A 144179-nucleotide genomic window follows, 5' to 3' on the forward strand; every position below is an offset into this window, starting at 1 on the left:
CACAGTATTTCTTGTTCATGTATTTGCGGTTATCTTAACACATTGGCCCTCAATAATTTACAATCCATATCAAACAGTCATCCTAATAGATTTCATTGCTTGCACCCACAACCTGTCACCCCAAAAATGGTAAAAAAGGTCTGACAACACCAGGTTTAAGTCCAACCGATTTATTTGATAGTCATCAACCCAAAAATGACCAGCTTATTCCAAGTCAGTTTTTAACTATTTCCATGAATGTAAATACATTATCTTAAATCTCATGAAACCTTATCAGGTTTCGAGATAGTCTTCAGTCCTCACTCCCAATTAATTATCACTTCTAAAGGCATGAAGGACAATCGTAGACATTCATTGTTTGTATGTAAACGGAGTGATCAGCTCCTTTTGTACTAAAGTGTCAGCTTTCACTCTTACTGGTTTGAGTTGAGCACGTGGAACGAGAACTGCATAGGATGCTGGAAAACATGTAGACCCAGTCAGGATGTTACACGCTGTCAGGCTGGACACCTGATGTGATTTAGTCAGCTGGCCGGCAGGGGGTGGGGCGTATTATGTTGCTCAGCGCTGGCGCAGTGACCTGATTTCCCTGGAGACGGGACGCGATGCTGGAAGATGGCGGACTGGCTGGTGCTGAGGGCGCTCCGGGGAAATGCAAAGCAGCTGGACCTGAGCGGCAAGAAACTGAGGCGGGTCCCCAAGGCGGTAGGAAGGCTGTTCGAACTGAACCGGCTCCAGCTGAAAAACAACCAGCTCACCGACCTTCCCACGGAGCTACAGGGGTTGAGCAATGTACGAGCCAGAGAGGCAGCAGAACAGGATCCCAGGCGGCCTGACAACCACAATATCTGGCCCAAATTCACCTCAATCCCAAATTTAAATCCAATATCTGGCAAATATTTATCCTGAGCCCATTTTCACTCTAATATCTGGCAAATATTCATCCTGATCAAAATATTAACACCAATATCTGCCCTGTATACCCCAACCCAGATTCAACTCGTTCCTGGCACACATTCAACTCCATCCATATGTACTCCCTCCCGCCCACCATATCCCCTACTATTAAATTGCCTTTTTTTAAGGTAATTTAGTGCAGCCAGACTTCAGGAATACCAAAACTGTTACCTGGCTTGTGCCACAAAATCTTTACCATCAGTTCCATTCTCTACTCTGACGAAACCAGACTTTGCATGCAAGTGAACTCCATGTTGAACTTCCATTCACACATCCTTTTTAGCACAAAGACCTACATTTCACCGCCATAATATTGCCACTTCTTCCCGACCTTGATGCATCTGTCACAAATTCTTCATGATGTGGAGATGCTGGTGTTGGATTGGGGTAAACACAGCAAGAAGTCTCACAACACCAGGTTGAAGTCCAACAGGTTTATTTGGTAGCACAAACCACTAGCTTTCGGAGCACTGCTCCATCAGGTGAGTGGGAGTTCTGTTCACAAACAGGGCATTTAAAAACACAAACTTAATTTACAAAATAATGGTCAGAATGCAAGTCTTCACAGCTAATCAAGCCTTAAAGGTACAGACAATGTGAGTGGAGAGAGGGTTAAGCATAGGTTAGAGATGCGTATTGTCTCCAGCCAGGACAGTTAGATTTTGCAAGCCTAGGCAAGTCATGGGGGTTACAGATAGTGTGACATGAACCCAAGATTCCGGTTGAGGCCGTCCTCATGTGCGGAACTTGGCTATCAGTCTCTCTGCTCAGTGACTGCATTGTCATGTGTTGTAAAGGCTGCCTTGGAGAACGTTTACCTGAAGATCAGAGACCGAATGTCCGTGACTGCTGAAGTGTTCCTCAACAGGAAAAGCCGAGTTCCGCACACATGAGGATGGCCTCAACTGGGATCTTGGGTTCGTGTCACACTATCTGTAACCCCACGACTTGCCTGGGCTTACAGAATCTCACTAACTGACCTGGCTGGAGACAAAACAAGTCTCTTTAACCTGTGTTTAACCCTCTCTCCACTCACATTGTTGGTACCTTTAAGATTTGATTACCTGTAAAGACTCGCATTCCAACCATTATTTTGTAAATTGGGTTTGTGTTTTAAATGCCCTGTTTGTGAACAGAACTCCCACTTAGCTGATGAAGGGGTAGTGCTCTGAAAGCTAGTGGCTTGTGCTGCCAGATAAACCTGTTGGACCTTAACCTGGTGTTGTGAGACTTCTTACAAAATCTTCACCCAGCTTTGACAATGGATTGTCTGGACTTGACGCCAGCACTTTTCTGTCCTTACAGATGCTGCCAGACCTGCTGAGATTGTTCAGCATTTTCTCTTTTGATTTGAGATTTCAGCATCCACAGTAATCTGCTTTCACCCATGTCTTTGTCATTTCTGGACTCTCGGATTCCAAAGCTGCCCTAACCAATCTCCCATTCTGCACTTATCGTAAAACACCACCACCACCACACACACACACACACACACACACACCCCGCGCGCGCCCCCCCCCCCAGCAGCACACTGTATTTCTCTGACTTTGAGGTCTTGTGTGTAGATCTGGCCCCTGGCCTCGTTTGGTGGCCATGCCACCAGCCATCTAAGTCCTACATACTAAAGTACTTTCCCAAAATCCCTTTGCCTTTACAACCTTAAAGTCCACATCTTTGACCAGCCAAATAAAAGCAGTTTTAAAGAAATGATTTTTGTGCTGATATTTAGCATAGAGTTGACCAAATTACAGATGGCATACCAACGTATGCCCCATATCCTCCAAGAAGTTCAGGGTGCGCAATCTTGTGTGCACTTATTTCCTATTCTTTGCTTTGTTTCTTTAGATGTTTGAAAGTACTTGTGTTATTGTTGTTGTCCCTTGATGGTAGGTCAACAAATTAAAGGAATGCAGATTTAAATTTTTATAATATCTGGGTGGCACAGTGGTTGGCACTGTTGCCTCACAGTGCAAAGGACCCAAGTTCAATTCCGGCCTCAGCTCACTGTCTATGTGGAATTTGCATACTTTCCTTGAGTTTGCGTGGGTTTCCTCCTGAGTGCTCCTGTTTTCTCCCACAGTCCAAAGATATGCAGGATTAGGTTGGTTGGCCATACTAAATTGACCTTGTATCAGAGGATTACCAGGGTAAATATGTGGGTTTACAGGAATAGGCCTGGGATGGGATTGTGTTTGGTGCAGGTTCGAATGGTCTCCTTCTGCACTAGATGATTCTAGCTGAGTTGCAATATATTCTCGGCATTATTTGGTTTGTTTCAGACTTCCAATGTTTACAGACCTTTTTCTTTTAAATTCAATCTTTATATGTGGACTCTGAACCCTGCAGAGTGTGGACCTAAGCAGCCCATGAATGCAAACAATATAATTTGGACATCCCTAATATAATGGCAGCAGCTATTGTATAAGGATAGCTGATTATTTCTGTTTCAAAGTACATGGACACCTTTTATATCTATTTTGCAGTTGACAGAGCTGAACTTGGGAGATAATTCCTTCAAAGAGCTTCCAGAAGTTCTGAAGTATCTAAGACAACTAAAGAAACTCCACTTGTTTAGTAACGAGCTAGAAACGTTGTCTCCAAATGTGCTTGGTAAATATATTATCGCTCGTATTTTTGAAATCAATTCTTTAACTGTGAGCATTGGTAAGAACTATTCCATATAGATGAATTGTAAAAGAAGAGATGAGACTAAAGTTGAACATGCAAACAAATATTAGATTTTATGCATAATATGCTTATTATAAAGCACATGAATATTTCTTATGGTATAAACAATCATATATTAAAATTACAACCACTATATTTAGTTTGTTTTGGAACTATGCTGGTAGTTAGTTTTACTGGCCCTGAAATTCTGATCTGCACTGGGGAATCCCTCGGAAGTCCTGACTGACAGTGGGAATTGCTTGGGAAGTTTAGATTTGGATGGTTCAAATTCACTTACCAGAATAGTTGCCCAGGAAAAGTTATAAGGATTAAAACTAGTTCTAACTTCTGGTTAGGAGTACTGCTGACCCTCTGACTTCCCACTGGACTTGCAAATACTATTCTTCGCGCGCGCGCCCCCCCCCCCCCCCCCCACCACCACCCGACCATCCATTTCCCCTCCCAACTACATCCTGACCCACCTTACACCACCACGCCCCCCCCCCCCGCCACCATCCACTCATTTGCCACTCTACTCATCTTCCTGCCACCTTATTCCCTCATCCTGCTACCCGTCACATCAACCATCCACATGTCACCAAATCCCCTCACCCACATACCTACCATCTTACGATATCACATACAGACTTGCCACCTACCATCTCACCCATCTGTAATTCTACCACCCTTTACCTACCCCCTCACCCTCTTACCTTACAGACTTAACTTTCCTCCTTTGCTTCTCATAGTGACTTTTGGACCTTTAAACTTACTGGTATACACCAAATAGTGCCATAGAAAAGGGGGTGTGGCATAGCTTTTCTGACAATCCTTCCCTATGAAGAAGGGCACCTCACATTTCGGAAGAGGCCTGGTTCAGAAGGCCAGGCAAGAAATGTATACAAGGTAAGATAGTAGGGGCAAAGTGGCAATCTTGTTATCTTTTCACCTTTTTTACACCACCCCCAATCAACCACATTACAGCAAGAGAAGCTACAACTAAATAAAATGTGTTAATTGAGAATCACAATGGCTCCAATCAAGGTCAACCCTCTGGTTTTTCTCAATTGTTTCCTTCAAGTTTAGGGATCTATATTGGTATAGTTTCAAGCATCAGATCAAGCCTAAGATCAGGTCCAGTGTCTTTTCTCATCAGCTTGGAAATTGCATGTCTCTTGTGGGGACAAGAATTGGATTCAATTTGAGTATGGTTTTTGGAGCAAACAAAGAGAGAGATTTGGGCTTGCCCGGTCCACTTGGCACATTTGGCTTTGTAACCGTAAGAATGGAGTAAAAACATTAAAAAGACTGATGTTGCTCAGTGGCACTAGAAGCCCCCTGGTTTTTCACCCAAGTTGTAAGTATAGAACTTTGTAATTGATAAAAGCAAGCCTTCCTCTGCAATATGCTTTTGATAATTCTGATGCCCAATTAAAAACAATACGTATCTGTTCTTTATGAATGTAATGTTTAACCTTTGGAGACCAAACAAGAGATCTTTAGATTGGTCACATAATCATTAGTTGATCATCTGTGATGCTGTCAACAGTGAGGCAAAGGTCAGAGTCTGATATTTGGCATTGTCAATGTCCTGCTGGAAAAGACCAATACAAACATGGCAAATACATAATGCTTTGCAGAGAAGATTTCAATATATAATTTAGGTATGTCTGTCCCTGGTTTTCATTTGCTTTTGCTGCCAGATTTTTTTTCCCTTCAAGTCTGAATATTTTGTTTCAGAATTTTCTGAGATTTGTTTGTGATTGTAGGAAGCCACATGAGCTGTTTCAGTCAATTGGAGAAATTCCATTTTGTGGCGGGCACCTTCATATAAAACCTACCAATCAGTGCTGAGCATGAATTAATTTTGCTTGAAAATCAGCTAGACCTAAAGGAAACTTTCTTATCAAAGTGGAACATAAAAATAGAAAGACACTGTAAAGAAACGTTACATTTTTTTGCCATACATAGAGCCTGGAAAATAGCCTTCAAATTCAACCTTTAGAGGGCACTCTAATACAATATTTCACATTTGGAATTTGTCTTATTTAATGTGCATGAGACATCAATCAGTATTTGTCTTATGTTTACAAGTTAATACCTCCTCTGGTTGCAGGTGTTCCAATTTATTCTAAGATTGTGTAATGATGCTGCATGTAGGTACTTGCAATATGTAGTAATATTCTGAATGTATAAATAAATAGGTGTACTCAGTGTCTATTCCCCTTTTGCTTGGTTACACATTATTAAAGCTCATTGATGCAGGTGTACTTGGGAGAAGGTGCGATTAGACACGTAGAGGTACTTAGATAAGTGGTTTCGCAATGATTATAACATTTTGGCATCATGATGTGCATCAATTGCTGGGTCAAATCAATCTGTGATATTTGAGTTTACTGTTTTGTCATCAGTTGCCATGAAATCTTGGTCATTGTGCTTTCATGTAAGGTACTCAAATATAATGCTCTATATTAGTACAATTGTATCAAATTTATCCATGTAGTAGAATAAATGTAGTACTATTAATTCTAATATAACAATGGTGCAGACTTTTTTCAATATGGTTAGCTTCCTCTTGACTTAGCTTTGAACTTTTTTTCTTCTTTCTCATCTCCCTTATGCCTCCACATCAACTTAACCATGAGATCCATCGCCTGTTCCTTTGATCTCATCTCCACTTCTTGACACAAATACTAGCTAATCTTGTAAATGATTCTGTCTCTTTAAAACTGTCTTCATTTCCCAACTCAAAATTCACTTTCAACTCCAAGGTCCTTGCCAAGTGTTGTCCTATTGCCAACTTCCCTTGCTCTCCAAATCTCCAATGTCTTTAAACAAATTATTGCCTCCCAAATGGGCTGCCATGCTTCCTGCAACTTCCCCTTTCAATCTCCGCTAGCAGATTTCTGCCCCATTCGCAGCATTGAAATAGCCTTAAATCAAGTTTGAAAGATATCCAGTGTGATTAATCTTGATGCATTGCACCTTCTCACGTCACTAGCCTCCTCTGTAACATGGGGCAACATGGTGGCACTGCTGCCTTGCAGTGTCGGGGACCCGGGTTCGATTCTCAGCTTAGGTCACTGTGTGGAGTTTGCACATTCTTCCTGTGTGTGGGTTTCTGCCAGGTGCTGCTCCCACAGTCTAAAGATACATAGGTTAGGTGGATTGGCCATGCTAAATTGCCCCTTAGTGTCAGAGGGTCACTAGGGTAAATGCATGGGGTTATGGGGATAGGGCCCGGATGGGATTTGTGTTTGGTGGAGACTTAATGTCTACATGGCCCAGTGTTTCATTGGTCTGGATTTTTGCTCCGCATTGGGAGTGCAGTGTCAGGACATTACCCTGCTCCACAAACTTGGCCTGGGGAAAGGATGCCTCAGAAGTTGGGATTTTTGTTTTGCAGTGGTGGGGTTCTCTGGAAGTCCAATATTGGCAGGAGGTGTGTGGAGGCTGGCTGGGTGGAAAGCCTGCCTCTGTGCTTGACTTGTCTAAGGTTTAAAAAAACTGCAACAAAAAGAAAAGCAGCCCTCCAGCTCCCATTGCTCACATCCCCTCTTTACCACACATGCTCCATCCATGCCAATCATGTTACTTAATTACCCCTGTGACCCCTTACTCTTCATACCAACCTATGCCCCTCTGCACAACTCCATGCCCCTATAAAGGGCCACTCTGCCAACCCATTACACCCACTATTACTCTTTGCCCTTGGAGCTATTGTGCCAACTCACCCAATAACTACCTTGGGCAGACCTTGGTACTCGTGCTGAGGTCAAATAAAATAAAGCTCTAGGTGTATATTACAGACTTTATTTTTTAAAACACAATCATAAAAAACACTCACTATGTTTACATTCCTTCAACTATAACCTTATAAGAACAAACAATCCATTCAAGTACCGGATCCCTTATAAAAACAAACATTGGTGTTCATAATACTGCTTCAAATAGTCTATATCAACTTGAAACTACCAATTAAATGGTGAATTGGAAGGCACCCTGCTACAAAAATGGAAGGCTGTGAAATCAGCATGCAGCACTAATCCAGTAATGGTAACCCTCAGGTTTATGCCAACAGACAAAGTGAAATAACAATGATTTTTGTTTAAAAACACTCCAATTATTTTTTTCCCTAGATTAAAGAGCAAGAGTTTTTAAGTGTATTGACAACTTGACAGTTGCCTTTGACTGTTCATTTAGACACTTTTGATAGTTACAATGAGCTTGATAGTTATTGAGTTGATGTACTTTTTAAAAACACATTCATGTCTACAAGAGGCACCTCTACCTCTCTCAAGGGGTACCCGACCTCCCCCAAAGGGACCATATTCCTACACCTCCAAAGACCTGTTCTTTCCAGGTATAACCTGTGTCTATTGTGTTTCATCCACCTGGGGCACCAAAATTAGACATGCTGCTGCCCTGTGAAAACGATAGGTGGAACTTCCAATGTTTGGAGGTTGTGGTAATGATAGCCTGGGTTTCCAGAATCCTATAAATTTCCTCAGCCTTGCAACTAATCCCTTAATCTCATAATTCCTTATACCTAAATTTCTTGTGCATTTCCCTCCTTTCACCCTGCCATTGAGTGCACCGTCCCCTCAATGCTCTGCAATTTCCTCCTTAAACCTCTGCCTTTTAGCCTCTCTCTTGTTAAATTCTACTTCTTTGACAAATCTTTGGTCATTGTTCTAAGTGGATTCTTGATCTGCCATACATTTTATTTCAGCTTTTCTATATTAAAGGCATGTTAGTTTTACAGCTACAAGTGACATGTATTCTAGTGGCAATCACGTACCAAGCATTTCAGTTGGGCTAGCTGATGGCTTGTCACAGCAATCAGTCATAGCCAAGGCCACTTATTTGCAGTTTCTGTGGAAAGGACACAATCATGAACTACAATCTTCAAAACATTGTATGATGAATTGAAATTTGACCTCATTAATTAATTATCCTAGTTTTAAATGTTTGGTTATTGAATGGACAATGCAATATAGTTGATCATATTCCTAAGCACAGAAGAGGCCATTCAACCTATCGAGTCTGCATCAACTCTCTGACAGAGCATCCTAATCAGGCCCTCCATCCTACCCTATTCCTATAATCCTACGTATTTCCCATAGCTAATCCATCTAACCTGCACCTCTTGGGATACTAAGGGGTAACTTAGCATGGCCAATCTACCTAACCTGCACATCTCTGGGAGAGGAAACTGGAGCACCCGGAGAAAACCCACGTAGACACAGAGAACATACAAACTCCACACAGACTAGCACCCAAAGCCGGAATTGAACCGGGTCCCTGGTACTGAGAGGCAGCAGTGCTAACCACTGTACCACCTTTTGCAAAAAGGCTGATGGCATCTGAATAGGTAAGCACCGTTGTGTATCTTGAGGTGACATCTGACTGTTATTGTCAATGGCCAACCTACTCAACTTTCAGTGACTTTGCAGATCTTTATCTGACTCCCTGCTGATTGGGACTCTGGAAACATTATTTGATTTGATTTGAATTGATTTATTATTGTCACATGTATTAACATGCAGTGAAAAGTATTGTTTCTTGCGCGCTATACAGACAAAATTACTGTTCGTAGAGAAGGAAATGAGAGAGTGCAGAATGTAGTATTACAGTCATAGCTATGGTGCAGAGAAAGATGAACTTAATGCAAGGCAAGTCCATTCAAAGTCTGACAGCAGCAGAAAGAAGCTGTTCTTGAGTCAGTTGATACGTGACCTCAAACTTTTGTATCTTTTCCCAAAGGATGAAGGTGGAAAAGAGAGTGTTCGGGGTGCTGGCTGCTTTGCCGAGGCAGCAGGAAGTGTAGACAGAGTCAGTGGATGGGTGGCTGGTTTACGTGATGGATTGGGCTACATTCACAACCTTTCGTAGTTTCTTGCAGTCTTGGGCAGAGCAGGAGCCGTACCAAGCTGTGATACAATCAGAAAGAATGCTTTTTATGGTGCATCTGTAAAAGTTGGTGAGAGTCAGAACTGACATGCCAAATTTCCTTAGTCTTCTGAGAAAATAGAGGCATTGGTAGGCTTTCTTAACTATAGTGTCAGCATGGGGGGAACCAGGACAGATTGTTGGTGATCTGGACATATAAAAACTTGAAGCTCTTGACCTTTTCTACTTCATCCCCATTGATGTTGACAGGGGCATGTTCTCCTTTATGCTTCCTGAAGTTGATGACCATCTCCTTATTTTGTTGACATTGAGGGAGAGATTATTGTTGCCGCACCAGTTCATCAGATTCTTTTATTTCATTCCTGTATTCTGTCTTGTCATTGTTTTGAGATCCGATCAGCAAACTTGAAAATCGCATTGGAGGGGAATTTGGCCACACAGTCATAGCTGTACAAGGAGTATTGTGGGGGGCTGAGAACACAGCCTTGTGGGGCACTGGTGTTGAGGATGATCATGGAGGACAGGTTATAGAACATAGAACACTACAGCACAAACAGGCCCTTTGGCCCACAAGTTGCGCTGATCATATCCATACCTACCAGGCCATAGAGCTATCTGTAACTGCCAATCCCATTAAATCCCATGTACTCATCCAGAGGTCTTTTAAAAGACCCCAGCGAGTTCGCCTCCACCACCACTGACGGCAGCCGATTCCACTCACTCACCACCCTCTGAGTGAAAAACTTACCCCTAACATCTCCTCTGTACTTGCTCCCCAGCATCTTAAACCTTTGTCCTCATAGCGACCATTTCAGGCCTGGGAAATAGCCTCCGAGAATCCACCATATCTATTCCTCTCAACATTTTATAAACCTCTATCAGGCCGCCTCTCAACCTTCGTCTCTCCAGGGAGAAGAGACCTAGCTCCCTCAACCTATCTTCATAAGGCATGCCTCCCAATCCAAGCAACATCCTTGTAAATCTCCTCTGCACCCTCTCACTGCATCAAAGCGTGCAAATATGGTTGATGAAATGTGAGTGGGTGTATCTCATTAGACCATGCCTCCTTTCAATTAACTCTGCAGAAATAATGAGACATCAACTAGGTGCACATAAGATATTCATCTACTGCATTTTGTTATCTGTCTATTGTTATCAGCTCACCTTGAAAATCAGAACTTCCTTCCTGTTGATGCAAATGTGATGGTATTGGTGTTTGATTTCCAGTTCATCCTCTAGAAAACTGAGATTTCTGTCGGGAAACCTTTTGGTGACCATAATGATACTATTGGGGGAAAAAAAGCGGGTAATTGCCCCAGAGACTTTGCAAATTAATTCTGGCTCCCACCTTTCATCTAGTTTGGTTTGGGTGGCCTTATAAGAAATTATTCTCATTATCCAGTGAAAAATGGCAAAAGACAGGTAATATCATTAATAGGTTGGGAGTGGTTTCCAGCCTTGGGGAAATTTCCCCATCATTATTATGTTGCTGCTTTCAATTATGTAAACCACATTTTATATTCTGATTTGTAATGAACTCTGTCCTTCAAGTTGTGTGCAAGTGAGCTGAATTGAATGTTGGATCATACTGTAATGCTTGTTCACTTCTTCTTGGAGGCTAAATGTGACTGGTGATTTCCAGACATTTTTCTCACTAATTTCCTGTAAATGTGACTTGATGGAAGTATTTCTACATGCAGAAATGAAAAAAGATCCATGTATAAAGCCCAATGGTTTAGCTGGTTTAATACAAGTTCATTCTGACTGACCCTTTTACATCTGATGCTCAGTCTCATATTCTGTTGATACACTTGATGGTCTGTCAGAATATGATAAATATGAAAGTAGAAATAAAAACTGCGAGTACTATAAATCTGAAATAATATATAAAATGCACAACTACCCATTTGCTTTTACTGATACTGATTAAATATTTCCAGCATTTCAGTATGCATTCATAAGTACAACAATACAAAATAAATAACTTCATACACGAGTACCTTGCGTCGCAATGGATTCATCGAATTACTTGTATAATATATTATGATTTGTTATTGTGATATAGATAAGCATGCAGATACCAATTTAAAACATTAAGTATACAAAATAATGGCAAGTTAAAAGGTAGAATATCTACTATGAATATGTATCACTGTCCAATATTCTTAAAATTAGTATCATGAGTCGTGTATGAAACAAAAATCAATCTTTTATCTTAAACGGTAGCTGCCAGTTTTATTCTATCATCTAGAATAACAATATTCTTCTTTTGAGCCAGGCTATGCGAGATCGAAACACTTTTACTGCACGCAATCCACATGTGTCTCGAACCTACTTGCTTAGTACCCAATGTGTAGCTCCGTCACTTCTGTCAAGAGCCTCAAACTCTTTATTTCCTTTCCTTTCACCCATTTCCTGACTTTTATCTTTATTTCACTCAATGGTTGGTGAGGATCAAGACTATTCTGCGATGAAGTTATCCTAAATATAAATGAAAGAAACAGATTGCTTTTAACAGGAATTCCAGGATAATTTTGATGCAAAATATTTGACAATGATGCAAAGAAAACCTGATGTGCTGTGCAATTAAGTTAAAATAAGAATCTGAGGCAAATAAGTAGATATGGTTCGATGGTAACATTGAGGGGAGAGGATGGTTTGATGCAGCAACGTGCTTGGAAAAAGGTGTTTTTCAGCAGCAAAGTGGTGAGAATATCTGAAAGCATATAAATATTGGGGATTCTTTTTCAAGTTGGAGTGTATGGTTATGCCCCATTCTTTCTAATTCTCGCAGTTCTTAAAATTGTGAAACATTGTTAGCAGCTTAGTGGGGAAGTTTTAATTTTCTCCCATTTTTTCTGACTGGTTATTGCAGAAGGTCGAGGGACATGGAGTTGGGGGTAGGGTGTTAGCGTGGATAGAGGATTGGTTGTCAAATAGGAGGCAGAGAGTCGGGGTCAACGGGTGCTATTCGGATTGGCGGATGGTGACTAGTGGAGTGCCCCAGGGGTCGGTGCTGGGGCCTCAGCTTTTTACCATTTATATAGATGATCTGGAGGAGGGAACCGAGTGTAGAGTGTCGAAATTTGCTGATGACACCAAGATTGGGGGAACGGCAAATTGTGCGGAGGGTGTGGAGAGTCTGCAGAAGGATCTAGATAGGCTGGGCGAATGGGCCAGGAAATGGCAAATGGAATTTAATGTTGGCAAGTGTGAGGTGGTACACTTTGGTAGGAAGGACTATTACTTACAGGGCGAAAAACTGCAGCAGGCGACGGTGCAGAGGGACCTCGGGGTCCTTGTGCATGAGTCGCAAAAACCCAGCTTGCAGGTGGTCAGGAAGGCGAATGGGATGCTGGCCTTCATAGCAAGGGGGATTGAATATAAAAGTAGGGAGGTCTTGCTGCGGCTATATAGGGCATTGGTGAGGCCGCAGCTGGAGTACTGTGTGCAGTTTTGGGCACCGCACCTGCGCAAGGATATTTTGGCCTTGGAGGGAGTGCAGAGGAGGTTTACTAGGCTGATACCGGAGTTGAGGGGGTTGAGCTATGAGGAGAGGCTGAATAAACTAGGCTTGTACTCGTTAGAGTTTAGAAGAATGAGGGGAGATCTCATTGAGACGTATAAGATGATGAATGGGATGGATAGGATAGAGGTGGAAAGACTCTTCCCGCTCAAAAAAGACAGTAGGACTAGGGGGCACAGCCTCAAGATAAAGGGGAGGCGGTTTAGAACGGAGTTGAGGAGGAACTTCTTCACTCAAAGGGTGGTGAATCTCTGGAATTCTCTGCCCGTTGAAGTGGTGGAGGCTGCCTCGCTAAATATTTTTAAGACGCGGGTTGATGGGTTTTTGATAAGAGAGGGGATTAAGGGTTATGGGGAGAGGGCGGGAAAGTGGAACTGAGCATCGACAGATCAGCCATGATCTTATTGAATGGCGGGGCAGGCTCGAAGGGCTGGATGGCCTACTCCTGCTCCTATTTCTTATGTTCTTATGTTCTTATGGTTTCTGTTAAATAATATGATGCAATATTGTGCTTAACTTGTAAATTTATGTCTGTACTATATGTGAGAGACAAAGAGAATGTATGCGTGGTAAAAATAATGGGGAGAAAATGAAGAGAAAAGCAGGATGAATCACTATTAGTTGATCTTTACCAGGCTAAGATATCCAGTATGCCCTTTCTCATCCTATTGTTAATGATGTCATTTTGAAGATTGGGTATGTACCCATTTTTGTAGCTAATTTTCTCTCTAGAGAAAATTCCCAAGATCAAGTGGGAAGTTTGGTAGCCTGATTCCAGGCTTTCATCAGTATCACTTTCATCTAGACATCATATGACAGCAAGCAGACTGAATTAATATTTCTGTGATTTTGCTTCCCTCTTTAAGTCTTTCTTTGCAACCTCCTTGTACAAAGGACGGTGAGGTTATTAGTAGGGGAATTAACCTATGTGTGTTTGTGGGATAAAAGAACATTCTGCAGATGCTGGCAATCTGAAATAAAAACAGAAAAAGCTGGAAATACCCAGAAGGTCTGGCAGCTTCTGTGGAGTGAGTTCAGGTAAAAAATTAACTGTTTTTCTCCTTGCAGATGATGCCACACCTGCTGAGTGTTTCCAGCATTCTGTGTTTTTATTTATGTTTCTAAGATGTTTTTCTGCACAATTGTCATTGATTTTTTTCAAGCCTCTTTAATTTTCAAAAATGCACATTTTGTTCTGTCATTTCAGAATGTTTAACAAACCTAGTTTTCTTGAACCTGAATAACAACAAGCTAACAACCTTGCCTGAAGAGATACACAGGTAGAATAATTACTGATTTGTTGCATTTATACAATAATGTTGCCCATCAGGTAAAAATTGTTTACCTCTGCAATTACCTCTCTATTAATCCTAAATGCGGCTTGGGTATAATACTACAGTTCTGTAGATATTGTCAACGTTTCAGTACCACACCCATTCTTCTTGTATTTTTTCCAGATAGTGGCTGTTGACAGTTGTTTGACACTGGCATTACTATTACACATAAATGTATTCCTGTTCTCACCTGACATCCTCATGTTACATTTAAGTAAGGAACAGCCGAGGTTAAGGGCAATCTTCCAGCCCAGAAGACAATAGAAGCCCTTGAGGCAATTAATGATCAGCAAAGGGTCTCATCCCACCACAGCTGGTATTTTACCATTGGAGTGGTGTGAGGGGACATATGCCATGTGGGGAGGCCACCCATTTAAGAGATGGTGATTCTCTGCAGTCTCAGTGGGACAAAGCCTCTCTTGATCAGGCACCCTGTGATCCATGGAGGGCTGTGACCTGCCCTTTTAAATTACATCCCCCTCGAGGTAGGCTCTGGTGATCCCTATGTTTAGTGGATTCTGCCACATTGGGTAGACTGGCCTTGCTGCAATCCCAGTGGTTGCTGCAGCTCTTTGTGGTACTGCTACTGAATTGTGGCTAGCCATCTGATTGGCTGACAGTTCCTAGAAGTGGGGTATTTGCCTTTCATAGAATCATAGAATCCTTACAGTGCAGAAGGAGGCCATTTGGCCCACCAAATTTGCACCAATCACAATCCAATCCAGGCCCTGTTCCTATAGCCCTACATATTTACGCTGCTAATCCCCTGACACTGGGGTCAATTTAGCATGGCCAATTAACCTAACCCACACATCTTTGGACTGTGGAAGGAAACTGGAGCACCCGGAGGACACCCATGCAGACACGGGAAAAACAGGCCAACTCCAAACAGACAATGACCGAATGCTGGAATCAAAGCCAAGGTCGCTGGAACTGTGAGGCAGCAGGTTAAAGGCATGGAAGTGCTAATGGCAGGCACTTAACTCCCTGTTTTCAAGCAATCCCATCGGGGCTTCTGAAAACAGACACAACAACCAGGATTGCCCCTGGTTGGTGGACAGGGCACTGACTGTCACTGACGTTAGTTACATAGTATTGTGCATTCCTTGAGATATGAGTTAGAAGATTGATTATTTCTTAATGTCACGTAGAAATCTTTAAAAATATATCTTTTTATTAAAACTGATTGATATCAGGTTCGCTGTAAGGCACATCAGACAATATAGTCCCTTGCAGTGGATACCTCTTGAGTCTGTTATTGTAGGAAAATGCAGCGAAACACACTTAAAAGAAACTGCATCACATTAATAAAGTTATAAGAAAAGCTATTTTACTACGTTTACGACTGTATAACAAGTAACAGAATTCTTGAGATCTGGTAAATTAGATCCAGTTTAAGATCAGTTTTTCTCTGGGAAGTAAGTGTGATCTATAGGGGGCATCACTGTACCACAGCAAACAATGAATTATGCCTCTTCTTATTTTGCAGCCTGACTCAGCTCAAGTATCTTACTTTGAACAACAACCAACTGGAGTGCATTCCAAGCAAACTTTGTCTTCTTCAAAAGCTTTGTGAACTATGTTTAACATACAATCGACTTCAGTCACTTCCACATAACATTGGATATTTGACTAATCTCAAGAAGCTTTTTCTGTCAAGAAACCAAATCCAGGTGCTCCCAGAAGTAAGTTATTTTGACAGAACTTTCCAGTTTATTAATTTTAAAATATGTGCATAAACAGCATTAATTCATTAATTTCCACAGGGATTCTCCATATATCTGCCATAACCTGAGTGAAAGATCCATAGAAACCCAGCAAAGTTATGTGAATGTTGTTTTCCTTGGATACTCTGCTGAAGTTATGTCAGGTAGTAACTGGGACAACCCGGGTGGAAATTCTCCCCCTTGAAAGAGCTTGCATTTATATGTCTTATCTCACCCTCCAGAAGTGCCCTGCAGGCAATTGATTATTGATGAAGTCATGATTCTTGTTATATAGGTAAACTTGGAAAATGTTTTCGTGTACAGAATGTCCAAAATTACGTAGTGGATGACTGACAAGATAATCTGGTTTTAGTGGTATTTTGTGAGAGAAGAATGTGGCAAGCGCATGAAAGAACTCTCAACTCTTCTTCAAACAAACAGCGTCATAGAATATCATTGTATTTGTTTGAGCAGGCCTATGGGACCTAAAATTAACATCTCGTTTGAAAGCTGGCTCGTTATGACAATTCGGCGCGCTGTCAGCACTATCTATTTAGTTATGTGCTCAAACCTGAAGTGGGGCTTGAACCTTCAATCTAAGTGCTGCCAACTGAGTCAAACTTTAAATATATATTATATATACATACATATATATGTGTAATTCCATGTATGTTGTCAGCCCAAATTGTGCACATAACCAAATAAGCTGTCCCATAACAAAGTATCTGAGTGAAAATGGCTACTGACAAAACATTTGGCTCCTTTGTGAAGACTGCAATTTATTCTAGATTGGAATGGATTGGCAAAGATAGCTGTTCCACAGATGGTTGGAATTTGTTGCCTCAGTTAGAGGGCTAAGAAAACTATTGTAATCTACCCTGGCTTTGTGGCTTAATTGTTGCAGGAGAGAACAACCTATAAAAGCAATGCCAGTAAGCAGTCAAGGAAATCTTCAGTAGTTTTTTGATATAGAGGATAGTGAATTTAACACTTTATTATCTTAAATTACTATAATTTAGGGTGATTGACACATTTGTTTGGCTTCTCTTCAGAAATAGAACATAGAACACTACAGCACAAACGGGCCCTTCGGCCCACAAGTTGCGCCGATCACATCTATATCTACCAAGCCATAGAACTATCTGTAACTTCCAATGCCATTAGATCCCATATACTCATCCAGAAGTCTTCTAAAAGACCCCAGCGAGTTCGCCTCCACCACCGACGGCAGCCGATTCCACTCACTCACCACCCTCTGAGTGAAAAACTTTCCCCTAACATCTCCTCTGTACTTGCTTCCCAGCACCTTAAACCTGTGTCCTTTCATAGAAACCATTTCAGCCCAGGGAAATAACCTCTGAGAATCCACCCTATCTATTCCTCTCAACATTTTATAAACCTCTATCAGGTCGCCTTTCAACCTTCGTATCTCCAGGGAGAAGAGACCTAGCTCCCTCAACCTATCTTCATAAGGCATGCCTCCCAATCCAGGCAACATCCTTGTAAATCTCCTCTGCACCCTCTCAATAGCTTCCACATCCTTCCTGTAGTGAGGCGACCAGAACTGTGCACAGTACTCCAACTGGGGTCTGACAAGGATCCTATAAAGTTGCAGCATTACCTCCTGACTCCTATACTCAATCCTTCGATTAATGAAGGCCAGTACACCATACGCCTTCTTGACCACATCCTCCACCTGCGAGGCCGATTTAAGAGTCCTATGGACCCGGACCCCAAGATCTTTCTACTCTTCAACGCAGCTAAGACTCCTACCCTTGATATTGTACTCCTGCATCCCGTTGGTCCTGCCAAAATGGACCACTGCACATTATCTGCGTTGAAGTCCATCTGCCACTTCTCCGCCCAGTCTTGCATCCTATCTATGTCACGCTGCAACTTCTGACATCCCTCCAGACTATCCACAACACCACTGACCTTCATATCGTCGGCGAACTTAGTAACCCATCCCTCCACTTCCTCATCCAGGTCATTTATGAAAATGAGAAACAGCAAGGGTCCTAGAACAGATCCCTGGGGCACTCCACTGGTGACCGACCTCCATGCAGAAGAAGACCCATCCGCAACCACACTCTGCCTTCTGCAGGCAAGCCAGTTCTGGATCCACAAGGCCAAAGTCCCTTGGATCCCATGCCCTCTCACCTTCTTGAGAAGTCTTGCATGGGGGACCTTATCAAACGCCTTGCTGAAGTCCATGTAAACCACCTCCACCGCTGTTCGTTCGTCAATGTGTTCAGTCACATTTTCAAAGAACTCAACTAGGCTCGTAAGGCATGACCTGCCCTTGACAAAGCCGTGCTGACTATTCCTGATCATTCTAAACTTCTCTAAATGTTCACAAATCTTGTCCCTCAGAATCCTCTCCATCAACTTACCAACCACTGAGGCCAGACTCACTGGTCAGTAATTTCCCGGGCTATCCCTGTTCCCTTTCTTGAAAATAGGAACCACATCCACAATCCTCCAGAAACTCTCCTGTCCCCATCGACGATGCAAAGATCATCGTCAGGGGCCCTGTAATCACTTCCCTCACCTCCCACAGTAACCTGGGGTACATCCCATCCGGTCCTGGCAACTTATCTACCTTGATAGAATTTAAAAGTTCTAACACATCCTCTTTCTTAATATCTACGTACTCAATCTTTTCAGTCTGCCGCAAACCTGCAGTATAACCTCCCAGATCACTTTCCACCGTTAATACCGAGGCAAAGTACTCATTAAGCACCTCTGCTGTTTCTTCTGGTTCCACACAGACTTTTCCCCCTTCACCTTTTATAGGTCCTATCCCTTCTTTTCTCATCCTTTTACTCTTCACATATTTGTAGAATGCCTTGGGATTCTCCTTAATTTTACCCGTCAAGGCCTTCTCATGTCCCCTTCTGGCTCTCCTAATTTCCTTTTTAAGCTCCTTTCTACAAGCCTATACTCCTCTAGATCCTTAACTTCTCTTAGCTCTTTGAACCTTTTATATGCCTTTCTTTTCTTCCTGACCAGGTTCACCACAACCTTTGTGACACCATGGCTCCCATGACCTACCAAAACCTCCTTGTCTCATCGGAACGTTGTTGTTCAGAAATGTTTATTTTATGACAAAGTTTCAAGCAAAAGCAGGGATGCAAAAAGGCCATGAAACCCAAAGCTGCTCATTTCTCTGGCATACTAATACTCCCATTACAGAATCTAATATATTTTGAATAACCCCAGCATTTTTGATTTTATTACGTTGCTAGTTAGATTATTTCTAACAATTATTAGTTTTTTTTCAGATGTTTGACCTAAATTTATTTTAGATTTATGCCCTCTGGCGTCAAGATACTTTGAAATCATAATTTTACTTCTTCTGTATCATTCAATACTTTGTATATATGAGTGAGTTTTCACCACTGCATTGTGAAGTATTGGCACACCTTCTGTAGACTCCTAGCTTCATTTGGTAGCCTTTATTTTTAAGTAGCTTTGCCATTTTTTCTTGGCAATGAGAATATTGTGTTTGTCATTACTCCCACCTCTCTTCCAAGGCTAATAATTGTGCTAATTCAGTTCTATTCATTGTGTACTATGTGTAATTGTTTCATAGTCATCAGTGTTAATGTTGCAGTATTTTTGTTTTTTTGGTTATCCAAGTATTGACTTCTGCATGACTCCATTTAATATCTCATTATACAGCAGATGTGATACATTTTCTCCTTGGTACAGGGCTTTAATATGTGGGACATCAAGCAGGGGGCACTGACCTCCACACATGAATTTTTGATTCATTATAATGTCATGTCAGGCTTTGTTCTGGGAGCATAAATGCATAAAATCCATGCTCACAGCTCTTCTGAATATCTTGTTTTAAGAACAGCATTTTTTTAAAACCCTTGTTCTAGCCTAAGTTCTTGTGACTTATGGCTAGAATTTTATCAAAAGCTTTCTGGGAATCTAAATGAATTATACTATGGAATATGTCACTACTTAATGGTTACAGTTTTTTAAATAAATTAAAGAGAATTTGTTAGCTAGAATCATCTACTTGTAAACTACACTCATTGTTTCTTGCAATGTTATTGGAACCTCAGAACGGGTTCCATTATTTTACTTATTCATTTTTGTAACCAGTTGAACAATGATTGAAATATGCCATTATGCAGGAAGACGTAGTCAATTTGTGCACCACCAAATTCCACAAGTAACAATTGGATGAATGGCAAATTATATAATAGTTTTTGTTGGTAGTAGTACCATACAATATTATATATCCATTTAAAGCGGCACTCACTATCCCAGTTTAATGTCTCATTGAAAAGTTAGTACCTGTCTTTTCACTAGCAATATCGGAACAGGAGTAGACCATTCAGCCTGTAGATCCTGCTCTGCTGTTTAATTAGATCATCGCTGATCATCTATTTCAGTTGCACTTTCCTCTTTTCCTATCTCCATATTCCTCAATGTCACTGGTCTCAAGAAATCTGATCGATTTCTGCCTTGAAAATGCTTTATGGTTGAACTTCCGTAGCACTCTGAGTTAAAGAATTCCAAAAATTTCTTTGCTTTCTTTCTGTTAATTAAGACATTTCTCCTCATCTCAGATTATCCGTTATCCTGAGATTGTTGTCCATTTTTGACTTACGAGTCAGAGGAAACACATCTGCATTTCATTCTTCATCTCATTCTTCAAAATCCTAGGGAATACATCATCCTTTGACAATCCTGCCATCCCAGGGATTAATATGGTGAATCTTCATTGCACTCCCTCTATGGCTAATGTACTCTTCCTTAGAAAAGGAGACCAAACTGTGGATCTAGATAGGCTGGGCGAATGGGCCAGGGACTGGCAAATGGAATTTAATGTTGGCAAATGCGAGGTGGTCCACTTTGGTAGGAATAATGGTAGGAAGGACTATTACTTAGGTGGCGAAAAACTGCAGCAGGCGACGGTGCAGAGGGACCTCGGGGTCCTTGTGCATGAGTCGCAAAAACCCAGCCTGCAGGTGCAGCAGGTGGCCAGGAAAGCTAATGGGATGCTGGCCTTCATAGCGAGGGGGATTGAATATAACAGTAGGGAGGTCTTGCTGCAGCTGTATAGGGCATTGGTGAGGCCGCAGCTGGAGTACTGTGTACAGTTTTGGTCGCTGCACTTACGCAAGGATATTTTGGCCTTGGAGGGAATGCAGAGGAGGTTTACTAGGCTGATGCCGGAGTTGAGGGGGTTGAGCTATGAGGAGAGGCTGAATAAACTAGGCTTGTACTCGTTAGAGTTTAGAAGAATGAGGGGAGATCTCATTGAGACATATAAGATGATGAATGGGATGGATAGAATAGAGGTGGAGAGACTCTTCCCACTCAGAAAGGACAGTAGGACTAGGGGGCACAGCCTCAAGATAAAGGGGGGGGGGCGGTTTAGAACGGAATTGAGGAGGAACTTCTTCACTCAAAGGGTGGTGAATCTCTGGAATTCTCTGCCTGTTGAAGTGGTGGAGGCTGCCTCGCTAAATATTTTTAAGACGCGGGTTGATGGCTTTTTGATAAGCGAGGGGATTAAGGGTAATGGGGAGAGGGCGGGAATGTGGAACTGAGCCACGACAGATCAGCCATGATCTTATTGAATGGCGGGGCAGATGGGCTACTCCTGCTCCTATTTCTTATGTTCTTATATAATACTCCAGGTGAGGTCTCAGCCAGGCTTGATATAACTGTCGCAAGAATTTTTTTAGTCATTTGTGAGACATGGGTATCATTGGTTGGCCAATATTTATTGCTCATCCCTAGTTTCCCTTGAAACTGAGTGGCTTGCCACATTGTCAACCACATTGCTGTGGTTCTGAAGTCACATGTCAGCCAGACCAGACAAGGATGACAGGTTTCCTTCCCAAAAGAACATTAGTGAACCAGATAGATTTTTTCAATAATTGACAATGGTTTCATGGTAGATTCTTAATTCCAGATATTTTTTATTGAACTCAAATTGTACCATCTGTCGTGGCATGATTCGAACACGGGTGCCCAGAACATTAGCTGAGTTTTTGAATTAATAACCTAGCAATAAAACCATTAGGCTACTGCATCTTACTCTTGTACTCAAATCCCCTTGAGATGAAAGTCAACATACCATTTGCTTCCTAATTGTTGCACCTCTAGGATGGCTTTTCGTAACTCCTGAACATTTCTTATAGTTAATCTTTCCTTTCCTCATACCTAAAGAAGCTTTTACCCAGTTGGACACTGCATTTACCAACCTTTCACCATTTAAGAAATATTCTGCTTTTTTGTTTTTTTTGCAAAAGTGAACAACTTCACACTGATTCACATTATATTCCATCTGTTCAATCTAACCCATTCACTTAGCTTGTCCAAATCCTCATGAAGTGCTTGTGCATCCTCCTCACAACTTGCATTCCCACCCAGTTTGTTGTCATCAGGAAATTTAGAAATATTACATTTGGTCCCCACGCCCAAATTATTTATAGAGATTGCGAATAAGGAAGTCATGTTTGACAGACCTGTTGGAGTTTGTTGAGGATGTGTAGCGTAGATAAAGGAGAACTGCATAAGATGCTTTTGGATTTCCAGAATCCTTTAGAAAATGACCCACACAGGTTTGGCAAATATAGTGCATGCGATGGGAGGAAATATACTAGGGGGATTGAGAATTGGTTAATGGAAATAAAGCAAAGAGTAGAAATAAGTGGATCAGTCTCAGGATGATAAACTAATGGGGTAGCATGAGGATCACTGTGAGGTCCACAGCTATTCAAAATTATATTATGGTCATTATTTCCCAAAAATTCCTTTACATAAAGGTCGTTATTTAGCCCTTTCTCATTAGACAACACTAAATCCAAAAAGCCCAATCCCTACTTGGCTTCTCAATAAACTGCTCAAGAACCCCCCTCATACATTCTCCAGGAATTCATCCTTTTTAGCATTAGTGCTGATTTGGTTAACTCAGTCTGTTTTAAATTGAAGTTGCCAATTATTACTGTATTACCCATGTCTATGATCACAGAAGTGCCTGTCTGTTGATTGAACTAACAAATCCCCTATCACTATTGCTCTTGGCCTCTTATTCCTCTCCTCCTGTACAGCTAAGCCACCTGTGGTGCCATGAACTTGGCTCAGAGGAACCATCAGTATCCAAGAAGAGAAAAGCTGATTCACGAGCGTGACTTCTGCACTACTTGTTCACTTATCTTGAACTGACCAGCAGTCATCCATTTCCCTTCTGTCCTTGTGCTCCAAACCTGTTATGTGGATACCTGGCTAAATATGCTACCCACATTGCTGTCAGCCTCGCAATGCGCCACAGTGAATGCAGCTGCTGCTGCAAACCCAGAGCTCAGTTTTCTACAGCTAGTGACACTTCTTGCACATGTTCGTCTAGGTCAATGGTAGTGTCTATGACTGCCCATGAATTGCAGGACATGCATTCTACATGACCAAGCTGCCCTGTCGTGCCTTAAATAACATGAATGAAATAAAGTTGAGTTTGGTTTACTTATATTAACTTTATTTTACTTGGCCTTAATGTTACAACTGTGATAAATGTTGTTTGTACTGATGAATCGACTAATGCATGACACAAAATTTAATGTTTTTCTAATTCTGAGCAATTTCCACTCCCTCCCTAAGAGCAGTTATTCACCAGCTAATACACTTGTGGCTTTCCTCTGACATCATTGTTCACTACTTTTTAAAACTCCTGGACAGTCAGAAGCCCCTGGGCTCCCCACTTCCACTCTGGGTGTCTCTCACAGGCCTGCCTCTCCACTCCTCTTCCTGAAGGTGGGCAGTGTAGACGATGCTCCTTGAGCTGTATTCTCTCCCTCCTTTATGAGTATCTCCTGCAGGTCCATTGCTCCACTCTTCTTCCTGAAGGTGAATGATCCCTTGGTACTCAGGCCAGTACTCCCTCAGTCCTGCACTGAAAGGTTAATTTAGATTGCTTCACCCACAATCTTCTCATTCAGAGGTGGGAGTGTTGTAAACTGAAACTTGCAATCTGATGATGTTTGGGAAATGCCTTAAACTATACCGTTCGTGCGCTATCAGATGTGAGTCTGTTGGATATCAACACTGGATCTTAGCAGAAAAAAATGAATACATTGCATATTTAGGATATCAAGTTACTTGATGTTGCAAGTTGCCCTGTGTAGGTACTTCCACTGGAGCAGATATGGAATTTTTTATGACATATATAACAGCTGCTGGAAGGCGATACTTCCGTGGATAGGATGTGAGAATATGCATTCTCATTTTCGGAGCTCTGGGCTGAAGATACGAAAACAGCTGTGACCGGAATGCTGTACCTCTGATAAAACAGTATGATTAGGGATATTATTGTTCATGATACTACTCCTTACTCACACCTGCTATGCGCCCAGTGAGGGAGCAAATCTATGCTCATCACTCATTAGTGACCAACTATGCTCAGATATCCTTTTATTGACTTAAAAGAAGAATTCAACCACTAGACTTGATTGAGAAAACATTTACATTTAAGCGTTTAAGAAAGCTAACGCCAGTTATAAGCAATGTACTAAAATATTAAAGTTACTGCAATTACAAGCAATAGTTAAGAGTACAACTCATTATATAAACCTAGGATGAAAAGATGGTCAGTCTTCCCCCTGTAAGTGGTACAAGCATCACAAATTGCCCAGAGAGCTCTGCTTGACTGAGCTCCTTAGCTATTCATATCTTGGCACAATGCCTCACACCACTCCCACTCCATCTTCCATCCCCACTCCCCCTCCTTCAGTATCACTTAAGTAAAATGTAACTGAATCTGCAGGTATGACTTTCTCACTCAAATACAATGATGGAATCTTATTAGCCACTTAGTAGTGGTAGAAAGGGAATTCTGAAAGTTGAATGTTGGATTATCTACCAAGCATTCCCACCTCTCTGCAATTTTGCCAGAAAGAGGGCAAACTGGTACTGACTACCTAACCAACAGCAGTGCATAGCTGATTTGAACCAATTAAGTGCCCAGTTGGGCACAAATTGTTAATGGTTACAGGATCTTCCTGGCTGCAGAAGCTCAACTTGACAACCCCCCCCACCCCTGCACCGCCAACTTAGGGCAGCACTGAGCATCAATGTGGGGTGCATCTGCAGCATTTGCCAAGCAGTGGCTGAAGAATGAGGCTCACCATCACTACATTTTCAAGGTCAGTTAGGGATGGGCAACAATTACAAATTTTATTTACAATATGCATTTCCATTTCATGCTAAACATTCTCTGGTATTTACAGCCCAGGAGTTGTGCACAGCTTCCAGCCCCTCAATGTACTTTGCTGGGGACAGCCTTAAGACTATGACCTTTTCCCTTTGAGCCTGCCCCAAGCTTAAGTGTATCCCTTAGCATGTAGCCCTGGACATTGAAAAGTGTCAGCCAGCACACTTGTTGTGGTCTGTTCTTTGTGCTGATGGACCATTCAGTTTATGGCAGAACAAAGAATGTCTTTCACTAAGTTGATGGTCCTTCAGCACAAGTTGATATTTGTCTTGGTGTACATCCCTAGGAACAGACCATTGAGCACAGAGTAGATCATACTGAGCAACTCAAAATAGACTGTGACAAAAACAACAGCATCACAAGTCTAATCAGGGTGGATCACCAACTCTCAAGCAGTATTGACCTAAAGGCAATGAGCCTGGACAGAATTTTGCAGAAATAGGTCACCAATTTCTGATTTCCTCCCCTTCTCCTTATGTTTGTAGCTGAAAGTTATTTTGCCTTTCATAATGAATTCTGATCTGCTGCCAACCAGAAGCATATTCTCATACATCTCTAGCAGATATGGACCTATCCAGTTCCACAGAGTCGAATGTAACTCTGTCGTTAAATTGTAGCTTCTCAGAGTTTATCACACCGTGAACACCAAGCATCCTTTGTTTCCTATCCTAGTCATTTTCCCAAAGTATGCTTGATAAATTCATTTCTCACACCAATTAGAACGTAGAAAAACTACAGCCCACAAGTTGTGCCGATCATATCTCTACCAACTAGGCTTACCTATAACTCTCAATCCTATTAAGTCCCATGTACTTATCCAGAAGTCTCTTAAAAGACCCTATTGAATTTGCCTCCACCACCACCGATGGCAGCCAATTCCACTCATCCACCACCCTCTGAGTGAAAAACTTACCCATGACATCTCCTCTGTACCTACTCCCCAGCACTTTAAACCTGTGTCCTCTTGTGGCAGCCATTTCAGCCCTGGGAAAAAGCCTCTGAGAATCCACCCAATCGATACCTCTCAGCATCTTATAAACCTCTATCAGGTCACTTCTCATCCTTCGTCTCTGTAAGGAGAGAAGACTGAGCTCTCTCAACCTATCCTCATAACACGTGCCACCCAATCCAGGCAACATCCTTATAAGTCTCCTCTGCACCTTTTCAATGGTTTCCACATCCTTCCTATAATGAGGCGACCAGAACTGAGCACAGTACTCCAAGTGGGGTCTGACAAGGGTCTCATAAAGCTGCAGCATTATCTCCCGACTCCTAAACTCAATTCCTCAATTGATGAAGGCCAGTAAACCATACGTCTTCTTAACCACATCCTCTACTTGCAAAACCGATCTGAGAGTCCTATGAATCCGGACCCCAAGATCCTTCTGACCTTCCACACTCTTAAGAGTCTTACCCTTAATATTATATTCCTTCATCCAATTTGACCTGCCAAAATGTACCACTACACGTTTATCTGGGTTGAAGTCCATCTGCCACTTCTCCGTCCAATCTTGCATCCTATCTATATCACGCTGCAACTTCTGACATCCCTCCAAACTATCCACAACACCTCCAATCTTTGTGTCATCGGCAAACATACCAACCCAACCCTCCACTTCCTCATCCAGGTAATTTATAAAAATCGCAAACAGCAAGGATCCCAGAACAGATCCCTGGGGCACTCCACTGGTGACCGACCTCCATGCAGAAAAAGACCTACTTACAACCACTCTCTGCCTTCTGTAGGCAAGCCAGTTCTGGATGCATGAAGCAACGTCCCCTTGGATCCCATGCCCCCTCACTTTCTCAATAAGTCTTGCATGGGGGACCTTATTGAACATCTTGCTGAAGTCCATATAAACCACATCTACCGCTCTTCCTTCATCACATCAAAAAACTCAACCAGGCTCGTAAGGCACGATCTACTTTTGACAAAGCTAAAGGCAATTAACTGCTATCTTCCCTGGGATGGTGATGGTTGGGGAGTATGGGTTAAAGTAACTCTAAGAATACATACTTGGGAGTGGAAGTTCAGAGTCAATTACAACTTTTGTGGAAAATCTGGAATCCAGTGCCTGATATAGCAATTCATGAAGTGTCCCAGGGCACTTTCAAAAATCGACTAGATAGCCTACTTTACTCACAAACCCCGAATAGGTACATTAGTCATTGAGGGCTAAGAATTCTTCTTGGCTAAAGGAAATTCTGCAAGTCAATGTGACAATAGGAAAGAAAAGCATCATGGAAGTCAGTGAAAAGGAGAATCAGCTGGGATGCAGAACGGACAGTCAAACAATGCCATTAGTTTTCGCCATCTGTTGAAATTGAAAGTCTCTGTGATCTGTCCTCATGATTTGACATTTTTTTAAAAAAAACAAAACCAAATGTTATTCCGGTGCAGGCATGAAGATGCTACATTTTTAAAAAATGTATTCCTTTTATAAAGGACCCTGATGAACTGTAAAAGATGGCTGCCAAGGTGGTTTACCTGACTTCTGCAACTTCAACAGCCTAGCAAACTTTCTGGAAAGTTCCAAGTTGGGTAATAATGGACAGCAGCTCCCCTTGAATGGACATGTCTAAACAGTATGCTTTTGTGAAATTGCACACCTGCTATTGTCAAGGCTTACTCCAAAACCTAGGGATATAAACTCTGACACTCTAACTCCATGTCTGCCATGTAACAAAGGAGGGTTAGCAAGTCCACAATGAAGTACTAAAGACAATTATCTACCTTTTATTGTATATTAGTGGCTTTTGAATGTGTGACTGAAACTCTCCCTTCACCATGAAGATCATCATTCCCCTTCCAACATGAATCAATAGCCATTTGTCATGTGATCTGATCTGCTCTCTGATTTTGGAATCCTTTTATCCAAAAACAGAGGAACAAAGAGAAACGGGGCTACCAGCAAAACACCAGCAACTACATCATAGCTGCAAGAAAGCTCATGTCATCTTGCCTTTTCAAGACCTATGAGTCTTTAAAAAAGCCCCTTCTGATCTGTTACAAATAGCTCAGAATTCACCTTGGTTTACTGTAGTCATCAGGGTCTGTCTGTGCAACCAGTCACTAGTTAGAAAGAACTCTGCAGTTAATACAGGTTTGACCCCAGTTATCTGAACTTCAATTCCAGAGTAGAAATCTCCTTCCTTCACTGGATTCTCTAAGACATGTGAACTGCTAACTTATTGTGTTTAGTTTTAATATTTGTAGAAGTGCACTACTCTCATTAATTGTATTTTTCTTGGATGTATTATGTGGTTAGAATTGTGATAGACCTTTCTGTGGTGAGTGTGCAAGTAAGTAATATTCCTTGTTTAAATCCACAAAAGTCTACCTCCAGTGACTTTTAAATTGACTCCACAGGAAAGCATATCAGCCCTACAGAAATTATGGACAGAAGGAAAAGGGAATTGGGGGCATCACCCTACCTCTCTTCCCTGTCCTTAACACACAAATGAGTTGAATTTTGAAAGCTCCAATTATTACCCACAGTTTGTAGATAGTTAACAATAAGTATGTTTAGATCTTCTTGCACCTGTATATTATGAGAGTAACGCTGATGTGCATGCAAGATATCAGATTCAACATTTTCTGTCAGTCACTTACCATTACTGCCAGAGATGGGAACAACTTCCCTTCTCCACATCCCATGCTTGACCGTGCCACTTACTGCTATAGCATGCAGAAAATCAACAACTGGGTTAAACTACACATTGCAACTTTTATTGTGCTGAAAATCAGATTCATTCTGGAAAATCTCAGCAGGTCTGGCAGCATCTGTAAGGAGAGAAGAGAGCTGATGTTTCCAGTCCGGATGACCCTTTGCCAAAGCTAAAAGGCTTAGAAAGTGAGAGATATTTATACTGTAAGGTGAAGGAATGAAAGATGAGTCATAGCCTTTCATTCCCTTGCCCTATAGTATAAATTTCTCCCACTTTCAGTGCCTTTTAGCTTTGACAAAGGGCCATCCGGACTCGAAATGTCAGCTCTTTTCTCTCCTTACAGATGCTGCCAGACCTGTTGAGATTTTCCAGCATTCTCTCTTTTGGTTTCAGATTCCAGCAACTGCAGTAATTTGCTTTTATCAGATTCACCCTCCTTATTGATGTCAGATTAAAGGTGACATACTCCAACAGACTCACTGCAATATTGTCAAATGCCAAAATTGGCATTGCAGTTCTGCCAAAACAAAGGCTTCCCAAAAGTGCAGCTAACTTAATTTCCCCTCACCATAATGTTAAATCTATTAAGTCCCTTGTCATAAATCCAGCATGAAACTGGCAGAAAGCCTGAAGAAATGTCCATTATACATTTTCCTGAGGCTTTTGCTGGACTTCTACCTAAGTTAGAGGAGGTGATGAATGCTATCTTATGGAATCTCGGGGCTCAGATATCTATCTCCATCCAGAAAGTGAGTCTTGCACACTATTTTGCTAATTACTTTCAACACTAAAAATGATAAAACTTTAATCTCGATAACATAATGTGTATAAAATAAATTTACAGTTTATACAAAATAATGATCAAAGCTATGAAACTTAATTCCCAAGCGCCAAGAAAAATTCCAGAATACTGTTTAATAAAAATTGAATGTGACTTGGGCAATCATTGTAAAGCAGTAGCTTTGGTGTGCTTATAGTGGCAAACAAGGCTAAACTGCTTGATTTTTTTTCACATTTTTGGTACCATGAATGGGTAATTTGAGATTTGGTAGTTTGAAACTCAATCGCAAGTTGCGCCAATAAAATGTTCTGATCAAGAAGGAGGGAGAAGTTAATCTGCTTAGAGTTCCAATTGTAGAACACTTTGATTCAGAAATTATTTGGTCTGCTGTGAATTCCAGTGTCTTGTGAAGCTATAGAACATCATTAAAATAGGCCAAGCTTTGATGTTACAAAGGCCTGTGATTTGTCTTTCTTCTAAATGAGCAATGTAAGTAAAAATAATAAATTGCAATGTGAATTTTTTAAATGAGTTGTGACAAATTTAATAGAAAATAAGCATTAATTGACCACTTAAGGGCCTCAATGGGCAGCACAGAAAACATAGCAAATAGGAGCAGGGCAGCACAGTGGTTTGCACGGCTGCCTCACAATGCCAGGGACTCGGGTTCAATTCCGGCCTTAAGTGATTATCTGCATGGAGTTTGCACACTCTCCCTGTGTCTTCGTTGGTTTCTTCTGGGTGCTCTGGCTAGGGATTGGCCATGCTAAATTGCCTCTTAGTATCCAAAGGTTTCTAGGTTAGGTGAGTTAGCCATAGTAAGTGTACGTGGTTATAAGAATAGTGAATACAGGGCTAGTTGACCCAATCTCGTCATACATCAATCCTGCTATCCCAGGAATCAGTCTGGTGAACCTTCATTGTATTCCACCTATGGTAAGTATATCATTTCATAGATAACGAGACCAAAATGGCACACAATACTCCAGGTGTGGTCTCATTAAGGCCCTATATGGCTACAGTAAGATATCCTTGTTTCTGTACTCAAATCCTTTTAAAATGAAGGCAAACTTACCAATTGCCTTCATAACTGCTTGCTGCACTTACCTTCATAACTGCACCTGCATGCTTGCTTTCAGTGACTGATGTACAGGGATGGTCAGGTCCCTTTGTACTTTAATATTACCAACTTGATTACTATTTAAATAATACTCTGCCATTCTATTTTTCCTTCAGCCTCTGATACATCCATGTTATGTTGCATCTGCCATATATTTGTCCACTTGTTTTAAATCACCCTGAAGCCTCTTAACATCTCTCCACCACTCACATTCCCATGAATTGCTGTGTCGTCAGCAAACTTGGAAATATTTTATTTTGTTCTCTCATCCAAATCATTGATGTGTATTGTGAATAGCTAGGGTCTACGCGACTCCACTAGTCACTGCTTGCCACTCTGAAAAATATCCTTCTATTCCTACTCCCTGTTTTCTGTCTGTTAACCAATTCCCAATCCCACGTGCTTTATGCCGCTAACATCTTATGGGGGATTTTATCAGAAGTTTTCTGAAAATCCAAATATCCTTGCCGTTATCAATCCTGGCTGGTTAGGTGCTCAAAAAAACCCCAGCAGATTTGTCAAATATGATTTTCCTTTCATAAATGCATGTTGACTTTGTCTGATCTTGTTGATATTTTATGTATCCTGTTATCTCTTATTTTGGATATTAGGCTAACCAGTCTGTAATTTCCTGCATTCTTCTTTGTCCTTTTAAAAACCATTATCTTGCAATTATGATTTTGTCTACATATGCCATATTTGTGAAACCACCTCTCAATTCACCTAGAACATAGAACATTACAATGCAGTGCAGGCCCTTCGGCCCTCAATGTTGCACCGACCTGTGAAACCAATCTAAAGCCCATCTAATCTACACTATTCCAATATCATCCATATGTTTATCCAATGACTATTTAAATGTCCTTAATGTTGGCGAATCCATTACCGTTGCAGGCAGGGCATTCCACACCCTTATTACTCTCTGAGTAAAGAACCTACCTCTGACATCTGTCCAATATCTATTATTCCTCAATTTAAAGCTATGTCCATCCGAGGAAAAAGGCTCTCACTGTCCACCCTATCTAACCCTCTGATCATCTTGTATGCCTCCATTAAGTCACCTCTTAACCTTCTCTCAAATGATAACATCCTCAAGTCCCTCAGCCTTTCCTCATAAGACCTTCCCACTATACCAGGCAACGTTTTGGTAAATCTCTCCTGCAGCCTTTCTAATGCTTCCACATCTTTCCTATAATGCGGCGACCAGAACTGTATGCAATACTCCAAGTGCACCAGAGTTTTGTACAGCTGCAACATGACTCATGGCTCTAAAACTCAATCCCTCTACCAATAAAAGCTAACACACGGCACGCCTTCTTAGCAACCCTATCAACCTGGGTGCCAACTTTTTAGGGATCTATGCACATCGACACCAAGATCTCTCTCCTCATCCACACTACCAAGTAACTTACCATTAGCCCAGTACTCTGTATTCCTGTCACTCCTTCCAAAGTGAATCACTTCACACTTTTCCACATTAAACTCCATTTACCATCTCTCAGCCCAGCTCTGCAGCTTATCTATGTCCCTCTGTAACCTGCAACATCCTTCTGCACTGTCCACAACTCCACCGACTTTAGTGTCATCTGCAAATTTACAAACCCATTCTTCTACGCCCTCATCTAGGTCATTTATAAAAATGACAAACAGCAGTGGCCCCAAAACTTGCGGTACACCACTAGGAACTGAATTCCAGGAATCACGTTTCCCATCAACCACCACCCTCTGTCTTCTTACAGCTAGCCAATTTCTGATCCAAACCACTAAATCACCCTCAATCCCATGCCTCTGTATCTTCTGCAATAGCTTACCGTGGGGAACCTTATCAAATGCTTTCCTGAAATCCATATATATCACATCAACTGCTTTACCCTCATCCACCTCTTTGGTCACCTTCTCAAAGAACTCAATAAGGTTTGTGAGGCAGGACCTACCCTTCACAAAAACTGTGTTGACTATCCCTAAGCAAATTACTCCTTTCTAGATGATTATAAATCCTATCTCTTATAATCCTTTCCAAAACTTTGCCCACCACAGAAGTAAGGCTTACTGGTCGATAATTACCAGGGTTGTCTCTACTACCCTTCTTGAACAAGGGGACAACATTTGCGATCCTCCAGTCTTCTGGCACTATTTCTGTAGATAATGACAACCTAAAGATCAAAGCCAAAGGCCCTGCAAACTCCTCTGTAGCCTCCTAGAGAATCTTAAATAAATCCTATCCGACCCAGGGGACTTATCTATTTTTATACTTTCTAGAATTGCTAACACCTCCTGCTTATGAACCTCAATCCCATCTGGTCTAATGGCCTGTATCTCAGTATTCTCCTTCACAACATTGTCTTTTTATTGTATGAATGCTGTTGAAAAGTATTCATTTAGTGCCTCTCCTATCTCTTCAGACTCCACGCACAACTCCCCACTACTGTCCTTGAATGGCCCTAATCTTACCCTAGTCATTCTTTTACTCCTGACATACCTATAGAAAGCCTTAGGGTTTTTCTTGACCCTACCTGCCAAAGACTTCTCACATCCCCTGCTGGCTCTTCTTAGCTCTCCCTTTAGGTCCTTCCCGGCTAACTTGTAACTCGCAAGCGCCGTAACTGAACCTTCACGTCTTATCTTGACATAAGTCTCCTCCTTCCTCTTCAACTTCTTTAGTAAACCATGGTTCCCTCGCTCGACCACTTCCTCCCTGCCTGACAGGTACATACTTATCGGACACACAGTAGCTGTTCCTTGAACAAGCTCCACATTTCAATTGTACCCATCTCCTGTAGTTTCCTTCCGCATCCTAAATCTTGCCTAATTGCATCATAATTTCCTTTTTCCCAGCTATAACTCTTGCCCGGCGGTACATACCTAACCCTTTCCATTGCTAATGTAAATGTAACCAAATTGTGCTCCGAAAGCTCGTGATTCCAAATGCACCTGTTGGACTTTAGACTTTAAACTGGTGTTATTAGACTTCTTACTGTGCCCTCTCCAGTCCAATGCTGGCATCTCTACAATGTGGCTTTCTAACAAAAATAGCAGAGTTACATTTTCTACCCTCCAAGCCACGAGGACTGTTCCAGAATCTACAGAATTTTGAAAGATAACCAAAGCACCCCTCTTTCCAAGGTCACCTCCTTTAGTACCTCGGGACAATCACTCACGGGATTTATCAGATCTCAGTCCCATTAATTTTATCAACACTATTTTAGTAACACTAATTTCCTCCAATTCCTCCTTCTCACTAGACCCTTGGTTCCTTCACATTTCTGGGAAGTTATTTGTGACTTCCACCATGAAAACTAAATAAAAGTACATTTTAATTGCTTTGCCATTTCGTCATTTTCTATTATAAATTGTCCCATTTTGGATTGTAAGGGACTGATATTTGTCTTCACTATTTTTCTTTTTACATACTTTTAGAAGCCATTGCAGTCTCCTTTTATGTTACTTGCAACTTATACTCCATTTTTCCCCCCTTAATCAATCCTTAATCAAGGATTCTCCCTTGATCCTCCTTTGCCGACTCTGTACTCCCAGAAGTCAGGCTTCCTTTTTCTGGCAACTTTGTATGGCTCTTCTGTCATATATAATTCTTCTATTTTGTTAGCCATGGTTGGGCTGTTTTTCTTATTGTGTTTTTGCACTAGGAAGGAATGTGTAACTGTTGCAATGCACACATCTGTTCCATCATAAGCCTTCCTACCCTAGAATTAATCAGGGCTGAGGGAGGAAAACCACAGGGTTCCCATCTAGCACCCTTGCATCTAATTAAATCCCCCACCTGCCTCTCAACTCACTGCAGAGAAAATATTAAATTTTCCTGTAGTATTCTGACCCAGAGGTCAGAATGCTATCCATTAGTCAAGCTGACAGTTTAGAGGAAAATTGGATACAAAGCCCTCTGGAACTCAGTTGTAATTTAAATTGTTGCAATTGTTTTGGGTAGTCAGGTGCAGTCACCAGAAAAGTCAGATGAGGAAGTCTGAAATGCAATGCTATTTTAGTACAGAAGAAAATAATTAAAACCCATTTAACCTTTGCATTGCACCTTAGGTATTCAGTTTAAAATTGAGCTCATTTTCCCGCCTCCTATTCTATCCTGGCTGCCTGCATCCTTCCCTCAGCCCTGTTGTTGTTGAAAGGTTTATCTATACTTTCATTATTTCTAGTCTTTATTTTCCTAATGACATCTTCAATGGCTTCCCTGAGTGTCACTGTATATCAATTTATCCAAAACTCAGCTACCGACATTATATCCTACATTAGAAGAATGTATTCGAGAGGTGGCTGGATATAGCACTTGGGGCAAATAGGATCAAAGGTTATGGGGAAAAAGTAGGATTGGACGATTGAGTTGGATAATCAGCCATGATCGTAATGAATGGTAGAGCAGGCTTGAAGGGCCAAATGGCCTCTTTCTACATAGAACATAGAACACTTCAGCACAAACAGACCCTTCGGCCCACAAGTTGCGCCGATCATATCCCTATCTACCAGGTCTATCTATAACCCTCAATCCCGTTTCTGGCCCTATCTTCTATGTTTCTATATTACGCCCACGTCATCTATCATATCTGTTTTTACAGCCTGCATTATCTACCTGATTCAAATTGCATTGGATTGAAAATTCTCAGTGCTCTTTACAATTTTTTTATAACCTTTTCCTACTCTTCCTCTGCAATTGTCGTGGTTCCCCAAGACGACAACTTATTTAACCCGATTGAAACAGAGAGTCTGAGTTGTAATCCTCCAAGCAATGGACTTTATTTCCAGTACAACAGAAATAAAGCCGGGATGTCCGGAACACTCCATCGAGCCATCGGCTTACAGTCTTTTTAAGCACATTTCAGCTCCATACCTCAAGATCCTTATCTCGCTTTTACGACCCACTGACCCTGTATCTGTCTTGCTTGAGATTGATCACCCCCTGTTTCCTCTCTTTTCTTCTTGAAACCATGGTGGTTATATCCCTTGCTTTTATCTTTACGACTCTGCTTGTACACTAATAGTGGTTTAGCTGACTTAGGCCGAATGTGAAGAAAACATGCTCACTTTATTACTTTCTTTTTATTACGGTCAATCTCAAGCTGGACAGCTGGGTTGTGTCCTTTGTCCCCTAAGGGACTATTGGTTGCATTTGCTAGTAAGTAACTGCTATACTGCTGCTCTGGGCCTCCTGCTTTGATCACATTTGCTACACTTGATTATATTAGGTTACAAATCAGCTATACTTGATTACCCATCCTACCCATCCTAATTCTACTTCAAGGAAGACATTCTAATACTATCCTTGCTTCCATATTTCATATCCAGTTTAGGCACAATTATTCAGTACAAATTCTCTAAGTACTAACATGCTTACATATTGAGTACAAATTTCCTTACATATCCCCCCTTTGAGACTATCCCCTAGTCTCATTCCAATTATCAAGGCCATCGCAGATAGTCCCCCTGTTTGACCCCGTTCACATGCACATATTTAATCACACTTGTAGGCAACGTGGGGGAGCCGAGTATTTTGGTCAGGGATTAATGTCCCCATTCTAGTCTTATCATGGCCTGTCTAGCAAAAGTCCGAATTTTTAGGTTGCTCCCCCAGATTGCCTGCTCCTAACAGTCATCAGCCAAAAACCTTCCCACCCTTGTCTAGGGAAGGGAAAAAGACTGATTCCTGTGTACAGACTAAGTCTCTTGGTCTCCGTAGGCATCGGTGAGGTTGTAGAACGATCCTCCACTAGTGCAGCTATTTCGCAAACTGACAAGTTTCAATTTCAACCAGGGTCATTGTGAATTCATCCAGCGGGGGCAGTTCAATGTTTCCCCATTCCTTAGTTGTTCCTCCCGAACGTGGGTTGCCTGTTACTTGTGTCACCATTTGTCGCACTGCCAATCTAGCCAGGAGGGATCTCAAGACAGGTAAAAAACAGCAAAATATTAATCCCAGGATGGTTATTGTCATGGCTGTCACAACTCCAGCTTTAGCAAACCAGGCCCCCCATCTCCCTAACATATTGTCCAGCCAATTCCATACCCCATGCCCGAACCCAGCATTCTCCTTCACCTCTCTCCTGAGATTTTTCAGCTTATTCATGGCCTGTGTGAATGACCCCTCTGGGTCAGTGTTATTAGGGATAAATGTGCAACACTGGTCCCCAAACATAACACACACTCCTCCTTTTTCCGCCAGAAGCCAATCTAATGTTTTATTCCCCTACCTCCCCGATTCTGCATCTCTATGCTCTCTACACTCCATTTTCCTTTACTGTGGGTCAAGGAAGTCCCTGAGGGAAATAGTCTCCAAATCCCAGGTGGGGAAAGAGGCCCCTTCCCCTTCCCCACCTCCCTTGGTGCCTTGGCTAACAAGTCCAGGCTGGATACTTGCATCATCAGCCAGCTCATGCACAGAACCACTTTCACCATCCTCCGCTCCTTTTTTTCTGTTTTGGCTCTGTCTCTGTTCCCCAAGATTCCCCCTGTGTAGTTCTACTTCTTCCTCACTGCTACTCAAATCCAGATGATTGATGTTTTCAACCTCCCTTCTCTCCCCTGCCCCTGGTACCGTTCTGGTGCAATGGTTTAAGTGATACCACAATGTACTGCCTTCTACTTGTATCGCCGTGGGAGAAACTTTGGTCACTTCAAACGGTCCCTCTCGCCTCGGTTCGTTCCAACACCTCCGAAACTTCCTGATGTATACTCGATCTCCAGGTTTGATCTGGTGTTCTGCTGCAGGACTCTCCTCTTCCTTGGCTTTTTCCTGTTCAAATATAGTTCTATGTATAATAGTTAATTGCTGTATATACTCTCTTGTGTCCTGATCTAAGCACTCCAATGAGGGGCCCCCTGCCCCCCTGATCTTTGGTACCGGCATTACTCTTCCTGTCATCATTTCGTGCGGACTCAAATGTGTGATTCTGTTTTCCTGACTTCTGTACTGCATTAAAGCCAATGGCAGAGCATCTATCCAGTTTTTCCCTGTCTCGCTGCAAATCTTACTTATTTTAGCCTTAAGAGTTCCGTTTGCCCTCTCCACCATTCCCTGGGACTGAGGACGATACACACATCCAAATTTCTGCTTTATCCGTAATGCTGAGAGAGTCTCTCTCAGCACCCTTCCGATAAAAGCAGACCCATTGTCGGAACTTAATTGCATGGGTATGCCAAACCTTGGGATAATTTCTTTTGACAGGAAGTTAATTACCGTTCCAGATCCTTGATCTTTGGATGGCGTTGCTTCTATCCATCTACTGAATCTGTCAATAATCACCAGCATATATCTTTTCCCTCTTACCACCTTTCCCATATCCACATAATCCATGCATAAGTGTTTGAAGGGTCCTTCGGGAATGGGTATGTGCCCTATTGGGGCAGTAATGCCCTTTCTGATATTATTCTGAGCACACACCTCACACTGACTTAGTATGTAATCAATTGAGTTCTGTAGATATGGGGACCAAAATCCTTCTTTTTTGATCTTTCTGGTCACTTCCCCCCTTGTGCAGTGATCAACCCCATGTGCTTCGCTGATTAGTACGGTTAGTAGCGGTGTGGGTGCTATGATCAACCCCTCCCCATTTCTCCATATTTTATCTTGCTGTCCCTGTAAGGCTCCCCTATCCTTCCACATTGTCTGTTCAGCCACAGAGGCTTCTTTCTGCGCTTGGGCTACATCTTCTAATGTAATTTGGGGTTCGATGTTTCCCTGACCTGGCCCTGGATGCGATCTTGCTATTTCTACCGGGGCTATCGTAGCTTCGGCACATCCTGATGCCTCTTTAGCTGCCTTATCGGCTTTGGAGTTTCCCTGTGTAATGCTATCTGTTCCCTTTTTATGTGCCTGACACTTGATTATAGCTAGTTCTCTTGGATTCATCATGGCCCGTATTAATGTTCTGATTTGACCTTCGTGTAGTATTGGTCCTCCTCCGCTTTTCATAAATCCCCTTTGCCTCCATATTGCCCCAAATAGGTGACAGACCCCGTGGGCATAGGCCGAATCAGTATAAATCTCCACCGCTTCCCCGTTTGCTAACTCACATGCTCTGGTCAATGCCTTAAGCTCCGCCAACTGAGCTGAGCATGGCTGCTCACATTCTTTCGCCTCTATCACCTCAAATGTGTCCCCCTTCTGTTCAACTATTGCATAACCAGCGTGATTTCCTATATGATCCCTATAGCACGAACCATCAACATACAGAGTTCGCTTCCCTTCTGTGTCTAATCTACCAGCCTTCAGGTCTTTCCTCAGTTTCATATACGCTCTTGTCTCTCTGATGCACTCATGCTCCTCTCCCTCATGTGGCAATGGCATATAATCAGCTGGGTCGACCCTATTACACTTCACTATCGTAATGTCAGGGAATGTGGTCAACATTTGAAAGTGATGAATTCTTGACGGCGTCAGGACAAATTTCCCTTTTTCAATCAATTCAGCTACCTTGTGGTATACATGTATGTTTATCGGATACCCCATTGTGACTGTGGCTGCTTTTTCGTATGCCCACCAAGCTGCTGCCAGACCTTGATAGCAAGGAGGATACCCCATTGCTACGTCGTCTAGCTTGGTGCTGTAATATGCTACAGCCTGCCTTCGTTTGCCCTTGCAATTCTCCTGCATTAATACTGCTGTAGCAAACCCTGCTTCTCTGTTACTCACAAATAAGTCAAAAGGTTTGTCATAGGTTGGTAAAGCCAATGCTGGTGCCTGTGCCATTTCTTTCTTTATATTCTCAAATGCTTCTGAAGCATCTTTGTCCCATTTTAGTTTGGCTGTTAATTCTTCACACCCCGCCTCCTTCATTATCTTTCGTAGTGCCTGTGTTTTTTCTGCATAGCTTTCCACCCATTCAGAACTGAATCCTGTCATTCCCAAAAATGTCATCATTTGCCCCACCGTCTGTGGTTTCGGAACTTTTAGTACTGCTTCTATTTGCTGTGAAGCTATCCCCTTGTGCCCTGCTGATATCTCTCTCCCCAAGTATTCTACTTTTTCCTGGCACAACTGCAGCTTTTTCCTGGATACTTTATGACCCCCTTCTGCTAATCTTTCCAATAGTTTTAAACTGTCCTTCCTGCATTGCTCTCTTGTCTCTGCGCATAATAATAAATCATCCACATACTGTATTAATGTTCCTTCCAACTGTACCCCCTCCAAATCTGCCCTCAACACCTGGTTGAATGCATGTGGGGAATGCTTGAATCCTTGGGGCATCCTGTTATACGTGTATTGTTTCCCTTCAAATGTAAATGCAAAGAGATACTGGCTTTCTTGAGCTAGCGGCACGCTAAAAAATGCTGAGCATAGGTCTACTACAGTGAACCATCTGCTTTCAGGCGGTATATTAGTCAACAGGGTGTAGGGGTTGGGAACCTCTACTGGCATGTCTTCCACTACCTCATTTACTGCCCTCAAGTCATGCACCAATCTCCATTTTTCCCCGTCCGCCTTTTTTACCGGTAGCAGTGGTGTGTTACACTTGCTCCGAGTTTCCTTTAATACCCCTGCTTCTATCAGTCCCCTAATTGTTCCTCTAATTCCTTCAATTGCTTCTGCCTTAATCGGATACTGTGGTCTGTAAGGTCCTTGTCGTCCGGTCTTTAGTCTAACTTCCACTGGATTAGCATTTTTAACCCTCCCTACATCAGTGTCCTGTCTGGACCACAACTCCTGTGGGAGGGAATTCAAATCCTTTTCTAAGCTCTCTCTCCACTCCTGCTCCTGCTTCTCAATCTCTGCCTCTATTTTTACCTGTTTTGTTTTCCCAATCATTTTAACATTCACGATTATCTTCAACATTTGTCCATTACTGGACGTCCAAATATCTACGTTTTCTGTCTGAACAAATTCTAATTCCCGTGCCCTCAGTACCATTGGTCCTAGATCTTTTGATCTGTGTCCCGGATTCACTTTTAATGTAACATGTGGTTCCGACCCAGATACAGAGAACCATTTGTTAACCCATTCATTCCTCACAACCGTGAGGGCCGCTCCCTCTGGGCCAACTAAAATACTTTCCGACCTTATCTCCTGTTCTCGTCCTGCCTCCTTTTCCCATTTCTCCTGTATCTCGGGTTTCTGTTCTTCATCAAATATCATTGTGCTGTGTAGTTCTGTCCTTGGCCATTCGGCCTGTGGAATCCAAGTATCTATCAGCTCTCCCCAAACGTCCCATACCTGTTTTTTAACTTGCTCCTCTATGTCTCCCAACCAGTACACATTAACCCCTTCCTTCCCTGGCACTCCGAGTAAATACACTCCCATCAAATCAATTCCTTGTTCTGTACATTCTAATTTTAGTCCTAAACCTAAGATTGCATCTCTTCCTAATAAATTTAATGGCATTCTATCACACACTAATATAGGTACATGAGTAGTTTTGCTTCCAATGGTGACAGGTACCGGCGTTGTCATCTGAGTTAACGTTACTTTCCCCGAGAACCCCACAGTTTTCACAAACTGGTTTGATAATGGTAGGTGATTCGCATATTTTGTTTGTATGCACGTACACGTGGCGCCGGTGTCTATCATCATGGGGACCTCAACCCCTCCTACTCTAACACTAATTATGGGTTCCTGATCTGCTGTATCTGTTATTTGTACGTACTGTCCTACCATTTCAGGGTTCTCAGGGCCCCCCTATAGGGAGCTCTGAAAATTCACAGGTCCCTGCAGCACGGGGGTGTTATTCAACGGCATTTGCGCCATTTGCTGGCCTATCTGCTGCTGGTTTTCTCCCTGCCTGTAAGAGTTCTATGGGCAATTTCTTTGTATATGTCCTGCTTCCCCGCCTCCCCAGCATACGCCTGGAGGGCCAGGCGGCGGTCCCTGCCTTGGAAGCTGCTGATTTCCCTGTCCCTGTCCTCTCTGATTCTGATAGGGTGGCCTACCACCTCCTTGTCCTTTCCCATTTCTATTCCAGTCAGTCTGATTTTGTGAAGCATAAGGGTGTTGATAATTTAAGCCATAGCCTCCTGGGTTCATGGACAGCGGGAAGGCAGAAATGTTATAGGTTATGATGGGCTGGCCTCCATCTCCGTTTCTCCCTAGCATCGGTGCAGGTATTTCCTCTGTCTTTTGGTTCACCACCATCGGTGCTATTTTCTTGAGTGTGGGGTCTTCTTTCACTTTCAGCTTTTCCTTACTTTTAATTTCTTCCAGCTGGGCTTGCAGGAGTTTGCATTGTATCTCCTTCAACTGTTTGTCTGCATTTTTTTCCTCCCTGCGGTGTCTCTCCACTGCATGGGCAACATAATCCACAAACTCTCGGTAGTTTTTCGAATCCAGTCCCACCACTTCTTCCAGTCTTGCCTTAGCTGAAGTCGGCAGGCCTTCTAGGATTGCGGCTCGGAACAGGGAGTTGGTTAGTGGATCTGTTAGAATGTCCCTCTCCGTGTCCCTTTTCCACCTTCTTAATTGGTTTTCTATGTACACGGCCGCATTCTCTTCCTCACCCAACGGTTCCCCTCTCAGAGTTTTTATATCCATCCGATTGGGGTACATATCCCGTAGTGCTTGCCAAATGTCGTGGCGGTATGGGTCCATTAGTGTTCCATCCACATCCGGGTCATAGGCTGCAGTCGGGATGCCAGCACGTCTCATTACTTCAGCCATTTGGTCCATTCCCAGCACTTTTGTCAGGAGAGCTTTGATATCACCCAGCGCCATCCTCTTTCCCACCATTCCAGCCTCCAGCTGTCCAATCCACCTTCCGGCTCCGTCCAAAATATTGGGTAATTCGTTAATTAAATTGGGCAAGTCCTGACCTGACCAAGGGATATATTGCAGTCTGCCACCCTTCAGAATCACCGGGAACACCCCTTTCTGCCTTCGTTCCTCGGCTGGATATTTTACAGTTTGATATCTTTTCCGCATTGATTTTCTTCGTCCCCTTAACACTGACTGTCTCTCCTCCTCTGCACTACTTTCTTCTGTCCCTCCGTCCATCCCTTCCTCTATTCTTTCTCTCTCTGGGTGCTTCCATGTCCACCCTTCTATTTTCTGAATTTTTTTATCCCCACTCCACTTCTTAGTGGAAGTGACTACTTGTTCAATTAGTCCAGCTAACTGATGTATTAACAATACTGCTATTTTCTTTGTTTGGTTTCTTTTTTCTAACTCTCTAATCTGTGATTCTGACGTTTCAATTCTCTCCTTGTCGTCAGCCCAATTTTTTTTTTTACCCAAGACTGAGATGTGTTCAATTAATCCAGTTTAAACCTGTTTAATTAATTCAAACTAAGAGAATTCCAATTATCTTAGTTCCGTCCTTTTTTTTTCCCAATCATTTCCATTGTTGATCTAGTGGGTGAAATGGATCCCACCCCTAGGTCGCTCTTATCACAGTCCGGTGATACCTATCAGGGGTGATCAGTCCCCTCCGTACCACCGCTTACACTCGTGGGCTTACACCCTTAAGCTCACACTATTAAGCCGGCTTTCCCTTCTACTCCGGCGATCTCTCAGACAGATTCTTTCTTACTCTCATCTGAACATCACATCCCAGGCATCCTTTTCTAGCCTTTACACTCACTTCAAACTTCTGAGCTTCGCATAGGGGGCTACCCCTCTTAACAACTGGTCTAAGGCTGGGTGTAAAGACAGACACCTCCTTATTTGCACGTGCTCAGCTCAGACCTCTCACACACTCTCACACTCTTTCATCACAGATGAGCACCTACTGTACTTTGATTCACTCCCTTAAATTCGGTAATCTATTCCGGAGCTCCGGTTGTGGCCATTCAACCGGACCCGTAAACAGATCCCAGGCTTCAGCACCAATTCTTGTAGGTAAAGATACCTCTGAGACTAATTGTGAGTCAAAGTACAGCAGTTTATTTAACAAAAGCCTGATTCAGAAAATCCAAAATAAGATTTATTTTTATCACCTTTAAATATCCTCACTAAATCAAGACCCTTGCACATTCTTGCAATTCTGGTACAATAAAACAAAACATCACTTGGAACACAGATGCACAAAGAAATACTGAAAGCATTCTAATGTGCAATCTACATGTTTAATTATTTCTACAGCTCTGCCTTTGTAACCAACACAGGCAAGTACAAAATCAAATCTACTGTGTGCCTAAATGGTTAACTCTCCTTACAACTTTAAGATGCAATGTAATGCCACCTTTCCCACTTGGCAGAATTCAAATCTCTGTCTGATCCCTACCTAATTTATTAAACTTAAAGCAATTCACTTTGATTGGCTATATCTATTACATCACCTGAGGGTCTCAATTACACAGTTACACCCTCTCTCTCTCTCTCTCTCTCTCTGTACCATACAGAGTCAGCCTGCTTGTCTCTTTTTTTAACCCTTTACTGGTGGGAGCTCACTGGCCTCTAATAAATTTGATGGGTGTCTCATGTCGTGACAAATCCCCTTCTCTCTCAAACAGTCATATAGTCATGCACAATTCCAAATACATAACTGCTATTAGCGTTCACCCCGCACCTCAGTAAAAGCCTATGTCAGGGTTCCCAGTTCCACTGACATACTTCTCTCTACTCTTTCTGCTCCCTCATCACATAACCTCCCCCTAGTTTTAACTACCGTATTAGGTAAGAGAGCAATCTCTCACAGATCTCTCTCCCTCTCGGTTGACGTCTTTTCCCCGAGGTCCTGGGTAGGTTCGGACTGGCAGGCCTTCCTACACTTACTCTCCTTGGGCAAGTCGTAACCTGGAATCCCGCTCCAAACCGCTTGACTTAACCTAGTTGCATCGATTAGCGTTCGGTTCTTTTTGCGTCGCACTTTTTACCCACTCACAGACAATACAGTATTCGCAGCGCGCTTTGCATGCAAAACTCTACCCTTCAGATTAGACTCAGTCTCTCAAAGTATTTTCCCCAATTTAATTTTACCTTTGCAGGATATTCTTTGGGTTGGGGAGATCCAGGACCAGCAGAGAGCCGGGTGCGCTGGGCCTCGAGATCCCTTTTTCCGACAACAAGGATTTACATGCAATATAAGTCTGCTTACCCTGCTGTCAGAATGCCGGCTTTGGGATGTCCAGCCCCAGTCGGACCACTGTCTCCGCTACTCCTTCCAGATGCTAGTTTCTGGGCGGTCTCCCACAGCACCCTGCTCGCAGCGCCAATTTTGTCGTGGTTCCCCAAGACGACAACTTATTTAACCCGATTGAAACAGAGAGTCTGAGTTGTAATCCTCCAAGCAATGGACTTTATTTCCAGTACAACAGAAATAAAGCCGGGATGTCCGGAACACTCCATCGAGCCATCGGCTTACAGTCTTTTTAAGCACATTTCAGCTCCATACCTCAAGATCCTTATCTCGCTTTTACGACCCACTGACCCTGTATCTGTCTTGCTTGAGATTGATCACCCCCTGTTTCCTCTCTTTTCTTCTTGAAACCATGGTGGTTATATCCCTTGCTTTTATCTTTACGACTCTGCTTGTACACTAATAGTGGTTTAGCTGACTTAGGCCGAATGTGAAGAAAACATGCTCACTTTATTACTTTCTTTTTATTACGGTCAATCTCAAGCTGGACAGCTGGGTTGTGTCCTTTGTCCCCTAAGGGACTATTGGTTGCATTTGCTAGTAAGTAACTGCTATACTGCTGCTCTGGGCCTCCTGCTTTGATCACATTTGCTACACTTGATTATATTAGGTTACAAATCAGCTATACTTGATTACCCATCCTACCCATCCTAATTCTACTTCAAGGAAGACATTCTAATACTATCCTTGCTTCCATATTTCATATCCAGTTTAGGCACAATTATTCAGTACAAATTCTCTAAGTACTAACATGCTTACATATTGAGTACAAATTTCCTTACACAATCACATTGTATCTCTGAGCTTCTGACATGGAATCAAGAGGGGAGCTAAGATTGAGATTTGAAAACCTAGAGGGAAGCCAAAATTACAGAACGAGAAACGCACAAATGCTCAAACTTGCTAAAAGCTACCGAAATAAAGCAAACACAAGCCAGAAGCAGCAAGAAAATCACTTCATGGGTTAAAAATGGCTGTAAATTTTCTTCTCCCTGCTCCAGTCAAAATGAAAGTCATTACGTGACAGAGCAGGCAGATTTTCCACTTACAATGGCAAAACTATGAGATTGCAATGTAATTAATTAATAAGCCAAAGCTAATAAGAATAACTCTACCTTTTACACTGTTGGGGAGTGATGCTCCAAATTGTATTCCATCCCAATTGCCGGCTGTTAGCGATGGAAATGTGGGAAAGGTTGGGTAGGACTGGAGGGTCTTAATGACATTACTGTTACTAGAGAGGTGGTGCTTGACAGACTGGAGGGGCTGATTGTGGACAAGTCCCCAGGACCGGATGGAATGCATCCGAGGGTTCTGAAAGAAATGGCGGAGGTTATAGTGGATGCCTTGGTGGTTATTTTCCAGACGTCGCTGGATTCCGGGGAAGTGCCGGAAGATTGGAAAACGGCTAATGTTACGCTGTTGTTTAAGAAGGGTGCCAGGCAAAAGGCGGGGAATTATAGGCTGGTTAGATTAACGTCTGTGGTAGGTAAAATGTTAGAATCCGTCATTAAGGAGGAAATTGCGAGGCATCTTGAAGGGAATTGCTTGATAGGGCAGACGCAACACGGTTTCATTAAAGGGAAGTCATGTCTGACAAATTTACTGGAGTTCTATGAGGATGTGTCTAGGGCAGTGGATAGAGGAGAGCCGGTGGATGTGGTCTTTCTGGATTTTCAGAAGGCGTTTGACAAGGTACCTCACAAGAGGTTATTGCAGAAGGTCAGGGGACATGGAGTTGGGGGTAGGGTGTTAGCGTGGATAGAGGATTGGTTGTCAAATAGGAGGCAGAGAGTGGGGGTCAATGGGTGCTATTCGGATTGGCGGTTGGTGACTAGTGGGGTGCCCCAGGGGTCGGTGCTGGGGCCTCAGCTATTTACCATTTATATAGATGATCTGGAGGAGGGAACCGAGTGTAGGGTGTCGAAATTTGCTGATGACACCAAGATTGGGGGAACGGCAAATTGTGCGGAGGGTGTGGAGAGTCTGCAGAAGGATCTAGATAGGCTGGGCGAATGGGCCAGGAAATGGCAAATGGAATTTAATGTTGGCAAGTGTGAGGTGGTCCACTTTGGTAGGAAGAATGGTAGGAAGGACTATTACTTACGTGGCGAAAAACTGCAGCAGGCGACGGTGCAGAGGGACCTCGGGGTCCTTGTGCATGAGTCGCAAAAACCCAGCTTGCAGGTGCAGCAGGTGGTCAGGAAGGCGAATGGGATGCTGGCCTTCATAGCGAGGGGGATTGAATATAAAAGTAGGGAGGTCTTGCTGCAGCTGTATAGGGCATTGGTGAGGCCGCAGCTGGAGTACTGTGTGCAGTCTTGGGCGCCGCACCTGCGCAAAGATATTTTGGCCTTGGAGGGAGTGCAGAGGAGTTTTACTAGGCTGATACCGGAGTTGGGGGGGTTGAGCTATGAGGAGAGGCTGAATAAACTAGGCTTGTACTCATTAGAGTTTAGAAGAATGAGGGGAGATCTCATTGAGACGTATAAGATGATGAATGGGATGGATAGGATAGAGGTGGAGAGACTCTTCCCGCTCAAAAAAGACAGTAGGACTAGGGGGCACAGCCTCAAGATAAAGGGGAGGCGGTTTAGAACGGAGTTGAGGAGGAACTTCTTCACTCAAAGGGTGGTGAATCTCTGGAATTCTCTGCCCGTTGAAGTGGTGGAGGCTGCCTCGCTAAATATTTTTAAGAAGCGGGTTGATGGGTTCTTGATAAGAGAGGGGATTAAGGGTTATGGGGAGAGGGCAGGAAAGTGGAACTGAGCCACGACAGATCAGCCATGATCTTGTTGAATGGCGGGGCAGGCTCGAAGGGCTAGATGGCCCACTCCTGCTCCTATTTCTTATGTTCTTATGTTCTTATAAGTAGCAGTAGGCAACTTCAAAACAGCAAAGTACTTTTCAGTTCCTCTTTTGTATAAATATTGCAATTAGGAATAATGGGGTGATTTGAGATGCATTTAAGTATGAAAGGAAAGTGTGAGCTAACTATATGTTCAGTAAAACCATTAAGCTGTCAATCAAATGAAAGTTAAAAGGACTGAACTGTAATTGAATGGAAACAAAGGCTTTTAAAACATTGGAAGGTATTTCAAAGGCTGTTGGCTTTCTATGAAGGCTCAGAGAGTTGAAATAAATGCTGTGTGAAAACAATGAGGCCAAGTGCACAACTTTGGAAAAGGGAATTCCCTCTTTAGTGAAAGTGACAGACTTTTTTCAGTCAGATGACTTGAAAGGGATCTTCTCACATCTGCAGCTCCTGGAGAGAGAATGGAGTGATGAGGTGATTTTGGAAGCATCCAGGGGACATAGAGATTGAAGTGACTAGGGAACTTAAAAGCTTTTCAAGGAAAGAGAAAATAATTATTATCTTCTACAAATATGTGAAGAGTAAAAGGATGAGAAGTGAAGGGATAGGAGCTATAAAAGGTGAAGGGGGAAAAGTCTGTGTGGAACCAGAAGAAATGGCAGAGGTGCTTAATGAGTACTTTGCCTCGGTATTCACGGTGGAAAGTGATCTGGGAGGTTGTACTACAGGTTACAGAAAGAGGATGTGTTGGAATTTTTAAATTCTATCAAGATAGTTAAGTCGCCGGGACCAGATGGGATGTACCACAGGTTACTGTGGGAGGTGAGGGAAGTGATTGCAGAGCCTCTGGCGATGATCTTTGCGTCGTCGATGGAGACGGCAGAGGTTCCGGAGGATTGGAGGATTGCGGATGTGGTTTCTATTTTCAAGAAAGGGAACAGGGATAGCCCGGGAAATTAGCCACCGGTGAGTCTGACCTCAGTGGCTGGTAAGTTGATGGAGAGGATTCTGAGGGAAAGGATTTATGAGCATTTAGAGAAGTTTAGTATGATCAGAAATAGTCAGCATGGCTTTGTCAAGGGTAGGTCGTGCCTTGCGAGCCTAGTTGAGTTCTTTGAAAATGTGACTGAACACATTGACGAAGGAAGAGCGGTGAACGTGGTTTACATGGACTTCAGCAAGGCGTTTGATAAAGTTCCCCCATGCAAGACTTCTTGAGAAGGTGAAAGGGCATGAGATCCAAGGGGCTTTGGCCTTGTGGATCCAGAACTGGCTTGCCTGCAGAAGGCAGAGAGTCGTTGCAGATGGATCTTTTTCTTCATGGAGGTCGGTCACCTGTGGAGTGCCCCTGGGATCTGTTCTAGGACCCTTCCTGTTTGTCATTTTCATAAATGACCTGGATGAGGAAGTGGAGGGATGGGTTAGTAGGTTCGCCGATGACACGAATGTTGGTGGTGTTGTGGATAGTCTGGAGGGATGTTAGAAGTTGCAGTGTGACATAGATAGGATGCAAGACTGGGCAGAGAAGTGGCAGATGGACTTCAATGCGGATAAATGTGTAGTGGTCCATTTTGGCAGGTCCAATGGGATGAAGGAGTACAATATCAAGGGTAGGAGTCTTTGCAGTGTTGAGGAGCAGAAGGACCTTGGGGTCCGGGTCCACAGGACTCTTAAATCGGCCTTGCAGGTGGAGGATGTGGTCAAGAAGGCGTATGGTGTACTGGCCTTCATTAATTGAGGGATTGAGTTTACGAGTCGGGATGTAATGTTGCAACTTTATAAGACCCTTGTCAGACCCCACTTGGAGTACTGTCCGTAGTTCTGGTCGCCTCACTACAAGAAGGATGTGGAAGCTATTGAGAGGGTGCAGAGGAGATTTACAAGGATGTTGCCTGGATTGGGAGGCATGCCTTATGAAGATAGGTTGAGGGAGCTAGGTCTCTTCTCCCTGGAGAGATGGAGGTTGAGAGGCGACCTGATAGAGGTTTATAAAATGTTGAGAGGTATAGATAGGGTGGATTCTAGGAGGCTATTTCCCAGGGCTGAAATGGTCGCAATGAGAGGACACAGGTTTAAGGTGCCGGGGAGCAGGTTCAGAGGAGATGTTAGGGGTAAGTTTTTCACTGAGAGGGTGGTGAGTGAGTGGGATTGGCTTCTGTTGGTGGTGGTGGAGGCGAACTCACTGGGGTCTTTTAAAAGACTTCTGGATGAGTACATGGGATTTAATGGGATTGGGAGTTATAGATAGTTCGATGGCCTGGTAGGTATGGATATGATCGGCGCAACTTGTGGGCCGAAGGGCCTGTTTGTGCTGTAGTGTTCTATGTTCTATCTTCAGAATGATTTCTGAAATCACCATACTGAAATTGAAAAACATCTTTCCCAGAGTCAAGGCCCCCGCCCGCCGTCGTCCCCCCCCCCCCCCCCCAACTGGGAGAGTGGTGAGGTCAGCAAGGTTCCACCCAACTCCCGGGATCCTTGGGGGAACCCCCCCTCTGCAGTCTGGCTGTGGCAGAGGGGCACATGGACACAGTACCTCCCTCCTTGACCACCACCACCCCGCACCCCCCCCTCCCCCCCATTGGTCGTGACCAATGTGAGTTCACATTGGTCACGACCAAGACCTAAGCCTACCAGGTGCAGTTCCCACTGCAAAGATGGGTAAATAGTGGAAGGCCATTGAATGGGTTTTCCAGCTTGCTAATGAGATTACAATGAAAACTGCGGGTGGGAACACAATCTGGGCTGGCAGGCTGCGTGAATCCCAAATACATTCATGCCTGGTAGGAATCCCGCTTTAGGCTTTGCGCTCCACTCAGGGCGTTCAGTATTCCTGCCAGCAGGAATTATATGGAATGACTAGGCTCTTTTCTGCAGGAAAGAGAAGGTTGAGGGGGTACCTGATAGAGGTCTTCAAAATAATGTCTACCCCAACAACTTCAATGATAATATGTTTCCACTTGTGGAGAAGTACAAAATTATAGGTTCTAAACATAGTCACTTACAAATATGGTAAGGAATTCAGGAGAAACTTCTTGATATAGAGAGTGGTTAGAATCAAATGAGGCAATTGAGGAGAGAATGGACATTTACACAAAGATGAAAGAAATAGAAAAAATTAAGATAGGGTAGATGAAGAAGTGTAAGCAGAGACTTGTGTGGAACACGGGCAGTGGTGCAGAGCAATGGGTTGAATATCCTGTTTCTTTGCTGTAAACTAGATATAATTCTGTGCAAATTCCATCTTTGAGTTTTTCAATCTGTGGCATAATTCACATAATCTCCTGGCTTCTACCTCCCACTTCCATCTTTATGGTCTCCTGGCTCTTTGGTTCTCTAATTCTGAGTTCAGGCAACTTTAATTTCACATATCTTAGTTCGGCATCTAGGATCCCTTTGCTGTTTCACTGAGATTAAGCTTTAGGCTGCCACAGCAACACAAAAATCGCTCTATCTATTTATGTACCAGAACAACAGCTGCCATGGTTGCTTTCTGTTCATCAAAGCTTTACTTGCTGCTACTTTATTGTAGCAAATTAAACATAAGAATCAGAAAATTTAGCCAAATCAATTTTGTAAACTTTCATAATTGTTTGAAAATGGTCTCAGGCACTGTTGCAACAAGTGTGGTATCTGGAGCCATAGGTAAAACAATCTGGTTACTGACAGTTATCAGCATCACTTCCCATTTAAAAAAAACACATTTAAATGGGAAATGATGTTCATAACTGTCAGTGTGGGTGACTAATTTGTGCACCGTGACAGTATAATTTACCTTATGGCAGTGGAAAACTCTTCATAAGAAGCAAGTTCTTATTATTTTGCACTGCCGCCATACTCATTATTCTATTTATCATCCATTTCAAGAGTACTTTTCTTCCAGGCAAGAGAACAAGTAAGCATATAACATGCTCATAGGTGGTTTGTTTTTTTTAAAATTGCCACTTATATAAGGTTCAAGTTGATTTACCCGCTGATTTCTTTTTTTCCCTTGCATTCCCCTGGCTTTTGTTTAGTGCCATCCTTGAGAAATGAATTCAGTTCATTTGGCTGGAAATCAGTTACACATCTGGCATGACTAGAGTCAAAACTTGTTATGAAGTACCATCTGTTTTTCTATTAATACAGAGAGACAGGCTGAGGCAGCTCAAAAAAATGCACTTCAAATGCATAGACAATTTTTTGGCACAGATAAATATCTAGGCCAGAAACTGGAGATTTAATTAAAATTTAATTTTTAACTGCTGTCTACTTTCTAGGAACTGTGCATGCTAAGAAATTTGAAAGTATTAGATGTGGCTGGAAATCAATTACATATTTTCCCATCAAAGGTCAGTGCTGTTTTCTTTCATCAATTTCTGTTGTGTTTAAACTTTTAACCTTTATTCCCTGAGACAGTCAGCTACGAACCTTGACTCTTAATTTATTTAGCCTTTTCACTTTTATTGTGAACTAAATTAATAACTCTTTTTTGCATAACAGATGTGGCATAACTGAAACATCTCAATTTAAGATTTTACGTTCTGCTGTCTGCCATTTCTCTTAGCATAGCAGGGTTAAAATTTTGTTGTACTATTACATTGGTGATTGATAGAAGTGCTGTGTATATGCACCCATGCTGTTCGTTGCACAACTGCTGCTCCCCACTATGAACATGGAAATAGTCCTGTAGTCATTTTCAATATGCATATGAAACTTATAATAATTGAAAACCAACATTTTAACTGAGTACAAGCATTAGAGAAAATTCTATGTATGAAATTTGTTGAATTTTGTAGACTTATTTTCTGTTACATTTATCACTCAAATATCCATAGAAACAGAAACTGAAAAATATAAAGCTTGACTAGAAACACAGGTCCCAAAATTCTGAATCCTATGACCTGCTGCTTGGTGTGGTGGGTGAACTTTCAGACAACAAAGACAAGTACAGCACAGGAACAGGCCCTTTGGCCCTCCAAGCCCGTGCTGATCGTGATGCCCTAACAAAACTAAAAAAAATTTTTCTGCCTGTACTCGGTCCGTATCCCTCTATTCCCTCCCTATTCATGTATCCATCCAAATGCCTCTGAAATGTTGCTAATGTGCCTGCTTCCATTGCCACCTCTGACAGCCATTCCAGGCACCTACCATTCTGTGTGGAAAAACTTCCCCTGCATATCTTTCTTAAACTTTCCCACTCGCACCTTGAACCTGTTCCGCCTTGTAATTGACGCTTCCACCCTGGAAGGAAACCTCTGACTTTCCACCCTGTCTATGCCCCTCATAATTTTGTAGACCTCTATCAGGTCTCCTCTCGGCCTCTGTCTTTTCAGTGAAAACCACCCTGTTGCCCCAGTGCTAATTTAGCTCACCCCGTGATTTGAGGTGAAATTTAGTATTGCTGGGGATGACAAATGTGAGAGTTCCATGATCAATTGACTCACTCTGTCTGTGTGTTGTAGACAATTCTTTTGGCACAGATAAATATCCAAGCCAAAAATTGGAGATTTAATTAAAATTTAACTTCATTTATGCTTCTTGTCAGATCGATCACTGAGTGTCACAAATTGTAATTGATAGGGTGTTTCATTTTCATGAAGACAAAAATAATCTAATAGTGGATATATATAATATGGGAGGAGCAAGTGAAATAATTTTTAACTGCTGTCAATAAATGCTGGCCGGCCAACGAATTTTAAAAAAAATCCGCAGCACCCCCTTTCAGATCTCCTCTTTAAGCCTCTTACCCTGAATTATGCATTATATTTTTTTCCCCTTTACAAATTTACTAATAAATTCACCAAATAATCACAGGAATGTCCTCATAAAATTACGCTCATTTTTGCACTGTAAGCAGGGCCCGGGACAGAAATCATGGGCCTTGGTGCTTTTTCTGTTCCTGGGTCCCTTATTCCTTCCTCCAGTGTTGCAATGGCCTAATGGTATCATCTCTAGACTATTAATCTAGAAACTCAGCTAATTTGCTGGTGATCCGGGTTCGAGTCCTGCCATGGCAGATGATGGAATTTGAATTAAATAAAATGTACCTGGAATTAAGAATCTACTGGTGACCATAAACCCATTGTCAATTGTTGGAAAAAACCCATCTGGTTCACTAATGTCCTTTAAGGAAGGAAATCTGTTGTTCTTACCTGGTATGGTATACATGTAGCACCAGAGCCACTGCAACGTAGTTGATTCTCAACTGTCCTTCGACAACTAGGGATGGGCAATAAATGCAGGCCAGTGAATCAATGAAAAAAACACACACCCACCCTCTCACAGATCCCACTTTACCCTTTACTCTAAATCATGCATGATATTTTTTCCCCTTTACAGATTCACTGATCAATTCACCGAATAATCACAGAAATGTTCGAGTAAAATTATGCCCATTTTTACCATCTGATTGCAAATATTGTCCAATATTTTTTCATCACAGGTCATTAATGTTAAGAATAGCAATAATATACAATTTTAGTTTGCGTGTGCCTTATAGGTGACCCCACCATGACTATCAAAGAAACCAGAAATTTTTTGTTTTTGTGCAGTGTTGTTAATTTGACGACCTTCCCCCTTTTACTTTAACCTCCCTAGACCTCCCTCAAATCTCACCCCCAATCTCCTCTGTAACCTCGCCCTGCACCCTTTAACCTCCATTCTAACTTTACCCAAAAACCCCTCAAATTTCTTCAACCCCCAGCCAGGTTGGTGCTCAGGTCAGCACTGCTAGCGAGAATCACATTTCCCAGGTATTTTCTGCTCATGTCACCATTCTCACTGACAGCTAATATGGGCTGAAAAACACTCCTAATTTTTTTTAATTCTTTCTGCCAAATGGACAATTTCTCATTTTCCCAACTTAACCAATTTATATCTTTTTGTAGCTTCCTTGTATCCTCCTCATAACTGTTAAATATTGTTGTGGTTGCATAATTGCTTTGAGAGCAGGTCACATGATTCGATCATGAGGTCATTGTGTGTTTCACAGGCTTTTGTTTTTGTTCCATTTTGTGTTCTATGAAGAGAATATCTCTTTCAATAAAACTTGTGTGTTAGTTTGAATCTCTGTGTGCAAACCACATCTTTTTCATTTTGTGTAAAACCCACAACCACTAAAATACTTAGGGCATTACAAAAAGAAAATTGGTGAAGAGGCAGGATTTTCTTTCATCAAAAATATCAAGAAATTATCTCAAATAGAAAAAAATACTGTTGGTCCTCACACTTTGAATATTAGAAGACAGGGAAAATTAACAACAGGATTAAAGCACCACTGAGGGAAAGCCAAGTAAGAAAAAAAATTGAAGATATGTGTGGTTTTCAGAGAGAGTTTTTCCAGTCAGAGAAGGGTGAGATTCCAAGCACAATGTGGCATATTTGAAAAGAAGGGATCTCTGCTTGGGGCTGCTTAAGAAAAAAGTGGATCAAGTCAATATCTCCAGTGAAAAAGAGGAGCAGGGAAGACAATAAAAAAAAGTATTAAGTAGTCTTGAGCTGCTATTGCCTGCAAAAGAAATGGTGGGTCAATTAGGATCCATGGGTCCTTTCAGTGAATAAAATGAATCATGGAGTTCCTATGCAGAGTGCTTTCAGTACTTAGTATAAGAGAAAAATACAAATGAGTTGCTGGTGTCAGCGTTTCTCACTACAATAGAAAGTAAAATCTTCAATTTGTTCTGGTGTTTGGTTCATCCAGCAAAACCAGAACTTATGATGACTTGACAAAGATCCTTAGAATTCTCCATGGAATTGTTCAGGTTTCACCGTAGGAATCAAGTGGAAGATGAAAGCATTGCTCACCTTGTTGCAACCTTAAAAGGGCCTGGCACATCATTGTGGATTTATGATTGTGTTTTCCAAAATGAGACTACACAAAGAAGTCTGCTTACTGAATATACTTTGACTATAAAGACAGCTGTAGAAATGTCAGTGTTGATGGAACTGGCTGTGAAGCAGGCTTCATAATTTGGCACAGGAAAGATCTCAATTTGTGAACTGTCCATAAGAAGGCAAAACAGAAATAAGCATATCACAGATGTGCAAAAATGGGCCATTCAATGAAAACAGAAGCAAAGATGGTCACAATAAAAATTGTGGCAAAATGGATCGCATTACAAAAGCTTGGTGGGCTAGATCAGCTTTTCCTGAGAAAATATTCAGAAGAAGAATCTGGGTGCCTTCAAGAAGAACAAGTTGCATTCTACAAGAAGAATTTACAACATGGAAGAAAAAACTGCAAACTGTCCAGAAATATGAAGTGTTCCAACTGAACAAGCAAGAGTGGTGCTATATGCAAATTGTTGCAAGGTTGAAAAAGAATTAGTATGATTTGTTAATATTGATGTGTAAAGCTGATTATAATGAGTGACTGGGCTACCCCATCAATCAGATCATGAAACCAGACGATTTTGTTTGTATTTGTGGTGATTTGAAACAACAACTGTAAATCTAGTGTTGAGTGCTGATCAATATCCGCTTCCTTTAATTGAAGATTTGTTTTCTGCATTATAACATAGGCAGAAATTCAGCAAGATTGATCTTACACGGTCAAATTTACAGACAAATGTAGTCACTGAATTTCAACCATTGCTTACCATTTATACTTAAAGGTTCTTTTTCATTATAAAAGATTGCCTTTTGCCAAAGTTGTCAAGTAATTGACAATTTGTGAAATATCATTGGGGTCATCTCAGAATTATGCAGGCACCTGAATCATTATTTCTGTATGTAAATACCCAGATGCATTTAATTTGTGTGCTAATTCAAGCCTTGTAACATTGGTCTGCTTCATTGGTACTTCTCTTTGGTTTTTGAACAATAAAATATTCAGTTACTGAGGAAAAATCTGAGCTGAAAAATGATATGGTTGGAATCTTACCACCGTTCATGCCAGCTGGATTTTCCCATCCCGCCACAGTAAATGGAGATTTAACTGGCTGCCAAATTCTCTGACTTCACTGCAGCAGGAGTGTGGACTGAATGGCAGGCAAGTAAGATTGTGCTCTTTAAGATATAATTTGAATAATTAAATGATTCAGTTGTTTCTTTTATTTATTTTCAATATAGATTCTTTAGACAATTCAGGATTACTTGTTTTCATAATTCTGCAAGTTTCTTATTTGGAATATTTTTAGTTGCATATCTTGCTTTTGATCATACCTTCCCTACTTCTTCAGTTCTGATTTTCTACTGTTTCTTTGACATGTTTTGTCAAATTATTCAGATAAAAGTTTGAAACACAAAATATGTGTGACAACTGACACCAAGACTTTTAAAGTATTATAAATGCAGCAAACCATTACACATGCTAACTAAAGATAATTTTTATTTTGTACTTTTTATTGTGAAGTTACTGGATCTTAAACTTGAAGAATTCTACTATGAGCAGAATCCTCTACTGGAAAAAAACCTTATTTTGTCAACACAACAAAATGAAGTTTTATCTCTCCAGGTAACTATTCAAGATTAGTTCGGATATTTCTGTCAAAAAAGATGACGGTTATGGGGGCGGTTCATACATTTAGAAGGATTGTAAAACTAACAAGCCAATCCCCACCTCATCAGAGATCTACAAGAAACAAGTTCAACAGCTGTTAATTTGTCCCTGAGCTATTTCTTAGTCGGAACATTTCTTGAATGAATATTTTGATTTCTGCTGAGAGTATATGATTCATATGATAAAGTGACATAAAGGACGTGATTTTCCCAAAATAAATTAAGCGCTTAATGGGCAGGAAAACAGGAGGTACTTGGGAGCAATTGGGCACGCGGCTATCTACTGGTTTACTAGGAGACCAGTTGATACAGCCCCCGGATCACCGGCCTTTCAATGGCAAGTCCCGACCTCCGAGAGCCAGCCCTGACTTCTGATGGCCAGCCCCAATCCCCGATCCCACACCAGCCCCTAGCCCACAATGCAGAGTTCCCCTTTTCCCTTCCCTCCTACCTCCCCTGGTCTGGCTTTGCTCCTGTTTGCCCCACCCCCTCTGATTTCACTCCTTCAGCAGTGCCAGTGTGACAAGCTGAGAGTGCCAGGATGGCACTGACCAAGGAGGACTAAGTCTCTGCTCTCGACCTCCCAGGAGGCTTCAACGGTCTCTGATCCTACCAGTGAGGCCATCACGTCAGGAACCAGTGCTGGGCATCATCTATGATCCATGCTGGTGTGGACCTCCACAGGCTTGGTCGGAAATTGAAGTGAGCCCTGACGGTACCATCCTGGGCTTGCTAAATTAATTTAAATTAGGCAAAGAGAATTTAAATTGGCTTCCAAGGCTGATCCTGTCATAAAAAAATGACTTGGGAAGATTGTGATTGGCTAGACGCTGGTTGTGATTCCCATTTTGGCCTGTCATTGACACTTCCCACTCTGCTGCGCTTCTTGACCAACATAGTGGGATGGGAAAATCATGTCCAAAGTTTATTAGGTATGCCCCTTGTAGACTAACGGTGCATAAAAATCACGAGGTAAACTTGTTAATTTGAATAGTGTAAGCTCTTTATTTGAGATGTGCACTGAATCACAGCCAGCAGAATCCCACACTGGGCTGAGCTAATGGTCAACAGGTCATCTGACCTGCATTCTTAAAGGGACAGTCCACACTCCAAAGCCCAACATACAATATATCTACGTATGTCACAAAATCTCCATCACATTGATCTCCAGTCAAAAGAAAACAAAGCTCATAAACAATATAGCAGACTTTCTCCTTGTTGAAAGAATGATAAACCACAATTTGGGTGAACTCCATTTTCTTCATATCGTATCATGGAATCTTTAATGGATGAAGCCTATATTTAACACCACTAAAGCATGGCACTTGCAACAATGCTGCTCCACAACAGTACTAGATTAAAATTTCAGCCGAGATTACAAACTATATTTAATGAATGAGTGCACCCAATGCAAGGTTTTGCATGCCTAAAAAACTTGTGCCCATTAACATTAAAAAAAACCAGCAAGCTGCAAAGATGAGTTATAAAATGCTTTAGTAAATTAAGAAAAATGTAAATTCCAAAAATCTGAATAAGAACTAAAATAAAATGCTGTAAATATATTGCAACTGTAAAGAGAGCATCCAGGTTATGTTCTTGGTGTAATAAACATTTACACGTTTGAAAATTGTGATCTGTGTTTTCTCTTTACAGATGCTGACTGACTTGTGTATTTCCAACATGTTCTGTTGTAAAATGTTTTCATGGTTAATGTTGGTGGTTGCTGAACTTATTCATATGTCTTGAATATTCACCTGCTTCTTGTTATACATGAAAATAATTAATAAAGAGCATTATGTGATTTCTGTGAAAAGACTACATTTCCAGCTACAGAAATCAAAATGCTGTGTGTTAAATTCCTCAAACAACAAACCTCAACTTGAGCAGTGAGTGTAAAATTTTACATTTTCACTTTAGAACTGAGTGCTAAACAATGTTGTTCTTCTGAATAGCTTTTATTGTGTTTATTGAAGGAACTCAGTTCAACTTCTGTTACAAATTAAATACATTTCCTGGAATCTGGAGTTGTTTTTTGGTCTGCATTCAGAGAATGATTGAACTCTACTAGTTCACCTCAGTATCCCATGTGTAGACATGGCTTTAGTAACCATTTTGGCTATGATCTAGCAACATACACCGCTGATGTTGTTGGATTTTTGTTTTGAAGCAATAAAAATATAATTTTGAAGTTGTAACCTTTTGAATACTGAATTGTAAGTATAGGGTTTACAGGAGAACATGAAATAAATGATGAGTAAAATGGGCTAAAGATTAGTTTGCACCCTTTTTTGGATGCAGGTCCAGGTTCATGACCTGCCTGCAGCTGTTGAAGTTTGCGCTGTCACCTAATTTAAGAGATTGTAATGTGCAGCGAGAGATTACCCGTGTTGCTGATGGAAGCACACACAATAGGATCCTACTAGGGCTCCACTATAGGAAAGATGTGAGAGTTCTTGAGACAGTGTAGAGGAGATTTACCAGAATGGGTCCAGACTTACGAAATGTTAGCTACAAGGTTAGATTGGAGCAAAAGAAGTCGAACGGAGATTTGATAAAGATATCACAAGATTAAAACATGTTTAGATAAGATAGACAAAGGTTCCCCTTAGCTGTTAGTACTAGAACTAAGGGATATAGATTTAATGTTTATGGCAAACGGTGCAGGGGAGTGGAGAATGTGGAAAAGTAATGTTTAATGCAGCGAATGGTACTGACCTTGAATTGCTGCTTACAAAGGTGACGGAAGCAAGTTGATTGACTATTTCAAAAGGAAGTTGGATGAGTATTTGAGGGATTCTCGTTTTTAGATTCTTGCGATATTTTGCACCCAGGTTGCCATTTGCGCTCTCGGAAAACGTGAATGCAAATCACAGCAATTGCAAATTGTTTTACATTTCTGACTTTGTACAGTAAAGTTGATTTTCTTTTGCTCAAAAAGTGTTGAGGTCTTGTGGCTTTATTCTCTTAGCAAATAATTGGGATCTCAAACTTTATCTATTTTAAACAAAAGGTTACTTGTCCTTAGCCAGATTGTACAAAAACTTGGTCCTGGATCATAACACCTGAATCTGGAATATGGCTCATAACTCCTCTGAGGATCCATAAACTATGAGACATGGTAAATTTGGGACACTGTATGAAAATAGTGGGGCTTAGAAATTATATACCCCAACAATAGAGCTGGCCAGGTTGGAAGTACAAAGTACAGGCTTGTTACCAGCATCCTTATCACACATTAACAAAAATTGGGCGGCACTGGAAACAGGAGCAGCAATCACATAAGTGGGTCCCATCTGCCATTTTTAAATGGCTCTGGAGCCCTTTTTTGGCCTTTTCCCAAGACTTCACTACTTGGAGCCAATGCATCACAGCGCCTTTACTGCTTGGAGCCTCTCTCTGCTCTTCTCCCCAGTGGTTTCTCGCCATGATGGTTCATCCCTGTGGTCATGTCACAGTGGTGATCTCCTTCCAGTGGCTCCTTCCCCAGTTATTTCTCTCCCTCAGACCTCTCCTTATCCTTTCTCCCCTGAGTTCCCTTTACCACTTTGGGATCTCTCCCTGTCCTATCCTCTTACCCAGGGCTCCTCTTGTTATGGCACATTACACCTTGGTCTGTGATCTGGCGCACTGGGCACCTGTCCCAAAGGACTCACAACGTTAAACTATGTATGTGCAGACAGATCCCAAATCACGCATGTGCATAAACTCTGTGCCAACTCATTACATCTTCCACCCCCTCCCCCCCCCCCCACCTCCCCATGACCCTTCATTCCCTCCATGCCAACCCATGGCACTCCCACGTCCATTCTATGTTGCATAGAACTAATGGAGCCTATTCTAACAATGGCGTATGTGGAACTGGTTCTAAAACCTCCATTCATAATTTTCTTTAGAAAAAAAGCTGCTGTTGCTGCAACTGTATAAAAATGTCCATGAACTTTGAAGTATCAATAACAGAAGGTAAAAATGTTTGGCACCTCTGTAACTTGTGCAAATAAACATTGAACAGTTGACTAGAAATTAAAGAAAAAACAGTTTATTATAACACCAGAAGTCTGTCACTTTGCCCATTGAATCCACACCGACTCTCCAACAGAGTATCTTACCCAGGTCCACACAGTGCCCTATCCCCATAATTCCTTAAGCCTGCACATCTGTGGACATTAAGAGGCAATTTAGCATGGCCATCTACCTAACCTTCACGTCTTTCAGCTATGGGAGGAAACCAGAGCACTTGAAGGAAATCCACATGCGGTGAGAATGTGCTAACTCCACACAGTCACCCAAGGCTAGAATCAAACTTGAGTCCATAGTGCTGTGATGCAGCTGTGCTAACCACTGTGCAACCATGTTGCCCCCAGTCAAGCAAAGTTTCTGCTTCCCTATATTTCTGTCAACAAAGATAACTCTTTCAATGGGAGCCTGAACTTTTAACCAAGCATGCATAATGGGGCTTTGCTCATAAGAGAGTCTTGGAAGGCTGAATGCCAATTTTGTCATCACCAACATGTCACATACTATGGCATTCTAACATCATCTTCGACTTCCTCTTCTTGGGTGGGATTTTCTGGCCACACTGGTTCTAAAACCGGAGAATCCCACCTGAGGTCCATGGACTCTTCGCATGGTCTGTCCCCCAGGACACTCGCTCACGCCTCTGAGAACATGCCACTCCTGAAACCATTTCTAATGATCTGGAGATGTTGACTTTGCTTATTCAAGACAACAATGATTTATTTCTCTCTCTCCCCCTCATGTCCTTGCAGAAGAAACAGGTACATAATGCTCAAGCAAGGATCAAGATTTGTGCAAGGATCTCCTTCACACATCCATTAAAAGAGAATCCCTCCCCTTGACTTTTAATGGATGTATGAAAGGACTCAGTATAATATTCTGATGAAAGGTCATCCAGCCTTGAAACATTATTTCTATTTTCTCTCCCAGATGCTGTTGTACCTGCTGAGAGTTTCCAACATATTCTGTTTCTTCAGATTCTAGCAATAATTTGATTTTATCAATGTAAGGCTGTTGCTGTGATAATTTTCTTTCATTGCTCAGTTACTGCCAGAATTCAATTTGTTGCAGCTGTTGAAGACTTGTTCTGGTGGCCATAGTAAATAGGACCGGAGTATGCCATTCGGATCTTCAAGCCTTCTCCACCATTCGTTATGATGAACACAATAGCCTGATCCTAAGTCTCCCCCGCATCCTTTGATTTCATTCACTCCAAGAGTTACATCTATCTCCTCCTTGAAAACATAAAATGTTTTGCTTTCTGTGGTAGCAAATTCCATAGGTTTACCACACTCTGGGTGAAGAAATTTCTCCTCATCTCTGTTCTAAAAATTTTACCTCGAATCGTTAGACTATGATCCTTGGTCTGGACATCCCCACCATCAGGAACACCCTTCCTGCATATACCCTGTCTAGCTAGTCCTGTTAGAATTTTATAGGTTTCTATGAGATACCCCCTTCATTCTTCTAAAGTCCAGTGAATATAATCTGATTTGAGTCAACCTGTCGTCATATATCAGTCCTGCTATCCCAGGAATCAGTCTGTTAATTCTTCATTGCACTCCTTTTATAGCAATAACATTCTTCCTCAGATAAGGAGACCAAAACTCCATGCATTATTCCAGGTGGGGCCTTCCAATACCATTTGCCTTCTTTACCACCAGCTATATCTGCATGCTTACCTTCAGCAACTGGTGTATGAGGACACCAAGTTCTCATTGTGCATTCCCCTCTCTTAATTTACAGCCATTCAGATAATCTGCCTTCCTGTTTTTGCTACCAAAGTGGATAATCTCACATTTATTCACATTCTACTGCATATGCTATGCATTTGCCCACTAACTCAGCTTGTCCAAATCCACTGAAGCATCTTTTCATCCTCCTCACACTTCACCCTCCCACCCAACTTGTGTCATCTCCAAATTTGGAAATATTACATTTAGTTCCCTAATATAAATCATTAATATATATTGTGAATAGCTGGGGTCCTAGCACTGATCCCTGTGGTGCCCCACTAATCACAGCCTGCCATTCAGGAAAAAGACCCATTTATTCCTACTTTGTTTCCTGTCTGTCAACCAGTTTCCTCTCCATGTCTGTATACAACGCCTTCATGTGCTTTAAGTATGTATCAAATTTTATTATTCATTTGGAACATACCAGATGTAAGGATACAGCAAAGGAAAATCATCCAGCAACAGTTGACACACAAAACCACAAGACCTATCTCTGGCATACTAGCAATTAGGAATAATTTCTGACATTCCATGAGTGTAGCAAACACTGATGTTTGGATATCCTTCACTCAACAATTCACCAGTGATTCCTTTTGGCTTTTTTAAACTTATTTTTAAACAGTTCTTTGTTAAAACCTTTTTAAGTGATAATTCATAAAGTGAAAGAAATTATATATTACTGATTGGCAGTGGTAATATTGGCTATATGTCCTCATGTATCAGTCGCTGAAAGTAAGTATGCAGGTATAGTAGGCAGTAAAGAAGGCAAATAGTATTTTGGCCTTAATAGCGAGAGGATTTGAGTATAGGAATACAGATATTTTGTTGCAATTGTATAGGGCATTGGTGAGGCCACATGTGGAGTATTGTGTGCATTTTGGCATCCTTATCTGAGAAAAGATGTCCTTGCTATAGAGGGAGTACAAGTGAAGGTTTACCAGGCTGATTCCTGGGATGGCAGGACTGTCATATGAGGAGAGACTAAGTCGGTTAGGATTATATTCAGTAGAGTTTAAAAGAGTGAGGCAGGATCTCATAGAAATTTATAAATTCTAACAGGGTTAGACAGGGTAGATTCGGAAAGCATGTTCCTGATGGTGGGGGAGTTCAGAACTAGGGATCATAGTTTAAGGATAAGGGGTAAAGCTTCTAGGACTTAGGTGAGGAGAAATTTCTTCACCCAGAGAGTGGTGAATCTGTGGAATTCACTACTGAAGAAAGTAGTTGAGGCCAAAACATTGAGTGGTTTCACAAAAAAAATATAATTCTTGGGGCTAAAGGGATCAAGGGAAATGGGGGAGAGAGGATCAGAATATTGATTTTGATGACCAGCCATATTCAAAATGAATGGTGGAACAGGCTTGAAGGGCCGAATGGCCTACTCCTGCTTCGATGTTTCAGTGTTTCTAATATTAAACAGATTGTGAATAAATAAATTTCGTAGCATTCTATCATAATATCATTATTCTTGTAGCCATCGAGAGAGCATTATGGAGAAATCTACTGCAATCCAACTTTTAATCAGTGTACTTTTAATGTTGCAATGATGCAGATATTGAAATTTGACTGTCAATTAAATTATTTTGAATTGACAGCTCATCAAAATTTGACTAGTCATGTGAGATCAATTGCTTAACAAGACAATAGTGCAGAGCTAACAGTACAAGATTATGATATTGGCACACTGGAACGTAATGTTTTGTTAAGTGCCTGTCTTTGTACTTTTTGGTCCACATGTATCCAAGATGATGAATGGAATTTTAGTTAATTTTCTTTAATGAATGAATACCTTTACAAAGTACCTCATTTTGACATTGCACTTCAATTTTATGTGCAAGCAATGCAGTTTTGCAACAGAAAGAATAATTAACATTTATCTAGTACTTTCATGACCTAAAAACATTCTAAACAGTTAATTTTTAAAAAAAAAAATCATTCATGGGATGTGGGCTTCACTAGTTGGGACAGCATTTATTGCCTATTCCTAATTGCCTTTGAACTAAGTGGCTTGCTAGGCTATATCGGAGGTAGTTAAAAGTCAACCATATTGCCGTGGGTCTGGAGTCACGTGGATCAGATCAGATTAGATCAGATACGGATGACAGATTTCCTTCCCTAAAGGATGTTAATGAATCAGATGGGGTTTATAGGCGATGGTTCATGGTCATCATTAGATTTTTAATTCTCGATTCATTACTTTGAGCTATTTTGTAGCATTTAGTTTGCACATATAAAGATCTCACAAACAGCAAAGCAAGCAGTGAGAGAGAGATTCATTTTCGCAATAGTGACTGAGAGATAAATGTTTACCAGGACTCTTCCTCACGAGATGTCATTAGATTTTTCACTTACAACCATGGTGGCAGTTCACCATTTTGTCCAAAAGGTGGTGTGTTGAACAATGCAGCACCCATGAAAACTGCGTTCAAATTTCATTTTGGACCATAATTAGGTCATATTGAGCTGTAACTTGAACTCTCAACCTTCTGGCATCCGAGGCAAGAGTTCTCTCTCTGATCTAAAGTTGGAAAGCTTAATTTTATGCACATATATTTCTTATGTTGATGGAGTGTTTTGCTGTGCTGGAACTATAAATTAGTAAATTTGATTTGCCTGGACAGCATTTTTAATTTTAAATGTAAATATAAACTGTATCTAACCACTACTGCTATTGCATGACTCCAAATGTTAATGCAATTGAGTTTTAGGACAGTTTGCAGTTGTCACCATTCCACATAATACAATACTTATGGTGATTTCTATGGTAGATTTAGCTTCACAACTAGGGTATATTGGTTGGTGGGTGGAGTAGAAGAGAGTAAACACACTCCATCACCAACCACAAACTGGGAAGGAATATGTGCCAGCAAAACATTTTACAAAAACATCATTTTATTGACGATAACAATAGTTAAACAATGGAATAAATTAACTGGAAGCTAAATTGTAGCTAGTTTACTTCAAATATTAGGTTAGGCACAAAACAAAAACATTGAGGCATTGCAACTATTACAGGCAGGGTAAGAGAGAATATTAGGATAGCATCAGGGTGGTAGCATGGGATGATATAGGAGCCAAGGAGCAGAACGTGGAATCGTTGTGGGTAAAGATTAGGAACAGCAAAGGGAGGAAGACGCTGGTGGGTGTCGTCTATAGGCCCCCGAACAATGATCTGGAGGTGGGACGGGCTGTTAACGCGCAAATAAGTGCGGCGTGCAGGAATGGGACGGCTGTAGTTATGGGGGATTTCAATCTGCATATTGATTGGTCGACCCATGTTGGACGCGGTGGGCTCGAGGAGGAGTTCTTGGAATGCTGCCGGGATAGTTTCCTGGAACAGTGTGTGTTGGAGCCGACGAGGGAGCAAGCTATCTTGGATCTGGTGCTATGTAATGAGGCGGGTAGAATTAGGGAACTTGCGGTGAAGGATCCTCTTGGGGAGAGTGATCATTGTATGGTGGAGGAGAAAGTGGGTTCCCGGACATGCGTCCTTTGTTTGAACAGAGGGGAGTACGGTAGGATGAGAGAAGAATTGGCGAATGTGGACTGGGGGAGCGCGTTGTAAGGTAGGTCTGCTGAGGAGCAGTGGAGGATCTTTAAAGAGATCTTTCTTGGTGCTCAGCAGAAATTTATTCCGATGGTCAAAAAGGACCGTAGGAGGAGAGGTAATAAGCCGTGGATAACGAAAGAGGTGAAGGAAAGTGTTAAATTAAAAGCGGACGCGTTTAGAGTAGCTAAGAGTAGTGGGCAAGAAGAGGATTGGGAGAGGTTTAAATGTCAACAAAGATTGACAAAGAAGTTGATAAAGAAGGGTAGGAGAAACTATGAAGCTGGGCTAGCGCTTAATATAAAAAAGGATAGCAAGAGTTTTTATAAATATATAAAAAGGAAGAGGCTGGCTAGGGTGAACGTTGGTCCCTTAGAGGATGAGAAGGGGGACTTAGTGGTAGGGGATGGGGAAATGGCTGAGGTCTTGAATAACTTTTTTGTTTCGGTCTTCACGGAGGAGGACGTGAATAATTTGCCGGATGTTAGAGATGGAAAGGTGGTAGGACTGGAGGGTCTCGATGACATTACTGTTACTAGAGAGGTGGTGCTCGACAGACTGGAGGGGCTGATTGTGGACAAGTCCCCAGGACCGGATGGAATGCATCCGAGGGTCCTGAAAGAAATGGCGGAGGTGATAGTGGATGCCTTGGTGGTTATTTTCCAGACGTCGCTGGATTCCGGGGAAGTGCCGGAAGATTGGAAAACGGCTAATGTTACGCCGTTGTTTAAGAAGGGTGCCAGGCAAAAGGCGGGGAATTATAGGCCTGTTAGTTTAACGTCTGTTGTAGGTAAAATGTTAGAATCCGTCATCAAGGAGGAAATAGCGAGGCATCTTGAGGGAAACTGCTTGATAGAGCAGACGCAGCACGGTTTCGTTAAAGGGAAGTCGTGTCTGACAAATTTACTGGAGTTCTATGAGGATGTGTCTAGGGCAGTGGATAGAGGAGAGCCGGTGGATGTGGTCTTTCTTGATTTTCAGAAGGCGTTTGACAAGGTACCTCACAAGAGGTTATTGCAGAAGGTCAGGGGGCATGGAGTTGGGGGTAGGGTGTTAGCGTGGATAGAGGACTGGTTGTCAAATAGGAGTCATAATGTGGGTATGCCGGCGTTGGACTGGCGTAAACACAGTAAAAAGTCTGACAACACCAGGTTTTAGTCCACAAGCTTTCGGGGTTAGTCCCTTCATCAGGTGAATGGAGAGTTCTCTCCATTCACCTGACGAAGGGACTAACCCCGAAAGCTTGTGAGAACTCTCCATTCACCTGACGAAGGGACTAACCCCGAAAGCTTGTGAGTCTATTATCAAATACATCGGTTGGACTAAAACCTGGTGTTGTCAGACTTGTTACTGTGTCAAATAGGAGGCAGAGAGTGGGGGTCAATGGGTGCTATTCGGATTGGTGGATGGTGACTAGTGGAGTGCCCCAGGGGTCGGTGCTGGGGCCTCAACTATTTACCATTTATATAGATGATCTGGAGGAGGGAACCGAGTGTAGGGTGTCGAAATTTGCTGATGACACCAAAATTGGTGGAAAGGCAAATTGTGCGGAGGGTGGTGAGAGTCTACAGAAGGATCTAGATAGGCTGGGCGAATGGGCCAGGAAATGGCAAATGGAATTTAATGTTGGCAAGTGCGAGGTGGTCCACTTTGGTAGGAAGAATGGTAGGAAGGATTATTACTTACGTGGAGAAAAACTGCAGCAGGCGACGGTGCAGAGGGACCTCGGGGTCCTTGTGCATGAGTCGCAAAAACCCAGCTTGCAGGTGCAGCAGGTGGTCAGGAAGGCGAATGGGATGCTGGCCTTCATCGCGAGGGGGATTGAATATAAAAGTAGGGAGGTCTTGCTGCGGCTGTATAGGGCATTGGTGAGGCCGCAGCTGGAGTACTGTGTGCAGTTTTGGGCGCCGTACTTACGCAAGGATATTTTGGCCTTGGAGGGAGTGCAGAGGAGGTTTACTAGGCTGATACCGGAGTTGAGGGGGTTGAGCTATGAGGAGAGGCTGAATAAATTAGGCTTGTACTCGTTAGAGTTTAGAAGAATGAGGGGAGATCTCATTGAGACGTATAAGATGATGAATGGGATGGATAGGATAGAGGTGGAGAGACTCTTCCCGCTCAGAAAGGACAGTAGGACTAGGGGGCACAGCCTCAAGATAAAGGGGGGACGGTTTAGAACGGAGTTGAGGAGGAACTTCTTCACTCAAAGGGTGGTGAATCTCTGGAATTCTCTGCCCGTTGGAGTGGTGGAGGCTACCTCGCTAAATATTTTTAAGACGCGGGTTGATGGGTTTTTGATAAGAGAGGGGATTAAGGGTTATGGGGAGAGGGCGGGAATGTGGAACTGAGCCACGACAGATCAGCCATGATCTTATTGAATGGCGGGGCAGGCTCGAAGGGCTAGTTGGCCTACTCCTGCTCCTATTTCTTATGTTCTTATGATGAGGTAATGTATTAAAGGACAGTCAGTGCTGAGGGTGGATTGCACTGTTAGAGGTGACATGAAGTGGTGTTAAACTGAGGTCCTATAAAACATTTTTGGTGGGAACAGAAGGTACCATGGCACTGTTTCAAAGGAGAGCAGGGTAGTTTTCTGTAGCCAATATTTATCACTGTTCAATAGCACAAGTGCAGATTATCAAGTTGTTATCACATTTCAGTTTTTGGGATCTTGCTGTGCTAATCTGGCCACAGTTTCCTACATGAGAACATTGACTGCACTTCAAACATACTTCATCAACTGCACAGCACTCTAGGACATCCCATTTAAATGCACGTTTTTTTCATTCTCTTAGTTTACAAGTTGTACTGCATTCTTAAAATATTGCAAGGTAATTTCTGTATATGAATAGTTAGAGAATATAAGAACAAGGAGCAGGAGTAGGTAATTCAGCCCTTGAGCCTGGTCTGTCATTCACTATGATCATGGCTGACCTTGTCTTGTCTCATCTCCATTTTCCTGCCCGATTTCCCTAACCCATTACTAATCAAAAATCAGTCTATCTCCTCTTTAAATTTACTCAATGTCACGGCTTCCACCGCACTGTGATGTAGTTAACTCCACAGATTCACAACCATTCTTTGAGAGAAGTAATTTCTCCTCAACTCTACTTTAAATCTGCTACGCCTTGTCCTAAAACTACGGCCTCTTGTTCTAGATTGCCCATTAGAGGAAACAGTCTGTCTAAATCTGCCCTGTCAATCTCCTTTAGCAACTTATATATCTGAATTAGATCTCCTCTCATTCTTCTAAACTCCAGCAAGTATAGGCCTAAAATGCTCAACCTCACTTCATAAAACAAACCCCCCCATCTCTGAAATCAATCTAGTGAACCTCTGAACTGCCTCCAATGCAACTATATCCCTCCTCAAGTAAGGGGAACAAAACTGTGCACAATACTCCAGGTGTGACCTCACTAATGCCTTGTGCATTTACGGCAACATTTCCCTACTTTTATACTATATTTCTTCAGCAATAAATGCCAAAATTCCATTTGCTTTCTGACCAAAATGTATAACTTTACACTTATCCATATCATACTCTTGTCTGCCAGATTTTGGCCCATTCACCTAACCTACCCATATAGAACATAGAACACTACAGCACAAACAGGCCCTTCGGCCCACAAGTTGCGCCGATCACATCATCACCTACCAACCTACAGACCTATCTATAACCCTCAATCTCATTAAACCCCATATACTCATCCAGGAGTCTTTTAAAAGACCCCAGCGAGTTCGCCTCCACCACCACTGACGGCAGCCGATTCCATTCACTCACCACCCTCTGAGTGAAAAACTTACCCCTAACATCACTTCTGAACCTCCCTCCCCGCACCTTAAATCTGTGTCCTCTCGTAGCGACCATTTCAACCCGGGGAAATAGCCTCTGAGAGTCCACCCTATCTATTCCTCTCAACATTTTGTAAACTTCTATCAGGTCGCCTCTCAACCTTCGTCTCTCCAGGGAAAAGAGTCCCAGCTCCCTCAACCTAACTTCATAAGGCATGCCTCCCAGTCCAGGCAACATCCTTGTAAATCTCCTCTGTACCCTTTCAATAGCTTCTACATCTTTCCTATAGTGAGGCGACCAGAACTGCACACAATACTCTAAATGAGGCCTGACAAGGGTCTTATAAAGTTCTAGCATTACCTCCCGACTCCTAAACTCAATCCCTCGATTAATGAAGGCCAGTACACCATACGCCTTCTTGACCACCTCCTCCACCTGCGAGGCCGATTTAAGAGTCCTGTGGACCCGGACCCCAAGATCCTTCTGCTCCTCAACACTACTCAGACTTATCCATTTGTACTTTTCTTATTTCTTTCTTGCAACATACTACACAACCCATTTTAGTGTCATCTGTAAATTTGGCTATAGTACCTTCTATATATGCACCCAACTTATTAATATAGGTTGTAAATAGTTGGGGCTTGAGGACTGAACCCTGTGGTACCCTGTGGTAGAATCACCAAGCTCACTTGCCTTGACAGCCTCACCAGTGGAGTCCTCACCAATGAGAGTCACGTGTGGTCCAGCAATGGGACTTGTTGTGATGGTCTCACCGATGGAACTGGAGGCCATTGAGGCTGACCAGATGGTCTGGGTGGGGGCAATGCCAGCCAGGCATTGCCAGTTTGACACTGCTCACTCAGCATCTTGGCACTGACCACTAGGCAGCAGGCAGTGCCAAAGGGCAGGGGCCTAAAGGAAGGTGTGGAGTCTGAAAGGGGCAGGGCCTAAGAGGAGGATGACAGGAGGGGGAGCTATGCACTCTGCTCAGGGATTGGCTGGGTTGGTGACCGTCTGGGGTGGAGGAAATTGGGGCAGTGATTAGCACACAATGGGGTAAATATGTGGAGTTATGGAAATGGGGCAGGTGGTGGGCTGCCCAAAAAAACAGGCAAAGTAGCATTAGGTCATGTCTGAGAGCTCACCCAGAAAATGAGGGTGATTCTCGCCTGTTTTCAAGCTTACCTCCCCCGGTATAGTAGTATTCTCCAAGTGAATTCAGAGAGTTAGGATGTACTGAATTCCCTCAAATATATATGATTGGCTATTGCTGCAGATATCTTCTGCACAGATGAATCTTCACATTATACTGTCTTCTTTTACCATGCAGGAAAAGCCCAGTATCAAGAATGACAGTGGGCAGGATTCTCTGGCTGCACTCGCCTTAAAACCAGAGAATTCCCCCCAAGGTCAGTGGACCTTTGCATGGTCCGCACCCAGCCGCTACAATTCCAGTGGTGGGCAGGACGGGAGAATTCCAACCAGTATAATTTTCTAATTTTATTGACATTCCGGCATATCAGTTTTACATCTTATTCTAGGGAGTACAATTCAAAAACTGAGGATAATTAATTCTCTGTTTTTGGATGAGTTGAAGTATTGTTTGCACATGCAAAGGGCCCATTTCCTGTTTCAGTTGTGACGCCTGGATACCTCTTACCTATACCAATATGGCAAGTGGTAAACTTCCCGCTCAAAACTTGTGCACAAATGCTGCCTGCCATATTGTATGCATTAGCACCTAATTTAAGCCTGTAAATAGATGTAACATTTTTGAATTTCTAAGCCCCGTGTCTTTATAAAACAACTACTCATTGTTTCTTATCATGTTGTTTGCACATCTGGATACTTGTTGGGGGTCAATATGGAAATCTCTCATGATTGTCCTCCCCTGATGTTTGTTTAAACTGGCTGCAAATTGCAGCATTTTACTGAATGCAGGAACTTGTAGTGATGCCAGAGGCCTTCCAGGTCTTCTATTGTGGATTTGAAATAGGCCAACAAAAGCAGATCTTGAACAAGTGAAATGTGTATTTTTAATGCAGCATGCAGCCCAATAATTGGCAACAGTGTGTGTTATCAGCTGTTTTTGAATCAAGTGCAGGTGTTGTGAGTAAACACAGACATAAGGAGAGTGAAAGAACATATAATCAGCTGGTCTCATTGCTGAAATCCCAATGTATGCCCTGCAAAAATTCCTCTACAACTGGTGAGCTGGCAAGAGTAAATGTTAGGAATTGTGGGCAGCTGCCAGTGAAATTTGTGCAGCATCTGTTATTTCATTATTGGCTTCCACAGATGTCCCATGAATTAAAAATGATTTTCTTTTCTGCCTAATGTGTGGTTTCACTCTTTGCTCTTCTTTTGCTCAACATAAAGTTGCCAGCAACGTGCCAAATTTTAATTTTGTGTACATAGAATCATAGAACGCCTACAGAGCAGAAGGAGGCCATTTGGTCCATTGAGTCTGCACTGACTCTGACAGAGAGTATCTTCCTCAGGCCCACCACCTGTCCCATTTCCATAACTCCGCATATTTACCCCATTAATCCTCCTAATTTACACATATGAAGGGCAATTTACTATGGCCAATCCACCTAATCTGCACGTTCTTCTACTGAGGAAGGAAACTGGAGCACACGAGAAACCCATGCGGATATAGGGAGAACTAGCAAACACCATACAAAGTCACCCAAGGCCGATCCCTGGCGTCGTGAGGCAGCATTGCTAACCACTATGCCACCCTTAAGCCTACCAATGGTAATGTTTGTTATTCAACTGTGATTGTGTGGATGTTATAGGGCTTGCCACCAACTTAAAGCTACCAAAAAGCTGTGTATATATATAAATATTTTTTTTTAAATTGAATACTTCTCACCTGTACAGTTCATGTTGAAAATACTTATGTTAAGATGCCACTGAGAAAAGGGGCAACAGTGTTTAAGATTGCTCAATAGACCGTTTGATTTAAAAGCAGAGAAGAATGCTAATAGTTAGCATGTGTGGAAACATTGGTGGAGAGAGAAACAGCATTACCACTTGCTGTCAGAGCCATTTCTGAGGAAAGGTCATTGAGCTGCAATTCGTTAACTCTGTTTCTCTTTGCACAGATGCTACCAGACCCGCTGAAAAATTCCAGCGTTTTCTGTTTCCTTATTTTAGGTTTCCAGCATCACATAAAGCCAGATCCTCCCACTCCAGCACCAATATATGAGAATTTTCATTATGAAAATTACTAGATAGCAATTGGGCATTCACCATGATTTCACTCTCATCCTTAGCCTGAAAGTGGTGAGAGCACATTCAGTCCTTGGCTGCCACTCTAGTTAAGATAAACAAACAACAAAGAACAATACAGCACAGGAAACAGGCCCTTCGGACCTCCAAGTCTGTGCCGCTCATGCGCCCAACTAGACCATTCATTTGTATCCCTCCATTCCCAGTCTGTTTATGTAACTATCCAGATAAGTCTTAAACAATCTCAGCATGTCCGCCTCCACCACCCTGCTTGGCAATGCATTCCAGGTCCCCACCACCGTCTGTGTAAAATATGCCCCTCTGACATCTGTGTTTAACCCTGCCCCCCTCACCTTGAACCTGTGACCCCTTGTGTTTGTCATCTCCAACCTGGGAAAAAGTTTCCCACTGTTCACCCTATCTATGCCCTTCATAATTTTATACACCTCTATTAGGTTGCCCCTCCTTTCCAGGGAGAACAACGCCAGTTTACCCAATGTCTTCTCATAACTAAGACCATCCATACCAGGCAACATCCTGGTAAACCTTTTCTGTACTCTCTCCAAAACCTCCATGTCCTTCTGGTAGTGCAGCGACCAGAACTGGATGCAGTATTCCAAATGTGGCCCAACCAACGTTTTATATAGCTGCAACATCATACACCAACTTTTATACTCTATGCCGTGTTCTATAAAGGCAAGGATGCCTTTATAAGATTTAGCTAATTCAGTACAAATGTAGATTTTACTTCTAGTTTCTAAAGCTCATCATTAAAATGTGCAATGCATTTAGCTAATATGTTATTTGGCGGAATCCGTAGACAGCTTTATTCTTCATTTAGCATTTCCATTCCTCATACCGGTCACCCAATTGTAGCCACTAATTAAAACTAACAACTTACAATTGTTAGCAAAATATGGGCAGTTATGTAATGTGGATTTATATGCATTAATAATTGAAACTGGGTACAATCCAAAATCATTTCATTTAGGATTGTCACCACAGTCTGAGAGTAAATTTCATCTAATTAATGTAAGCTGGATTCTGATTAGTGAAACGACAATACATAATTCCACTGTTGCTCACCTAATTGCATATTCTGTTTATAATTTGAAGGAAATTACAGCAAGGTATATACTGAATGAGCAAAAGGATGTATCATTCAATAACATTCTTAAATATTACCCAGAAGCAAGAAAAATATTGGGTCATGCAAGCTTATGCGCTGTGTGTAAACAGAGTTTTCTGAACACTTGGCTTGAATGTGTGAGCTTCGTTGATTTAAAAAAGGTAAAATGTTTTGTTTCAAGTATTATATGTGTGTACATATAGAATTAGACATGGAGTAGATATTTGGATGAAATACTTGATTACAGAAAATAAGCTTACAAAGTTTCCAAGAGAAATAACTTGAATGTTCAATATGGAAATGATATGTGTTCGCATTCTGCATCATACTAATGAAGACTCCTCCTGCACTAGGTGTCCAAGGCCCATTGTGAAATAGGTACTATGCTCTTTGCACGTGCAAGCAGGCAGCTTGCTTTAAAATTAAGGAAAATTAAGAAAACTAAGGAAATTTGACATGTCAGCTGCGACTCTCACCAACTTTTACAGATACACCATGGAAAGCATTCTTTCTGGTTGTATCACAGCTTGGTATGGCTCCTGTTCTGCCCAAGACAGCAAGAAACTACAAATGAATTTAGCCCAATCCATATCGCAAACCAGCCTCCCAACCGTTGACTCTGTCTACACTTGCCGCTGCCTCGGCAAAGCAGTCAGCATAATTAAAGACCCCACGCACCCCGGTCATTCTCTCTTCCACTTTCTTCCGTCAGGAAAAAGATACAAAAATCTGAGATCACGTATCAACCGGCTCATTAACAGCCCTGCTGCCATCAGACTTTTGAATGGACCTACCTTTCATTAAGTTGATCTTTCTCTACACCCTAGCTATAATGTAACATTACATTCTGCACTCTCTCATTTCCTTCTCTATGAACGGCATGCTTTGTCTGTATAATGTGCAAGAAATAGTACATTTCACTGTATGCTGATACATATGACAATAATAAACCAAATCAAATCTAAATTTGTTATCAATAGACACTAGCATATGTCATACGTGCTGCAATCATTGTTCTCAAATGTGTGGCAGCAAATCTTGTGGTCCTTAAACTACTGCTATAGGTTGTGTCCCAAAATGTCAGTGGCATTTTTTTATTTCCTTACCCCTTACTATAGAGGTGGGAGCAGCAGGAATGCTCCTTCAGGTTCTGCAATAAGCTACAGCTGCTGCCAGCCACCACTTACACTCCTGCTGATCACCTTCTGCCCATCCAGATTCCGGTTACCACACAGCTGACATTTGAACCAGCTAATCTTAGCTTTTCTTAGTACTGACAAGCTTTATGAATCCTGGCTTTCTCTGGAAGTTTCCACACACCCTTGGTGAAATTATCTCTCTCCCCAGTGTGGATCTCCTCTCTAAGGGAGTATAGGCTAGAGATAGGATTTCCAATTTCATGAAATAAATTTCCTTGCCTGCAGCCTCCTGATTCCTGGCCAGTATGCTGAATGAATACAGTTGTGGCAGCCAGTTGAAATGGAACCCACCCTGGAGGACAAGCCTAGGTTATAAAATCTGCAGATTTAAATCTTTGCTTTAATTTAGAAAAAATCTTGATAGGATTTTCAGCCTTTTTATTACAGGAGCAACTAGGCTATTTCAACAAGCTTTTTGATGTAGAGAAGGCCCATTTTTTGGAATTGAAGGAAGTTGAAACAGAGCACCCATTATGTGCTCCTATTGCTGCGATTATCCTTCTGATCCTACATTTCTGTCGGATCAGCACTAAAGGTAACCAACAGCTGCACCCTGGAAGTTAGATCATAACAGATGGCCTGCAGAAATTCAGAGCGTATTGATCTCTCGGCTATTGTGCAATTTTTATCTATTTTACTTTAAAGTTACTGATATTACAAAAATATATATAAAAGGTAATGTGTATGGGGAAGGAAAATTGAATCAGTGTAATAATTTAGTAATTTTTAACTATTCTGTTGATTAAAACCATCATAGCATAGTCAAATTGGCAGATCACTGAAGGAGTTTACTTCATATGAAAATAATTCAATAAAAATTAATAAATGCAAGGGAAGGTTTTCAGTACCAACTGTAATTTATTCTATGGATTTAATGTAAAAAATGTTTTCAGGTGAAAATGAAGCGTATCATATTGTTTTGTGGTTTATAGTTTCTTTTTTATCTTTCAGAAAATTCACATAACCAGTCCTGTTCAAGTTGTTCCTGTCCGAGCCTTGCTTTGCTCATACAAATGTTTCAATGAAGCAGATCATGACTTCTACGGGATAGCAGTACCATGAGCAATGTAACCTGACAACATGATTAAAATGAAGACCAATTCTCTCAGTGAATTTCAAATAACATACAATTTAGGTTGCAATTGAAGAAATAAGTTTGCAATGATAAAGTACAGGCTATTCATAGATTGCATATTTCCAGTATCCCTAAGCACTAGAATACAATATGCATATCATGCCTGTTTCGAAATATCTTCTTTTCCTGCTTAAATGTTAATTAATTAGTAATCCATTTTGGGAGAATGAAAATGTCCTTTGTGACCTTATATTATCTTCACATGCTGGTGTTTAAAGTAACTGCTGACTTTTTTTACCTACATCAAAAAATTGCTTTCTATCTTTTTGCCTGCCTCCTCATGAATTGGAAATTGAGCATCCAGTTCAAGACTCTAATGCTAAGAAAGCCATCACGTTTATTCTACATGGACAGTTTGTAAATCAGTGATTTGTGTCATTTTGAACATTTTTTCCAAACATTTACACTTTATGGTGTTATAACCTCATGGGTGATATCAAAGGGCATTGAGTTCACAAATACCTAAGGGCTGTTGGTTGTAGATATCATATTTTTATCAAAAAATGTTGTTTGGATTCATCAGCCAAAGCTTATCAAAAAATATCTGTTCTCACCTAACGTGAGACTTTATTTAGATAAAGTCTCTTCCAGGATTGAGAGTATGTGAAGCATTTTTCAGGAAAGAAAGTAACATCTTCCTCATTCAGAGAAAGTGTTCATCCAGTATCCATCATCTTTCTTCCCTCTGAACTCAAATATGCTGCTGTCAGGCATAGTCAGTGGAAGCTTGATACTGTGCCTCAGGAATGGGACTATCAAGTGGAAGAATCCAACTATGTTGTCTCCTACATTCCTCAGCTTACTCAGCGTGGCATTGACAAAAGAAATTTTACGGACAAATTTCTCAGAACAGACCAGCTATTATGGCATGCTTTCTTTGTGAATGTAAAGAAGAAAATCAATAAAAATCCCACATTTATCTTCCAGAGAGATTACATGACTTGTGGATAAGGAAAATGGTGTATATGATTGAACCATGGTTCGATGAGGTAGACTTGATGAATTAAAGATACTTTCTCTGTATTTTGCATGTTTGTATTTTATTGGACGAATCTATAGTCACAATCCAGCCAAACTGTAGAATGGTACAGCACAAAAGACAGCCATTCAGCCTATCATGCTTCTGCCAATGCTTTGGAACAGCTATTGAATTAGTACCACCCCCCCTCTCCCCCACCACCCCCATTAAAAAAAACTGAAAATGCTGGAAACAATCAGCAGGTCTCAGCAGCATCTGTGGAGAGCAACAGAATTGGTATTTCACATTGACCAATCTAATTCTGATGAAAGGTCATTATCAGCCCAATATTCTCTGTCTTTATTTCAGATTTCGCTTTTGCATTAAGTCCCCTTCCCCTGTCTTTTCTCCATAGCCCTACACATTTTTCTCTTTCAAAAATATCAGAGTTCTAATTGGAAAGATTAAGACGGTGATCTTACTAGCTTGCCCCTCCAATTGATCAGCTAGGTGAGGTGGTAAGATTGTGAAAGTCAAAATATTGAGTTTGAGCCCAGTTCTTTTGACACTCATAATATTACCACCACTGATTTGTGGGCGAAATCAGCTTTGCACCGATTTCAATATGCATTAGTTAATTTACGTATTAGTGATGCCAGATGGTATTGTCCGGGCTCACTTACCCTTACCCACTTGCTGGTTGAGGTCCTCCCCAGTGAGGATCACATGGTCCCCCCAGGAGGACAGGATGTGATGGGCTCGTCAGTGAGAATGGAGACTCCCTGGGTTGTTGGGATCAGGGCCAGACAGTGCTCCTTGACAGGTGCCAGCCTGGCACTCTGGCAATACCCATCTGGAGCCCTAGCACTGCCCACTGGGCACCTTAGCACTCTTCAGGCCAAGAGGGCAGGGCCTGAGAGGGGTCAGGGCAGTGGAGGCAGGGGGGCTCTGTGGGGGAAATCTGCATGGATGGCAGGTCCCATTCATAGATCGGTGGGAGGGGAGGGTTGGGGGAGTATGTCCAGGGAGTTGAGGGAACCCAGCACAGGGAGCGATTAGCAGTGGGTCCCGATGCCTGTGGGGGAGGGGTGGGAGGTGGGAGAGTGACAGGAGATCTCCCAGTACACTCTGTACACAGTAGACTGGGAGATCAGGTCACCTGCACAATGGCATCCCTGGAGATCAGCAGCTGGCTTCACTGGTGAGAATAGGCTCCGTCCCACCCCTTACCTGTGAGAGCTGCATCTTGGCTTTTTTTTTGACTTAAGTGTCATAACATTGAATTTTTTAACTCACTGAAAAAACAAGTCTGAAACTCCCTTTTTCCCTCTCGTTCACATTCTGGTAAGATCACCCCAATTTTTTCTTCTGCCACACCCTTTAAAACAGTGCTTTCCAGTTCTTAGCAATTCTGTGTAAAACAAAAAATAATGCTATCTTGAATCTGTGCCTTATGATTATCAACTCTGCTGCCACTGGAAACAGGTTCTTCTTTAGTCTATCAAAACCATTTATTATTTTGAACACCTTTACTAAATCTCTCAACTTTCTCAACTCAAAGGGGCTTCTTCAGTGTCTTCACATCACTTAAACTGCATGTTCCTGGTATCATTCTATTTAATCTCCTCCCCATCCTTTCCAAATCACTGTCATCTTTCCTAAAATATGGTGGCCAGAATCAGATACAATACTTCAGTTTAGGTCCAACCAGTGGTTTATTAATTTATATCTGTATTATATCAACATCTTGGGGGTCATCATTGACCAGAAACTGAAGTGGATTCACAATATAAATACTATAGATCATAGAACAGTACAGGCCTTTCGGCCCTCAATGTTGTGCCAAGCTATGTCTAAACCAAAGCTAACCCACTCCCTATAATTATGGTGTGCTCCATGTGCCTAGCCAAGGACCACTCAAAAGTTCCAAAAGTGTCTGACTCCACCATCACAGCAGGCAGTGTATTCCACACCCCAACCATTCTGATTACTGTTGTAACAAGAACAAAGCAGAGGCTAGGAGGAATCCTGTGGTGAGTAACTCACCTCCTGACTCCCCAAAGTCTTACAACCATTCACAAGGCACAAGCCAGAAGTGTAAAGGAATACTCTCAACTTGCTTGAATGCGTGTAGCTCCAACAACAGTCAAGACTGACACCACCCTAGACAAACCAGCCGACTTGATTGGTACCCTATTCACAAACATTCACTCCCTTCACCACTGGTAACAGTGGCAGCTGTGTGTACCATCTACAAGATTACAGCAGAAACTCAACAAGCCTTCTTAAACAGCACCTTCCGAACCCATGACTGTAATCATTTATAAGAACAAGGGCAGCCGACGCATGGGAACACCTCCACAGGAAGTTCTGATTGAAATGATTCGCCATCCTGACTTGGGAATATATCACTATTCCTTCACTGTCACTGGGTCAAAATCCTGTGAGAGATCCTACACTAGATGGGCTGCAGCAGTTCGCAAAGGTAATTCACCACTACCTTCTGAAGGGCAATTAGGCATGGATGACAAATGCTGCCCACATCCCATGAATGAATTTAAAACATATTTTATCCCTTAGCCAATTGTGTATACATGTTGCCCCTGCCCCTTTATCCATGGGTTGCAAATTTGCTAATAAGTCTATACGTAGTACTTTAATGTACCTCATAATATGTTCGTCACAGCTAGGTATACCTTCAGAATTTTTGAAGTGTTTGTAGCAGTATACATTGACTTCAAAATGTTACATACGGTCTAAATAAAAATATCAATTCATGATTATTTTATTAACAATGCCACAATTACTGCCTGTAGTTTTGGCTTCCATATTATAAAAACAATAATGATACACTGGAGAGAGTGCAAAATGATTTACAAAAATGAAACCATAACTATGAAGTTATCAGGAACATGCTTGGTCTCTTTACTCTTGGAAAGAAAAGCTGAGAGGGGTAGCTTAAAGTTTGGAAAAGTTTTGATAGAATAGACAGTTCCCATTGTATGAAACAACAAAACTAGAAATCATTAATATAAGATAGTTTTACACTGTGTGATGCCACAAGGGGCTGGAATATTTCCAACACTCGCTCCTCCATTTTCTAGATCATAACCAACCCGTATTCAGCATGGCTGCTGAGTATAGTCATGCTTACCAAGATGGCCACAGGAAGTCATATGACAAATCAATGAGGAATCAGTGCAAGCAAGCATCAGCTGGTCAGCCTTATCAGACTACAAAAACAGGGTGCTGAGTTCTTACAAAAAGAGGAAGCATTAGGATGAAAGCTAGGAAGGTGATGGAGTCCTGTGCGGGTTACCTGCTGTGTGTAAATTCACTGTGTGTCACGTGAACAAAAAAAACTGATTTGTGATTTGACTAAGGATGAGATAAGAACCACCTCAATAACTAGAATTTTTTCCATTTTTGTGACTATGTACTTGACTGCAAGCCTTCATGTGGGTTCATTAATAAATTGTTTATTACTTGGACTGGTTTAACCTATAAATTACGCATTACATGGCAGATATGACTATTTCAGATCTTTCCAATTGGGTTGGCAGTCAACTCAGCATATATGTCACCAATCTCAGCCGCAAAGTTCTTCAAAACTTTGTGTGTTTCTCATGATTTTCATCTGTTTTAAGATTTAGCCTAGTCCACAGATATTAGTAGTGCACAACAAATCGGACTTCCATGGCCACAGCATTCACCAAAAATTCCACACATTGGCAACCCTCCTCAACTCTGCTCATGACAGTTCCAATAATGCTAATAGGAATGAAAGTCTAATTTATGTCTTATTCTGAGATTGAGCTACAATTAAAGCTGCTTTTTGTGATGAAATATCTCAATTCTCTGTCTGAAGAATAACATGATCTTGCAGGTGGAAATCTTTGTGTTGTCATAATGAATGAAATGTTCAAACAATCTGACAGAAATTTTTCTCTAAATAGGTGGAAATCTGCCAAAAGTGCCCTTAAACTTGCAGCCTGGATGAGATCAACATTTCTGGACTGTTGGCAAGGAGATAAAATGAATATCAGTGGGTTTGGAGGTTTCCTTCTGGCACTATGTGGGCAAGAGGGTTTGAAAGTTTCATGATGCTTTTGTAATCCAACTGTATCAACGAAATGTATTGGAATATGTCTTTAATCATCAGATTTTAAATAACATGTTACAATTTGTTCAGAAATAAGTGAGATTTTACAGATTCCTTTTAACTTTCATGCTTTTGGTGAATATTAATGAAACAACGTCCAGTCGTTCCTCATAAGACAACACACCCATCCCAGGTATTAGTCTAGCAAATCTTTTCTGAACTGCTTCCAATGCTCTTCCTTAAATAAGGAGATTAATACTGAATACAGTATTCCAGATGTGGCCTCACCAATGTCCTGCATAACATCTCTACTTTTATATTCAGTTCCTCCTGCTATAAATATTCTATTCACTTTCCTAGTTTCTTGCTTTACCTGCACGCTCACCTCTTGTTATTCATAAGCTAGGACACCCACTGCATCTTAGAGCTCTGCAATCTCTCCCCATTTAGATATTCAGCTTCTTTTTCATTCTTCTTGCCAAAATGGACAATTTTATATTTTCCCACATTTTCCTCTATTTGCCAGATCATTGCACACTCACTTAACCTCCCTATACCCTTTCATAGCCTTATGTCCTCTTCACAACTTAGTTTCTTGCCTATCTTTGTTTCATTAGCAAATTTAGTAATCATCCCTATGGTCCATTCATCCAAGTCATTATATAAGATTGTGGCCCCAGCAATGATTCCTGGTGAGACACTGTTCAATACATCTTGCCAACCATGAGCCTTTTATCTGCTCCAACATACCCTCCACCAGAGAGGACATGTTCCATTGCTAATATGTGTGCAGTTTGCTAATAAAGCATTGATGGCTTGCCATTAAATAAACTGACTGCTAACAAATACAATCTTGCAAAGCTTTCCAAGAGAATTAAACACACAATGCCACAAGCAAGGCCGGGCAGGTGGGGCCAAGGCTAGTTGTCCTAAATCCATTTGAAGGAGAAGTGTTTTATTCATGCGGGAAAAAGTCAGTGTAGTCGAGGAGAATACTGCGATACAGGGTTGTAGACTAGACGGGATTGAGGTACATAAGGAGGAGGTGTTAGCAATTCTTGAGAGTATGAAAATAGATAAGTCCCCTGGGCCGGATGGGATTTGCCCTAGGCTCCTCTGGGAGGCTAGGGAGGAGATTGCAGAACCTTTGGCTTTGATCTTCATGTTGTAATTGGCTACAGGTATAGTGCCAGGAGACTGGAGGATAGCAAATGTTGTCCCCTTGTTCAAGAAGGGGAGTAGACACCATTCTGGGAATTACAGACCGGTGAGCCTTACTTCAGTTGTGGGCAAAGTTTTGGAAAGAATTATAAGGGATAGGATTTATAATCATCTAGAGAGAAATAAATTGATTAGGGATAGTCAACACGGTTTTGTGAAGGGTAGGTCGTGCCTCACAAACCTTATCGAGTTTTTTAAAAAGGTGACCAAAGAGGTGGATAAGGGTAAGGCAGTTGACTTGGTGTATATGGATTTTAGCAAAGCGTTTGATAAGGTTCCCCATGGTAGGCTACTGCAGAAAATGCAGATGCATGGGATTGAGGGTGATTTAGCAGTTTGGATCAGGAATTGGCTAGCTGATGGAAGACAGAGGGTGGTGGTTGATGGGAAATATTCAACCTGGAGTTCAGTTACAAGTGGTGCACCTCAAGGATCTGTTTTGGGGCTACTGCTGTTTGTCATTTTTATAAATGACCTAGATGAGGGTGTAGAAGGATGGGTTAGTAAATTTGCTGACAGCACCAAAGTTGGAGGAGTTGTAGACAGTGAGGATGGATGTTACAGTTTGCAGAGGGACATAGATAAGCTGCAGAGCTGGGCCGAGAGGTGGCAAATGGAGTTTAATACGGAAAAGTGTGAGGTGATTCACTTTGGTAAGAATAACAGGAGTACAGAATATAGGGCTAATGGAAGGACTCTTAGTAGTGTTGATGAGCAGAGAGATCTCATTGTACATGTGCATTGATCCCTGAAAGTTGGCAAACAGGTTGATAAGGTTGTTAAGAAGGCGTACGGTGTGTTAACTTTTATTGGTAGAGGGATTGAATTTCGGAGCCGTGAGGTCATGTTGCAATTGTACAAAACTCTGGTGCGGCTGCACTTGGAGTATTGCGTACAGTTCTGGTCACGCATTATAAGAAAGATGTGGAGGCATTGGAAAGGGTGCAGAGGAGGTTTACCAGGATGTTGCCTGGTATGGTGGGAAGGTCTTATGAGGAAAGGCTGAGGGACTTGAGGTTATCTTCATTAGAGAAAAGAAGGTTACGAGGTGACCTAATTGAGGCATACAAGATGATCAGAGGGTTAGATAGGGTGGACAGTGAGATCCTTTTTCCTTGGATGGTGGTGGCTAACACGAGGGGACATAGCTTTAAATTAAGGGGTGGTAGTTATAGGATGGATGTCAGAGGTAGGTTCTTTACTCAGAGGGTAGTCAGGGCATGGAATGCCCTGCCTGCAGCAGTTGTGGACTCGCCAACTTTAAGGGCATTCAAATGGTCAGTGGATAGGCATATGGATAACATTGGAATAGTTTAGGTTAGAGAGTCATTAGATTGGCTCCACTGATCGGTGCAACATCGAGGGCTGAAGGGCCTGTACTGTGCTATAATGTTCTGTGTTCTATGTTCTATGTTGATGCTCACCAACAGAGTCATCCAGGAGCATTGGCAGAAGTGAGACTGGAGGAAGGTCGAGCAAGATGACTAAGGCGCAATCCATGAGAAAAGGGGAAAGGGCAAATGGGAGGTGGATGGAGGTTAGGTATGATGCAATGAACCTCAAACATATCATTCCAAGACTGAAACCCTGGGAAACAGCATAGCCAGAAGCTTCAGATGTTGGTTCCAATGTATATTCTGTCCACATAGTCTTATCTCTCATGCGTAATGCTGCAGAGCTGAGTGATCTAGTGTTGATGTTGGAAGGTCTTTGGTGACCATTAACTAATTATTTATGTTTCCCTGTCACAGATGAAGCCTCTTCTGCAGAACCTCCTCCAGATGCCAGGTTGCCACTTTCAGCCAAGGAGGAGGAAGAACCTTTGGAGGATGCAGCAACACATCCCCCCTCTCTCTCTCTCTCCTGAGCATCACTACAGATAGATACTCGGCAGGTATTTACATGCCAGAACAGGGGCATGCACAGACAGGTGAGGGTACTTCATAGTCACACATGAAGCTGTTGGAGTGGACCTTGGCAGTCAGAGAAGAATTCAAGGTGATCAGAGTCTGATTCTGAGTCAAATGATGCGCCTCTCCCAGCTCTCGCCTATCGCTGACCTTTGCTCCTCCTGATCCATTTCCCTTTTATACAGTATATAATCCATCATATCTTTTTCCCCTTCAACTCTGATTCATATGGGCTCAAATGTTAACATTGTTTTCTCATCCCAAAGATTCTGTGACACCTACTGCATTTTACTGTTTATATTAATAAATGCATCCTTTTTTTATTGAACATGATATTAACTTTGGACAATAAAGACTCAGCACAAAGCTCTACATAGAACTGTTTCTCTATCATAAAGGCCAGAAGAGTAACTAGGGAGAGGTTAGGGCCTCTTAAGCATCGACAAGGTGATCTATGTGTGGATCCACAAGAGATGGGTGAGATCCTAGATAAATATTTCTCATCAGTATTTACTGTTGAATAAAAACATGGATATTAGGGAAATTGGGGAAATAAATAGTGATGTCTTGAGGAGTGTACATATTACAGAGAAGGAGGTCCTGGAAGTATTAAAGAGCAACAAGGTGGGTAAATCCCCGGGACCTGATAAAGTATATCCCAGGACATTGTGGGAGGCTAGGGAGGAAATTGCGGGTCCCCTAGCAGAGATATTTGAGTCATTGATTGTCACAGGTGAAGTGCCTGATTGGAAGGTGGCAAATGTTATGCCTTTGTTTAAAAAGGGCTGCAGGGAAAAGCCTGGGAACTACAGGCCAGTGAGTCTCATATCTGTGGTGGGTAAATTATTGGAAGGTATTTTGAGAGACAGGATCTACAGGCATTTAGAGATGCAAGGACTGATTAGGTACAATCAGCATGGCTTTGTAAATAGAAAATCATATCTCACAAATTTAATTGAGTTTTTTGAAGGGGTAACCAAAAAGGTAGATGAAGGCAGTGGGGTTGATGTTGTCTACATGGACTTTAGCAAGGCCTTTGACAAGGTACCGCATGGTAGGTTGCTGCGCAAAGTTAAATCTCACGGGATCCAGGATGAGGTATCTAAATGGATACAAAATTGACTTCTTGACAGAAGCCAGAGGGTGATTGTAGAGAATTGTTTTTCAAACTGGAAGCCTGTGACCAGCAATGTGGGCCCACTGTTATTTGTCATTTATATTAATGATTTGGATGAGAATGTAGGGGGCATGGTTAGTAAGTTTGCAGATGACACCAAGATTGGTGGCATGGTGGACAGTGAGAAGGTTATTTCAAATTGCAGTGGGATCTTGGTCAATTGGGCCAGTGGGCTGACGAATGGCAGATGGAGTTTAATTTAGACAAATGTGAGATAATGCATTTTGGTAGATTGAACCAGTGCAGAACTTACTCAGTTAATGGTAGGGCAATGGGGAGAGTTACAGAACAAAGAGATCTAGGGGTACATGTTCATAGCTCCTTGAAAGTGGAATCACAGGTGGACAGAGCAGTGAAGAAGTCATTCAGCATGCTTGGTTTCATCGGTCAGAACATTGAACACAAGAGTTGGGACGTCTTGTTGAAGTTGTACAAGACATTGGTAAGGCCACACTTGGAATACTGTGTACAATGGTCACCCTGTTATAGAAAAAGTATTATTAAACTAGAAAGAGTGCAGAAAAGATTTACTCAGATGCTACCGAGACTTGATGGATTGAATTATAAGGAAGCTGAATAGACGGGACTTTTTTCTCTGGAGCGCAGAGGCTAAGGGGTGACTTTATAGAGGTCTATAAAATAATGAGGGGCATAGACAAGGTAGATAGTCAATATCTTTTCCCAAAGGTAGGGGAGTCTAAAGCTAGAGGGCATAGGTTTAAGGTGAGAGGGGAGAGATACAAAAGTGTACAGAGGAGCAATGTTTTCACACAGAGGGTGGTGAGTGTCTGGAACAAGCTGCCAGAGGTAGTAGTAGAGGCGGGTACAATTTTATCTTTTAAAAAGCATTTAGGTAATTACATGGGTACATTGGGTATAAAGGGATATGGGCCAAATGTGGGCAAGTGGGATTAGCTTAGGGGGTTAAAAAAAATAAGGGCGGCATGGCCAAGTTGGGCCGAAGGGCCTGTTTCCATGCTGTAAACCTCTATGACTCTATGACACCAAGATTGGTGACATACTGGACAGTGAAGAAGGTTATTGAGGATTGGAATGGGATCTTGATCAATTGGGCCAATGGCATGACAAATGGCAGATGAAGTTTAATTTAGGTAAATGTGAGGTGATGCATTTTGGTAGATTGAACTAGTACAAGACTGACTCAGTTAATAATAGGGCGTTGGGGAGAGTTACAGAACAAAGAGATCGAGGGGTACATGTTCATAGCTCCTTGAAAGTGGAGTCATAGGTGGACAGAGTGGTGAAGCAGGCATTCAGCATGCTTGGTTTCATTGGTCAGAACATTGAATACAGGAGTTGGGATGTCTTGTTCAAGTTGTACAAGACATTGTTAAGGCCACACTTGGCATACTATGTACAGTTCTGGTCACCCTATTATAGAAATGATATTATTAAACTAGAAAGAATGCAGAAAAGATTTACCAGGAAGCTACCAGGATTTGATGGTTTGAGTTATAAGGAGAGGCTGGATAGACCGGGATTTTTTTCTTTAGAGCATAGAAGATTGAGGGGCGATCTTATAGAGCTCTATAAAATAATGAGGGGCATAGATCAGCTAGATAGTCAATATCTTTTCCCAAAGGTAGGGAAGTCTAAAACTAGAAGGCATAGGTTTAAGGTGAGAAGGGAGAGATACAAAAGGATCCAGAGGTGCAATTTTTTCACGCAGAGGGTGGTGAGTGTCTGGAACAAGCTGCCAGAGGTAGAAGTAGAGGCGGGTACAATTCTAACTTTTAAGAAGTGTTTAGACAGTTACATGCGTAAGTTGAGTATAGAGAGATATGGGCCAAATGCGGCAATTGGGACTAGCTGAGAGGTTTAAACAAAAAGGGCGACATAGTTAAGTTGGGCCGAAGAGTCTGTTTCCCTGCTGTCAACCCTTATGACTCTGTGACTAATCAGATGATCTTATGCCATTGATGATGTAAATGATATAGAATTATGGAAAGTTTATAGCACAGGAAGGCCATTTGGCCCCTCATGTCTGTGCTAGCTGAAAAATAAGCCAACCAGCCTAAGTCCCACTTTGCAGCATTATGTTCACAACCCTGCATGTTGCAGTACTTGAGGTACTTTTAAATGAGTTGAGGGTTCCTGCCTCTCCTACCCTTTCAGGCAGTGAGTTTCAGATCCTCACAATCCTCTGGGTGAAAAATGCTTTCCTCACCTTCTCTTTGATTTTTCTATCAATTTCTTTAAATCTACATTTTCTCTCCACTGAAGTTAATAGGCTTTCCCCAACCACTCTATCCTGCCCCTCACAAGTTTGTATAGTTCAATCAAATCTCTTCTCAGCCTCCTCTGTTCCAAAGAGAACATCCCTAATGACCCAATCTTGCCTCAGAGCTGCAATTTTCCAGTCCATCTCCTCTGTACCCTCTCTAACCAATCACATCCTTTCTGTAATGAGGTGGCCAGAACTGCTGACAGTACTCAAGCTGTGGTCTAACTAATATTGCGTATTGTTCCAGCATAGCTTCCCTGCTTTTATATCCCACACCCCAGCTATGAAAATAAAGGATCCCATATGCTTTCCTAACCACGTTATCAGGCTTTAATAATATTTAACATTAACCTTTTATACTACAGCTCCACCATCAGCATTATGCGGCCCAGAGTTCCTGGTGTCGAGCATCTTAAAAAATGCCCCAGCCCGACTCTATCCTCCCCCACCCTGCTCCATCGAACACAATCAAATACTGCCCTTGTTATTTTCAAGGCGGAATATGTTGCTCTAGATAATGAATATAATGCAGTATCTCAGTTGTATGTAAGACATAACTTCCATGTTCTTTCAGCCGTACCAATCTTCATCACGAAACAAGCTGTCAGATATCTTAGTGAGATTTGGAAGCAAGGTATGGTTCTACAACCCTATTCACAGTGTGCTGCCCCACCTAGTGACTGAGCAGAGAACTGCTGATAGACACTTCATAAAAGGCAATTTGGTATCAAAGAACTCTTGTGGCTTTGTTTGTCGTGACTGAATAATCAACTTGCAGTTTTGTTGCATGACATTCAAAAAATTGCTGGTGTTTTGGGAATCATTTCAGAATTTAGCTATTTCTGTGAATATGGAGAACTAATAACCTTGCTTATGATGCACAAAGGGTCGACTTTTGCAAATAATTAGGGTGTTTGATTTACAATGACTGAATAAGTTAAATAGCAATTTGCTGGCAAGGATCCAAGGATTTTTATTGAGATTTCAAAATAATATTTCATAAAAATGAAAACAGAAAACTAGGCTATGATTATTCTGATCTTTAAAATGGAAGACAACTTTGAAAAACAAAGGCAGTTTTAAGGGATTTATATTTGTATTGGTAAACTGAGAGATTCTATGAGAAATGGGGTATAATTTTAAGTGGGTAAATTTTAATGTTTCTGTGCCTGAAAAGGTAAAACTTATAGCTAGATTCATGCTGGACAAAGGTGTTTTAAGTATGGGGGTTAGTTTCAATTCCAACTGTGATTCTGTTGTGCTTAGAGAGAGCTATGGCGTGATGAATAAATAGTAGTGGTAGGGTTTGCTTAGCAACTGGAGACCTTGTGAGATAGAAACACTTCTAAGTCTTAGTTTTAGCTGAATTTGTTTGCGGTTGGGAACTGGACACCGGGGAATTATCATCTCCAACTCTTCCAAGGGAAGCTGGACAGAACATGAGAGTTACAAAGATGTAGGTTTCATCAGGAACATGATATGACCCAGATAACCAGGGAATTGGGACAAAAAGAATGCCTTAAAGTAACTGAAGTTAAGAGAAAAGAGTTTAAGGTATTGTTCAAAAAAATTCAAAGAGTAAACAAAGTGTTCAGAATTAAAGAGATAATAGCAGAAGCCAACTTAAAGTTGGACAACAGACTTCGGAGTAAATCAAATGTCTGGTGTATTTTACTAGAGTCTCCCAGTGAGTTCAGATGCGTTTTAGGTGCTGGGGCCTCTTTTATGGCCTTGACCTTGGCTTCCATGGGGCGTAATCCTTGTGCATCTACACGGTATCCAGATAGGTTACCACAATGGCTTGAAAAATACATTTCTCCTTCTTGAGGTGAACTCCAGCCTCTTGAAATCTCCTTAGTACCTCCTCTAAGTTAGCTAGGTGCTCAGCTTCTGTCATTCCACTTCTAAGAATGTCATCAAGGTATATTATAACTCATGGCAGCCTCGCAACAAATTTTTCATTGTCCTCTGGAAAATAGCACATACTGATGACACACTAAAGAGCAGATGTCTATCCTGGAACAAACCTCTCTGTATGTTTAACATGACATAACCTCAGGATGTGTTGTTTAATTCAACTTGTTGATATGCTGGACTCATATCCAGCTTTGTATAAAATTGACTTCTGGCCAAGTTTGCACACAAGTCTTCATTCTTCAGGATTGGCTATTTATCCAACCTGGCAGCCTAATTCACTGTTAAATTATAGTCTCCACAAATACAGATGCTTTTGTCCAGCTTCAGCATGGGGACAATGCGTTCTGCCCATTCCATCAACTGGGCTGGCTGGATAATGTCCAGTTCTTCTAATTTCTTTAATTCAGTTTCTGCCTTTTCTCGTAAAGCACTGGTTCTGCCCTAAAAAAATCAATTTGTCACCTCTGGATTCACTTACATCTTTGCCTGCAGGCCTTTTATCTTGTGTAACTCATCACTGAAGATTCACTCATATTTCTTCGTCAGGTCAAGCAGTCCTCCTTCCCATACTTGGAAAATCTCAGTCCAATTTAACTTTATCTCTTTAAGCCAATCACAGCCAGAAGGCTTTGTCCTTTGCCTGACACAATTATTACTGGAGACTGTTGCCAATAGCTTACAGGTACTTGTTGTGTCCATTACTTCCATGGCTTAACTTTGCTGCAGTACTTTTTAAATTCAATGACTGGACTCCTTTTCTTAAGTGCTGAAATGTATATTGACCTATTACAGTAGCAGTTGCCCTGGTGTTTACTTCCATCTTAAGAGACTTTCCACTTACGAGGAACATTGCAATAATGGGAGCTCTCTTTCCTGTTTTCACATTCAACAAGGAGTGAGCATCTAAATTGTTGGTGCTAGCTTTTTATTATATAACATTATATACTTATGGTGCTCTACTTAATCAGCTACTGGGTAGACATTACTTGCTTTTGCACCAATGCCTCAAGTGACCTTTCTTGTGACAAAAAAACATGCAGCCTCTTTATACTTGCAGGGTTCAGGGAAGTGGTTATCCCTGCAATGAAAGTTAAATTAAAGTTTATTCGTTAGTCACAAGTAAGGCTTACATTAGCACTGCAATGAAGTTACTGTGAAAACCCCTAAGTAATGGTAATACTTCAGTCTTTGTTAATTGATTTCCTCCTCTTAATATTCTTGTTTTATTTGTTGTTGAATTTATTTCCCACTTCATCACCACATCTTTGTTCTTGGCGCCATTGCTAACTGCAGGTTCTTGCCCTAAGCAGCACCATTTTGCACACTTTGTAACTTGTGTGCACCCTTATCAGTGCTTTCCATTGCCAGCGCTATCTCCAACATTTGCTTAAAATTTAGGTCTGCCTCTGCTAGCAACTTCCATTGAATGGGCTCATTATTCACCCAATAGACTAATCTGTCCTGCAGCATATCATTCAAAGTGGCTCCAAAGTCATAGTGCTCTGAGATTTGCTACACATTGGTCATATGAGTCACAATAGTTTCCCCTGGGTCTCTTCCCACTTGAACCAAACTTTAAATCTCTGCAATATAACCAACGGTTTTAGATGGAAATGTGACTTCACTAGTTCAACAATCTCACTGAATAGCTTGGAGTTGGGCAAGCTTGGGATTGTAAGACTGTGAATTAAATTGTAGCCTGAATCTCACATGCATTCAGGAGGATTGCCTTTCTCTCTCCACCCCTCAACCCTCCTCTATTTTGTTGGCCTAAAAATAATAACCCAAAAACTCTATGTATTGTGTCCAGTGTTCCTCGGAGGCATCAGAATAATCTATCCATCCAAACAGGAGAATTTTTGCAATTACTCTCCTTTGTCTTAACTTCACTCACCTTCAATGGAAACTGTATGCTGAGTTCAAGGCTTGCTTTTACCTCTGTGACCAACGTATTAATTCTTTTTCAACAGTTAAGGGAAAAACAATAACATGCTTATTTACAGTTAAAGGCTATATAGAGGCTTGCAGTCTTATGGCTGCAGCCAGCTTCTGAGAAGATTCTGAAACAGAAACCTCTGTTTGCCGGTGTGAACACCCAGCCTGGTCCCTGATTTGATTTCCTAGGTTATCTGACCTTTAAAAGGGACAATCGTCACACTAGTGTATACTTTTTGTTAAACTCTCTGTCCCTTCCTATATCACTCTGCTTGTTTTTACCCACATCACTATATTGTTCTGATACCTCAACCTTTCTTTTTGGATGTCTGAGTGTCCCTTCACCTGAACCTTCTCACCTTCAATAGCAAGTTCAGCAAAGTTCATTTTTAAAGCAAAGAAAAAAGAATAAAGTTTGATTTCCATTATTTTTGATTTTTTTTCAGATCTCACTGACTTTTCAAACAAAGTACAATTACCATGAGTTTATTCAGGTACGACAACTGCAATCCTTCAGGTCGGTGATATACGTTTGGGAAAAAGCACTGGAACTAGATTTTGCTGTGGCTCCTAGCAACTTAAAAAAAAAGGTGAAGTGAAAGTCCAACACATGCACATGCATTGAAATAGTGTTTCTTTTGCCAGGGAGTGTTCATTTTTGATATAAGATGGAGATTAATAGCTGCAGTTGTTACCTTTCCAGATGCTGCTGAACTGTTAATTGTTCATTTAAATGGGTCAGTGAAACACCTCATTATTCACGAACTAATAGCATCTAGCCATTATAAATACCTTTGAGTTACAGCTATCCCTCATTTAGCATTCCTAATGTGTTTCTAAAAAGTGGCATGCTGAACAAAAAGGTGTCAATTGAAAATTACTTGCCGATAACAGTACATGTAATAAAGGTGAGTTACATTTTTGACCTGTAATTTTTATATTAAAACCTGTTGGATGTCTTGAATTTAACAGGCCCAGACATCCTCTTACTCCTAATAACATACCAACGATTTCTACTTCGCTCTTGCCCACTGTTTCCCCATCCCACTTGCTGCCCCTCCCTTTTCCAACATTCCAAACCCTTCCACTCACTGCTTTCTTTTATTCATGGGAGATGGGCATCAATGGATAGACCAGCACTTTTACTGCCCATCACTAATTGCCCTTCAGAAGGTGGTGGTGAGCTGCCTTCTTGAATCAGCACATGTATTTGCATGCACAGTGCTGTTAGAACATAGAACATTACAGCGCAGTACAGGCCCTTCGGCCCTCGATGTTGCGCCGACCAGTGGAACCAATCTAATGACCCTCTAACCTAAACTATTCCAATATTATCCATATGCCTATCCAATGACCGTTTGAATGCCCTTAAAGTTGGAAAGTTAAGGTTAGGGAGGGAATTCCATGATTTTGACCCGATGACAGTGTAATTCCAATTCAGGATGGTGTGTGGTTGGAGGAGGACTTGCAGCTGGTGGCATTGCCATGAGCCTGCTGCCCTTGGCCTTCTAAATGGTCCATGTCACAGGTTTGGAAGCTACTGTCGAAGGAGCCTTGGTGAGTTGCTGCAGTGCATCTTGTAGATGGTTCACACTGCTGCCTTTTTGCATCAGTGATTGAGAAAGTTGATGTTGAAGGTGATGAACTGAGGGCCAGAATGTTGGTAGTGGGGTATTCAGTGATGGTAATGCTATTGAATGTCAAGGGACAATGTTTAGTTTCTCTCTTGTTGGAGATAGTCATTGCCTGGCACTTGTGTGGCACAAATGTTACTTGCCACTTGTCAGCCCAAGCCTGGGTATTGTTCAGGTCTTGCTGCATTTGGGCATGGACTGCCTCAGTATCTGAGTAATCATGAATGGTGCTGAACATTGTACAATCATCAGCGAACATCCCCATTTCTGACATTATGAAGGATGGAAGGTGTGTCTCCCGACTCTCCTGTTTTGCTGCACTCTTGACCCTTTCACTCCCTTCTTCCCTGTTGTCACCGTACACTCATGCAGGAAGGGTTTGTGTGAGGAGAGTGGAAAATGGGAAGCTGCGAGATTTTGGGAGTTGAAAGTACTGAGCTGGATGGAGTAAGGGGTCAGCTGAAATGGCCAACAGGAGGGTCAGGGAGGGAAATGGTGATCTGGAGGCATGGCAAAAGGAAGCAGCAAATAGGAAGATCAGGCTGGTGAAGCAGCGACTGGGGGGGTTGGGGAAAGAAGAGACGAGCAGGAAGGTGTGGGAGGGAAGTGGCAGATGTGAGGGAACAAGGGTCAGCAGAGCCAATGGGCAAAGTAACGGTTTGTTTTCCAAAAGAGTGACCGTGCACACCAACCATGTGAAAATGAAGAATGCAGTTAAATCTATTCAGGAAACTTCCCTTAATTTACAAACTGCAATAAAATGAAAATTCACTATTAGAATGCACTTTAAACAGAGCTTACTGAAATAACAAATTGAACTACATTGATTTAAATATAGTTCCTAGTTTTGCAATATGCTATAGAGAAAACCACTTTGCAATATAAAATACATCTTTGTTTCATGGGTGGAAAATGTTAAAATGAACACTCTTTGGGTGCTCAGTCTTGTACCTGATCAACATCAATGGTACTCATTCCACCATACTGATGAAAATGGCTTTGCACATGAAGTAGTCTTTATGTCCTTTGCATATATTAATGAGGAACTAACTCCCATTAAAGGACAACTATAAAATGAGAGCACAATCAATGAAACAGGCCACAATTCTACTCTGTTTCGAATTCTTCAGCACCTGAAAGTGCCAGAGAATGGCAACTGTTTTAAACATTGAATCATATATATATAAACTTTCCTTTAAAGCTAGGACTTCAATTGGGCAGGGGTGGGTGGACATAGGAATACAGAAACATAGAAACTGGAAGCAGCAGTAGGCCATTCAGCCCCTCGAGCCTGCTCCACCATTCATTTTGATCATGGCTGATCATCGAATTCCTGATCCCGCCTTCCCCCATTTCCCTTGCTCCCTTTAGCTCCAAGAGCTATATCTAATTTCTTCTAAAAATCAGACAACGTTTTGGCCTCAAGTACATTCTGCGGACGTGAATTTCACACATTCACCACCCTCTAGGTGAAGAAATTTCTCCTCATCTCAGTTCTGAAAGGTTTACCCCTTTCCTCAAAGTATGACCCCTCGTTCTGGACACCCCACTATTGGAAACATTCTTTCTGAATCTACCCTGCCCTAAGCCTCATCCGCCACAGGTAGAATTGTGGCCAGGTCAGAGGCAAGTGAGGGAGTGACAGAGGGACTACCCAGGGAATTTTATGCCCCACCTTTCCCCCCCGACTGTAGGTCTGCTGATGGGGAACCATAAATTCATGCAAAGGGGGAGCAATCTTGATACAGGATAATCTGACCATTTTGTGCTGTGTATTGCAGAACCTCATGAATGGGCCTTTGCATGTCACTTTGGCCCTGAAAAGTCCCAATTTACCTAAGGCATCTCCAAAGTTTGAGCATCAGTTTAAGCTGGCTGTTTCACGCTGTTACAATGCAATAGCAACATGAGTGGTATTCACCACCAACAGGACGCTGCCATCAAACTAAAAAGACGTTCACCAGAATTTTACTGTCCTGCCTGCCGTGGGAATTAGAGCAAATGAGGGGCGGGAAATGGGAAGGTCCATTGACCTTGGGTGTGATTTTACGGTTTTGGGACACAAATGAGTAATGTGGTAAATGAGTTGCAGTGCCAGTGTGATGCTCGGTATATAGGCCGTATGTCTTACAGATGTTTCTTCCTCTATTCACAATGGGCAAAGTAAGACCTTACACAACCAGCCCATGCTTGCAAATGCAAAATGCAGTATCCAACGTTGGATGTGTTTTCACAATTGGACAGCATAAATAATAATTTTCAAAATGCTCAGTGTGCTAAAAATTTAGGGTTGTCAGTTAGGCACGCAATGTTGCATGTACCAGAAGCTATATATATTAATATATAGCTATATATCTATTAATACACAGGACCCCTGTTCTTTACAGAAAGAACAGGTACACACATTGCATCAATTTCAGCTAAAAAAAAGTGAAAACACTGTGTTGTGAAAGTGTTTCAGCTAAAAAAAAGTGAAGGCACTGCCTTGACAAATCAGGGTCAAGCAGCCTGGTTTAAATTTCAACAATGGATGGGGAAGTGTTGACCTTGCCAATGACATCCCATGAAAGAATAATTTAAAAAACAGACCCTGAATGGAGGGGGATGGGTGGACATCTGTATTTGAGAGGCTGCTGGGAGGGCTAAATGTGGAGTACAATCTTGGGGATGCTTCTAATGGGCACAGAGGGACCTTCCCCTCCTCCCAAAGAAGGTACCCACTCCTCCTGCCTAACAGCAGCCCATGCATTGAAAACTGCCAGGCTATCCACCTTCTTTCATATAGTGGCAGAGGCAAAATGAAGTGTTAAGTCGTCTTCCGTGCCCACCAGTAGTTCCTATTATAATGGGGAGGGGATTGATTTTAAACGTATAGACAGTTTATCCACAAAATAAAGGACTTTGCAGGTTCATGATAAAAAGTTTTTATAAAGTCACAACTGTTTTGTGTTGTTATGGTAAATAATATGATCATGATGTGAAATCCTTAGCTGAGGTCTATAAAGAAGACACGCATAAAAGTTTAACTCTATTGCATAGAAATCATATAGCTGGTGAATTGTGAAATTGAATCAAATGTGGCTGACCTGAGAGGGGAAAGGAATCTGATGGAAACAAACCAACATGTCAAAAAAATTGGACAAAGGATTAAACAAATTCAGTTTAGAATTGAGTACAATATTTAGGGAACATTGCAAAGACCAAAAGAAAGTGGTCAAAAAAAATGTACTTGTCTTAAATTGAATAAGGAAAAACAGGAAAACAGCACAGATATTTTTAAAACTGCCAGGAAATAAAAACACATCAAAATATGAATGTTGAAAATGACAAAATCAAAAATAACCCTTGGGCATCGTGGAAATGAAAGCTTGACCACAAGATGGCACTGTTCGACTCCTTAAGCCGATTATTCCGTTTTTCTTATGACCACCTTAAAAAAAATCTAATAGCCTTGTCCATGTTCCATTTATGGGCCTTAATTATACAATGGCCCTGTTGGTTTCACAAATGAGTTTGAGCAGGCTCAGTGGTTACACAGAATACTGTGGGAATTGAAATCAGGAGGGAGATGGTGATTACTGGGTTTTTCAGTGAGACAGGATGTCTTTGTTATCTACAAGAGAAAGTGAATAAATTTGTGCGTTATATATATGGCGAGTTGTAAAGTGCCCTCTACACTTGTAATCGCCCTTATTAAGAATGCATTAGAATAAAAAAAAACTTAAAATTAAATTTAACCCTATTAGCTGGGTGAAGTCTCATTGTTTTGAGCCATATGCTGCTGTGCTACGGAGAGATTCAGTTAGTGGTATAGTGCTGAGGGGACAGCAAGGCAAGTTGCCTTGAATTTCACTGACAACTTTTCACAGCATAAGCTTTACATTTTTTTTAAAGCAAATGGAATTACTGTAGTCAATACAATTAATGGATACTTCAGCAAAATTGTAACTGCACATTGAATTCTTTCATCTGAAATATCTCATCTGGAAATATTTTTATTGGTAAGTATGATAATCATGGATAATCTCGCTGCCCGCACCATTAGGCCTCCCCTAAACATGCTCAACCAGCCCCAATGAGAAAGAACCACGGAACATGGAAAATGGATCCATGATTGAACCAGGAACTCAGAAGAGATGAAAATGGAATGGAGCAAATATATATAAATAATACCAGAGATTAACAGAAAAATCTAGTGCTTTTTTTACATAAATCTATTACCATCTTCACTTTAGAAGTCAATTGTGACATTTTTAATACATTTTGTTTTATTTCTCTGATGGAAAATTCAGTCATAGATTCCCTCCAGTCCAGAAGGAGGCCATTCAGCCCATTAAGCTTGCACCGACAATGATCCCACCCAAGCCCTATCCCCATAACCACACATATTTACTCTAGCTAATCCCCTGACAATAAGTGACAATTCAGCAAGGCCAATCAACCCAACACACACATCTTTGGAGTGTGGGAGGAAACCGGAGCCCCTGAATGAAACCCACACAGATACAGGGAGAACGTGCGAATTCCACACAGACAGACACCTGAGGCCGAAATTAAATCCGGGTCTTTGGTGCTGTGAGGCAGCATTGCTAACCACTATGCCACTGTGCACAAGTATAACTTCACTAGAATTTATTCAGCATATGTTGAATTCCACTTGGGGGATTTTCTGGTTGCGTTCATCCCAAAGCTGGAAAATCCTGCTCGAAGTCAGCGGATCTTTGCATGGTCCGTGTCCCACTTGCTACACTTCCCGTGGTGGATGGGGCAGTAAAATTCAGCCCAGGATTTCTCCACGTCAAAGCAGTGCGTAGTTTGAAAACTACACCACAAATATTTGTGAATCAAATATTGTCATTTACCTCACACAAAAAACAAAAAATGCTGGAAAATCTCAGCAGGTCTGACAGCGTCTATGGGGAGAGAGTAGAGTCACCATTTCATCAAAGGGTCATCTAGACTTGAAACATTGACTCTATTCTCTCTCCAGCAATGCTGTCAGACCTGCTGAGATTTTCCAGCATTTTTTGTTTTTGTTTCAGATTCCAGCATCCATTGTATTTTGCTTTTATGTTATTGTCATTTACCTCTTTTAAAAAGGAATGTTCCCCTATTAATTGTAGCAGTTAACAAAATCACACGCTAAAAATGGAACGTGAAGTATGACTTTTATTTCTGCTTGTGAACTTGGTCATAACTCCCAGAATTAAAAGTTACTCTCCACTAACAATCCATAAAATAGCCTCTGCTTACCCAGTGTATGGAGCTGCAAGGAAATGTGGGTATAACTTTTCATCTGTTATACTTGGTAGGTAGATTTGAAATGCATGGTTACTCAGCTTACTGTCATTTTATAAAGGAAATGAGCATTTCATTATTCACTCGCATGTTGAGGATGTACAGAAAGTTGGCCTCCAAGTACTTGTTTTTACTGTTTCAAGAAAAAACTGTCCCTTCGTAAGGGTCTTACATGTCATCTCCTTTTGGAATTGCACTATCAAGACTAGAAATGACAATTAACAAACAATAAATTTCTCTGAATCCCTGAAGCGACACCTGTCAACATAGGTCAAACAATTGAGTAAATAGAGCAATTTTCATGATTGAATTGATTGGCGCAGTCATTGGGTTTGGCTTCAGTGCAGTTTGATTCTTCAGTAACAATAAACTTTATGTTCTCTGTTGAATTGGAATTCTTAAAGGATTATGTTATGCAGGATGACAGCAAAGGGTCTCCAGACTGAAACACCTGCACTCTATCCTTCAGATAGAGTGGGGAGGAGGAGAAGGGAGAGGTGCCTCAACTTCCTTTTGCCCAGCCAATGGTGTACAGTGCTCTCAGCCAGAGCGATAGTGCAGGTCTGAGCACATATCCAGCAGCCATTCAGTGTTCTGCTGGATTTGGTTCTTCGTGAGTGTTGCCAATCTCTCCATGAAGAAGTCAAGCCCTGAAATGCCAAAGCCATGACAGAGCCTATTGCTTGGATGGACTGGACTCCACCATCATTCATTCAAGACTGCGCATGGCCTCCAGCATCTCTGCCAAATGTACCCCCTCCCACCCCTATCTATCTCTGCACCTCAGCCATTCCTGGGGGCCTGGCCTCCAGTAGTTCTGTACTGTAGCTGTCTCATCAGCTGATGCAATGTGTCTGTTATGTACTCATCAGATTTTGACCCCGCACCTAATCGTGAAAACATATTCATTAAAGTGACCATCTCTGCACTGGTGGAGGGTGCGGGCAATTGAATGATGGTTCATCCTCAAAGGTGAAGTTCTGGATTCACAGGTGACATATTGCATAATTACAAGGAGCTGCAGTGGAGAATATAAAGAATTAGCCTGTGATAATGCACAATCCCTTTCCCAAAACAATATCTTGCATGTCTCCTGTCTTCCCAGTTCTCAATACCAGGTTGGAGACATCCTCACTGTGTTGTTCTGACACTCTGCAACTGAGCATCCAACTTGCTCCCTGACAACTTTGGCCTTCTCTTCCTCTGCAGCAGTTAAGAGGAGTGGGAAAAGAGGGGAACCATTGCACTGCAGGAACTCACCAAGGATCCTTCAATAGCACATTCCAAACTTGTGGCCTATGCTACCTCAAAGGACAAGGACTGTAGATGCAAGTTCCTCCAAAGCACACACCAATCTGACTTGGACAAGGAAGCAGTTTATAAACATATGAAACACAGTAAGAGATTTAAACAAGTGATTATGATTTAAAATGCATATGCTGATATTTTGAATGTTTTAATGCATCTTTAAGAATCATTGTTCACTTTAGTCAAAGGCAGATTGCTACAAAGCATCATGGTAAAGGGCATTAGGACAAATCCATATACTAAGGGAATATTAAAACCTAGGAAATATTCAAGTTTCATCAGCAGAATCCTTAATGGTAAGAACATTTAGAACACTTAATCAAATTTCATGAATGGAGTTTTTTCAGTGTTCAAATAAGATGGATGTATGCCCAGATATGGGACCCAATCCTCCCAAAAAGATTCTAAGCGCTGAATTGGTCAGAAAAATAGTGTAAATCATAATTGTTTTCTCAGGGCAACTTCAGATTTGAATCTCCCACACTCTGCGCAATGCAGAGGTCACAATCAGGAATATCATTAAAAGTTTGGGGAGTGGGGCCTACTCATGCCAGATCTGACAGCTCTGGAACTCTGTGCATACACAATGTCCCCGAATTGTTGCCCTTCCGTTTGCTAGCCAGCAATTGAGCTGGCCAGCCCCGGATCCGGGCAATGCTTCCTCCCACCAGCCCCTCCACAGCCTGATCGCAGCCCCACAAGCATTCCCAAGCCAGACCCAACCTCCCCCCGTCCAGGATTGCCCTGATCTCTAGCTCTCCTAGCAGTGACGATCCCCCCAGCAGGCAGACCATGCCCGGTAGATCTCCCCCCGGTGGGATGCAGACCCCCAACGGTAGACTCCCCCAGCCTGTCCCGATTACTGGCCTCCCTCCAGCCCTGACTGGATCCCAATGCAGAATGACAGTGGGACCCCCGCCCCCACCAATTGCTCCTAAGCCCCACTCCTAGGCCCCACCCCAATAGGCCACACTCCTTTGGTACTGCCCAATGCCCGGTGGGCAGTGCCAATGTGCCTCCTGAGCTTTAGCACTTTGTCCCTTCAACAGCGACAGGTGCACAGGCTGACATTGGCAGGGTGCCCATTCCCAAGTGGCAGCATCCCTCCACCACCTGACCTCCTGGGGGGGTCCAATTACCTCCCCTTCACTCCAGCAGAGCCCCCCGCTATTTCCCCAAAAGTGGGGAGCTACTCTAAACCTCTCCAGAGTGAAATTTACTGGTGAGTTGGGAGATGCTATTGGGCCTGGAGACTTCAGCCCTGGGCCCAATAATCACATGCAAATAACATTAAAAATAGATTAAAATGACCTACTGGTCTTCCCGTTGGTTTCCTGCACGGTCCCGACTGTGCTGGATTTCCGGCAGTGGGAGACATGCACGCATCAGGAACGCTAGCACCAATCCTGCAAATTGGTGCATGCGCTCATCTCCCAACCCGACCTGTCAAAAAATTAGCCGGATGGAATGAGGCCCCTTGGAGTCAGGTGTTAATCTGGTTTGGCAGTGACCTATAGAGGAACTTGTGGCAACATACCCTTTGAACATTCTGGCTGGCCTTTGGTTCCTAAAGGATACAGGATGTTGAGTTAGCCAAAATGGGAGGTATTATTGTTGATTTATGTATTTTGAAGATGATTGATTTAAAGTTAATGTAAGGTGGGAGTAATTGATAAGAAAATCTATTGGTGATCTGTTTTGAATTGTGTATGTCAGATTTCATTGTAGGGGTCCAGCTGCCCTATTTTGGGAGCTGCCCTGACCCTTTGATGATTTCTCCTCATGACTGCTGGTCAAAATAAAGTTTAAGTCTTTAAATTGATACACTGGCTTTGTGAGCCTTGTATTGTCTGAAATCTCTGACGATACCCAGCTACCTCGAAAACCCCACCAACAAATGGTTTCAGACAAGGCCTGATGGTCCTTCTGAGTTCTCCAATGAGACAATTTAAAAATATTGGCAGATGACTTTTCTTCTGGAGATGGCACCTGTTGGATTGATTCTCAAAATACTAGAGAAAACAGACAAGTTGAGCTCTAAGAAATTACTTAATGTATATATGTTTGTTGTTTCAGGTGCTGTAATTTAAACAATGCCGTTAGTTAAAAGGAGGAACTGTGGAGTGTTCAATGGTTTGTTTCATCTGTGTTTGATTATGTTAGTCTGATAACTGATCCTTAAACACTTGCTTGATTGTTTAAGCCTGTGGGTAGAACAAGAGTGTCAAGAAATCTGGGAATATTTTGGAAAGGATCTGATATCCAGCAAAGACCATGGGGCCCAATTTTACCAATTGGAGCCTAAGGGCCGGATCTGGGTGTAATATGAATCCAAGCCCGGAATCCTCTGTGCAGTGCACCCATATGCTTCTTGCCGGCTCCGATCTGATCCCACACTGTGGGCAGGGCTTAGCGCTGCTGCAATGATCGGAGCTCCGAACTGCGCACGTGCAGTTCAAAAAAACTCTGAAACAGCGCGCCCGGGCACGAAAGGAAAAAACAGCAGAGCCCGGGGGAGGGGGGATAGGGGTAGGATGAGCCATGATTAGACCCCCCTGGGAGGCAGGCTCCCCCCTGATTGGACCCCCCCTGGGAGGCAGGCTCCCCTCAGCAGAGCACACCCCCAATCTACCTCGATTGCTGCTCTCCCTCCACCATCCTTCCAACCTGCAGTCCTGCAGCACTTTCCTGGCCTTCTGCTGGCATCTGCCAGAGCAGGGGGACGGGCTCAGATGGATCTCTGGTTGGGGGTGTGATGGAGGATGGGGGTAGGATGGACTTGGGAGAATTTTGCAAAATGAAAATAATGTAGCATCTTCTTTGTGCTGCCTAGTTATCTATGGGAAAGGTAATTAAACTACAGTGTCCTAGTGAGCAATTAGTGACCTGTATGTCCCTGCTAGCCATGAACTAGGTGCTCAAGTGTTCAGAGTCATGTGGTGAACTTGGAAGATTTGTTTCCGTGGTGGAACTTAGTTGGAAATAAGATTCAAGGAGATTACTAAATCTGGGAAATCAACCATAGTGAAAAGAAATTTGTATTGGCAACTCTTCTCTCACATTCCATGGTAGATGTGCCCCTACTTACGAACGTGATTTGTATGGGAAATGTTGGGTGCAGCTAATCTGCCTCTGGAGCAGCCTTCGATCCTTTCTTTCAACTTGTTTTCATCTGAACATTGCGTCTGCCAGGGGGGCCTGCCTCCCGGGGGGGGGGGGGGGGGGGGGGGATCGCATGGGGGTGGGTCTGCTGGGGGTGGGGGGGGGGGGGGGGGGGGAGGTGGTTTTGCCGGTGTGGTTAGTGGGGGGGTCTGCAAAGGATGTTCGAGGAGGATGGGCTTCAGAGTCTCCACTGCAGAATAGGAATCGGCTTCGGATTTTTATTTTGCGGGTTGCTTACAGCGCGGATCCAGAATGGACCAGAAGACGGTAAAGTGGGATTTGGCGGTAGAGTTGGGCGTGTGGTTCATTAAGTCGATTTATTGAGCAAATTGGGGCTGTTTTCCCTTGAAAGACGGCGACTGAGGGGGGATCTAATAGAGGTATATAAGATTATGAAGGGTATAGATAGAGTAAACAGAGGTAAGCTATTTCCTATGTTAGAGACACGCAGTATGAGGGGCCACGGGCTTAGGGTGAGGGGGGAGAGGTATAACACAGATATTAGAGGGAGGTTTTTCACACGGAGGGTAGTGTGGGTATAGAATGCTCTGCCAAGTAAGGTGGTGGAGGCAGGCACGCTGGAGTTGTTTAAGAGTAACTTAGACAGACACACGAGTGGGTTGGAGATGGGAGGATATAAGAGATTGTTTTAAATAAGGTTCATTAGCATTGGGACGCCCCTAGTAATGTAAAAGGATATGGTATGATAATAATGTTTTTTTCTTTTTTAATTCACAGGTTTTAAGTTGGCCCGCCTTGTTGTCCAACGAGGGGCGTACACGCGATGGGTAGTACTTGGGCTGCTCTTGAATGTTCGAGATTGGCCGAGTGCTTCATGTCGTTAGTGTGTGCTTAAACTGGACCAGATGCTGAGCAACACGACAGCTCAGTGACTATCACTGTTTGCTGTGCAGACACATGGATTTGGGCAGGTGTCTGTGGGAGTTTGCGCGTTCTCCCCAGTGCTTGCGTGGGTTTTCTTCGGGTGCTCTGGTTTCCTCCCACACCCCAAAGATGTGCTATTAGGCTGATTGGCAGGAATAAATTGTCCCTAAATTAGTTTCCCTCAATGTGGATTGCCATAAACGATAGATAAGGGTCATGGGGGGAGGGGGGACTGGTAATGTTAAAATGGTGGCGTGGGCTTGTTGGGCTGAAGGGCCTGTTTCCCGGGCTGTTTTTGTTCTTTGTTCTTTAAATGCATGCTAATGCATTTAAATCATCGGGCTGCCCGATTGGAGCACGGACCGGACCAGCCCCCGAATCAGGGGTCGGTAAAGCTGCGATCTGCTCGGATTCGGGTGCAGATCACGTTAAAGGCCCGACGTCTGAATTTACTGCGATGGGCGCGAATTTTTGGTAAAATCGGGCCCCATGTGTATTGGTAATCTTGTAAATTCCCTGATGTTTTAAAGTATTGTAAATAAAGGTTTAGAACTAGAGGCATGACTACATTGTTCTGAAATAATTCATTGGCTTAAGATCTGCAACAGTCTTGTGCAAAAATAAAAGCATGTAAATACAGTGTCAATGTAAGCCTATTTGTGACACTAATAAATAAACTCTAAAAACTGTTCAAATGTTGGAAAATGGAAATGTTTTTACATCTCTCCTCCTGCAATTAAGGTACGCAAACAACCAACTCTTCAGTCTATCAGGATGCAAACTCCTCCTCTGTGCTTTTGTCTAACTTTCCCTTCATTATTTTAATATTTCATCCACATCCACAGGATATCACAGAGCACTTTCTATATTACATGGTGAGTACATTTCAAAAGTACTTCAGCAGCTGCAAAGTGTTTTAGAATATCTTTAGATTGCAAAAAGTGCTAAGTAAATGCAAGTCTTTATTTCTATTTGCCTAAGACCTCTGTAACATTGCCTAAGTCTACACCACCACCACCTCCACCAACTCCTGCAGCTCCTTTACTGCTGAAACCCTCATCTATGCTTTTGTTATCTCTAATCTTGACCATTCTAACACTGTCTAAGCCAGCCTCCCACATCCCATCCTTAAGGTCACGCAGAGCTCTGCTGCCTGTGTCCTTTAATTGCATCAAGTCCCATTCATTTATCATCCCTGTGCTCACTCGCCTATTTCGGATACCTATTAAGCAACAACTCACTTTTAAAATCGGTGTCCTTATTTTCAAATCCCTCCATGGCTTGAGTCTTTCCTATCTCTATAACCTTCTTCAATCCCATAACCGTCCAAGATATGTGTACTCATCTAATTCTGGCCTCTTGCGCAATCCAGAATTGAATTGCTCCATCATTAGATCACTGTGTTTTCTGCTACCTAAGTCCAAAACTCTGGAATTTCCCTCCTGAAATTCCTCCACTTCTCCATCGCTCATCTTCATGATGGTCAATAAAAGCTATGAGTTTGACCAGGCTTTTGGCTATAGTACCTCATATGGCTCAGTGTCATATTTTGCTTTGCAATGCTCCTGTGACACACCTTGGGCATTTTATTACATTGAAGGTGTTACGTACATACATGTTAGTGCAGTCACTGCTGTTATTGGTAGTGATAGGTAATATTCCAGTTGTCAGTGAAATGTAGTTAGAGGAAAGGAGTTTCTCCCCTTGTTGAGGGTGTGAGCATTCTAATTTTTGAATTTCTTTCACTATCTCATTTCTGTCTTTGTCAAAATGGAGTATATAAAATCAGTCCTGGAACGAAAAAGATTCAGGTTGCATTAATCTTCATAGTGGCGAGAGAAGGACATGAATTTTCTCCACGTTTCTTCTTCATAAAGATTCAGGAAGGAGAACAAAGAGGATCTGATTTTGCAATTAGTGGTGAAGTGATAGCACTTGCCTCTAACCTTGAAGAAAACTGCCCATAAGAATTTAGCTAGCTCTGTGGTGTGGATTCCACCTTTCCTGGCATGGATTTCATTCTGGTATCAGCAGGAGGCCATCTCAGGAGTCCAACAAAAGTCATCAAGCAGGCTAAATAACCAATCACACTGAAGAATTTTCACAGAAAACAAACCAGAAAGTAACAGGCAGGCTTTTTCATTCCTGGTTTTAAATAATTTTGCTGAAAGTGAAATAGGGTTAGGTCATCCAGGGCTTGCTGGAGATGGCAATGAAGATGAAGTGGAAATGGTATGTGATGTGTGAATAATAGAACTGAGAACCAGGCCAAGTATAGAAGGTTGAGAGAGGAATTGAAAAAGCGAAGGGAAAATATGAGAAGAGATTGGCAGCGAGCATAAAAGGGAATCCAAAAGTAGTTTGTAGGCATATAAATAGAAAAGGGGGTGTAAAAGGAGGCCTGGGGCCAATTAGGGATCAACACGAGGATTACACATGAAAGCAGGGGCATAGCTGAGGTATTAATTTAATATCTTGCATCTGTTATGGATCTCTGTTCATGCTCATAGATGTCTTCATAATGGAGACAAAACAGGAGCAGGCTGAAGAGGAATGGAGAGATACATGAAGGAGAAGATTACACCAAATAGCACTTCCAACACTCCTGTTTTGGCCAGGTATCCACTGGAATGGGTGATTAGTCTGAGGGTTGCTGCTGGAAACATAGGAAGAACAGTCCTTATAGGTGTGATTAATAGTTTAAAACTTACCTCGATGACCAAGGTTTTGGGCATCTGTCCTAATATCCTCTTATGAGCTCTGTGTTTCAGTATTTGATAACACTCCTGTGAAATCCCTTGACATGCTTTACAAAGTTAAAGGTGCTGTTGTTGATGGTGAAGGTTATATTCAGAAATGTGTCCCAAATGAGCTAACCAAATATTGTGCAGGTTAATAAATAATGAGCTAACCAAGTACTGTCGAAATTATTGAACAATGTAAGAAATAGTTCTATTATTTTAGCAGATATAAGATATTTTAATATTTTTTATTTTGAGTATAAGGTAATCACATATGTGCTTTTGTTCTCATTTTCTCTTGTAGGTTATTTTATTTGCTTAATGTGTCTTTTCAGAACTTTTAGTTCTTGCACCCTCCGATTAGATTACAGCTTTTCTTTTGTGTTTCTCAAGTGCAGTCTCATTAGCATGAACATCCATTCGAAACAGCACAGGTGGAAAAACCTGGCATAACACGAGAAGCATTAATATCCTCATAATGAGAAATTTGTTGTTGCTATGAAATTAAATGTTTTCCTTTCACTTCTGAGACATGACTCGGAACCACTCTGAAGCGAAAGGACTTGCTGAGCCTCAATTGAGTTTCTGGTAGATGCAAAGCTGCTATTCAAAGCACAAAGGCAGCTGCTCAGAAATCATTCTAGATACCGAAAGGTGGGTAGCACGGTGGCACAGTGGTTAACACTTGCTGCCTCACAGCACCAGGGACCCAGGTTCAGTTCTGGCCTTGAGTCACTATCTGTGTAGAAGGAGGCCATTCAGCCCATCATGTTTCCACCATCCACAATCCCATCCAGGCCCTATCCCCATAACCTCGTGCATTTACCCTAGCTAGCCCTCTGACATTAAGGGGCAATTTAGCATGGCCAATCCACCTAGCCTACACATCTTTGGACTGTGGGAGGAAACTGGAGCACCTGGAGGAAACCCACACAGACATGGGGAGAATATGCAAACTCCACACAGACAGTCACCAAAGCTGGGATTTGAACCCAGGAAGCTGGCACTATGAGGCAGCAGTGCTAACCACTGTGCCGCCCATTTAATATCACCTGCAAACTTTGCATTCAAATCATGAACCTCTGAACAATATATAATCTGTCTACAATACTGTGTATATTCTCACTTCTGTCTGTTTCATTTCAGGCAACACACTCTGACAAATGCAAGTTTCTGCATCACACTTAAAATAGATAAACAAAGGAAGTTATTTGCATTGAGCATGAACACCGTTAAATATCTGTGGTCACTTCATTGAATTTTACTCCTACCGTTTGCCTTATAGATTGTAGACAGATTCTTGGGAATCAGGAGGTGAATTACTTACTGAAGATTTCCCCAGCATCTGATCTGTTCTTGTAGTCACAGTACTCATGTTGCTGGTTCAGTGAAGTTTCTGGTCAATCCTGACCTCCAGGATACTTCTGGTGGGGGGATTCAGTGATGGTAATTCCATTGAGCATCAAGATGAGATGATTAGGTTCACTCTTTCTGAGATGATCAATACCTGCCATTTGTGTGGTGCAGATGTTACTTATCACTTAGCAGTCTAAACCTGAATGCTGGCCAGGTCTTTGTGGGTGCCAAGCACAGGCTGTTTCATTATTTGAGGTGTTGTGAATGGAACTGAAATCTGTGCAATCATCAATGATCATCCCTTCTTCTGATCTTAGGCTCAAGCAACTGAATACAATTGGAGGCAGGATACTGCCCTGTGTCACAGCCCTGAGCTACCTTGTCCTGCAAGAGAGAGGAAAGTGTGCTCATGAATGTGGTGCTATCTGAGTGTCATAATTGAATAACTGGTCACTTGTGCAAAGCTGCAACATGTTGATGTGAGCTTTGCAGCAGTACAAAGTGTTTGAAGGTAAAGTGAAACCAGGAATGTGAGGTTTGAATTATAGTTAAGAAGCATTACTGATAGGTTGAGTATCGGGGGAATGATGCTGTGTAGGATGCTAGTGATGCAATAGGTGGAATGTGCCATTTGAAGGTGTATTCAGTAATGTTGACCATTTGAATGAGGTCATTACATTTTTTTTTGGGATTACATCCACATCTTCAGGTCAACTCTCCTGGAGGACATTACCTCCATGGTCTTCAGTGTTTGCTTGGAGGGTTTCCTGGCCTGGCTCCCTGGAAGAATATTTCTCTGAAGAAGTCAAAATGGGCTTGAGATGTTAACTCTATTTTTGTCTCCACAGATGTTGCCCATTAAGCTGGCAGGAATTTTGAATGGGCAAGGGGTGGACAATGGAAAAATCCACTGACCTCGGGTAAGATTTTATGGTTTCGGGAATTGTGAGACTGGAAGATCCCCCCCGATGAATTTTTCTAGCATTTTCTGTTTTCATATCTCGCTTCCTGACAGCTTTCAGAACTAAGACCTCCAGTGCTACATTGCTGTACCTTAGGATCTACGCTTTGAGATGTTGTGCCATTCCTGTGCCTTTTCCAGCTCACATGAACTTCAGCATCAGTTCAAATTAAAATGCACCTCCCCTTGACGAGGTACGAGTTTGGTTAACACAAGCTAGCTTGAACTTGTGTTGGCCTTGCAAGATTATTTTTCCCCCGTTACTAAATTGTGTAGCCACTCAACACTGTGCTTTGTGCTGGCTTCATGCTGGGGTCATTATAACAAACAGGTAGACCAAAGTTTGCTTTTGGCCTGCATCATAATGTGATGTTACAGGCATCACAGCTCCTGTGCCTCTCTTTGGACCTGATGCAATTTGTCCGCCACAGAAACTAAACTAAATTAATGGAATTTCTCAAAGTATTTTTCAAAACATTTCATGCACCAATTTTCTTTCTGGCAAAGTCACATAATAGGGCTGAAAGTGTGATAATGATATAAAAATTTTATGTCCTCAAATTTTGTTAGCACTGTGCGTACTAAATAGAGTCTACATTCACCAAATGGTGGACACAAAGCTCACGTACATTGTGAATCAGAAGTATGTCATTCACTATGTAGGTAGTGAGTCCAAGGCTGTGTCTGGAACCCTTTATATGGCTGATTTATATAGAGACTCTCTATATCACTGGGTCACCCTGAAGCAGCCATCTTGGATGCCAGAATTAGATGTACCTTGGGCCAATCCATTCAGGTGCAGCTGTTCCAAGGCTCTGAGGTGAATTGACTCTGTAGAGGCTGGATGCAGATTTCTTTACACTCTTATCCACTATTGGTGAAACTCTTCTGCATGTCTTCCAATACCACACATAACTGCTTGTTTGAGGCTGGCAGCTTTTGTATCATAGATAGGCCCTTAAAATCCAGTTATCTTTAACAGAGCTGGGACAGATTGTTTCCTAGCTGAGGTGTCTCCTGCACTATCCTGCTGCTAACCATTGGTGATGAGTTTTGCACTACAGCGGATTCCTCTTGTTCACTGTCAAGTCTAAGTGGAATGCTAATGTCTGAGCTGGTGCCCAGTGGAGAGGGAGCACCTGATGATGCATCGTTAGAGGATTGACCTCCTCTGAGGTCTGCTGTTTTGCGGGAGCTATTTGTTGTTGAGAAGGCCTTAGAAGAAAGAATGGAAAAACAATGCTGCAACATCATGAGATGACTGTCAGGATGCAGGTTGAACTCACTGAGCTGAGTGATTTGAGACAAAAACTATGCATGTGCTCTTCTTGAGTCAGCCATCAGCCTCTTCTTTGCTATTGCTCTTGCTCATGATCATTAACAAGAGAATGTTGAGAAGATGAGTTGAGATGTACAGAGTTTGTAAACATATTGGTCAGTAGTGTAGTAAAAGAAAGATGAAATGATAATTGAGAGGTGATGAATGTAAAGGCATGTGAAGTGAGAAGGAAGCGGCAAAAGTAGTTGGGTTAGGCACGTACATATGTAGAGAAGAGAATGGTATTAGTGCATGGTGTAAAGAGAGCAGAGCAGATGTTTGGAATGATATTGTCAGTATCCTTCCATTTACAGAAGTTAATGAACATACAATAAACAATCCATTTCATTTGGGCTGTCTTCCTATGGCACATCTTTACGATAGAAAGGTAGGATCTGTCACAAGTGCCACATAAGAAGCTTCAATGTATTGTTGTCAGTGTTGGCGTCTGTAGCCAGACTTATGGCCACTTGCCATCATGGTGGTGCATGCCAGCGCACAGATAGCTGTCATCATATTTTTTCTGTTGTCCGCATGTGATTCCCAGGTGTGATAATCTATGCTCATGTCATACTTGCAAGCACCTTGCAATGGAACCTTAAGGGTTCCACTGGTCATCTAGCTCCAGCTAACTCATCATGCAGAGAATCCTTGAATATGTGACCATCATCCTTACTTCAGACATGGCCAAGCAAAGTTCTTGGGAAGAAACAGTAAGATTCAGCAAGTTTCAGTAAGTACAGAGTTGCTGTACAACATGCCTTTATTCCGCTCCCCCCCCACCCCTCCAGTATATGTGTATGATAGCTTTAAGTGGATAAAATACCAAATGCAATTTTCAGTACATCACAGATGTCACCTTTTCCTGATGAGTACTAATAAGCTTGCGAGCTCTGCCTTTGAGCGGACTACCACATTCATTATTTCATAATGCTGGGGTATACATATAACATGCAGCAGACAGTGATGGTGGAAATACTTAAATTTATTTTATTGATAGCTGTAAATCATCCATTATTCACAGTCATATAGCCCAACATTCAGAGAGTACAGGGTCTTCTAAACCATCAGATTTTCTGTCAATGTGGATCCATGGTAGCAGATTTTGTTAAACGCTTCCAGTAGGATGTTATTAAGTGTGATTGGGGTGGAGATGCAATACCTTGTCCCATGGCCATGGTTTCCTTGACATTGATGGTCAGGAAGAGCATGTTACAGGCATGGCAAAGACAGCTTATGAGTTATTGTAGCTGAGTCTCTGTGCCGGCAATTAGTGCAGCTTCATCACACAGAGCAGTTCTCTGATTAGAATGTGATGTGTTTTTTGACCTTGCTTTCAGTCTTGATAGATTGCAGAGTTTGCCATCTGATCTAGTTTGTAAGTAGACTCCTTCCACATCTGGGAAGAAGATGCTAAACAGATTGAGCACTGGGACACAGCTGCAATTCACTCCATTCTTCACTCTGAAACTGTCAGAAGTGGAGCCATCAAACTGAACAATGCGGTGCCTATTGTCATGGAAGAAGTAGATATGAACATACAAACAGGGAGCTGTTTCAGTCCCTCAAGCATGCTCTGCCATTTAATAAGATTATGACTGATCTGATTGTAACCTCAAATCTGCATCCCACCAACCCTGTTAATCTATCACCCCTTTGCTTACCAAGAATCTATCCAGCTCTGCCTTAAGCATATTCAAAGCTCTGCTTCTACTGCCTTTTCAGGAAGAGAGTTCCAAAGATTCATGATCCTCTGAGTGAAGATACTTTACCTCATCTCAGTTTTAAATAGGTGATTCTTTATTTTTAAACAGTGACCCTCCTCATTTCTAGATCCTCTCATAAGAGAAAATGTCCTCTCCACATCTGCTTTTCAGGATTTTGAGCACAAACAGCAATGTAGGTGCAAAATCTCACAAGACTTGGGGAACGAGAATCTCATCGATGAGATCTCATTTTCTGATTCTCCCCACCCCTTGGCAGTGATGGAGTGAGGGTCCTGACCAGGAAGGTCGAGAACCTCATCTCAATAGATTTTTATATAATTAGCAAGCTTCCCCAACACATCATCCCCCAATATTTGGAACTCCCTCCTTGTCAACATGAACAAGGTGAAGGGAACCCACCGGGGCCACACAGATAAATATAGTTCATGGGAGAGAGCGGCATGCCTGGCTGTATCCTGGCACTGCCTCCTGGCACTGACCTCTAGCACCTTGCAATTTGCCTGCCATTTTTCTGGACACAGCCCGCACCCAATGCAGAGAATGACAAATTCTGCCCAATGTGCTGCTTTTTCATTTTTCCTGCCAAAGTGGATAATTTCACATTTCTCAAATCATACTCCAATTGCTAGATCTTTGTCCACTCACTTAATCTACCTATAGATTTTTGTAACCTCCTTATGCCCTCATCACAATTTATTTTCCTACCCATCTTTGTGTCATCAGAAAATTTGGCAACCACCCTTCAATCCATTCATCCAAGTCATTTATACAAACTGTAAAAAGTTGAGGACCCAACACTGATTCCTGTGGCACACTACTCATTAGGTCCTGGCAACCTGAAAAAGACCAACTTATGCCTAGTTTTTGCTTTCTGTGAGCCAGCCAATCTTCTCTCCAAGCTCATTTGTTACCTCTATAACAGCGGTCTCCAAACTCTGATCCGGATGTGGCCCACTGCAGGCCAGATGTGGCCCGTGGGCCGTAGTTTGAAGACCCCTGCTCTATAACATGAGCTTTTATTTTCCACAATGATCATGGCACTTTATCAAAAGCCTTCTGAAAATCTAAGTACAGTACATCCACTGGCTTTCCTTTATTTACAGCACATGTTACTTCCTCAAGGAAGTGCAATAAGTTATTTAAACATGATCTCCATTTTGCAGAACCATGTTGACTCTGCCTGATTACCTTGAGCTTATGCAAGTGCTGTACTACAACTTGTTTAATAATTGCTTTTAACATTTTCCCTAAGACATATGTTAGGCTAACTGATCTGTAGTTACCTGCTTTCTCATCCCTTTTTGAATAATGAAGTCACATTTATTATTTTCCAATCTAACATCTGAAAAATGTGCCGGTTAGCTGCAATGGACATGCTAAGTTCTCCCTCAGTGTACCTGAACAGGCGATGGGGTGTGGTGACTAGAGGATTTTCAGAGTAACTGCATTGCAGTTTTAATGTAAGACTACCTGTGACATTAATAAATAAACTTTAGACTTTAAACTTTAACATTAAACTTTAAGCTTTAATGGGACCTTCCCCAAATATAGGGTGCTTTGTAAAATTAGAAACAATGCAATACTATCTTACTAGACATTTGTTTTAAGATCCAAGGATGAAACATCAGGACCTGAACTCTTGCCAGCATGCAGATTTGACAATTTACTCAAATGAGGCTAAGAAGATTTTGGTGAACTCCAGTTTTTTCTCAAATCCTTGTAGAATCCTTTCTGTTGTCAAATACCTTCATAAGATCCAAGGAAGTAAGGTAAAAAGGTATTCTATGTTCCCAACACTTCTCTTGTAGATTTATGGAGAAGTTCATATCTGCTGACATGGAACTGTGCTTCAAGGTATACTCAGTGGGCAAGTAGGTAGAGCATTTCAAGAACGACCTGTCAATGGCTATCCACATGATGGGTGAAATGTTCCTAAATTTGTTGCAGCTTTCTCTATCACATTTGTTGATTTTTGCATCACACATCTCCTGTGGCTTGCAGAGGGAACCAACATGACAGGAAAACATACTTGACCAGATCCTTAACAACCTGTCTGCTGCAGATGCATCTGTCCATGGCAGTATTGGTAGGAGTGATCACCGCATAATTCTTGTGGAGACAAAGTATCATCTTCACATTCAGGAAACCGTCTATCATGTTGTGTTGCACTACCACACAAAGATGGAACTAGATGGTACCAGGTGGAATAGACTTTGAACAGATCTAGCAACTCAAGACTGGGTACCAGGAGGTTTAGTGGGCTATCACCAGCAACAAAATTGTAGTCAACCACAATCTGTAACATTATGGCTCAGAATATTCCTCAATCTACCTTTACCATCAAGCCAGGAGATCAACCCTCATTCAATGAAGAGTGCAGGAGGCATGTCAGGAGTAATACCAGTGTTGTGCCTGCCGCAGAGTCTGTTTTAATCCTTATACAATGGACAAACAATTGTGAGTAGACTTCGTGTTAGCATAACCAATATTTATTTAAAACACACAATCAATAATCACCCACCCAACCAACAATAAGTTATCTTACAGAAAATACTAATGTTCTAGTCCAATAATGGACCTTGACTTAACTTTGTGTAACCGGAAAGTACCCAAGCAGATATTGGCCTTTATCTGTGCGCTGTTCTCGGTAGTCCTCTGCATAGCCCGGTCCTTTGGTTTGGTCTGGCACTCTGGCTCTGATCTTCCTTCCTTCTCGAGTGTGGTGGCTCTTCTTGTGCTGGTTGTTGCAGGCAACGGTCACTGTTGTTGTAGCTCATTTGTAAGGTCAGAGAGAGAGAGAGAGAGCGAGCTTCTGTTATGCAGAAGCTTTTATCCCTCCCTGGTTTTGTGTCCTTTTAGGGCCAGACTGTAATGTTCCTCACTGGTTTGCATATCTTCCTCAAATTATAGCAAATTGAAGATATACAACAGAAGGTTTCCCTTCTGGGTTTCAGGATACCCTCACAATTAACATCAGCGGCATTCTTAACATCAACTCTGCTTCTTTCTCTACAGATGCTGCGAGGCCTGCTGAGATTTTCCAGCATTTTCTGTTCCTATTTCCAATCTGCAGCATTCACAGTATTTTGCTTTTGCTTCAGCTGTATTTCATGTCTTTCCTCCCCTACAAGTCCATAAAACCTGATACAAAATCTGGCGGTGGAGGAGGCTGAGGAGCCCTCAGGGCAGGTTGTTCTCTCACAGAAAGACCATCGCGAGTCATGCGCACCCTCCATGGGGATAGCTAGGTTGTCACAATGTGAGACACACCACATATGTTCAGGAAAATGGTGTTGGTGACAATACAGTAGCAGAAAGCTCTGTCAGAGGGCACAGGATATGCTTAACCCTGTTTACCCGGATACAAATGCTGAGCTTCAGGGTCCATCAATGAAAGGGACAATTTCGAGCATGAATAGAAAAGTTGTGACATTTTTGTCATCATTTCCAGGGGCTGTGTGCATTCTTGGAGAGAGAGGAATTTGTCTCAAACATGTCTACCATGATGTCTCAGGTGTTTGCAGTGCAGTCTGTTGCCACAGAAAGAATTACTAGCATGGAAGATCAGAGATGGCATGCATCTGACTGCATGCAATCATTGTATTCTTGGTTCATCCACTCTACAAGGGATGAAAGAAAACTTCACCTTGCCTATTCAGTGCCTCACTAAGATGCTGCAAGGTGCTCTCCCACTCTTGTCCAGCAGTGAAGAACAACAAGGTCATGAGAGGGGAGATGGAGAAAGGGCACATGAAAAATGGATACTTTCTTCAATATTCGCATTTCTCATTCCTTGCCCCTCCCCACCATATGCCTGGTTCAGATTGTCCTGCACTGATGTAGGTGAAGCCAGTCTTTAGCATGGTCCTCATGAGTCCAAAGACCCAGAAGGGGAGCAAACAGTCTGAGTCTGCTCTGCTGCAATCATGGGAATACCATTTTGTGGAAATAATCAGGAAAGTTTAACTTTCTTTTGTAATTTAGCAGCCATTAACAACTAATTATCAAGTTGATAGCGTGTGAACATCGGAGCAAGAATATGCCTCTGGCCTGTTCTGGCTACTCAATTAGATTGGGGCTGATCTGTATTTTAAAACAATTTATTTGCCTTGATTTCACACCACAGAATCACAGAATTGTTACCATGCAGAAGGGTGGACATTTGACTTATTGGGTGGGATTTTATGGCATCGCTCGTCCTAAAACTGTAAAATCCTGTCCGAGGTCAACGGACCTTTCTCTCATCCACCATTCGCCCACTCCGATTCCTATGGCTGGCGGAATGGTAAAATTCCAGCCATTGTATCTGCACCAGCTCTCTGAATGACCAAGTCACTTTGTCCACTTCTCTTGCCTCCTCCCTGAATATTCTTCCTTTTCAAGTGAGTCTAATTCCATTTGGAATGCTTTGATTGAATCTATCTCCATAGCACTCTCAGCCAATGCATTCCAAACCAGTCATTCACAGTGTGAAAAACCTTTTTCTCAGATTGTTTTTGCTTCTTTTGTCAATTAATTTAAACCTGTGACCTCTTGTTTTCAGCCCTTTTATGAGGAGTGCTGTTTCTTGCTGTCCACTCTATCCAAATTCCTCTTGATTATGAATACCTCTATCAAATCTCTTCAAGAAAACAATGCTAACCTTTCCAATCTAACTATATAATTGAAGTTCCGCATCCCTGGAACTGTTCTCATGAATCTCTTCTGCAACCTTCCTAAAGTGAAGGGTCCTGAACTGGACACAATGTTCCAGCTAAAGCTGAACTAGCTTTTTTATAGAAGTTCAGCATAACTCCTTGTTCTTGTACCCTATGCCACCAATAATTATGCCCATGATACTGTATGCTTCATTACCCACTCTCTCAACATATCACACCATTTAAATGATTTATGCACATATACCCCCCAGATCCTCCTTCTCTTGGATGCCCTTTAGAGTTACACCCTTTGTTTTATATTCTGTCTTTATATTCTTCCTCAAAATGATCACTCCACATTTCTCTGTATTGAACTTCATCTGCCACTTATCTGCCCACCCCACCTACCTGTCTGGGTCCTTTTGAAGTTCTAAACTATCCTTCTCACAGTTCACAATGCTTTTGAGTTTTGTATCATCTGAAAAATTTGAAATTGTGCCCTCTATGTCATTAATATATCAAGAAGAGCAAGAGTCCCAACACTAGCCCCAGGGGAATTCTACGACCAACCTTTCTCCACTCCAAAAACCATCCTTCAACGTTGCTGTTTCCTGTCACACAGTTAATTTCGTGTCTGTGTTACAGTTGCCAAATTTGTGGATGACACAAAAGTAGGTGGGAAGGCAAGCGGTGAAGTTAACACAAAGGGCAGGATCTTACCACCTATTCACGCTACACTCACAATGCACTGAGGTCATAAAATTTGGCATATAGCCAAATTTCCATTCTCTGAGGCAGGTGGGAAGATCCCTTGAACAGTGGTAAGATTCTGGTCTAAGTGTCTATCTAAGGATATAAAATGGGAAAAATTTGGCGGATGGAATATAATGTAGGAAAATATGGAGTTATGCACTTTGGCAGGAAGAATAAAGGAGCTGAAAGTAGAAAGAAACTTAAGCATGGAGTAAAGAGGGCTAAAAGGGGTCAAGAAAAGTCACTGGCCAGCAGGATTAAGGAAAGTCCTAAAGCTTTTTATACATATATAAAGAGCAAGAGGATAGCCAGGGAGAAGGTTTGGGGATATGGCCCGGGAAGGGCAGAGGGTTTAGTTCAGTGGAAGCAGCATGGCCAGTGCTGGCTTGAAGGGCCAAAGGGTCTGTTCCAGTGCTATAATTTTCTTGTTCTTTGCTCTTTGTTCATTGATTATTATTTAATTGGAAAAAGACTGCAGCAAACTTCAGTACCGAGGAATTTCGAGTTCTTATGCATAAATTTCAAAAAGCTAACATGCAAGTTCAGCAGATAATTGGGAAGGTAAATGGAAGGCTGGCCTTTATTTCAGAGTAAGAAGTCTCACAGGTTTATTTCGTATCACAAACTTTTGGAGTGCTACTCCTTCATCAGGCTTTTCCCTGCAGTCCTTTTTAAACAAAGGCACAAAGTGAAGATTTAGGTTCACAAGCAGGGCATATATAGACAAAGACTCAATTGCAAGATAATGGTTGAAATGCACGTAATCAAGTCCTTACAGGTACAGGCAATGCGGGTGGAGAGACAGATATTCACAGGTTAAAGAGGTGTGAATTGTCTCAAGCCAGGACAGTTAAGAGGATTTTGTAAGCCCAGGCCAAATGGTGGGGGTTACACATAGTGTGACGTGAACCCAAGATCCTGGTTGAGGCTGTCCTCATTTAAATAACTCACCCTGGATCCCGTGAGATTTAATCTTATGCAACAACCTACTATGCGGTACTTTGTCAAAGGCCTTGCTAAAGTCCATGTAGACAACATCAACTGCAATGCCCTCATCTACCTTCTTGGTTACTCCTTCAAAAAACCCAATCAAATTTGTGAGACATGATTTTCCACTCACAAAGCCATGCTGGCTGTCCCCAATCAGTCTTTGCATCTCTAAATGCCTGCAGATCCTGACTCTCAAAATACCTTCCAACAATTTACCCACCACAGATGTGAGGCTAACTGGCCTGTAGTTCTCAGGCTTTTCCCTGCAGTCCTTTTTAAACAAAGGCACAATATTTGCTATTCTCCAATCTTTAGGCACCTCACCTGTGACTATCGATGATTCAAATATCTCGGCAAGGGGACCCGCAATTTCCTCCCTAGCCTCCTACAACATCCTGGGATATACCTCATCAGGTCAATTATGCATGAAGATGTTGGCATATTGAGATGTGAATTTAGTTCCCATAGATGTTCCACTTTATTTCAAAGGGAATGGAGTAGAAAAATAGGAAACTCTTGCTAAAGCTATACATGGCATTGTTAGACCACATCTGGAATACGTGAGCAGTTTTCCAGCTGTGGTCTAATTAGTGCCTTGTATAGGCAGAAGTAGGCAATTTGGCCCATCAGTGACAAGGATTGTTAGTTCTTTACCTACCTAATGACTCCACTCTGCAACAAAATCTCTCGGGGACAGCACTCATATAATGGGTAGAATCTTCCCAATCCTGTGGGGTGCAGGCTTGAATGAAGGACCTGGAGGAAATTCAGATATCCTCACAGTCCGACATGTTCGCACCTCTGAGTGATCTTCCTAGATGTGTACCATCACCAACAAAGGCTGCAGGTAGACAATATGAATAATGAACACTTCATTTGCAGGCAGACTAGGGGTGTCAGAAGGGCCCCTCACTGAAGGCCAAGCCTACCAGACACATGGAAACAGCTTGGCAGCAGCTGGTGGAGGTGGGGGGGGTACAGAAGGCATGTGGTGCTCTGAGTGGGTTTAAGGTTCTTACACCATCCTCCTGCAGGGATTTTCTCCACACCCACCACAGAGCAGGCCTGGCAACTATGACCAGAATTTATTCAAATCTCTTCAAGTTGAAGGCACCCACTCAATGCCCATCCTCCTGCGGAGGTACCATGTACCCTCTTTAGGTGCAGGAGCTGCCATTTTTCTGAGACTGTGTGTCCTCTGATTGGGCCGACAGTCTAAGCACCCACCTGACATCCTTAACTGGATGGAGAGGCAGAGTTAGCCTCTTCATTGGCTGCCTCCAGGAAGATCTCCGAAGTGGCATTCTGATCACAAGTACAGGATGGGAAACCAGAAATAGTTCTGCCCCTTAATTGTTTTTAAAGGGGATAAGATTCCTCCCAGTGACAGCAATGAACTCCATGTTTGGAATTTTACCAGCTCACCCTGCCCATCGGTGGGATCACCCCCAATTTCTCAGTTCTTGCGATTTTATAAGAGCTGGATTTCCAGCAAGATCAGCCCTTCGGGTGGTGGGGACAGGGCCTATGGGGGCATGGCCTGAGGGGGCAGGCCTGAAGGAATGGCCATGAAGGGGCCAGCCTGATTGGAGTGGCCCACTGCCACATTGCAAAGGGATCAAATCGGGGTGGGGAGAGGTGACGGTGGGGGGAGTGGGGGGCGGCTGCAAACGGTCTGGCCTGCGAGGGTGGGGGCGGCAGGGATTGATGATCTTTGCATTGTGGGGCTCGTGATCTGTCACCGGCCCCCACGATTGCGGGACTGGAGGGGATGGTAGTTGGTTCAGGCTGGCTCCAGCAGCAATGGCCTGACAGAGCTTTCTATCAGACCCCTGCTGCTAAAATTGCACATGTGCAGCATCAGAGGTCTGCACATGTGTAGTAGCTCCCTCTGGTGAATTAAGCCAAGCCCACTGCCTGCAGCAGCTAGATGCAGTCTAGCCCATATTTTAAACCCTTAAATGCATAAGATTGCGTGTCAAAACTCACACAAAAATCAGATCAGGAACTTTCCTATTTCCATGCTATCTGGAGACTTAGAATCAATCACACGTAATTCACACCATATGTCCATGGGATAAATATTTTAGTTTATTACTTTATAAAGTCTTTTTTTTAATTTTTAATTTTTTTTTCTTTCACACCTTTTATTTCCCAGATACAGAAGGGCTAACCCAGCTTAGCTTGTTGCATGACAAAAGCAAAATACTGCAGATGTGGGAAATATGGAAAAAAGCAGAAAATGCTGGAAATCCATTGTAGGTCAAGCAGTTTCTGTGAAGAAAGAAACAGAGTCCATTCATTGATCAGCGCAACTTGTGGGCCGAAGGGCCTGTTTATGCTGTAGTCTTCTTATGTTCTATGTTCTATATCTTTATTGAAAGTTATTAAGTATCTCCTTAACTGTTTGCCCCTGTTTCTCTACAATCTTATCTTTTAACTTATTTCCCCATTTTCTTTAGTCAAATCTATTTCCATACCCTTGTAATTGCCTTTATTTAAGTTTAAGACACTAGTTTCAGACCCACATTTCTCACCCTTAAACTAAATACAAAGTTGCACCATATTTTGATTACTCTTACCAATTTCAAATAATACCAAATAATCAAACCGAGTTTGATTACTCTTACTAAAAGGATCCTTTACTAAGATATATGATTAACCTTGCCTCATTACAGATTACCAGGTCTAAAATAGTCTGTTTTCTGGTTGATTACAGAACATAAGAAACTGAGTTCTCTTTTAATGAAACTATCAGCTGGATCTTGTGAAGTCAAGATGGAATTGTATCAGGAAATGGTCGGGGGCTGAAACAGACAACATCTGGTGTGAAGGTTTACAGCAAATCCCACGTGGTCTCGGAGTTTTATTGCACCTGAGTTGGAAAATGATCCCAGTGCAGCATTCGCTGCATAATGAGGCTGGCAACAAGACCATGTCAGATTGGTCCCTTGGTCTCATTTGTTTATCACTGGTGTGTAGCTGGCACAAGGCTTGGCTCCAGTGTCAGCTTTCCAAACTTGGGGGACAGCAAAATCAGTGTGTGTCCGTGATAGGTCGACAGGAGAGTCCAGGAGAAGGAAATCATCTGGAAAGGGATGAAAACAAACACGCTTTTGAAGAAAATCTGATAAAATGATGGTACAATTGGCTGAAATGAACATATGACCAGCATGGCAATACTACCCAGTTTGAAATATCGGCCTGTATTTGTGCAAAAGAGCACCTGGAACAGTTAAATACAGTTCAATGACCATGAAATAAATTTAGAACAAGATCCATCTGTCGTTATTTTTGGTCTTCCACATTTGAATGTTTCCGTCCTTCGCACCTTTACAATATCTATCGACCTGGCAGTTATTCTAGATTCCTCTAATTTCCTACAAGATGCAGAATCACTGCTGGTTAACACAATGTTTGTGGTCCATCTCTGCAGGGTCTTTTGCTGAGCAAGCTAATATTAGCTCAAATGGTGATAATCTGATCACCTTGTGCAAATAAAAACCCTTCTCGTACAAGTTCATTAACTGCTACTCCCTGCTGTCAGCTGCTGAGCATCTCATTTCACACACGTCGGAAAACAGCTCAGCGCCAACCTCAGGGCATAGAAATTTAACTCGTCTGAAACAATGGGCCAGATTTTACTTGAGCTGAGCGTCTCATGGTGTGCACCATTAGTTCAGATTTTTGCTGCATCCTTCAGCTCAAAGTCTATTGCAGGCTGATAATAACATGATAAGAACATCCAGGTACCTGGTATCTCAGTGAAAGGTGAACTGTGTATCTCCATAATCAATTAGCTTTAAGAATTGAGAAGGAAACAAAGGCATGTCAAAGAAGGAGGACAAATATGAGTCAAATCAAGTTCAGAAAGAAACATAAAGGGAAAGAAAATTGGGTTCTGACACAAGAAGGGACAGAAGAGAAATATGCAGCTTAAACGGGGAGGCTGGCTGTTTACATTTCCAGACCTACCTGAACATTTGTAGGGAGGCCTTTAGTATCAATGTGTGGTCTTCTGTTCATTTTTAGCTGCTGAACATTCATTTCTCAAGTGGGATAGGTGCAGCCAACCATTGAAAATTGTCCCCAATTAGTAGTTTTACATATTTCAATTTGGTAGTGAATGAGAAAGTGATGGCAATATAAGGAAATGATAGCATTAACTTGGGAGAAAACTGTGGTAACTTCCTTTTTACTTTCCATGCTGAGTCATACAACAATATCTAAAGTGGCTTCATTCAAAGGAGTCAATAGTTCTGCAATTATTGATTTTCTTTGACTTCAGATCTCTTCCCTTGTTTTATGCATCAGAAGAAAACTAAGGGTAAAGTTTAAACTGTACATATCTTGGCTGGAATTCTTTGTTATTGCACACTCCACTGCCATTGGTGCTCAGCCAAATCTCCATTCACTATGGTGGGAATCGAAAATCCCAGCTGCAGGAGATTGGAGAAAATCTCCATTACAAGAGAGGAAGTGTTAGGTTTTTTAGGGAACATTAAAACTGACAAATCCCCAGGGCCTGATGGCATTTATCCCAGACTGCTCAGGGAGACAAGAAATGAAATTGCTGGGCCTCTGACAGGAATCTTTGTCTCTTCTTTGGACACAGGTGAGGTCCCAGAGGACTGGAGGATAGCGAATGTGGTATTGTTGTTTAAAAAGGGTAGCAGGGATAACCCAGGTAATTATAGGCCGGTGAGCTTGATGGCTGTGGTAGGGAAGTTGATGGAGAGGATTCTTAGAGATAGGATGTATGTGCATTTAGAACGGAACAATCTCATTAGTGACAGACAGCATGGTTTTGTAAGAGGGAGGTCGTGCCTTACAAATCTGGTGGAATTTTTTGAGGAGGTGACAAAAATGGTTGATGAAGGAAGGGCCATGGATTTCATCTATATAGATTTCAGTAAGGCATTTGACAAAGTCCCTCATGGCAGGTTAGTGAAAAATGTTAAGGCTCATGGGATACAAGGACAGGTGGCTAGATGGGTTGAGAACTGGCTTGGTCAGAGGAGACAGAGGGTAGCAGTGGAAGGGTCTTTTTCCAGCTGGAGGTCTGTGACTAGTGGTGTTCCACAGGGCTCCGTACTGGGACCTCTGTTATTTGTGATATATATAAATGATTTGGAAGAAGGAGTAACTGGTGTGATCAGCAAGTTTGCGGATGACACGAAGATGGCTGGACTTGCTGATAGTGATGAACAGTGTTGGACAATACAGCATGATATAGATAGGCTGGTAAATTGGGCGGAGAAATGGCAGATGGAATTTAATCCAGATAAATGCGAGGTGATTCCTTTTAGAACATAAGAACATAAGAAGTTGGAGCAGGATTAGGCCATCTAGCCCTTCGAGCCTGCCCCGCCATTCAATAAGATCATGGCTGATCTGAAGTGGCTCAGTTCCACTTTCCCACTTTCTCCCCATAACCCTTAATTCCCTTGCCTACCAAAAACCCATCTACCCGTGACTTAAATATATTTAGCGAGGTAGCCTCCACCACTTCAACGGGCAGAGAATTCCAGAGATTCACCACCCTTTGAATGAAGAAGTTCCTTCTCAACTCCGTTCTAAACTGCCCTCCCCCTTATCTTGAGGCTGTGCCCTCTAGTCCTGCTATCCTTTCTGAGCGGAAAGAATCTCTCCACCTCTACCCTATCCATCCCCTTCATTATCTTATACGTCTCTATAAGATCCCCCCTCATCCTTCTAAACTCCAACGAGTACAGACCCAGTCTATTTAGTCTCTCTTCATAGTTCAACCCCCTCATCTCCGGTATCAGCCTAGTGAACCTCCTCTGCACTCCCTCCAAGGCCAAAATATCCTTTCGCAAGTGCGGTGACCAAAACTGCACACAGTACTCCAGCTGTGGCCTCACCAGTGCCCTGTACAGTTGCAGCAAGACCTCCCTGCTTTTATATTCTATCCCCCTCGCTATAAAGGCCAGCATCCCATTCACCTTCTTGATCACCCGCTGCACCTGCAGACTGGGTTTTTGCGACTCATGCACAAGGACCCCCAGGTCCCTCTGCACCGTAGCATGCTGCAGCTTTTCGCCCTTTAAATAGTAATCCCTCCTACTATTATTCCTGCCAAAGTGGATCACCTCACACTTGCTAACATTGTATTCCATCTGCCAGGTCCTCACCCATTCGCTCAGCCTATCTAGATCCCTCTGCAGACTTTCCACACCCTCCGCACAATTTGCTTTTCCACTTATCTTTGTGTCATCAGCAAATTTTGACACCTTACACTCAGCCCCCTCCTCCAAATCATCTATATAAATGGTAAATAGTTGAGGCCCCAGCACCGATCCCTGCGGCACTCCACTAGTCACCAACTGCCAATCAGAATAGCACCCATTGATACCAATTTGATTCCCAATTTGATACGCATTGATACCCATTGATACCAATAATTTGTACTTATACCAATAGATGATTGTTATTTCTGTGTTTGGTATTCCTACAATAATTTCTCTCCAGCCACATCCCCATTATGAGCCCCAACACAAACTTGGTTCCACGGCCCCTCCCATGAACCTTGCTCAATCAGGAATCCATTTCGACATCACAAATTGTGACAATGACAGCTCCCTACTTGAGTCTATGATTTAACTTTAAGTTACAGCTTGATTTAGTGGCTGGTTGGAATATGGGTGCATGCAATAAAACTGTGAAGCTGAGTCAGGACCTAATGTGGATCAGCAGAACTAGTGGAATGGGTAATATTTTATAATAGGTGCATATGCAGCATTTACCTCATAAATATTACTGCTGGATCCTCTGTTGTGGCAATTTTTTTAAAGCATCAGTTTCAAGTCTCACGAATAGGCTATGCCACATTGTACCTGGTTGTCACCTCCTGCCAGGCATTCTGCATTGCTACTATCTGGAATGGGCACATATCAAGGAAGGGTTCCAGTTGCTGCACTGCCCCATTTCATCACTTGATTACAAATTGTGTTTCTTATTTCCACATACATTTTGTCAAAAGCTGTTTTTTGCTAATCATTTATTTTCCTTGAGACAGGCTTTCGGTCTCCTAAAGCGACCACAGAGCTTTAATTCTGGCAAGCCATAATTTCAAGGCTGGTGAATAGCTTTTAAAAAAATTGAAAATTCCATCCCGTCAATTCAGGTATGAGTTCACATTGAGAAACAATGACGGCTGACCCAAAAAGACTCAATTGTCAGCCATTCACAGTTTGTTCAATTAACAAAATCATTGTGTTTTGGTATCAGCACTGGAACCAGGCTCTTGTGACTTCTGACACTTAACTGAAATAATGTTGAATCTTGCTGCTCAGTAATGAGTTGTTGTTTATATTGACATATTTTCAATGATCATAGATCTTGGAACCCTACAGTGCAGAAAGAGGCCCTTCAGCCCATTGAGTCTGTACCAACCACAATCCCACCCAGGCCCAACCCCCATATCCCTACATATTTTACCTGCTAATCCCTCTAACCTAAGCATCTCAGGACACTAATCAACCTAACCCACACATCTTTGGACTGTGGGAGGAAACCGGAGCACTCAGAGGAAACCCACACAGACACAAGGAGAATATGCAAACTCCACACAGACAGTGACCCAAACTGGGAATCGAACCCAAGTCCCTGGAGTTGTGAAGCAACTGTGCTAACCACTGAGCTACTGTGCTACCTAATGATGCTACTAATTAAATTCACACAAGGGCAGTGCTGTACCATAAAAGTAAAGCTGCTGTACATTTTCAGTGGCTGACTGAAATGTTACTTGGAATTAAATTAATAAATTTTTGCATGAAACCATTTCCATTTAATTGACAAAAGTAAAAATTACTCTCGCTAAATGTCTCACAATTGAGACTACTTCAAAATGATCGACAGAAATAGGATCTAAATTCCTGCAGAGTCTGATTGCCATTCCCTTCCTACTTATCTGAAATCCTTTTCGATCCTTTCTCACCTGAACTTCCCACTCAGGCCAGAACATGTGTGCAATGCAGCACATTCATGAGTTTATTTATTGGTATCACAAGTAGGCTTACATTAACACTGCAATGAAGTTACTGTTAAAATCTCCTATTGCTACACTCCAGTGGCTGTCAGGTACACTTAGGGAGAATTTAGCATGGCCAATGCATCGAACCAGACTGCGAGAAGAAACTGGAGCACCTGGAGGAAACCCATGCAGCCACGGGGAGAACGTGCAGACTCTGCATAGTTACCCAAGTCAGGAATTGAACCCAGGTCCTTGGCACTGTGAGGCAGCAGTGCTAATAACTCTGCTGCCATGCCGCCTTAAGAACCTTCAATTGATCATTGTGTCATCATGTGTAAGGAGGCCTTGACCCCTTTTTTTGCCCGGGCCTCAGAATTTGAGTTTTGAGGAATGAGAAATTATTTCTTTGAAACCTATAAAATACTTAAAGGAACAGACAGACATGGTAGTTGCAGGTAAGGTATTTCCTTTAGCTACAGAGCCTAGAGCCGGTGGTGGACGTGGGGGCACAATTTCAAAATAGGGGGATAACACTTAGGACCAAGATGGGGAGAAATATCTTTGCACAAAGGGTTATGAATCTCTTTGGAATTCTGAATCTTAGAGGGCTGTGGAAGCTCTGTCATTGATTATGTTGAAGGTAGAGATTGGTAGATTTCTGATCAGCAATAGCATGAAGGGTTATGGGAATAGTGCAAGGACATTGAAGTATCTGATCAGCCATGACCATATTGAATGGACGGATCAGGCTTGATGGGCTGAATGGCCTTCTCCTGCTCTTATTTTCCTACATTCCTATTACTAGTACTGGAATATAGCTACTATACAGCCAAGCCGTACCATCCAATATAAAACCTTCCAATTCATCATTCATGCCTTGCAGGTGAGTTGTTACCTTCACTAGTGTTTGGAAAGGTAAGAAAAAGCGACAAAACATCTTTGGGAGAGTTCTTATTATTTTGTATGGCTGCGATGTCCAAGTAATTTGATGGAACAATAAGGAACTCAGAGAGTTAAGTTAGCCGGTAATGGGAAAGGTAAACTGTAACATATGGAGTGACAGTAATATGCACCATCAGGTTGTCATGCTGTGTGTGTCAATATGTGATTAGGTAGATATAGAAAAATAAATGGAAGATTCCCACTCAGTTACACGGTCACCAGTCAGATAGTCTCTCATGCTGTGTGCCCTTTATCCACCAATACTGTTAATAGTTCCATTGGTGTAAGTATATTGATTGGTAGGACCTCCTCCTGTTCTGGTAGTCTTCCCCTGTTCTGTACCTGTTCCTCATGCAGGAAGAGTGGAAGCATGGTAATATGTGGCAAAAACAGAAAATGCTGGAAAATCTCAGCAGGTCTGAGAGCATCTGTAGAGAAAGAATAAAGCCAATGTTTCAAGTCTGATGACCCTTCGTCAGAGCTGAAAACAAATAAAATAGAACAAGATTTATAAATTCTAAGTCTTAAACTCAGATAAAAATTCATCCAGACTCAAAAGTTTGGCTCTATTCTCTCTACAGATGCTCTCAGACCTGCTGAGATTTTCCAGCATTTTCTGTTTTTATTTCAGTAATTTGCTTTTATATTGTGACAATATGTGTCCTGATTAATGGTTTTCAACATGAATAAGAAATCCTACCATGGTGTGTACACTGAAGAGAAACAGCAACAGTGAAGGCTGTGATTGAGGACATGAAACCTGCACTGTTATCTTATGGACAACTATGGGGGAAAAAAAGGAAGGATTGTTCATGTTCTGGCTAAAGTAGGATCCTACAGAGCTGTGGAGAAAGTACAAATGATATGGCAGGGCACTTCTACCTAATTAGTACTCCTGGTCAGATTATTAAAGATTTATCCTCACTGCAGGCAATTCCTGGAATAGTAATATTGGTACTGACATTGTTGGATACCTCCCCTCATGCCCGTTGTCTTGGAACCCGTTGACTGGGAAAGCAAACTCCTTCCTGGTTGTCACTTGTTCAGTGATGGGATTTCCATAGGACCCATCGGAAAATAAATCTGTTTGCTGCTGCATAAGTTTTTTGGTTGCTATTTCTCATAATGAACATTACTGCCCCTTTAAGAATATTCTACCCACCTCATGAGAGCTGCCGATTAGGAATATAGGAACCAAATTGCCTCTCAAGTCTGATCATATTGTGAGCATAATGCTAGGTATTAGCTTTATTAAATTAATGTAAGTTAGGCCTGACAATTAAAGTGACTTGGCCCCTTCACCAACTCTTTAGAATATGTTAAATACATGACCTGTCCATCACATTCTGGATTTATACTCTGCTTGAAAATGACCCCCATTATGTTTGTCCACTAATAGTCTGTGGTATAATTTCAGTGCTTACATTCTAATTTTAGAGAATTCTGACCTTGCTGTATTTGAAATAAATCATTAAAATCAGAATTGTATGTTGACACAAGTACCCTACAAATTGATCACAGATGCAGGAGCCATTGCAAGTTCAAAGAGGTAGCCTAACATCATTAGTTTATCAACTAGGAATTTATCAACAGACCTCACTATGTCTGGCACGAATCCAGGTTGTTTTTATTTTTAACCGCTCAATGCACTTTTAGCAAAAATAATTTGGGATCATGGCAAAAGTTCTCCTAAGTTTTTTTTGTGCAGTGAAGCATCTATTCAATATTTAGGAAGGGTTAATTTTATTAAACTATTCATGCCAAAAATTATTCCAAAAACTGATGGGAAACAGTTTTATTTATAATACGTAATGACATTGGGGCAGGGTGGGGAGGTGCTGTGGCTGGAAGATCTTGCACAGTGGCACTCCTGAATTTCCCAGCTTTTTAAAATTCATTTGTGGGACAAAGCCGTCACTGGCTGGCCAGCATTTATTGCCCATCCCTAGTTGTCCTTGAGAAGGTGATGATGAGCTGTCTTCTTGAATTGTTGCATTCCGTGTTCTGTTGGTTGACCCACAATACTGTTAGGGAGGAAAATTCCAAGATTATGACCCAGTGACTGCAAAGGAACAGCGATATATTTCCAAGTCAGGATGGTGAGTAGTTTGGAGGGGAACTTGCAGGTGGTGGTGTTCCATTTATCTGCTACCCTTGTCCTTCTAGATGGAAGTGATCATGGATTTGGAAGTGCTGCCTAAGGATCTTTGGTGAATTGCTGCAGTGCATAATGTAGATGGTACACACTGCCACTACTGAGCGTCAGTGGTGGAGGGAGTGGATGATTGTAGATGTGGTGCCAATCAAATGGGCTGCTTCATCCTGAATGATATCAAGCTTCTTGAGTGTTGTTGGAGCTGCACCCATCCAGGCAAGTGGACAGTATTCCATCACACTCCTGACTTGTGAGTTGTAGATGGTGAATGGCTTTGGGGATTCAGGAGTGAGTTACTCGCCATAGTGTTCCTAGCCCCTGACCTTGCTCTTGTAACCACTGTGTTTAAATGGTGAGTCCAGTTGAGTTTCTGGTCAATGGTAACCTCAAGAATGTTGACAGTGAGGGATTCAGTGATGGTAGCACCACTGAATGTCAAAGATTGTTGGTTAGAGTGTCTTTTATTGGTAATGGTCATTGCTTGGCACTTGCATGGTGCGAATGTTACTTGTCAGCCCAAGCCCGGATATTGTCCAGATCTTGTCACATTTGAACATCGGCAAACATCCCCACTTCTGACCTTGTGATGGAGGGAAGGTCATTGATGAAGCAGCTGAAGATTGTTGGGCCTAAGACACTACCCTGCGGAACTCCTGCACAGATGTCCTGGAGCTGAGATGACTGACCCTTCACAACCACAACTGCTTCCTATGCACCAGGTATGATTCCAGCCAGTGAAGTGTTTGCCCCTGATACCCATTAATTCCAGTTTTGCTCGGGCTCCTTGATGCCACGCTCAGAATGTAGTGTAAACTCTGTTTATTGAGGTCATCCACTGCAGATGAGCAGGAGAAGCTCGTGGAAGTTCAACCACTCAAATCACAACAGAATAACATTCATACTGGCAATGTTACCAAAAGTTCTAAATTCTAAGTAATCTAAATGACACAGTAACTGAAGCACATGAAGGCTTTTCCATCCTCATGCCCTTTTCTCTTTCCCAGTTTGTTTAATGTCTTAGATATTCAATTCCTGTCTCTATAACAATCTCCAACATCCCTTTAAATGGAGAATATTGTGATTTTCAGTTCTTCATGAAAACATTTACAAAATGTTGGGAGATTCTCAGATATCTGTTTTCTGTAATAAAACAGATGTTAAGGCCTGGGGTGGCACAGTTGCTTCGAGGCCTGTTTGGTATCAGCCACATGTAAATGACTCATATAATAAATGTCGATTGTTTAAAAACAATTAGACTCCACAGATTTTGAATATATTAAATACTTTCCTACAACTGGCACAATAGAATATGGAAATTAGACATTTTTAACAAATAACAGTGGTAACCATATTGATGTTCAAGCTCTGTAAGAGAAAGTGCGCTGTGGCCTGCATGAAGTATGTCCAAAAGTGAAATCACAGTGCCATGTTAATAAGCCCCTTTCTTTTCTGAATGCCATACCACCTGTGCAGGTTCAAAAGCTGATAACTGTATAGACCTTAGCACATTTAAATATAGAATAATAGGTGGCTGGCTGTGAGTTAAAAGGCAGCGATTTATTCAAGTGACTCTAATGACATGTTTGCCAGAATAGCTTTTGAAAATCAGCAGGACCCTAAGATGAAACTGCAGTTTGAGCCTCAATGCTGCATATTTGTAATTGTATTAATATATTTTTTGCTGAAAATCTAGTGGAAAACAAAGGCTCAGGACACCACCAGAGTTGTTGAATGAAGCAAATTTAAAAAAAGTTAAATGGCCTCAATGTTGAATTTTGAAAGGTTGAAGACTTTTTAAAAATTCATTCAAGGGATATTGCGGCCATGGCCAACATGTTTCCCCTATTCTAAGTTGCCCTTGAGAAGGTAATGATGAGCACCTTTTGAACCACTGCAGTCCGTGTTGTGTGGACACATTCCACAATGTGGGAATTGGCCATTGCTTGGAAACATGTTATTAGTACTGTCCTAAAACCTGGAGAAAAGCAAATACAAGCTCCTTCTGGGATTCATCTCGTGTCAAAACTCCACCAAATTCTGTATCAGTAGTTACGTATCCTATTCATCACTTGTAAAGTTTGATTATTTTTTGACCATAGCATAGGGCTCCATCCCAATCTTGCATATACAGGCAGACTCCCATGGCTTGGTACATCATGTGCAGCATGTAGACGTTGTTATCCTCAAATGTCGAGCCCATCTTATCCAGACTTACCTCGCAAATTTCCAGCAGCTCACTAGGGGTTTTGTAGTGCTTCCTCTCCTGAACTCTTCAATTATATTCTGAGCATATTTAATCATGTCCTTAACGACCTCTGGCTTTGGCTGTTCACCATACTTTGTAATCTCCGACTTTTCTTTATCCTTTGCTTTTGTCGCACATTCTCTGTAATTCCAGGTAAAGAAATAGGAAGGGGTTTGAGGATTATAACAAAGACAGTAAGGAACGATGATATATTTTCAAGTCAAGAAGGTGTGCAACTTGGAAGGAAACTTGCAGCTGGTGATTTTCCCATGCATTCCTGGTTTGTCATTCTAAGTGGATTTGGAAAGTGCAGTCAAACGAGGATGGTACACATTGCCATCATGCACTGGTGATGAAGGCAGTAAATGTTTAATGGGATGCCAGTTAAGGGGACTGATTTATTGTGGACAGTGTGGCACTGGATGGTGTAGAAAATGCAGGCAAGTGGAAAGTACTCTATCATGCTCCTGACTTGTGCCTTGCAGATGTGGACAAGCTTTGGGGAGTCAGAGGTGAGTTATTTGGAAGCTTCTGACCTGATCTTGTAGCCACATTATTCATATGCTGGACTATCTAATCATTGGTCACTCCCATGATGTTGCTGGTGAGGGATTCAGTGATAGTCGTGCCATTGAAAGACAAGAGGAAATGGTTAGATTCTCTTCTTTCGGAATTGGCCATTGCTTGGCAACTGTATGATACAAGTGGTACATCCCACTTATCGGCCTAAGCCTGAAGGTTATCCTGGTCTTAGAGCATGTGGACAGAGGGTGCCTCAGCATTGGAGAAGTTGTAAATTGAATAAAACGCTGTGTAATCTTTTGCAAACATTCCCACTCCTGACCTTATGATGAAGGGAAGATCATTGATAAAGAAACTGAAGATGGTTGGGCTGAGGACACTACAGTGAGGAATTCCTGTAGTGATATTCTTGGGCTAAGATGACTGCCATTCAACAACAACAAACCTTTCTTCATCATATCAATGGAATGTTTTCATTTTATTCACATTGCCTTCAGTTTTACTAAAGATTCTTGATGTCACACCTGTTCAAATGCCAGGGCCTTTCAGCTCCTAATGGAAATACAGCCTTAGACTAAATGGATTAAACAACTGAACTGAAGCGGTGAGGTAAGGGTGACTGCCTTTGACATCAAGACAGCATTTGATTGCGTGACATCAAGGATTTCTAATAAAACTGGAGTCAGTGAGGATCAAGGGAAAACTCACTACTGGTTGGACTTATACCGAGCATAAAGGAAAATGGTTGTGATTGTTGGAAGTCAATCATCTCAGTCCTAAGACATTACTTTGGAAGTTCCTCAGGGGAGAGGCTTAGGCTCAACTATCCTCTGTTGCTTCGTGAATGACCTTCCTTCGTCATAATGTCAGAAATGGGGCTGTTCACTGATGATTGCATAGTATTTAGCAGTCTGTGCCCATATATAGCAAGATCCGGACAACATTCCGGCTTGGGCTTTCAAACGGCAAGCAGCATTCATGCCATGCAAGTGCTCAGCAATGACAATCTCCAAATAGAGAGAATCCAACTACATCCCCTTGACATTCAATGGCATTACCATTGCTGAATCACCCACTATCAACATTCTGGCAATTACCATTGACCAGAATCTCAACTGGAGCAGATAGATAACTACTGCAGCCACAAGAACAGGTTGGAATTTTGCAAAGAGTAACTCACCTCCTGACTCCCCAAAACCTTTCCCACCATCTACATGGCACTATCCAGGAATGGGATGGAATATTCTTCACTTGCTTGAGTACAGCTCCAACAACACTCAAGGAACATGACACCATCTGGGACAAAGCAGCCCACTTGATTGGTACCCCATCCACTACCTCCAACATTTACTCCCTTCACCACTGATGCAAAATGGCAGCTGTGTACCATCCACAAGATGCACTATAGAACCCATCAAGGTTGGGATTTTACGAGACTTGGGATGAAACCATGTTAACTTGCATGAGAGGGCCATAATGGGATTTGAGTTGGGATATCTCAGGCTGAGATTTCTGCCCCCACCCCTCCCCCTGTCCCGCCAGCAGCATTATCAAGTTCACACTCAGCAAGGGTGCAAAGTTGGTTACCTAAATGGCTATACCAAAGAACAAAGAACAAAGAAACTTACAGCACAGGAACAAGTCCTTCGGCCCTTCAAGCTTGCACCGACCATACTACCCGACTTAACTAAAACCCCTACACTTTCAGGGACCATATCCCTCTATTCCCATTCTATTCATGTACTTATCAAGACGCCCCTTAAAAGTTACTACCGTATCCGCTTCCACTACCTCCCTCGGCAATGAGTTCCAGGCACTTACTACCCTTTGTGTAAAAAATCTGCCTTGTACATCTCCTTTAAACCTTGCCCCTCACACCTTAAATCTATGTCCCCTAGTAATTGAGTCTTCCACCCTGGGAAAAGCTTCTGACTATCCACTCCGTCCATGCCACTCATTATCTTGTGGACTTTTATCAGGTCGCTCCTCAACCTCCGTCGTTCCAGTCAGAACAAATTAAGTTTCTCCAACCTCTCCTTATAGCTAATGCCCTCCATACCAGGCAACATCCTGGTAAATCTTTTCTGTACCCTCTCCAAAGCCTCCAAATCCTTCTGGTGGTGTGGTGGCCAGAATTGAACACTATATTCCAAGTGCAGCCTAACTAAGGTTCAAAAAGCTGTAACATGACTTGCCAATTTTTAAATTCAATGCCCCTGCCGATGAAGGCAAGAATGCTATATGCCTTCTTGACTACCTTCTTCACCTGCATTGCCACTTTCAGTGGCCTGTGTACCTGTACACTCAGATCCTTTCGCCTATCAATACTCTTAAGGGTTCTGCCATGGACTGTATATTTCCTATCTGTATTAGACCTTCCAAAATGCATTACCTCACATTTGTCTGGTTTGAACTCCATCTACCATCCCTCCGCCCAAGTCTCCAACTGATGTACCTTCCAAGAACGTCAAATGTATTTCCCCCCAATCCCCCCTCCCCTGCATGACATTTGATGTTGTGGGTATCACTGCTGTAGATCTGGACGCCTGTCACCTTGACCTCGCATTGCACTCACTTTGCCAAAGCAAAGAATGTCATGAAACCTTTTGTGGCTCCTCATCCAGGTCATCTGGCCAACACTGTGGCCATTCACATTTTCTACCATCTTGAGCCAGCTCTGCAAAGTTTGGCTGGATGGCCTTCTCCTGTCACCCATCTGGGAACATGATCTATAGTCAATCGTGCACTATCTCCAACGAAACATCAAGGAATGTATCCAAAAACTGTGGTGCAGTCCTGCTGTAGATAGTAGACTTCTGTTTCTCCTTCAGTTTTCAGAGCTATGCAGGACAGCTGCTACTATAATGGATGCTATCATGCCTTTAACTCAGGTTGGCACTTTCAGAGTCCCACCTCCACCCTGCTCCCGCTGCCATTATATAGCCATCAACCCTGTCCTCAGCCAATTAACTGCCGACCACTTTCCTGGCGTGATTTTGGAAGCTGGAAATGGTTGTGCCATCAGGTTAAAGTTTAAAGTTTATTTATCATAGAATCATAGAACCCTACAGTGCAGAAAGAGGCCCTTCGGCTCATCAAGTCTGCACTGAACGCAATCCCACCCAGGTCACAAGTAGGCTTACATTAACACTGCAATGAAATCATTGTGGAAATCCCCTAGTCGCCACTCTGTGGTGCCTGTTCGGGTATACTGAGGGAGAATTTAGCAGGTTCCTAACCTAAACACAAAGTTGTGCAAGGATTTTTTTAACTTACTTTCTCTCTGTCAGGATATTCCATGCCCCCACATGGGTGGGAAATAGTTGAATTACGAGGCATCATATCTATATGGGATACACTAGATGAACCGGCTAGTCTATTCCTGGCTCTCATTTTCATACATACTAAAAGAGAAGCCTTTACTTCAGTTTTATTTATGTTCACATGGACAACAACGCAAATTACACATGGAGTTGATATAGCACAGAAGGCACACACCAAACAAATTAGACTAACCTCAAACCAGCTGCAGTAGCAGAAAAACCTGTCCGTGCTGGCCTTGTATGCCATCAACTTGAACTCCAGTAAGATTGGTACCAGTACTGCAAACATATATCCCAATGGAGTGAGAGGCCATGAACCCTGAACTAGCTGAAGGTCTTGGACCCTCCAAGTTAACTAAACAATAGATGGTATAATTTTTCTCCCTAGGTGTTCTTGTGCATGAGTCACACAAAAACCTAGTATGCAGATGCAGCATGTAATCAAGAAGGCAAATGGAATGTTATTCTTTATTATGAGAGGAATTGGACAGAAAAGTAACTATGTTCTGCTTTAGTTATACAGGGCATTGGTAGGACTGCAGCTCAAATATAATGTGTAGTCCTGAGGCCCAATTTTACCATCAAATTTCACCCGTTCTTGGGCACGAAAGTTGGTAACTCGGGTGTGAGGCGAGTAGTGCAATCTGTGCCTGTTTCCCCTTTACCAATCACCGAAAATGGCTGCTGTCTGGACCACACCCGAAATGGGTGACTTAATGGGCTGCACACCCAAACTTACCGGCATTTCCCCCTGTACCACTGCGTTCGCCCATCCAGATTCAGTGCGAAACAGACATGCTCCACAAAGGTCTGATTTGGGTGCTCTGAGTTCAGAGCTTCCCGCGGCTCTCTGACTCAGATTGGTGATCGGGGAAGCGAAGTGGATCAGGTAGCTCTCTGGTGGGGGGAGGGAGGGGGTTCGGATGGCTCACTGCTGGGGAGGGGGCACAGGGGTCCACTGCCACTCTGTGTGTGATTGGTGGGGGGGAAAGGGGGGGTCCACTGCCACTCTGTGTGCGATCGGTGGCAGGGGGGAAAAGGAGGGGTCCGCTGCCATTATGTGTGTGATCAGTGGGAGGGAAGGGGGGATCCGCTACCACTCTGCATGCAATCGGTGTGGGGGAAGGGGGTCCACTGCCACTCTGTGTGCGATTAGTGGGGGAAATGGAGGGGTCTGCTGCCACTCTGCATGCAATTGGTGGGGGGATAACGGGGGGAGGGGGGGGGTCAGTAATGTTGTGTGGGTGGGGCAATGTCTGTGGGGTTCAGAGGGAAGCATTATCCAGCCCGGGAGTGATGTGGCAAGGGATCGTTTTTCTATTTTGTTCTACTGCACATGCGCAGTTAAAGACTCCGAACGGAGCTGCAGTGTTTCGGGTGGGGTAAGCCCAACCCACAGATTTCTGCAGTGATTCAGAATTGCTGCTTTTTCTTCAGACAGAGTGCGTTGGGGGGGGCCTGAGAATGGGTCTAAAAGTCGGATCTGAAACACTCCCAGATTCAAATCCGCCCAACACTTAGAATCAAAATGGTAAAATCGGACTCTTGGTCTTCTTATTTAAGGAAGGATGTCAATGCATTGGAAGCGGTTTAGAGGAAGTTTACCAGACTGATACCGAGAATGAGAGGAATAAATTATGAGGATGGTTTGGAAAGGCTGGACTTGTTTCCATTGGAGTTCCAAAGAATGAGGGGTGACATAATTGAAGTAAATGTGATACCACTATTTTAAAAAGGAGGTGGCAAAAGGCAGGTAACTATAGACAGGTTAGCTTAACTTCTATAGTGGGGAAAATGCTTGGATCTATCACCAAGGAAGGAATAGCGAGACATCTGTATAGAAATCGTCCCATTGGCAAGACGCAGCATGGGTAGGTCATGTTTAACTAATTTACTGGAATTCTTTGAGGACGTCATGAGTGCAGTGGACAGGGAAGCGGTGGGTGTGGTGTATCCGGATTTCCAGCAGGCATTCAACAAGGTGCCGCACAAAAGGCTGCTGCACAAGGTAAAGGATAATGTATTAGCATGAGTAGAGGATTGGTTAACTAACAGAAAGCAAAGAGTGCCAGCGCATTTACAACTGCCAGCTGCAGTTGTAAATGCGCCTAGTTTGGGGGCGTTTAAGAGATCTGTGGATGGGTTTATGGACGAAATGGGGTTGGTTTAGATTAGTGGGTTAGTGTTGTTTTTTTTTTAAAAGCTGGTCGGCGCAACATCGTGGGCCGAAGTGCCTGTTCTGCGCTGTAATGTTCTATGTTCTATGTTCTATGTTTTCTGGTTGGTGATCAGTGACTAGTGGTGTGCCTCAGGTATCAGAGTTGGGACCACAATTGTTTACGATTTACATAGATGATTTGGAGTTGGGAACCAAGTATAGTGTGTCAAAATTCACAGATGACACTAAGGTGAATGGTAGAGCAAAGTGTGCATAGATCACTGAAAGTCTGTAAAGGGATATAGCTGGTCTAAGTGAGTGGGCAAGGATCTGGCATACGGAGTACAATGTTGGTAAAGGTGAGGTCATCCATTTTGGTAGGAATAACAGCAAAATGGACTATTATTTAAATGGCAAAAATTGCAGCATGCTGCTGTGCAGAGGGACCTGAGTGTCCTTGTGCATCAATCACAAGGAGTTGGTTTGCAAGTGTAGCAGGTAATTAAGACAGCAAATGGAATTTTGTCCTTCATCGCTTGACAGATAGAGTTTAAGAACAGGGAGGTTATGTTGTAGCTGTATAAGGTGCTGGCGAGGCCACACCTGGAATATTGTGTACAGTTTTGGTCTCCTTACTTGAGAAAGGATATACTAACACTGGACGGGGTGCAGAGGAGATTCACTAGGTTGATTCCAGAGTTGAGAGGGTTGGCTTATGAGGAGACACTGAGTAGGCTGGGGCTATACTCATTGGGATTCAGAAGAATGAGGGGAGACCTTATAGAAACACATAAGATTATGAAGGGAATAGATAAAATAGAAGCGGGGGGGTTGTTTCCACTGGGGCTAAAACTAGAACTGGGGGGCATGACCTCAAAATAAGGGGGAGCAGATTTAGGACTGAGTTGAGAGGAACTTCTTCACCCAAAGGGTTGTGAATCTGTGGAATTCCCCACCAGTGAAGCAGTTGAGGCTACCTCATTGAATGTTTTTAATGCACAGATACATTTTTAAACAGTGAAGAAATTAAGAGTTATGGCGAGCAGGTGGGTAAGTGGATCTGAGTCCACAAAAAGATCAGCCATGATCTTATTGAATGGCTTGGCAGGCTCAAGGGGCCAAATGGCCTACTCCTGCTCCTAGTTCTTATTTTCTTATGTCAAGTATATGAGATCCTGAACCCTATTGACAAGGTGGACATTGAAAGGAGGTTTCCTCTTGTGGGTGATTCCAGAAGTAGGAGACACTGTTTCAAAGTTTGGGGTCGCCCTTATAACTTTTTCTCTTAGAAGGATGTGCGACTTTGGAACTCTCTGCCTCAGAAAACACTGGAAGTGGAATCACAGAAAAATTTTAAGGCAGTGTAGATAGATTCTTCTTAGGCAAGGGAATCAGAATTTATTGGGGTAAATGGGGAATGTGGAACTCAACACAAACCAATCAGACATGATCTTATTAATGGCAGAGTAGGCTGGAGGGGCTGAATGGCCTACTTCTGTTCTTATTTCTTATGTTTGTACTTTGAGCAACACAAACCCAGCAAGTGAAGGGTTGTGAGCAAATGCCTTGACAGTTAAGTGAAACAGCCAGTCTTAAACCAGTTCAACTGGAAATTAAATCCTGGGAGATAACCTCAGTGTCCAAGTACAAGAAGAATTGCATCATAACGAGCTCAAATCCCAGTGTGGCAGAGTACAGAGGAAACCAGGAGTTGAGGGCTTAAATGGCTGGGGAATGGATTACTGCAAAAATAAGAATACTGAGAAATAATTAATCAATTAGCTGGGCTGGCACAGTTGGGTTTCTGTTTACCACATGGCCATTAGAAAACACAAACAATCCTCAATCTACTTAGAAATTGAAAGATATTTACTTACAAAGTATATTAGGGGATAGATTTCCCCAAACTGCACCCAGAATGCAGAAGATGCTGCTCTAGTTAGTTACAATTCAAGTTTCTGCTTAAAATGTCTTTTTATCATCACAAAGTCACAAGTGGGCCTCTCCAGTGCAGTACTGAGGGGGTGCTGCACTTTTGAAGATAATAGGTGGGATTTTAGAGCCTTGCTCGAACAAGAACGGAAATTCCCACTCGAATGTCAATGGACATTTCTGTTGTCTGCTCCTCGCCCACACTGATTCCACGGCGGGCAAGGCAGTGGAATTTCAGAGGTTGCTTTTCAGGTGAGATGTTAAATTGAGGTCCTTCCTGCCCTGGATGTTAGATGTAAAAGATCCCAAGTCATTGTTTTGCAGAAGAACCAGGTGGGGGTGGGGGGAGGAGGGGGAGGTTTGTGTCCAAGCCAAAGTTATCCATCAAACAACATCACAAAATGGCTTACCTGGTCAATAAGACATTGTCATTTATGGGAATTTATTGTTTGCAAACTGGCTGAAGTATTTCCTACATGATTAACATTACTAACCTTCAAAAGTACTTCATTGACTTTGAAACCTATTGGGAGGGGTGTTGTGGCCTCACTCGAGTGAGAACAAGAATTCCCGCCTGTGATCAAAGGGCATTTCCGTTGTCCGACCCTCACACTCTGATTCCGTGGTGGGCGGGGCAGTAGAATTCCAGAGATTTTCTACTGATTGTGAAATGCACAATATAATTGCAATCCATTCTTTTCTTTCCTTTTCACCCCCTTCCTTTATTTCCTCCCTCTTGTCTCCTTCCTTCCTCTTCCTGTGCATCTGTTGATCTGTCAGCCAGTCTTCCTGCGTTCCATCCATCCATTAACCAGTGCCACTAGACAGTGTAGCAGAACATAATTGTTTTTTCAAACTATTCCTTGATGTATTTAAGAGTGACAACCTGGTTTCAAAGTCAAGGCTTGCAATGTAGGGGTGCCTCCATTTGTGTGAACAATGTCAAAAGCATATACTCATAAAAAACAATAATTAGTTCTGAGAGATATGAATCACACCTGATTGTAAGTATCGGATTAATAGTATGGTGGAGACTTGCCCCTATCACCTTCCCAGGCATTGCATTCCAGACTGTCATCATCCTCTGGATAGAAATGTTTTTCCTCATATCCCCCATAAATCTCCTGCCCCTCACTTTGAACCTGTTTCCCCTTATGACTGACCCTTCAACTAAGGGGAACAGCTGCTCCCTATCCATGCTGTCCATGCCCTGTATAATCTTGTACACTTCAATCAGGTTGCCTCTCAGTTTTCTCTGTTCCAATGAAAACAACCCAAGCTTTCCAACTTCTCCACATAATTTAATCCCCGGCAGCATCCTGGTGAATCTCAACTGCATCCCCTCCAGTGCAATCACATCCTTCAAAGGTCTTTCTCTAAAAGTGGCTTCTGGTTGCTAAGCAACATATCATTCTTTCCACAAACTCACATTCATTTTTCCTGTCGTAAACTCTCTCTTAACACAGTAGAAACAAAGTTTGAACTGAAACTAAGTTCAGTTGGGGGGGAGGATGAGTCGCGATCGGACCTCCCTGGGAGGCAAGCCCCCCTGGCAGACGCCCCCCGGTCAGACCCCCCCCCCCCGGGAGGCAGGCCCCCCACCCCCATGGTCAGCCCCCCAACCCCCCCCCCCCCCGCCCCCCCACTCCCCCTGGGAGGCAGGCCCCTCCCTCGGCAGAGCACACACCCAACCTACCTGAATTGCTGCTCTCCCTATTTCCTTCTGACCTGCACTCGTTGATGTGGAGATGCTGGCGTTGGACAGTAAGAAATCTCACAACACCAGGTTAAAGTCCTGTTGGACTGGTGTTGTGAGACTTCTTACTGCAGTCATTGGACAGTCTGCAGCACTTTCCTGGTCTTCTGCTGGCACCTGCCAAAAGGGGGGCCAGGCTCAGATGGATCTCTGATTGGAGGGGTGTGGTGGAGGATGGGGGGAAGATGGACTTGGGAGAATCTCCACCACACCCCCCGCAACCAGAGATCCATCTGATCCCACCCCCCAACCAGAGACCCATCTGAGCCCGCCCCCCCAACCAGAGATCCATCTGATCCCACCCCCCCAACCAGAGATCCATCTGATCCCACCCCCCAACCATAGATCCATCTGATCCCACCCCCCAACCAGAGATCCATCTGAGCCCGCCCCCCCCAACCAGAGATCCATCTGATCCCACCCCCCAACCAGAGATCCATCTGATCCCACCCCCCAACCAGAGATCCATCTGATCCCACCCCCCAACCAGAGATCCATCTGAGCCCGCCCCCCCCAACCAGAGATCCATCTGATCCCACCCCCCAGCCAGAGATCCATCTGAGCCCGCCCCTCCAACCAGAGATCCATCTGATCCCGCCCTCCCAACCAGAGATCCATCTGATCCCACCCCCCAAACCAGAGATCCATCTGATCCCCCCCAACCAGAGATCCATCTGATCCCACCCCCCCAACCAGAGATCCATCTGATCCCACCCCCCAACCAGAGATCCATCTGAGCCCGCCCCCCCAACCAGAGATCCATCTGATCCCACCCCCCAACCAGAGATCCATCTGATCCCACCCCCCAACCAGAGATCCATCTGATCCCACCCCCCCCAACCAGAGATCCATCTGAGCCCACCCCCCAACCAGAGATCCATCTGATCCCGCCCCCCCAACCAGAGATCCATCTGATCCCACCCCCCAACCAGAGATCCATCTGATCCTGCCCCTCCAACCAGAGATCCATCTGAGCCCACCCCCCCCAACCAGAGATCCATCTGAGCCTGCCCCCTCCCCAACCAGAGATCCATCTGAGCCCACCCTCCCCAACCAGAGATCCATCTGAGCCCACCCCCTCCCCAACCAGAGATCCATCTGAGCCTGCCCCCTCCCCAACCAGAGATCCATCTGAGCCCACCCCCTCCCCAACCAGAGATCCATCTGAGCCTGCCCCCTCCCCAACCAGAGATCCATCTGAGCCCACCCCCTCCCTGACCAGAGATCCATCTGAGCCCACCCCCTCCCCAACCAGAGATCCATCTGAGCCTGCCCCCTCCCCAACCAGAGATCCATCTGAGCCTGCCCCCTCCCCAACCAGAGATCCATCTGAGCCTGCCCCCTCCCCAACCAGAGATCCACCTGAGCCCACCCCCTCCCCAACCAGAGATCCATCTGAGCCTGCCCCCTCCCCAACCAGAGATCCACCTGAGCCTGCCCCCTCCCCAACCAGAGATCCATCTGAGCCCGCCCCCTCCCCAACCAGAGATCCATCTGAGCCCACCCCCTCCCCAACCAGAGATCCACCTGAGCCTGCCCCCTCCCCAACCAGAGATCCATCTGAGCCCACCCCCTCCCCAACCAGAGATCCATCTGAGCCTGCCCCCTCCCCAACCAGAGATCCATCTGAGCCCACCCCCTCCCCAACCAGAGATCCATCTGAGCCCACCCCCTCCTCCGGCAGACGCCAGTGGAGGGCCAGGAAGGTGCTGCAGGCTGTCCAATGAGTACAGTAAGAAGTCTCACACCACCAGGTTAAACTCCAACAGGACTTTAACTTGGTGTTGTGAGACTTCTTACTGTGTGCACCCCAGTCCAATGCCGACATCTCCATATCAACGAGTGCAGGTCAGAAGGATGGTGGAGGGACAGCAGCAATCCAGGTAGGTTGGGGG

General features: G+C 42.5%; 1 protein-coding gene across 2 annotated transcripts; it reads left to right on the forward strand.

Moving 5' to 3' along the window:
* Positions 1 to 609: 609 nt before the first annotated feature.
* lrrc69 (leucine rich repeat containing 69) lies at positions 610 to 78000 on the forward strand. 2 transcript variants are annotated; one of them, XM_080194395.1, is made up of 8 exons: positions 610 to 792; positions 3441 to 3567; positions 14271 to 14343; positions 15887 to 16082; positions 52010 to 52081; positions 57085 to 57186; positions 74674 to 74847; positions 76837 to 78000. In XM_080194395.1, the coding sequence occupies exons 1-8, from the start codon at positions 616 to 618 to the stop codon at positions 76945 to 76947; spliced, it is 1032 nt and encodes a 343-aa protein (XP_080050521.1). In that variant the 5' UTR covers positions 610 to 615; the 3' UTR covers positions 76948 to 78000. The 2 variants fall into 2 exon arrangements, with proteins under 2 accessions (XP_080050521.1, XP_080050522.1); XM_080194396.1 differs by lacking the exon at positions 74674 to 74847.
* Positions 78001 to 144179: the final 66179 nt, after the last annotated feature.

The sequence above is a fragment of the Carcharhinus amblyrhynchos genome, chromosome 8 (genome assembly GCF_965287045.1).
Source record: "Carcharhinus amblyrhynchos chromosome 8, sCarAmb.v2.hapA, whole genome shotgun sequence".
In the NCBI taxonomy this organism is placed as follows: domain Eukaryota; kingdom Metazoa; phylum Chordata; class Chondrichthyes; order Carcharhiniformes; family Carcharhinidae; genus Carcharhinus; species Carcharhinus amblyrhynchos.

What these genes read in the sequence shown, in the direction of transcription:
- lrrc69 (XM_080194395.1), top strand. Translation starts at nt 616, where the DNA reads ATGGCGGACTGGCTGGTGCTGAGGGCGCTCCGGGGAAATGCAAAGCAG. An exon ending in GTTGTCTCCAAATGTGCTTG is followed by an intron (nt 3,568 to 14,270) that starts GTAAATATATTA and finishes CTGTCATTTCAG; the next exon opens with AATGTTTAACAAACCTAGTT. An exon ending in AAATCCAGGTGCTCCCAGAA is followed by an intron (nt 16,083 to 52,009) that starts GTAAGTTATTTT and finishes TCTACTTTCTAG; the next exon opens with GAACTGTGCATGCTAAGAAA.